Below are 144179 nucleotides of genomic sequence, written 5' to 3' on the forward strand. Positions count from 1 at the left end.
TTCCTTGTTCCGTGCTTCCGAGGCCTTAAAAACCTCGCTGTTAGTTGCTTTGATTTGCGTGCGCAGTCCGGACGCGTAGCCGGAAAGCTTTTATGTTGAAATATGCGAATTATGTGAAAAATTTAATGAATTTTGATATTAATATGCATGATATTGACTTCAGTCAACATTTTGGGTAAACGGACCCGGACCTGTGATTCGATGGTCCCGGAGGGTCTGTAGAAAAATATGGGACTTGGGCGTGTGCCCGGAATCAAATTCCGAGGTCCCAAGCCCGAGAAATGAATTTTTGTGTGAAATTGTTCTCTGAAATCAATTAAGGAAAAGGAAGAAGAAAATTGATCAGAAAACTATGGTATCGGGCTCGTATTTTGGTTCCGACGCCCGGTACGAATCTCAAATATGTTTTAAGCACTATCAGTAAAGCTTGGCTAAAAACGGACGTCATATGACGTATTTCGGACTTAAAATGGGGAATTTGAGTTTTATGAAAGTTGAAAGAAAATCATGTGTTTCGAGGCTTGATCCTATGTATATGATGTCGTTTTGGCGATTTGATCGCACGAGTAATGTCATGGGCGGCTTTCCAGCCGTGCCCCATGACCCCTTGGGCGCGCCCCGTGGCGTCCTAGCAAGCCTTCCAATGCATAGCGCCACGGACGGCCCCGTGGTCTTGGTCGCGCCAAGTGACAAGCGCGCATGTGCCTCTGTCGCCCCATCGATATCCCTCGCCAGCGCCCAACCGCAGGCAGATGCCGACAGCGCCGCGCGCGCAGACAATGTCGCGCGCGCAGATCCTGATGCCAAAGACTATGTTGCCGACAACGGCCCTGTTTTCTGCCTTATAGCAAACTAAGTCTTTTTCATTGTAAATATAGAGTAGTTTTATTCCATGTAATTTCATTATGTTTCTCTAGCTTAATCAAGTCTAGTCTTGTAGCTTTGGATTATTTTTTTAAGCATTATTAAGGGGGACCAAACAATCAAAACTTTCTAGCAAGCAAACAATTCTCTGTACTGGTGTCTCTCCCCCTCGACACCGCATTTCCTTTCTGTAATAGCTTTCATTAATGCAATCAAGCTTTCTTTCATTCTCAATTCTCATTCCTGTTCTCTCAATTTCTCTTGACATTGGTTTTCCCGTACGGCACTGACAATCTAGTCTAGCGTACGGAGGGGACCTCAGTTGGCGGACAGCAACTGCACTGACATCAGTTGCTTAGCCTTACGTCGCCCTTCCAAGGAATCTCAGGAAGGCGCCGCGTAACAGTTGGTATCAGAGCCTAGGCTCGACATCGGACGAGGGAACGCATTGCCATTACCACCATTTCTGACCATGGTGAATCATGGGGACCGCATTGCGGCCCTTGAACAGACGGTTGACGGATTACTGCCCATCATGGATACGGTGCCTGAACTAAGAACCAGCCTAGGGCAAAGGTTGGATGACCTGGACCGCAGGGTGCTCCAGGCCGAAGTTGACATAGAAAACATCAGTCGTGACTCCGAGGGAGATCGGCAAACGGCAGCCACAGAGGCAGCCGAAATTTTTGGCAAATTCGAGGGACTCCAACAGGAGCGTGCCGAGGATTTAGCTTACAGGGCACAAGAGGCAGATAGGGTGACTGCCATGCAACAAACTATTGACGACTTGACAGACAAGCTCAATGTTGTCAATGCTGCCTTACAGGGCCTACTGCGAGGCGGTGGAAACCAGGTCGGGGGCGCTGCAAACCCCACCTCCGCGACACAAAAATTGAAAATTCCTGAGCCAAAGCCATACAGTGGAGCTAGGAATGCCAAGGAAGTGGAGAACTTCATTTTTGATGTCGAACAATATTTTGATGCTGTTGGGGGCCTAGAAGAAGCCAAGAAGGTAGCAACTGCTGCCATGTATCTTCAGGGTGATGCTAAACTCTGGTGGCGGGTGAAATACGAAGCCATCAAGGCCGGTGAAGATGCTCTCGAAACATGGGCAGAACTGAAGGCAGCCATCCGCCTACAATTCTTCCCCGAAAATGTTGAATACAATTCAAGGAGAAAGCTACGGGAGCTCCGTCAGACCAAATCTGTGCGGGACTACGTGCGGGAATTCTCCGCGCTCATGCTAAGCATACGCGACATGGGGGACAAAGACAAGCTCTTCACTTTCCTGGAAGGGCTGAAACCTTATGCTCGTATGGAGCTACAAAGGCAACGGGTAGATACCCTGCCCAAGGCGATCCAAGCAGCTGAATGCCTTGGGGACTATCAAATGGAAGCTCGGAAGGATAGGCCTCAACCGCCTACCCGAGCGGGATTCAAAGGGGGCCAGTCTAGCAATGGTGGCCCTAGCAGAAGTGGGGGAGATCGGAACTCAACCAAACCTAAGGCTCCCTCCACAGGCAGCAACAGTGCTGCATCTAACAACAATGATCGGGGGAGGAAGCCTCCTTCAGGGTGCCGTCATTGTGGCGGACCACATTGGAACAATGAGTGCCCACATGCACAGATGAATGCCCATCAGACTTTTGATGATGGGACAGATGACGATTCAGACGATGCGGATCAGACTGAACCCGTAGGTGCCTTCAATGCAATTGTTGGCTCCATTTCTGAGGCATTAGCAGAGACTAGTGCTGGTATCCGTAAGAAGAAGGACCCATGTCCCGTCACCAAGAAAGGGAAAAAGAAGGCGGATGATGAGACTCCTCTTAAGCACGAGAGGACCTTAATGTTCGTTGAGATGAAGGTGAATGGCAAGCCCATTCGGGCCATGGTAGACACGGGTGCTACCCACAACTACTTAGCCTCGACTCAGGTGGAGCGCCTTGGTCTAGTCGTAGGGAAAGGTAGAGGCCGTGTCAAGGCTATCAACTCACCTCCCCAGCCAGTGGGTGGAATAGCCAAAGAAGTACCGATGAAGCTTGGCCCTTACGAAGGAAAATTCAACTTGCGCGTGGTGATCATAGATGACTTCGAGTTGATAGTTGGATTGGAATTCCTGAGGCAAACCAACACCATGCCTGTACCGTATGCTGACATGTTACTGATGATGGGAGCAAACGGGGCCAAGCCCTGCGTTATCCCGTGCATGCCCATGAAGATGGCCGTTGAAAACATCTCGGCCTTGCAGTTGAAGAAGGGGGTCAAAAGAAACGAACCTACGTTCCTGGCAACCCTCTGCATCGAAGATGTAGAATGCTCCTCGGGTCCCATTCCTGAACCCGTGAAGGAGCTACTACTAGAGTTTGAAGATGTCATGCCACAAGACATGCCAAAGCGACTACCGCCTAGGCGCACTGTGGATCATGAAATTGAGCTGGTGCCGGGCGCGAAGCCACCTGCCCGGGCGCCTTACAGAATGTCACAACCCGAACTCACCGAACTTCGGAGACAATTGACGGAAATGCTAGACACAGGGATTATCGTGCCCTCCAAATCCCCATATGGGTCCCCTGTGCTATTCCAAAAGAAACATGATGGTAGTCTACGACTCTGTGTGGACTATCGGGCTCTAAACAAAATTACTGTGAAGAACAAGTACCCTATTCCGTTAATGGCAGACTTGTTCGATAGACTGGGTGGTGCGACAGTGTTCACCAAAATAGACCTGAAGACAGGTTATTGGCAAGTTCGGATTGCAGAGGGTGATGAGCACAAGACGACCTGTGTGACAAGATATGGGTCGTACGATTTCCTAGTTATGCCATTCGGCTTGACTAACGCCCCAGCTACATTTTGCACTTTGATGAACCAAGTCTTCCGGGAGTACATTGATGAATTCGTGGTGGTCTACTTGGATGACATTGTGGTATATAGCCAAACATTGGAGGAACACCTGATGCACTTGCGGAAGGTCCTAGCTCGATTGCGGGAGCATGAACTATATGCGAAGCTATCTAAGTGCTCCTTTGCTCAAAAGCAAATTGACTTCCTCGGACATGTCATTGGGGAAGGGCGGATCAAGATGGACCAGCAGAAGATTCAGGCAATCACAGATTGGCCGCCACCTAAGGATATCCACGCCTTGAGGGCGTTCCTTGGTCTATGCAATTTCTATCGGCGATTCGTGAAAAACTACTCCCTCATTGCAGTACCATTGACAGAACTCCTCAAGAAGATCACGCCTTGGGAATGGGGACCCAAGCGAGCGGAGGCCTTTAACGCATTGAAAGCGGCTATGTCTAGTAGCCCCGTCTTGGCCCTTCCTGATCTGGCCAAGCCATTCGAAGTACAAACAGATGCATCTGACTATGCCCTCGGTGGCGTCTTGCTACAAGAAGGGCATCCTGTGGCGTACGAGAGCCGGAAGCTAAAAGATGCAGAGCGGCGCTATGCCGCCCATGAGAAAGAATTATTGGCTGTCGTCCACTGCTTGCGCCTCTGGAGGCACTATCTGCTGGGAACCCCGTTCGTGGTCAAGACAGACAACACAGCTGTTAGCCATTTCATGACCCAGCCGAAGTTGAATGGTCGACAGGCCAGGTGGCAGGAACTCCTAGCTGAATTCCACTTCAACCTGGAATACCGAAGTGGGAAGACCAATCATGTTGCTGATGCGCTCAGTCGGAGAGCTGATCTAGCATCAGTGTGCTTACTCGCCACCCTAAGGGGGAGCGAGGTAGCCACCTCCATCAAGGACCAGATACAAGATCTACTCATCAGAGATCCTGCTTCACAGTATTTGGTTGATTTGGTAGGACAAGGCAAGACTCGCCAGTTCTACATGGAAGATGGTTTTCTGAAAGTGAAAGGGAACCGACTTTATGTTCCTAAAGGAGGAGATCTACGAAGGACTCTTCTAGCGGAATGTCATGATACTCTGTGGGCCGGCCATCCCGGTGAAGAACGCACCATGGCGTTACTTCGCCGTGCATATTATTGGCCTCAAATGGCCGATGACGTTGCTCAGTATGTGAAGACTTGTCTAGTATGCCAGAAGGACAAGTCAGACCGCTTAACACAGGCGGGACTCTTGGAACCACTAGCTGTCCCAAAGAGACCTTGGGAAAGTGTTTCCCTGGATTTCATCACCGGATTGCCCAAGGTCGGAGATCTAACAACTATCTTGGTTGTGGTAGATCGGTTTTCCAAATATGCTACCTTTATTGCTGCCCCACAATATATATCAGCAGAAGATACAGCTCGACTCTTCTTCTCTCATGTCGTCAAATATTGGGGCCTACCCAAAGATATTGTTAGTGATCGTGACTCACGCTTCACTAGCAACTTTTGGACCCAACTCTTTAAGTGTCTTGGGTCGAAGCTGAATCACAGCTCAAGTTTTCATCCGCAATCTGATGGCCAGACGGAGCGGTTCAATGGTATGTTGGAGGAATATTTGCGTCATTTTGTAACCGGATCGCAGAAGAATTGGGTGAAGCTTCTGGATGCTGCTCAACTGTGTTTCAATTCACAAAAGAGCTCTAGTACAAACAAAAGCGCTTTTGAAATTGTTACCGGACAGCAACCGCTACTCCCACACACCGTCAATGCACCAAATATGTCTAAATCTCCTCGAGCTGCTAGCTTCTCTAAAGAGTGGAAGCAAAATTTGGAGATAGTGCGGAGCTATCTTGTCAAGGCTCAAAAGCGGATGAAGAGGCATGCTGATCAGAATCGTCGCTTTGTTGAATACCAAGTAGGAGACAAAGTGATGGTCAAAATTCCAAAACGTTACTTATTTGCAGGGGTCCATGACCCTCGCTTATTGCAAAAATATATTGGACCCTTGTCCATTGAAAGGCGTATTGGGAAAGTTGCATACCGGGTGGATACCCCAGCTTGGTGGAAAATTCATCCTGTTTTTCATGTCAGCCTCCTGAAACCTTTTCGGGAAGATACAGAGGATCCTTCAAGGAGCCAGCTCACAATACCCAGTATTCGAGGGCCCAATTCAACCGGGAAAAGGCGTGTTGAAGCTATCCTTGATGATAGAGTGATTCATGCCTCAAGGAAAGATCACCAGGAGTTCTTGGTGAAATGGCAGGGCTGTGATACAGAGGAGAACACTTGGGAGAGGGGAACAAACCTCAAAGCCTACAAGAGCCTAATTGAAGATTATCTTGCAAGTAAGGCGCCGAGGACGTCGCCAACTCAGGTGGGGGAGAATGTCATGGGCGGCTTTCCAGCCGTGCCCCATGACCCCTTGGGCGCGCCCCGTGGCGTCCTAGCAAGCCTTCCAATGCCTAGCGCCACGGACGGCCCCGTGGTCTTGGTCGCGCCAAGTGACAAGCGCGCATGTGCCTCTGTCGCCCCACCGATATCCCTCGCCAGCGCCCAACCGCAGGCAGATGCCAACAGCGCCGCGCGCGCAGACAATGTCGCGCGCGCAGATCCTGATGCCAAAGACTATGCTGCCGACAACGGCCCTGTTTTCTGCCTTATAGCAAACTAAGTCTTTTTCATTGTAAATATAGAGTAGTTTTATTCCATGTAATTTCATTATGTTTCTCTAGCTTAATCAAGTCTAGTCTTGTAGCTTTGGATTATTTTTTTTAAGCATTATTAAGGGGGACCAAACAATCAAAACTTTCTAGCAAGCAAACAATTCTCTGTACTGGTGTCTCTCCCCCTCGACACCGCATTTCCTTTCTGTAATAGCTTTCATTAATGCAATCAAGCTTTCTTTCATTCTCAATTCTCATTCCTGTTCTCTCAATTTCTCTTGACATTGGTTTTCCCGTACGGCACTGACAATCTAGTCTAGCGTACGGAGGGGACCTCAGTTGGCGGACAGCAACTGCACTGACATCAGTTGCTTAGCCTTACGTCGCCCTTCCAAGGAATCTCAGGAAGGCGCCGCGTAACAGTAAGTATGAACAAATTCAGACTGTGAAACTGCGAATGGCTCATTAAATCAGTTATAGTTTGTCCCGGGAGGTCTTAGACATTAAAAATGCAGGTTCAGATATTGTAGGCCCCAGTACGGCCGCGGCCATTTCCGTGCGGTCCGCGCTGGCAGCCACGCGGCCGCGGTGCTTTTCTGTGCGGTCCGCGTGGTGGGGTTCAGAGGGTCGACCAGCGCGGCCGCGCACCAAATCAGTGCAGTCCGCGCTGGGAGGGTTCAGAGAAAGCCCATTTCTTCCCTCCCTCGGCGCGGCCGCAGTACATTTCTGCGCGGTCCGCGCCAGCCCCCAGCAAAGTATATAAACTCGGGATTTTCAGTCATTTTTCCACTTTTCAAAAACCCAAAACCTAAGAGGCGATTTTCCAAACAACTTTTCTTCTCCAAAACGATTGGTAAGTGATTTTTAACTTAATTTCTTTATTCTTTGACATCTTTTAACATGATTTCAACTTCAAATCAAAGATTTTCATGGGGGAAATTGGGTGTTTTGGGTAGAACCTAGGTTTTTTTTTACAAATTGAGAAGTTGGACCTCAATTTGGGGTCCGATTTCAAAACAAATCATATATTTGGATTCGTGGGAGAATGGGTAACCGGTTTTAGTTCGAACCTCGAGTTTCGACCACGTGGGTCCGGGGGTATTTTTTACCTTTTTGGGAAAAACCTTGTAAAATTTATTTTGATGCATTGGGATTGATTCATTTAGCAACTATTAATGTGATCAAGTAACATATGACTAGATTTGATTGGATTGGTGGTGAAATCAAGAGGTAAAGCTATACTAGGAGCGTGAGTTGAGTTTGGAGCATTCGAGGTAAGTGTTTGTTCTAACTTTGGCTTGAGGGAATAGGATTAGGATGTTATTTGCTACTTGCTAATGTGAAGTACGGTGTATAGGTATGGTGATGGTTATCTATGCACTGGAGTCTAGCATAACCGTGAGTCTTAATTGCTTTTAATTCAAATGATGTGATACAACTATCTTGGTTAATTGATGAGTTTCATATAATGTGAACGGTTGAGGTAGAATTGTGATTGGTGTATTTTTGGAGCGTTAGCTCGAACAGGAATGTGTTAGTTGAGGAAAAAGTGATTTAAAAAGAGAATGTGTTGTGATTACTCCCTTGCCGGGATATGTAGACTGATATATACTCTCCCTTGTCGGGATATTTTGGGCTGCTAGGTGTACCCTTGCCGGGTTAAAAGTATTGAGTTGTTATTCTCCCCTGAAGGGGTCTACTATATGAATTCAGATATTATGAACTATATTATGGGATCGTGTGGCACACCGTCCACGTATGATTTTACAAAATGGGATCGAGTGGTACGCGTACCACAAATTAGAGTGATTATTGGTTATTGGCCTCCGTTGCCGGTGACATATTGTGCATTGTGCTAAAGATGAAATGGGAACGAGTGGTACGCCTACCACGTGGTATATGAAAATTGGGAACGTGTGGCGCGCCGTCCACTTATATATGATATGAATTGGGATCGTGTGGCACGTCGTCCACTTATATATGATATGAATTGGGATCGTGTGGCACAATTTCCACTTATATATGATATTATGGGATCGTGTGGTATGCCGTCTACTGTATATATATATATATATAAATCATGGAAATCGGAGTTTCTTCTATTTATCTCCGATATTTCATTTTTATATGTTACTCCCCGATAGCATGTCCCCTCCCAGCTTTACTTTGTATTATCTTGTTATTGTTTTCTTGCACTTGTTATATATATCTGTACAGGATGATTGTGGTAGGTCCTGTCTAGCCTCGTCACTACTTCGTCGGGGTTAGGCCAGGCACTTACCAGCACATAGGGTCGGTTGTGCTGATGCTACACTCTGTGCATTTTTGTGGACGGATCAGGGAGCAGCTTACGGACCGCAGCGGTAGGACTTCTGGGAGCTATCTTCAGTCCAGGGACTCTTGAGGTAGCCTAGCTGGCGTTCGCAGTCCGAAGTCCTTTTCCATTTTTTTTCTTTTTCGTTTATTTATCTTGTAACGGACAAACATGATGTATTTTCCTTTCAGACATTGTTTATAGTATTCTGTAGTAGTCCGTTAGCTAGTGACACCAGACTCTGGGTAGCATTTTGGTTCAAACTTCCGCACTTTTGGTCCTCAGTTGCTTTAGAATTAAAGTCTTCCGCTTAAATTTTGTCTCATTTATTTTATTGTTGGAAGAAAGCAGGAAAAGTGTTTTATATATTTGGCTTGCCTATCTCCGATAGTAGGCGCCATCACGACACCCGATGGTGGGAAATCCGGGTCGTGATAAGTTGGTATCAGAGCACTAGGTTACTTAGGTTTCACAACTCACGGACAAGCTCAGTAGAGTCTGAGGGATCGGTATGGAGACTCTGTATTTATCCCGCAGAGGCTACTGAGTTAGGAAAACTTCACTTTGTTCATTCTTGTCGTGCGATTCTTTTTCTCAAGTACTGATTATCTTCCTACTCTGTTCTTTCGCAGATGGCGAGAACACGTGCTTCCTCTTCAACTGCGCAGCAGCCCGAGCCCCCAGCAGTAGCTCCTATCAGGGGCAGCGGGCGAGGCCGAGGCTATGCTAGAGGCCGAGGTCGGGGCAGAGCTCAGCCCCGAGTAGCAGTCCCAGAGGTGGAGCCTCATATTGACTATGACGAGGAGGTTCCAGCTCCAGTGGGCCCAGCTCAGGTCCCATAGGGTTTCATAGCCACTCCAGTGCTTCAGGACGCTTTGGTCCGATTGGTAGGCTTTATGGAGGGCATTTCTAGGGCGGGTTTACTTCCCGTAGCACCAGCCACGTTTCAGGCTGGGGGAGGAGTTCAGACTCCCACTACTCATACTCCAGAGCCGGTAGCTCCTCCGGCCCAGGTTCCAGCAGTTCAGCCAACTATGGTAGTTCAGCCAGTTGCAGTGGTCCAGCCGGGTATTGCGGCTCAGTCCAGTGATGGTGCGGCTATGTCCGTGGATGCTCTGTGGAGGCTAGATCGGTTCACCAGGCTCTTCACTACCACATATAGTGGCACACCTTCAGAGGATGCCCAGAATTTCATATGCAGCTGTCATGAGGTTCTTCGGACTATGGGTATTTTAGAGACCAATGGGGTCGACTTTGCCACTTTTCGCCTAGCAGGATCCGCCAAGACTTGGTGGAGAGATTTCTGTTTAGCTAGGTCAGTAGGGTCGCCATCATTGACCTGGGATCAGTTTTCAGAGTTATTTCTGGGGAAGTTTCTCCCAGTTACTCAGCGGGATGCCCTTCGCAGGCAGTTTGAGTGTCTCTAGCAGGGTTAGATGTCAGTTACCCAGTATGAGACATAGTTTATTGATCTTGCACGCCATGCCACTATGATACTCCCCACCGAGAGAGAGAGGGTGCGGAGGTTTGTTAATGGGTTGGTTCAGTCGATCCGTGTTCAGATGGTCATGAGTGCTGGGAGTGAGATTATATTTCAGGAGGCGGCAGATGGTGCCCGCCGGATAGAGCTGGCACTTTCTCAGGGAGGTGGTCATGGGTCTGATAAGAGGCCCCTTCATTTTGGTAGATTCAGCGGTACCTCGTCTGGAGGTAGGGATTCTTATGGTAGAGGCCATCCTCCGAGGCCCTTTCAGTCAGCTCTCCAGACTTCTCATGGTTCACCAGTGAGTCGTGGTTCTCGACCGCAGTATTCTGACCAGCAGCTCTTCAGTTCTCCATCAGCACCTATCAGTGCCCCGCCACTTCGTTACTCTCAGTAGTCGAGGGCTTGTTTTACTTGCGGCGATGTGAGGCACATTGCCAGGTATTGCCCTCGAGCTTCCGGCAGCTCTCAGCCGTAGGGACCTCGCCCTATGACTCAGGCACCAGTTGCCCCACAGCCTGCCCAGCCAGCTAGAGGCGGGGGTAGAGGACATAGAGGTGGAGGCAGAGGTCTTAGAGGTGGAGCTCAGACCATTAGAGGTTGGGGTCAGTCAGTAGCGGATTATCCCAGGGATGTGATTCAGGTAGGTGGGGCCCAGCCTCATTGCTATGCTTTGCCAGCCAGGCCAGAGGCTGAGTCATCAGATGTTGTGACTACAGGTACCATTCTGGTCTGTGATAGGGATGCTTCTGTGCTATTTGATCCCGGATCTACGTATTCATATGTGTCGTCCTATTTTGCACCCAATTTGGTTATGCCTAGTGAGGCCTTGAGTATTCCTGTATATGTGTCTACACCAGTGGGGGATTCTATAGTGGTGGACCGGGTTCATCGTTCCTGTGTTGTGGTATTCAGGGGTCTTGAGACCCGTGTTGACTTGTTGCTCTTGGATATGGTGGATTTCGACGTCATATTAGGGATGGATTGGTTGTCCCCGTATCATGCGATCTTGGATTGCCATGCCAAGACCGTGACCTTGACATTGCCAGATTTACCCCTACTAGAGTAGAGAGGGACCCCAGGTCATACCACTCGCAACGTTATTTCTTTTGTGAAGGCTCGACGCATGGTCGAGAAGGGGTGTCTAGCTTATCTGGCTTATGTTCGCGACTCTAGCGCTGAGGTCCCGTCTATTGATTTTGTTCCTATTGTTCGGGAGTTTCCCGAGGTTTTCCCTTCAGACCTGCCGGGCATACCGCCCAACAGGGATATCGATTTTTGTATTAATCTGGCGCCGGGCACTCAGCCCATTTCCATTCCTCCGTATCGTATGGCGCCGCCCGAGTTGAAAGAGTTAAAGGACCAGCTTCAGGATTTTCTTGAGAAGGGTTTCATTAGACACAGTGTTTCGCCGTGGGGTGCACCAGTGCTATTTGTGAAGAAAAAAAGATGGCTCGATGAGGATGTGCATTGATTACCGGCAATTGAACAAGGTGACGATTAAGAACAAGTATCCATTGTAAGTACGTGATTTTTGCCTCACGGGAATTACTCCAAAAGAAAAGAAAATCAAAAAATATATGCATAAGTGTTTTTGTCATTGAGTTATTTTTATTTAATGTGTGGTAATTATTGTAAGGTGTTAACCAATGTGTGTGTAATTGTATTTTTAATTTTTTAAAATTTATTTAGGGATTTTAGTTTAATTTGTTAATTTTGAAAGAAAATGATTGTGGAAAATCGGCTTGGGCCCCAAAATGAGGCCCAAAACCAGGACACAAATCCAGTCCAAACACAGGCTGCCCAGGCTTGGACCCAAAACGACGTCGTATAGGGCGTCTAATCGGAGCCATCCGTTCAAACTCATCCAATGGTCCACATCCACACCCATAACCCGACTTGTTTAACCAGGCTCAACCCAACCCCTCACTTAAACCAAACGACCCCGTTTCTATACCAAACGACCCCATCCCGTCCCTCACCAGCGGATCCAAGCCGTTGAGATCATCTGATCTAACGGCCCAGATCTAATCCCATAGATCATATATAAGCCTCTCATCACACCCCACACCCCCATCCAAGCACCCCCTTCAGTCGTCTTCCTCACCAGACCCCGAACCCCATGAAACCCTAGCAGCCGCCCTGGTGCCCTTTGAGCATAAATCTGGCGGCCAAGACGCCGGTGACTCCCCCCTTAACACCCCCGATACATCCAACCACCCTGAACATGAATCCACCAACCATGTACCTCGAATCACACTCCATCGTCTCGAATCTTGATTTGAAGATTCGAGACTAAGCCCCGATCTACACCAAATCAACCCAAACTCACACTGGACAACCCCCTGACCTCCCTCGTGACCAAACCAAGCCTAGTTTGGTCCGAATCTACCCACCGATCCTCGAATCCCAAATCTAAAGATTCAAACCTTAGAACACAAGAACCTGGGGAATCCGACCTGTTTCATAAAGGGTTTGGGGTCTAATAGACTTTGATCAAGGTGTTCTCGGTTGAGAACACCCCGATTAAAGTTTGTTCGGGCTCAAATGGTCAAAACTGGTTCAGACCTGGCCCATTCTTAGTTAAGCATTCAGTAAGTTTTCTTTTTCTTTTCAGTTTTTGTTTAAGTATTGTCTGAATTTGTTAAGCATGTTTTTGTTGTAGTTGTTTGGTGTTTCTGATATTTTTTCAATTTTCTTCCGTCTTTGTAAAGACCTTTATTTGGTCATTTGTTCTTCTGTGTATATGTGAATGCGTCTTGTGATATATATGCTCGATGAGATTAGTCGTCGAATATATAGTTCGCATGGCCTCCCAGTGATTGTGCAAAGTTGTCTGAAGCCATTCGGGACCCTGTACGTGTTGTTTATGTGATCGACTAGTTATTTCTTGTTATAATTAGTATAGTCGATTTGATAAACATCGTCGATTAGTCTCCTATAACTGAAGGTTCAAATATTCTAATTCATACAACTTCACATGAGTGAACGAACCTGTTATTGTTAATTGATTGCTTGACATTGTTTGAAAGTAGTTTGTAACTGCATTATAAACAACTAAAAGACTCAGGCTAGGGCAGTTTTGAATTTGAACTTTCAGAAGTTCAAAATGCCCTGATGCTACAATGGTTTAGGACAGTAATAATCAGGGTTTAACAAGGGTAGTTTGGGGTTTGAAAAGAACAGAAAAGCTTAGTTTAAGTGAGCTGACAAATAGAGTACGGGATTAGGATTAAATTAATGTAATAGTGGGGAGCCAAACTTGGTAGCATGGGGCTGATTGAATAAAAAAGGGGTGCCCATGCTTTTTGGGCAGAAAATACAGGCTAAAGGCCTGTCGAATGGATGGGCATGGTGAATACTTTTAGTTTAAAAAAAAGAAGTTATGGGCAGGAAGGAGGAAAAGGGTTCAAGGCATCTTAATGCATGCCATTTCTGCCTATAAATAGGACTGTTTCAGAACATAAAAGGGGTTGGACCTTTAGTCTTCAGAAAGAAGAAAGAAAGAAAAGTAAATTTCAGAATATTGTAACCAAACACTGTCTGAAAATTACATAAGAGTTCAAGTTGGTCAAGCTGTCTTGGCCAATTGCTGTTGGTTGCCTGTTGAGCTGCTTGTGATTGTTGAACTGCTGGTGTTGTTACATTGAATACTCTGTTGTTTCTGTTGGTTCACTACTCAGTTTTCTGGGATTGTTTGTTGGTTGCTCGACCACCTGTGGGTTCAGTGTCTGAAATTGCTGTTGGTCGTTCGTAAACTAGTGGTGCCATTGTTGGTTGTTGTTGCTATGTTGTTGCTGTGTATCTGTTGTTGCTGTGTTTGTTGCATACTACTCAGTTGATCATTCTCCTTCTTCTTTTTTTTTCCTACCAGGTACACGACTAATACACTACCAATGTAATTTGAAAGTCGAGCATGAATACAAAAGAGAAGAGTTGAAGATGTTATTTTATACATAGCCTGTTATATTAAATACCATGTGATGTATAATAGTTTATGTTTTGCCTAGATACTGGAGTTAGCCTTCCTACATAATGAATGCAAATGTGGGGTAACTTAATGTAGTATTGTGCGTGTAGGCTGATAGTCAGCAGGATTGACAGTATAGTAGGCTATATTTTAGAAGTTAGCTATGTTTGTGATTAGCATGTCCTTTAATGCATGTTAAGTATGAAACTATCCATTGTTAGTTAATTTCATTTCCTTTTGATAAATTGCCTCCTTATAATCGGCAAACCATTGCTTTAAAACAAACAGCACAAGTCTGCACTTCTCAACCTCACGAAGGTTGAGCCCCAAATCGAACGAACCCAGCAGGCTTTCATCGGAAAAGCAGTGGCCCAGGCCCAGCCGATATTGTGTGGGTTGGGTTTGGGCCCATAATGTTCGATTCAGCTGTCCGTGTGCATAGCCATGTTTTCTTATTCTGCAAAGGCATTCGGAATCTCGTTATAAATAACCTGCAAGCATGTAATCGAGTAGGGTCATTTTACTTTCAATTAGTAGAGACAAATGCGACAAGAAACATAGCTGCTATAGGATATCCTTCTAAAAAATAAAGATGAGATGAGCCTCGACAAATAAAAATGCACAAGCTGCGGGGCCCTCGTTAAATGTATATATAAAAGTACTTAGTTTCCAGGACGGGCCGTTTAGAAAATCTCACGGCCTTCCCAGAGATAATAATACGCTAATCTTTAGGCGCGTGTTTAATAATTTACTTTCCTAAACATGGGTGTGCATTTCATGCGACCCAAATCCAAATCCCAAAACGTCGAATAAAAAATATGTTCCGGATTGTGGGTGCATTTCATGTGACGCAGTCCAAAGACATGTTTTAAGCGATGTTCACATTCTTAATAATAATAATTATGAAAGCGGCAAAAAGTTAAAATTTGCACATAAGTTCATATTTGTATAAAATCAGATAATCAAGCCGAATATAACAGTTGAGCGACCGTGCTAGAACCACGGAACTCGGGAATGCCTAACACCTTCTCTCGGGTTAACAGAATTCCTTATCCGGATTTCTGGTACGCAGACTGTAATATAGAGTCATTCTTTTCCTCGATTCGGGATTAAAATTGGTGACTTGGGACACCCTAAATCTCCCAAGTGGCGACTCTGAAATAATTAAACCAATCCCGTTTCGACTGTCCTTTAATTGGAAAAAACTCCCTACGCACCTCGCGGTGCCGGAAAAAGGAGGTGTGACAGCTCTGGCGACTCTGCTGGGGACTTAACCCAGAACCAGTGGTTCAGGGTTAGAAATTCGAGCTCATATAAATTGTTATATTTGGTTTTATCTGATTTTTACATGTTTGAGCCTAATGTGCTAAATGCTGCTTTTACCACTTTGATATTACGTGAACTGTATATAAACTGTGTCGAAACCCCTATCCTTTATGAGTCTTCTAAATCATGAAGAAGGGCGTACTTCGTACGACTTCTTTTCTGTATAGTGTCAAATCTCAATTTAGAACAAGGTTCGGACAAGTTGCTAAGTCGGTGAAGCTTCTGTATTCCCGGTACGCTGCCCCTCGGCTCGAGCTGTCTGCTCGGGTAAGCCAGGTCTAGAACAAACACTCAGGTTCTGAACCTAGAATAACTCAACTTCATGCCGGATCCCTAGTAGGAACGCTTATTTGCATCATGTGCATTTTTGAATTAGGGGACTCAACACAGGGGTTGGGTCCGTCTAGGAATAGCAACCTGAAACAGAAAAGGCCATCCTGATGCATCCTGCTCACTGCTTGTGCATTTATTTGCTTCGAACATGCATGATGACCAGTTTTGAATGTTGGGAAATTTTTACAAAAAATAAAAAAAAATGATGACAAAGTTCAAATAGAAGAGAAAATGGGTATATTTATTTTAATAGTTTGTTTTACTAAAAACAAAGGAAACGAGAAAAGAGAAAAATAGCAAGCTGAGAATGAGGAATGAGTTTTTATTTTAATTTGCTTTATTTTCAAAAAAAAAAAAAATTAAAATAGAAAAAAAATAATAAACTAGTTAGTCTATTACCCGAACTACGTCGGTTTGATTCTCACCGGATGTGGGATACGTAGGCAACCCTCATCGGGTCCAACTCCCTGTTTCATTTTACCAATAATGATATACAACAAAGTATATAAGTATAAATATATATACACATGTATATATATATACATATATTGTTTTTTCAAAAGATTTTTTGTTTGGAATCAAAATAAAGTTTTTTGCTTTCGCCTAAAAAATACCTTAACAAATGTGCAGGATGAGCACAGAGCAAAATGAACCGTTCTCGGCCCTCAGCGAGGTCCCTCTACAACTCCACATGTGGTGGAATGACTTGGAAGTCGATGGCAAGGAGATAGCGGGAAGAGTATTGGGAGGTTTTATCGATTTGTTGAGTGTTAGGCCAAGGACAGATATTCTTGAAGCTCTAATACCATTTTGGGACCCAACCCGCAATGTATTCCGTTTCACTGACTTTGAACTTTCACCAACACTGGAGGAAGTCGCCGGATATGCAGGATTGAGTAGGAGGTTAAGAGGGCAATACCTACTTTCGCCAAGGACGGTATCTCCGCATGCGTTTCTGGATCTGCTAAGCATCAGTCGAAAGATACAACATGATGATTTATCGAGAGGATGTTGTGATCTCCATTTTTTGTATCAGCGGTACGGAACTCCGCAAGGTTTCGAGGAACCAAACCTTGGACTAACGCATGGTGGGAACAGAAACAAATGGGAAGCAAGACGTACTTTGGCTTTCAACATAGCATTCTTGGGAGTCATGGTCTGTCCAAGGAAGGATAAAAAGATAGAGATAGGCCTTATAGGGATGACCGACGTCGCAATCAAAAGAACAGACAGCACTATGGTTCCTTTAATTTTGTCCGAAATCTACCGAGCTTTGACTATATGCCGAGAAGGAGGCAAATTCTTTCAAGGTTGCAATCTGTTACTTCAGCTATGGATGCAAGAACACCTCTATCACCGAGTAGGATACATAAACCACGGGTTGACCGAGAGGAATTGTATCAGCGGCTTCGAGAAGCGCATGACAGGCACCAGATTTCCTGAAGGTGTCGAAGCATGGTTTACACGGTTAAGGTCAACAACAGCTGACCAAATTGAATGGGCATTCGGTTGGTTGATTGATACTGAGGTAATCTACATGTCGGCTGAAGAATGTCATGTTCTCTTAATGGGACTTCGCAGCATTCAGCCATATGCTCCTCATCGGGTATTACGACAGCTGGGTAGGTTTCAAGTAATCCCTACTGATAAAGATCTGAGCAAGCATGACTTGGAGCTGAGCCCGAGAGTCATGTTTCCCGAGGGGAAGATTAGAAAGCTGTGGCACGAATGTAGATTCTTGGAACCCAAGACCATGGTGCGAGAACTAGCTAAAGGTGAGGTAGACCCAAAGTACGATGCTTGGTTCGAAAGAAGGTTTCAGATTCGGCAGAGACCTGCTAAAAGAGCCCATGTCCAACAATTCACAGATGATTCACAGGAGCAATGGGGATGGTTAAAAAGGGAAGAAGGTTACCGGGCTGAAATTGGGAAGCTAAAACAACACGTTGAAAGGCTTGTATTTGAGAACAATGTGCAAGTCGCCTCGGAGCGAGGCGAAAAGAACAAGCTAGCCCAAGAGAACCAGACACTAAAGGCCCACCTACGCCAAGCCAGCAAAAGTAACATTGACCTACAGAAACGTCGCTCCGACGAAAGATTGATAGCAAGTTTGAAAAATCAGGTCGTCCAAAGCCAAGAAGAATTAGAACAATCGGAAGCTCGCGTAGCAAGGATGAAGGTCAGATGGGCAAAATGTACAATGGCCCGGATGCAGCGTCTGCAACAGGTCATAAGGGATTATGAAATAAGCATCGGGATATTAAGGGAAACGAACTCCACTCTACATGATCGGATCATCAAACAAGCACGAGATGCCCAGACCGACAGAAGACATTGTTACGATGCAATGGCCTGCATGGAAAGACAAATGGAGATGTTCCAGGATCGACTTTATGACAATGCTCAAGCACTAGGATTAAAGAACCGGCAAATAGAACAATTGTTCGCTGAAAGGGACAACATTCGAGGAAGGATCGACGAGATTGGGCACTACATCTACATGAGATGCCCAGCAGGCGAGCAAATGCCTCGGAAGACCCTTCTTGTTTCCATCATGGGCTGTGTCCACCGGATTATGAACGAGTTGAAGAGCTTGCAAAGGGACCTCACACCAAGGGCCGCGGAAAGGCCGAATGATGCCTCGCGGACCCCTAAGTTGGAAAATTAACCTTTGGTCGAGTCCTGTTTATTTGGCTTTGACGCTTTCCCATATGTTGTTTTCTTTTCTTTTAGTCAAATCAGGTTAAAAACTGTGGAGTCTGTACTATTGTTGTTCCTTGTTTGAAGTAATTTGTAATAGCAAAATTTTGAGAATGAATTTAATGATTCCAAAAGAATTTTGTGTTTCTTTACTTTATGGCAGAACTACGCCTGGTCTGATTCGCGCGGGGACGTGATACGTAGGCAATCCCCATAAGATTCGACCGCTTTTAATAAAGAAAGAAAAGAAAATACAAAAATAAAATAACATACAGGGTTTCCCAAAGTACTTTAAAAAGGGACAAATGAGCAAGCCGGGATGACGCATGTTGTTTGAAGCAAAGCATGTAGAAACGGTTAACTGCCTAGGAGCATTGCATCCTCTATGTGTTATGATCAAATCTGTTAAGCTCTAACGCTAACAAAGTTTGTTGTTGTCTGAATCCAGACAGTTAGTTGTTAAAGAATTCTGGCAACACACTCTTACCAAACCAGATCCAAAGGACCAGTAGCAACAAGCATGACTACTTCAGAGAATAGTAACGAGGAAGAAAGGCCGATGAGCCAGTTGTTAAAAGAAGCGATGGAAAAGATTGAAAGGATGGGACTAGAGATGAATGCAATGCAGCTGGCTTTAGCCAAAGCACAAAAGAGCCCTGAGCCACTGGGGCACATGCCGGAATACCCTCACTCCGGCCCTTCAACAAGCCTCCCGAATCCCCGTTATCATCAGGAAAGAAGCCCCCATGATTCCCAAGCTCCACCACCCCATCAACCTCTCCCAACACCAAATATTCCCACTTTTGTGGGACCCACGTCAGCAAACCTGCAAAGAACGACCAGTGAGCCATTGTTTCAGGCTCACGATACGCAATACTATCCCCTTGAGCCTACATTCCATGCCCCCGAACCACAGGCCTACAATCCGCACTTGGAGGTAGCGGCAGAGATTGAAAAGCCGTTTAAAGCCCTTGAACAGGATGAGGTATTGAGAAAGTTCAAAAGCCTGGAGCAGTCCTTCAGGAACCTGCACGGATTGGGCAACCAAGTCAGCGTAGCTTACAAAGATCTATGCCCTTTCCCGGACGTCCAACTCCCGGCTGGGTTCAAGATGCCTAAGTTTGATTTATATGAAGGGCACGGTGATCCCATGGCACATTTGCGGGGATTCTGTAGCAAAATGAGAGGGGAAGGCGGCAAAGATGAGCTGCTAATAGCTTATTTCGGCCAAAGTCTGAGCGGATCTGCACTAGAATGGTATACCAGGCAGGATTCCAGTAGGTGGTACACTTGGGATGATCTGGCGCAGGCTTTCGCAGGTCATTTCCAGTACAATCTCGAGATAGTCCCTGACCGTCTCACATTATTGAGAACTGGGAAGAAACCCGGGGAAAGCTTTCGCGAGTTCGGGTTCCGCTGGAGAGAGCAAGCGGCCAGAGTCGATCCTCCCATGAGAGAGGGAGAGATGGTGGACTATTTCTTACAAACATCGGATCCAACCTACTTTGGTCACTTGGTGACAACGGTTGGAAAATCCTTCAACGAGGTGGTCAAGATAGGGGTCATGATAGAAGAGGGTCTGAGGTCTGACAAAATCCTGAATTACTCAGCACTCAAGGCAACGACCCAGGCCATTCAGAACGGCACGGAAGGTGCGTTGAGGAGAAAGAAAGAAGAAGTTGCCACGATCGAGGCAGGCAGTTGGTCCGGGTCTGGCAGGCCACACTACAACCAACCCAAACCTCACAGGACAAATTACCCATACAACCCACCACATCACTATTATCCACCCCAAGAACCGCATTTCACCGTCCATCAAGCCCAGACATACACCCAACCTCCGGTTCGCCCATAATGGCGTGTGCCAGCTCCCCACAATACATACCCAGCTCCACATAATACCTACCCACCACCACAAAATACCTACCCTCCACCCAGAGCATACAAGAACCCTCCAGGGACAGGTTTTCGAGGGAGTCAAGCAGCTAAAAATGATAGGCTACAGAAACATAGAGCCTTTACTGAGCTGGGAGAGTCCTATACCGCCGTATTCCACAAATTGAGACGGTTGGGTTTGGTAAGTCCTGTCGAACCCAGAGAGCAAAACACCTCGCCTCAAAATGTGAACAGGACAATAAGCTATGAATATTGCTCAGGGATGTTGGGACATGAAACTGAAAAATGTTGGAGACTGAAGCAGGCAATACAAGACCTCATTGATACTAACAAAATCGAGGTCCAGACACCGGAGGCACCTAACATCAATCAGCACCCACTGCCAGCGCACCACGAGACACACATGATCGAGTTGGTGTATGAGGGAGGAGAGTTGAGAAAGCCTTCGCAAACAGTGATGATGATCCAGGCCGCTCCGAGAGAAGGATCGACCAGTGGAGGAGTGGGGGTACAGTCGTAAGGAGAAGGCGTCAAGCCAGTAGTAATATTGGGAAAGAGCCCGTCCGCCAAAACAAGCAAACCTGAGCCAAACAAGTTGGGGACTCCGCCCACACCCGCAATTGTGCTGAAGGGGGTATACAGAGAACTGGTCACCATAAAGCCCGTAGTCCAGCTGCCAATGATTGATAGCAAGGCTGTGCCTTGGAAATACGAGAAGGCAGTAGTGATGTACAAAGGAAAACAGGTGGAGGAAGTTAGTTGCGAAGTGCAAGGGCTGACTCGATCAGGTCGGTGTTTTGCTCCGGTGGAGTTAAGGAGAACCAACCCAGCTGCAACCAAGAAACCTGTATCCGAAGAAGAGGCTGAGGAGTTCCTGAGAAAGATGAAAGTGCAGAACTACTCCGTGGTCGAACAGCTGAGGAAAACACCGGCCCAGATCTCGCTGCTGTCATTACTGATCTATTCTGAGAAGCATCGTCGGGCCTTGATGAAGATATTGAACGAAGCTCATGTGCCCAACGAGATTTCTGTAAATCACCTGGAAACCATTGCCAACAAGATTTTTGAGGTGAACAAGGTAACATTCTCAGATGATGACCTGCCGATGGAAGGTACGGAGCATAATAAAGCTCTCTACCTAACTGTCAAATGTGAAAACTCGGTAGTTACTCGGGTATTGGTGGATAACGGTTCAAGTGCAAATATATGCCCATTATCCACTCTGAACCAGTTAAAGATCGACCACGGAAAAATCCGCAAGAATAGCATCTGTGTCCGTGGATTTGACGGAAATGGAACAGCCACTGTAGGGGATGTTATACTTGAATTGACCATCGGTCCAGTCCTGTTCACCATGGAGTTCCAGGTGCTAGATGCCACAGTATCTTATAACCTTCTGTTAGGACGACCATGGATTCATGCAGCCAAAGCAGTGCCCTCCACCCTACATCAGATGGTGAAGTTCGAGTGGGAAAGACAAGAGGTCGTACTACATGGTGAGGAAACGGCGTGCACCATGGGTGGAGCCATTGTACCTTTCATAGAGACCGATGATGACAAAGATCCTTGGGTCTACCAGATTTTCGATACAGTGTCGGCAAACAAAATTTCTGAAGGAGAAATCATCCCGCACCCTAGGGTATCTGCCGCGACAGTCATGATGGTCTCGGAAATGCTGGGTAATGGATTCGTGCCGGGAAAGGGCCTGGGAGTCGAGCTTCAGGGGATTGTCCAACCTGTCTCCCTGCCTAAAAATCGGGAAACTTTCGGATTGGGGTTCAAACCAACCGCAGCAGATGTAAAGCAAACGCGGAAAATGAAGAAGAAAGTCTGGTATCTTCCCAAACCTGTGCCACGTCTCTCAAGATCTTTTGTCAGATCAAGCGCCAAAGGGCCACCGGTCCCGAAGATTCTAGAACCATGGATTGATATGGATGGGGACCTGAATTGGAGTTTCGAGAGGCTATTCGCTGATGTTAGTATGGTAGAAGCTGGAGAAGGTTCCAGCAGAGCAGAGATACAGTTTGTGGGGCCTGAGGCCAAAACCAACAATTGGACAGTTACTCTTTTTCCTGTCCGAGGGGAGTCTTGGTAGTAGGCTTTAATTTATGTTTTTGCTTGTTCTGTTTTGTTCGGATTATTCCAGGGTGTAATCCAAATTTTACTTCTGTTTTGTAAGAGTGTGAACCCTTTTTATCCCGCAAGTTCAATAAAGTTTTCTTCTTTTGTCTCATTTTAATTTTGTTTTGTTCTTTTTCTTTCTGAACAGTTCTCTTTTTACTGGTTCTAATGACATGGCATGCACAGCGGATCTTCGATCTAGTCTAATAAATCAATCTGAATCTGACTTAATGATACAAGAGGTCGTTTGTGACGATGACTCTGAATATGACGAAGATAAAGCCTTCGAAGAGATAAACCGAGAACTGTGCCAATTTGAAGAAAAACCCAAACCTAACCTAAATGACACTGAGGCTGTGAATCTAGGAGACGCTGATAATGTCCGAGAAACCAAAATCAGCATCCATATTGAGCCGAATGTCAGGGAAGAATTGATCAAAACCCTCGTGGAATTCAAAGATGTTTTTGCATGGTCATATGATGATATGCCGGGATTAAGCACCAATTTAGTGGTTCACAAATTGCCCACTGACCCGGCATACCCTCCGGTCAAGCAAAAGCTAAGGAAATTTAAGACAGAAATGAGTGTAAAGATCAAAGAAGAGGTGATTAAGCAGTTGCAGGCGAAGGTCATTCGGGTCACTCGATATCCCGAGTGGTTGGCCAATGTGGTACCAGTTCCAAAGAAGTATGGGAAAATCAGGGTGTACGTCGACTACCGCAACCTCAACAAAGCAAGTCCTAAGGATAATTTTCCATTGCCCAACATCCATATCTTGATCGATAATTGCGCCGGGCGCGAGATTGGATCCTTCGTGGATTGCTATGCGGGTTATCATCAGATCCTAATGGACGAGGAAGATGCAGAAAAGACAGCTTTTATTACGCTATGGGGAACTTACTGCTATCGGGTAATGCCGTTCGGACTGAAGAATGTCGGGGCAACGTACATGCGAGCAATGACTGCTGTGTTTCACGACATGATACACAAAGAAATTAAGGTGTACGTAGATAATGTGATCATAAAATCTTGGCGGTAGGAAGACCATGTAGCAGACCTAAGGAGATTCTTTCAAAGACTCCGAAGGTATGATATCAAGCTTAACCCGGCCAAATGCGCATTCGGGGTTCCATCAGGAAAGCTGTTAGGATTCATCGTCAGTCGACGGGGGATTGAGTTAGACCCATCCAAGATCGAATCCATCCGAGATTTGCCACTGCCAAAACAAAACAGAGGTAATGAGTTTGCTGGGTAGACTCAATTACATCAGCAGGTTCATCGCTCAACTCACAGCAACTTGTGAGCCCATATTTCGGCTACTGAAAAAGGATGCTGCGGTAAGTTGGACGGCAGAGTGTCAAGAGGCTTTCGACCAAATCAAAGGGTATATGTCTAATCCACCCGTATTGGTCCCGCCTAAGCCAGGGAAGCCCTTAATTCTTTATCTGACGGTCCTGGAAAATTCATTTGGTTGTGTACTGGGGCAACATGATGACACAGGAAGGAAGGAGCAGGCCATCTACTATCTTAGCAAGAAATTCACAGTATATGAAGTCAAGTACACTCAACTCGAGAAAACATGCTGCGCCCTAACTTGGGTAGCTCAGAAGTTGAAACACTACCTGTCCTCGTATACTACTTATCTCATATCCCGTTTGGACCCATTGAAGTATATCTTTCAGAAACCTATGCCCACAGGGAGGTTGGCAAAATGGCAAATTCTGCTCACAGAGTTCGATATCGTCTATGTAACGAGGACAGCCATGAAAGCGCAGGCGTTGGCCGACCATTTGGCAGAGAATCCCGTTGATGAAAAATACGAGCCTTTAAGAACGTATTTTCCCGACGAAGAGGTAATGCATACAAATGAGCTGGAGTTACCCGAGGAGCCGGGTTGGAAGCTTTTCTTCGATGGAGCTGCAAACGCGAAAGGGGTTGGAATAGGAGCAGTACTCATTTCTGAAACAGGACGCCATTATCCTGTTACGGCTCAACTACGCTTCTATTGCACCAACAATATGGCCGAGTATGAAGCTTGCATTTTGGGTCTACAATTGGCTGCGGACATGGATGTCCAAGACGTCTTGGTCTTGGGAGACTCAGACTTCTTGGTACATCAGATTCAGGGTGAATGGGAAACGCGGGATCTGAAACTCATACCATATCGACAATGCTTGCACGATCTGAGCAAGCGATTTCGGTCGGTGAAGTTCAAACATATCCCGAGAGTTCATAACGAGGTTGCGGATGCATTGGCCACCTTAGCATCGATGATGCACCACCCTGACAAAATGTATGTTGATCCTCTGCACATTCAGGTCCGTGATCAGCACGCTTATTGCAATGCCATAGAAGAGGAAGCAGATGGCGAGCCCTGGTTTCATGATATCAAGGAGTACCTCAAAATGGGGATATATCCGGAACAGGCCACTGGAGACCAAAAAATAGCCCTTCGGCGCCTGTCAAATGGTTTCTTCTTAAGAGGAGGAGTGTTGTACAAAAGAACCCCGGATTTAGGATTGTTAAGATGTATAGACGCCGGTCAAGCCACGACGGTTATGGCAGAGGTACATGCTGGAGTTTGCGGGCCACATATGAGCGGATATGTATTGGCAAGGAAGATCCTTCGAGCAGGATATTATTGGCTCACCATGGAACATGACTGTATCACTTTCGTGAGGAAATGCCATCAGTGTCAGATACATGGAGATCTGATTCATTCTCTGCCAACAGAGTTACATACGATGTCAGCACCCTGGCCGTTTGTCGCATGGGGCATGGATGTCATTGGACCTATCAAGCCAGCAGCATCCAACGGTCATAGGTTCATTCTAGTAACCATTGACTACTTCACCAAATGGGTTGAGGCTAAAACCTTCAAGTCGGTAACTAAAAAGGCAGTGGTGGATTTTGTGCACTCCCATATCATCTGCAGATTTGGGATCCCAAAAGTAATCATCACGGATAACGGTGCGAATCTTAACAGCAGCCTGATGAGAGAGGTATGCCAACAATTCAAGATTACACACCGCAATTCCACCCCATATCGTCCCAAGGCGAATGGAGCGGTCGAAGCAGCCAATAAGAACATCAAGAAGATACTGCGAAAGATGGTGGAAGGGTCCAGACAATGGCACGAGAGATTACCCTTTGCTTTGTTGGGTTACCGCACTACCGTCCGGACTTCCATAGGTACAACTCCTTATTTGTTGGTGTACGGAACTGAGGCCGTAATACCGGCGGAGGTCGAAATTCCGTCCCTTCGGATTGTCGCTGAAGCCGAGATTGATGATGATGAATTGGTCAAAGCTCAACTGGAACAGTTGAGCTTGATAGACGAGAAAAGATTGGCAGCAGTGTGCCATGGTCAGTTGTATCAGAAGAGAATGGCGAGAACATATAATAAGAAGGTACGCCCCAGGAAGTTTGAAGTAGGGCAGCAGGTACTGAAGAGGATCCTCCCGCATCAGGTCGAAGCAAAAGGCAAGTTCGCCCTAAATTGGCAAGGGCCTTATATCGTGACCAGAGTTTTGTCCAACGGTGCTTTGTGTTTGACGGATATTGAGGGGAGATGTGTTGACATGGCTATCAATTCAGATGCAGTCAAGAGATATTATGCGTAATTTCTTTGATTATGGCAATTATTGGTTCGTTTGTTTGTACTTGGTACTTATTGGATAATGAAATGACGGAGGCAGTTCTTTCTTCTATCCAAACACTTTTACCCTTGTTTCCCCCTTTTGATCCTTAAGTTATTCTTTCATACCCCTCTTTTGGAATCACTAACAGAAAAAAAAAGGAAAAAAAAGAGAAAAAAAAGAAGAGGATAAAAATCACGAGAAATGCAAAACTGTGGGAACTACGTTCGACCTGATTCCTCAAAGAGGATACGTAGGCGCCTCACGGCTCGGTCATAGTGTGCCTAATGTCCATAAGTGTGCATAATAGGCACAGTGTGCATAGCGCACATAGCTCAACATAGTGTAAAAATAAAATCCCCCAAGCAAGAAAACTGGGGCAGAGGTTATGTTTTAAGGTTCCAACAAAGGTTTTATTCCAAAAGTTGTATCACCCATCAAGTTATTTCATTTTTGATAGCCTTTCTTTTAGCCCCACACCGAAACCGACATCGACGTCCAAAAGACCTCCCGATCAATATCCAAGAGGTGCCAAGTCAGGAAAATAAAGCTGAGAATAATACATTGATCCCCGGCAAAGAAGAGGAGCATAAAACTGGAAATGAATTGATATTCCCGAGGAATCTCCAGAAGAGAGGGTCATATCGACAACACTCCAATCCTCCGTTGAAAAATAAAATGAGAGAGTCTTGGCGGTGAAAACCTTCGCAGGCACCACAAGGCGACGAAAGATGAGGGATATAAAACGAGAGAGTCTTATCGGTGAAAACCTTCACAGGCACCATAAGGCGCCGGGAGCTGAGAGAAAAGAGAGAGTCTCATTAGTGAAAACCCCTCAAAGGGCACTATGAGGCGACAAGACAGATCAACAAAAGGATCCACGTTCACAAAGAAATGGACGCCCATTTATCCCCAGCAAGTAAGGTCATCAGGCAAGTTGATTGATACAAATAGACTGGGTCGGGAATCTATGGTGAACGTCATGATCACAAGGACCAGTCATGTTATCCAGATAAGTTCTTCTCTTTTCCTTTTTCCACCAAGTATTGGTTCAGGAAAATTTTCCTCCTTTTCTATCTTTTTCATTTTTTCTTTCTAAGAATTCGTTTTGGAAAAGATTTTTCAAAGTTTACTACCAGAGGCCGAAGGGGTACGAAAGCAAAATACGAAAAGGGTAGGCCAAGAGCCGAGGCAAAAGGCATCAGCTGCGAAACCAAAGGACGAATCGTGTAGAAAGAAGGGTGACGTAAAGAGAGCGGAAAATGACGGGTAAAGGACTTGCGGACCAAGTTCCGAAAAGGTTTCCCCGCAGAATGTTGATAAATCCCGGACCCGAATCCGAAGTGGTCAGACGCTACAGGAAAGGGAAATCAATCCGGTGCAAGATATCCCCGGGCAATGCAATTCTATGCCTTGCAGTTCCGGGAGGAAGTAAACTCCTGAAGGGAGTAGTTTCGGGATTAAGAGCAGACTCCCACAGCATGTCCTGAAAAAGAGAAAGCAGAAAGGGGATAAATGGGAAACCACCCCCAGCAAGCAGCGTCGTCCACCAACCAGTTGTTGGAGCATAGAGCAAGGAGAAGAAAAGGAAAAAATCATCCCCCATCGGAAAGGTCACGTTGCCCCACCATGATCAAAACTAACTAAATCCTTTTTCTGCTGCAGGGAAATAAAGGTTGATGATGGCAGAAGGACGCGATACCAGAAAGGTCACCAAAACCGGGGCAGAATATTTTCTGCCATTGCCAAATATTTTCTCGGAGGAACGAGAAAACAAAATCAAATATGTCTTAGTTTAAATAGGCGTCCACCTGTATAACGAGAGGAATAATTTTCATGTCTTAGTTTAAATAGGCGCCCACCTGTATAACGAGAGGAATAATTTTCATGTCTTAGTTTAAATAGGCACCCACCTGTATAACGAGAGGAATATTTTCATGTCTTAGTTTAAATAGGCGCCCACCTGTATAACGAGAGGAATAATTTTCATGTCTTAGTTTAAATAGGCGCCCACCTGTATAACGAGAGGAATAATTTTCATGTCTTAGTTTAAATAGGCGCCCACCTGTATAACGAGAGGAATAATTTTCATGTCTTAGTTTAAATAGGCGCCCACCTGTATAACGAGAGGAATAATTTTCAGTCTTAGTTTAAATAGGCGCCCACCTGTATAACGGAGAGGAATAATTTTCATGTCTTAGTTTAAATAGGCGCCCACCTGTATAACGAGAGGAATAATTTTCATGTCTTAGTTTAAATAGGCGCCCACCTGTATAACGAGAGGAATATTTTCATGTCTTAGTTTAAATAGGCGCCCACCTGTATAACGAGAGGAATAATTTTCATGTCTTAGTTTAAATAGGCGCCCACCTGTATAACGAGAGGAATAATTTTCATGTCTTAGTTTAAATAGGCGCTCACCTGTATAACGAGAGGAATAATTTTCATGTCTTAGTTTAAATAGGCGCCCACCTATATTACGAGAGGAATAATTTTCATGTCTTAGTTTAAATAGGTGCCCACCTGTATAACGAGAGGAATAATTTTCATGTCTTAGTTTAAATAGGCGCCCACCTGTATAACGAGAGGAATAATTTTCATGTCTTAGTTTAAATAGGCGCTCACCTGTATAACGAGAGGAATAATTTTCATGTCTTAGTTTAAATAGGCGCCCACCTGTATAACGAGAGGAATACTTTTCATGTTTTAGTTTAAATATTTCAGATTTTGAGAGCAGTAACCCCACCGGAAGGCCGAAGGTTACAGCAGGAATATCCAGCAGGAAACAACAAAAATCCCCAGCACCGGGAAGCAGAAGGTTGCAAACTTAGGCGCACGAGTCAAAAGGACACGTAAGGACGCGTTTTGAAAGAAGCAGCTTGTGAACATCAAATCATGCCCAGCATGGCAAATCTGATGAAGAAAGTCGTACCACCAGAGGAGCCACTGAAAAGCTTAATGAAGAAAGCCGTGTCCCCAGTGGACCAAGCAAGATGATGAAAACCGGCATTCAGAAAGGCAGAGGACTAGTGTCAGCCCAAAGTTCACAAAATAAAAGCATCGGAGGAAAACGCAAGCCGACAAGAAAGCAAGGCAACAAAAACAAGTTGAAGATAGATGAGATCTTATGATCCATAGTCCTGCCTAGCTTCTTGTTTTTTCTTTTGGCACGATGTAACAGGGAGATCGGTAAGCGATAACAGCATACAACAGCATGCAACAGCACACAACAACAGCAAATGTTACAGTCACACGGTAGTCCCAGCTACCGAAGCTTCTCGAACTACATTGACCTGATTCCTGTTCAGCCCAGGATATGTAGGAAACCTCGGAAGCAAAGGTTCAGTCAAATCTTTTTCAAAAAAAATGCTTCACACGGAGTACTCGGACGAGCAAAAATTGCCCGTTTTGTCTTTGCGCGAAAATCCTTCGTGTCTTCGAGCAAAGAGGGGCAGCTGTAAGCACGTGATTTTTGCCTCACGGGAATTACTCCAAAAGAAAAGAAAATCAAAAAATATATGCATAAGTGTTTTTGTCATTGAGTGATTTTTATTTAATATGTGGTAATTATTGTAAGGTGTTAACCAATGTGTGTGTAATTGTATTTTTAATTTTTTACAATTTATTTAGGGATTTTAGTTTAATTTGTTAATTTTAAAAGAAAATGATTGTGGAAAATCGGCTTGGGCCCCAAAATGAGGCCCAAAACCATGACACAAATCCAGTCCAAACACAGGCTGCCCAGGCTTGGACCCAAAACGACGCCGTATAGGGCGTCTAATCGGATCCGTCTGTTCAAACTCATCCAACGGTCCACATCCGCACCCATAACCCGACTTGTTTAACCAGGCTCAACCCAACCCCTCACTTAAACCAAACGACCCCGTTTCTATACCAAACGACCCCGTCCCGTCCCTCACCAGCGGATCCAAGCCGTTGAGATCATCTGATCTAACGGCCCAGATCTAATCCCATAGATCATATATAAGCCTCCCATCACACCCCACACCCCCATCCAAGCACCCTCTTCAGTCGTCTTCCTCACCAGACCCCGAACCCCATGAAACCCTAGCAGCCGCCCTGGTGCCCTTTGAGCATAAATCCGGCGGCCAGGACGTAGGTGACTCCCCCCTTAACACCCCCGATACATCCAACCACCCTGAACATGAATCTACCAACCATGTACCTCGAATCATACTTCATCGTCTCGAATCTTGATTTGAAGATTCGAGACTAAACCCCGATCTACACAAAATCAACCCAAACTCACACTGGACAACCCCTTGACCTCCCTCGTGACCAAACCAAGCCTGGTTTGGTCCGAATCTACCCACCAATCCTCGAATCCCAAATCTAAAGATTCAAACCCTAGAACACAAGAACCTGGGGAATCCGACCTGTTTCATAAAGGGTTTGGGGTCTAATAGACTTTGATCAAGGTGTTCTCGGTTGAGAACACCCCGATTAAAGTTTGTTCGGGCTCAAATGGTCAAAACTGGTTCAGACCTGGCCCGTTCTTAGTTAAGCATTCAGTAAGTTTTCTTTTTTTTTTCAGTTTTTGTTTAAGTATTGTCTGAATTTGTTAAGCATTTTTTGTTGTAGTTGTTTGGTGTTTCTGATATTTTTTCAATTTTCTTCCGTCTTTGTAAAGACCTTTATTTGGTCATTTGTTCTTCTGTGTATATGTGAATGCGTCTTGTGATATATATGCTTGATGAGATTAGTCGTCGAATAGATAGTTCGCATGGCCTCCCAGTGATTGTGCAAAGTTGTCTGAAGCCATTTGGGACCCTGTACGTGTTGTTTATGTGATCGACTAGTTATTTCTTGTTATAATTAGTATAGTCGATTTGATAAACATCGTCGATTAGTCTCCTATAACTGAAGGTTCAAATATTCTAATTCATACAACTTCACATGAGTGAACGAACCTGTTATTGTTAATTGATTGCTTGACATTGTTTGAAAGTAGTTTGTAACTGCATTATAAACAACTAAAAGACTCAGGCTAGGGCAGTTTTGAATTTGAACTTTCAGAAGTTCAAAATGCCCTGATGCTACAATGGTTTAGGACAGTAATAATCAGGGTTTAACAAGGGTAGTTTGGGGTTTGAAAAGAACAGAAAAGCTTAGTTTAAGTGAGCTGACAAATAGAGTACGGGATTAGGATTAAATTAATGTAATAGTGGGGAGCCAAACTTGGTAGCATGGGGCTGATTGAATAAAAAAAAAAGGGGTGCCCATGCTTTTTGGGCAGAAAATACAGGCTAAAGGCCTGTCGAATGGATGGGCATGGGGAATACTTTTAGTTTAAAAAAAAAGAAGTTATGGGAAGGAAGGAGGAAAAGGGTTCAAGGCATCTTAATGCATGCCATTTCTGCCTATAAATAGGACTGTTTCAGAACATAAAAGGGGTTGGACCTTTAGTCTTCAGAAAGAAGAAAGAAAGAAAAGTAAATTTCAGAATATTGTAACCAAACACTGTCTGAAAATTACATAAGAGTTCAAGTTGGTCAAGCTATCTTGGCCAATTGTTGTTGGTTGCCTGTTGAGCTGCTTGTGATTGTTGAACTGCTGGTGTTGTTACATTGAATACTCTGTTGTTTCTGCTGGTTCACTACTCTGTTTTCTGGGATTGTTTGTTGGTTGCTCGACCACCTGTGGGTTCAGTGTCTGAAATTGTTGTTGGTCGTTTGTAAACTAGTGGTGCCATTGTTGGTTGTTGTTGCTGTGTTGTTGCTGTGTATCTGTTGTTGCTGTGTATCTGTTGTTGCTGTGTTTGTTGCATACTACTCAGTTGATCATTCTCCTTCTTCTTTTGTTTTCCTACCAGGTACACGACTAATACACTACCAATGTAATTTGAAAGTCGAGCATGAATACAAAAGAGAAGAGTTGAAGATGTTATTTTATACATAGCCTGTTATATTAAATACCATGTGATGTATAATAGTTTATGTTTTGCCTAGATACTGGAGTTAGCCTTCCTACATAATGAATGCAAATGTGGGGTAACTTAATGTAGTATTGTGCGTGTAGGCTGATAGTCAGCAGGATTGACAGTATAGTAGGCTATATTTTAGAAGTTAGCTATGTTTGTGATTAGCATGTCCTTTAATGCATGTTAAGTATGAAACTATCCATTGTTAGTTAATTTCATTTCCTTTTGATAAATTGCCTCCTTATAATCGGCAAACCATTGCTTTAAAATAAACAGCGCAAGTCTGCACTTCTCAACCTCACGAAGGTTGAGCCCCAAATCGAACGAACCCAGCAGGCTTTCATCGGAAAAGCAGTGGCCCAGGCCCAGCCGATATTGTGTGGGTTGGGTTTGGGCCCATAATGTTCGATTCAGATGTCCGTGTGCATAGCCATGTTTTCTTATTCTGCAAAGGCATTCGGAATCTCTTTATAAATAACCTGCAAGCATGTAATCGAGTAGGGTCATTTTACTTTCAATTAGTAGAGACAAATGCGACAAGAAATATAGCCGCTATAGGATATCCTTCTAAAAAATAAAGATGAGATGAGCCTCGACAAATAAAAATGCACAAGCTGCGGGGCCCTCGTTAAATGTATATATAAAAGTACTTAGTTTCCAGGACGGGCCGTTTAGAAAATCTCACGGCCTTCCCAGAGATAATAATACGCTAATCTTTAGGCGCGTGTTTAATAATTTACTTTCCTAAACATGGGTGTGCATTTCATGCGACCCAAATCCAAATCCCAAAACGTCGAATAAAAAATATGTTCCGGATTGTGGGTGCATTTCATGTGACGCAGTCCAAAGACATGTTTTAAGCGATGTTCACATTCTTAATAATAATAATTATGAAAGCGGCAAAAAGTTAAAATTTGCACATAAGTTCATATTTGTATAAAATCAGATAATCAAGCCGAATATAACAGTTGAGCGACCGTGCTAGAACCACGGAACTCGGGAATGCCTAACACCTTCTCCCGGGTTAACAGAATTCCTTATCCGGATTTTTGGTACGCAGACTGTAATATAGAGTCATTCTTTTCCTCGATTCGGGATTAAAATTGGTGACTTGGGACACCCTAAATCTCCTAAGTGGCGACTCTGAAATAAATAAATAAATCCCGTTTCGATTGTCCTTTAATTGGAAAAACTCCCTTGTACCCTCTGGGTGCGGAAAAAGGAGGTGTGACATCCACTACCGAGGATCGACAATTTATTCGACCAACTTCAGGGTGCGAGGGTGTTTTCAAAGATAGATTTGAGATCTGGCTACCACCAGCTGAGGATTAGGGCGTCTGATGTCCCTAAGACAGCATTTCGCACTCGGTATGGGCACTATAAGTTTTTGGTCATGTCATTTGGATTGACTAATGCCCCAGCAACATTCATGGAGTTGATGAACCGAGTGTTCAGAACTTATTTGGACTTGTCCGTGATAGTCTTCATTGACTATATTCTTATATACTCCCGCAGTCAGGAGGAGCATGAGCAGCACCTCAGAGCGATTCTTCAGACCCTGAAGGATAGTCAGTTGTATGCCAAGTTCTCAAAGTGCGAGTTTTGGTTGAGTTCAGTCGCATTCCTGGGTCATGTCGTATCAGCATAGGGTATTCAGGTAGACCCGAAGAAGATAGAGGCAGTCAAGAACTGGCCTCGACCAGCTTCAGCTACGGAGATTCAGAGTTTCCTGGGGTTAGCAGATTACTACTATCGGTTCGTGGAAGGGTTTTCATCCATTGCAGCCCCTATGACTAGATTGACCCAGAAGGGTGCCCAGTTCGGGTGATCAGACGAGTGTGAGGCGAGCTTTCAGAAGCTCAAGACGGCTCTGACTATGGCACCGGTATTGGTTTTGCCCACAGGTTCAGGGCCTTATACAGTCTATTGTGATGCATCTCGTATTGGACATGGTGTAGTATTGATGCAGGATGGCAAAGTCATTGCCTATGCTTTGAGGCAGTTGAAGATCCACGAGAAGAATTATCCGGTGCATGATCTTGAGTTGGCAGCCATCGTTCATGCCTTGAAGATCTGGAGGCATTACTTATATGGTATGACATGTGAGGTGTTCACGGATCATAAGAGTCTTCAGTATTTGTTCAAGCAAAAGGAGTTGAATTTGAGGCAGAGGAGGTGGTTGGAATTGTTGAAAGATTATGACATCAATATCTTATATCACCCAGGAAAGGCCAATGTAGTGGTTGATGCCTTAAGTAGGAAGTCAGCCAGTATGGGCAGTCTTGCTTATATCCTGGTCGGTGAGAGACCTCTTGTTTTGGATGTTCAGGCTTTGGCAAATCAGTTTGTGAGGTTGGACATTTCTGAGCATAGTTGAGTATTAGCTTTCACGGTCGCTCGTTCTTCGTTATTGGAGCATATCCGTGATCGGCAGTTCGATGATCCCCATTTGTGTGTCTTGAGAGACATGGTACAGCGTGGAGGTGCCAATAAAGTGACCTTGGGAGATGATGGTGTATTGAGATTGCAGGGTCGAGTTTATGTTCCTAACATGGATGGGCTTCGGGAATTGATTTTAGAGGAGGCCCATAGCATCCGGTACTCTATTCATCCGGGCGCGGCGAAGATGTATCAGTATTTGTGGCAACATTATTGGTGGCGTAAAATGAAGAAAGATATTGTGGCATATGTGGCACGGTGTTTGAATTGTCAGCAGTTTAAGTATGAGCATCAGAGACCTGATGGGTTGTTTCAGAGGATTGAGCTTCCCGAGTAGAAGTGGGAGCGAATCACTATGGACTTCGTTACTGGACTTCCGTTGACTCGGAAGAAGTTTGATGTGGTTTGGGTTATTATTGATAGGCTGACCAAGTCAGCGCATTTTATTCCCGTTGCAGCCACTTATTCATCCGAGAGATTAGCTGAGATTTACATCAGGGAGATCGTCTGCCTTCATGGGGTGCCCATATCTATCATTTCGAACCGGGGTCCGCAGTTTACCTCGCATTTCTGGAGAGCAGTTCAGCGAGAGTTAGGCACCCAGGTGCAGTTGAGCACAGCATTTCATCCCCAGACGGACGGTCAGTCCGAGAGGACTATTCAGATTCTTGAAGATATGCTCCGAGCCTGTGTTATTGATTTTGGAGGCTCGTGGGACCAATTTTTGCCTTTAGCAGAGTTCGCCTACAAAAATAGCTACCAGTCCAGCATCCAAATGGCTCCATATGAGGCGTTGTATGGTAGGAGATGTCGGTCTCCAGTTGGATGGTTTGAGCCGGGAGAGGCTCGATTATTGGGTACTGATTTGGTTCAGGAGGCCTTGGATAAAGTCCGGATTATTCAGGATAGACTTCGTACAGCTCAGTCCAGACAGAATAGTTATACAGACCGCAAGGTCAAAGATGTTGCTTTCATGATTGGTGAGCGGGTATTGCTCTGTGTATCGCCTATGAAGGGCGTGATGAGATTTGGGAAGAAGGGAAAGCTCAGCCCTAGGTTCATCGGTCTATTTGAGATTCTTGATCGTGTGGGAGAGGTGGCTTATAGACTTGCCTTGCCAACTAGTTTGTCAGCTGTGCATCCCGTATTTCATGTATCTATGCTCCGAAAGTATCATGGTGATCCATCGCACGTGTTGGATTTCAGCACTGTCCAATTAGACAAGGATCTGTCATATGAGGAGGAGCCGGTGGCTATTCTAGACCGGCAGGTTCGACAGTTGAGGTCGAAGAGTTTTCCTTCAGTGTGTGTTTAGTGGAGAGGTCAGCCTACTGAGGCATCGACCTGGGAGTCCGAGTCTGATATGAGGAGCCGTTATCCTCATTTATTTCCCGACTCAGGTACTTCTTTCTTTTGTCCGTTCGAGGACGAACGGTTGTTTTAGAGGTGGAGAATGTGACGACCCAAAGGGTCATCACCGAAATTCTTCCTTGTTTCGTGCTTCCGAGGCCTTGAAAACCTCGCTGTTAGTTTTCTCGTTTTGTGTGCACAGTCTGGGGGCATAGCCGGAAAGCTTTTATGTTAAAATATGTGAATTATGTGAAAAATTTGATGAATTTTGATATTAATATGCATAATATTGACTTCGGTCAACATTTTGGGTAAACGGACCTGGACCTGTGATTCGACGGTCCCTGAGGGTCCGTAGAAAAATATGGGACTTGGGCGTGTGCCCAGAATCAAATTCCGAGGTCCCAAGCCCGAGAAATAAATTTTTGTGGGAAATTGTTCTCTGAAATTAATTAAGGAAAAGGAAGAAGAAAATTGATCGGAAAACTGTGGTATCGGGCTCGTATTTTGGTTCCGACGCCCGGTACGAGTCTTAAATATGTTTTAAGCACTATCTGTAAAGTTTGGCTAAAACAGATGTCATATGACGTGTTTCGGACTTAAAATGGGGAATTCGAGTTTTATGAAAGTTGAAAGAAAATCATGTGTTTCGAGGCTTGATCCTATGTATATGATGTCGTTTTGGCGATTTGATCGCACGAGTAAGTCTGTAAGGTGCTTTCGAGATCATATGAATGTTTGGTTTGGAGCCCCGAGGGCTCGGGTGAGTTTTGAGTGGGGCACGGGAGGTCTTAGACATTAAAAATGCAGGTTCAGATATTGCAGGCCCCAGTGCGGCCGCGGCCATTTCCGCGCGGTCTTCGTTGGCAGCCACGTGGCCGTGGTGCTTTTCTGTGCGGTCCGCGTGGTGGGGTTCAGAGGGTCGACCAGCGCGGCCGCGCACCAAATCAGTGCGGTCCGCGCTGGAAGGGTTCAGAGAAAGCCCACTTCTTCCCTCCCTCGGCGCGGCTGCGGTACATTTCTGTGCGGTCCGCGCCAGCCCCCAGCAAAGTATATAAACTCGGGATTTTCAGTCATTTTTCCACTTTCCAAAAACCCAAAACCTAAGAGGCGATTTTCCAAACAACTTTTCTTCTCCAAAATGATTGGTAAGTGATTTCTAACTTAATTTCTTTATTCTTTGACATCTTTTAACATGATTTCAACTTCAAATCAAAGATTTTCATGGGGGAAATTGGGTGTTTTGGGTAGAACCTAGGTTTTTTTTTACAAATTGAGAAGTTGGACCTCAATTTGGGGTCTGATTTCAAAACAAATCATATATTTAGATTCGTGGGAGAATGGGTAAAAGGTTTTGGTTCGAACCTCGAGTTTCAACCACGTGGGTCCGGGGGTATTTTTGACCTTTTTGGGAAAAACCTTGTAAAATTTATTTTCATGCATTGGGATTGATTCATTTAGCAACTATTAATGTGATCAAGTAACTTATGACTAGATTCGAGCGGATTGGTGGTGGAATCAAGAGGTAAAGCTATACTAGGAGTGTGAGTTGAGTTTGGAGCATTCGAGGTAAGTGTTTGTTCTAACTTTGGCTTGAGGGAATAGGATTAGGATGTTATTTGCTACTTGCTAATGTGAATTACGGTGTATAGGTATGGTGACGGTTATCTATGCATCGGAGTCTAGCATGACCGTGAGTCTTAATTGCTTTTAATTCAAATGACGTGATACAACTGTCTTGGTTAACTGATGAGTTTCATATAATATGAACGGTTGAGGTAGAATTGTGATTGGTGTATTTTTGGAGTGTTAGCTCGAACAGGAATGTGTTAGTTGAGGAAGAAGTGATTTAAAAAGAGAATGTGTTGTGATTACTCCCTTGCCGGGATGTGTAGACTGATATATACTCTCCCTTGTCGGGATATTTTGGGCTGTTAGTTGTACCCTTGTCGGGTTAAAAGTATTGAGTTGTTATTCTCCCCTGAAGAGGTCTACTATATGAAGTCAGATATTATGAACTATATTATGGGATCGTGTGGCACGTCGTCCACTTGTACATCATTAAAAAGGGATCGTGTGGCACGCCGTCCACGTATGATTTTACAAAATGGGATCGAGTGGTACGCCTACCACAAATTAGAGTGATTATTGGTTATTGGCTTCCGTTGTCGGTGACATATTGTGCACTATGCTAAAGATGAAATGGGAACGAGTGGTACGCCTACCACGTGGTATATGAAAATTGGGATCGTGTGGCGCACCGTCCACTTATATATGATATGAATTGGGATCGTGTGGCACGCCGTCCACTTATATATGATATGAATTGGGATCGTGTGGCACGCTGTCTACTTATATATGATATTATGGGATTGTGTGGCACGACGTCTGCTGTATATATATATATATATATATCATGGAAACCGAAGTTTTTTCTGTTTATCTCCGATATTTCATTTTTATCTGTTACTCCCCGATAGCATGTCCCCTCTCAGCTTTACTTTGTATTATCTTGTTATTGTTTTCTTGCACTTGTTATATATATTTGTACAGGATAATTGTGGTAGGTCTTGTCTAGCCTCGTCACTACTTCGTCGGGGTTAGGCCAGACACTTACAAGCACATGGGGTCGGTTGTGCTGATGCTACACTCTGTGCATTTTTGTTCACAGATCATGGAGCAGCTTACGAACCGCAGCAGTAGGACTTCTGGAAGCTATCTTTAGTCCAGGGACTCTCGAGGTAGCCTAGCTGGCGTTCGCAGGCCGAAGTCCCTTTCCATTTTTTTTTCTTTTTCGTTTGTTTATCTTGTAACGGACAAACATGATGTATTTTCCTTTCAGACATTGTTTGTAGTATTCTGTAGTAGTCCGTGAGCTACTGACACCAGACTCTGGGTAGCATTTTGGTTCAAACTTCCGCACTTTTGGTTCTCAGTTGCTTTAGATTTAAAGTCTTCCGCTTAAATTTTGTCTCGTTTATTTTATTGTTGGAAGAAAGTAGGAAAAGTGTTTTATATATTTGGCTTGCCTAGCTCCGATAGTAGGCGCAATCACGACACCCGATGGTGGGAAATCCGGGTCGTGACACTACTAGTTTTATGTATCAATCTATGATATTAATTTAATGCAAACATGTTCGTATGGTATTGAATGTTATTCGTATTTAACTAACATTAATAATTCAACTATTAGATGATTTCAAAGTTTAAAATATAAGAAAATTAATATGAAAGTATTACAATAATGTTGTATAATTTAAATAAGGAAATAATTTATGTAACATAAAATCTTATAATTGATTTTAAAGTCTTAAATATTAAAACTTTCAATTTATCTGACTAAGGAAATATTTAGTAATTAAAATTTAGTTGATTTTAAAGTCCTAATATTAGAAAAAATATTTTAAATTATAATTTTATCCAATGTGAAATCTATTTTTAAAGAGTAGAAAAGACGAGCAATATTTTTCTAAGGGGCTTCGTGCTTTTAATATAGTACAAACATATACAAATTATAATAGCTTATTTTTGTGAGCTTCCTAAGTACTCCCTCCGGTCCACAATAAGTGACCAATTTGTCTTTTTATTTTAGTCCAAAATAAGTGTTCATTTATATGATCAAGAAAAAAATTAATTTGTTTTTCCAAAATTACTCTTATATATGTATCCCTAAAAAGTCTTTTACTTCTCACATTAAATTATGCTGCAACATTTAATTAAGGGTAGTTTAGTCACACTAACTATTTTTGTTTAGAATTTAGTATTTCCGTAATGGGTGTGCCCAAGGCAAATTAGTCACTTATTATGGACCAGGGAGAGTGTATAATTAACTAAGCAATCGTTGGTCCCCACTCCCGACCAAGTGAATAATACAGACAAATTTTTCATGAAAAGTCCGCCACTGCTCTTTGTTGCTCCCAAACGCACACGCAGGTATACGTGATCGTACAAATAATAAAATGATAAGCCGAGTGTTGAACCCACAGAGAATTATATCAACTACTCACTAACACACCAATATTGTTATTCCGTCAAGCTAATTTCGAGTTCAAGAGTTTAATTATGCTAACTACAATTCTAAGTAATAACTCAATTATCAAGCAGTAGAATGATTGTTATGTATTCAATAGAGACAACTATTCCAGAGTTGTGATTGATTCACCAATCCTATTGTGTTCTAATTAACTCTCCCTTTCATATAATTCACTCATGGTTGCTAATTAATCGATAAATGCTCTCATAGCCTTCTCCCGAAGTACTACTCACCTATTCTCAATAGGTTAACGCCTATATTCCTATGAAATCAATCTATTAAGAACGCATTAAGATCACGATATTTAATTAAGCACGGTGACTAGGTATATTCCTATCCTAACCACAAATCCGCTCCCCCTAAGGGTTAAGATCATGCTCTCTTCAATTCTTCTCTAATCTAAACACGGCTTTCCCAAGCATAGCATAGCATAGTAAATAGAACCTAACTGCTGGCCAGACAATTAAGCAATTAAACACAGAATTGAAGAAACAACCATATATTGGTGAATTATAATCAAGGTCAAGTCAACGTTAAACAACAATATTCATGGCTAAATCACAACCCTAGAACAAAGGGTGTTTAGCCACTCATGATGTAAGCAAACAATTGCATAAGTTTTGAATAATTGAAAATACTAGAAAAGATGAAGAAATCTGAGATGTTCTTGTGTGTATTTTTGCTCCAAAGTGCATCTCTCCAGGCTAAGCTCCGTCAAAAGTCCTCAAAATAACGTTTTTATATGTATTTATACCAAGTAGGGTTGGGCCTAGACGAAAACACCTTCTCTCGCGCAAAATAGGACTCTGGCTCTATAAATGTTGTACAGCCGTGCCGCGCCATGCAGCGCGCTAATGGAGTTTATCAGAAGCCTCAACTTTTCGCATCAGGCAGCATTTTACACTGCTGCGTCGCACCTTGCGGCGTCCCATGCGGCGCGGCAGTGTAATTTTCTCAGAGTGAACTTATTTCGTCCTCTTTTAACATCCGGACTTGGTACATCACCTCCGAACATGATCCCGGCTTAATTTTTTGGGCTTTTACTCAGACTTCAAAGCTCCAAATCACTTGAATTCATTCCATAATGCCTACATATATCGGAATCACTCCTACAAGGCATAAAACACATATTTAGTGCAAAACACTAGTGATTAAAGCTCAAACTTAATTAAAGTACAGTAACTTAGAGTGTAATAAGCGACTAAAATACACAATTATAGCCTATCGTCAACACCCCACACTTAAATCATTGCTCGTCCTCGAGCAATGAAACTACACTTTATATAGACACAACTTTTTTAAGCAATTCTCCTAATTCATCATACCAAGAATATTTAAAATAGACTAAGCACAAGAGTGTAACATCTTAACCTAAAGATTTGACTCAAAAGTACCACGCATTATTCACAACTCACTCACTTACTCCAACATCGAGGTCAATGACATTACCTTTCCTTCATGAATCAAGTGCCCTCACACAACAAAAGAGAGTAGTTCCACACAATAAAATTTAAGAACACTTAGGAACTCAAGACAAAAAGAATTCACTCACTCTCAGAACTAACATTCATATGCCACAAAAGATGCACCATAGGTTTGCCCGTAGTGTACTACTCTACTAATCGAGCTCATTCAGTCTAAGATCAAGTAGGACTTTATTTGGCTGTAATGTAGGCTGCGGGACGGGTAGGTTACATTTAGATATAAGAGTGACTACACCTCCCTAAGCACTTTAATATATATAATTTAACATTCAAAACCCCACACTTCTGTCAAACCATAACTCCACCTTCACATCAATATATATTAACTCTCCACTTCTTTAAGCACAATTTCACAGCAATACAACTATTTTTTTTTCTTTTCAATTCATGTGGCTCTTACTTTTTCAAAATAGTTCACATTTCTCCTTATTTCATTAGTTCCACTCAAAAGCCAAACCAACCACTCCACACTTTAACTTTTACAAAGTTCATAACAATTCAAGTGCTCATGAGAGGTGAAAAGGTTCCAATACATGGTTAATTCAAACAAATGGGTAAAACTTGTAATGTTGTTGCCAAAGAAACAGGATTACAGGCTCAAAGGGGTTAACTATGATACATAACAATTAGGCGGGTCAAATATTTATATGGCTCAACAAAGAAACGCCTATATCACTTACAGTACTGAACGAAACTACTATTTCGCTTTGCAAATATACGGGGCAAGTTCTAGACATCAAATGCAATGCACAGAATAATATAAAACCTTACACACACATGACACATAACTCACTCAGGATTGGACTCATCAAGACACTCTAGTCAAAGCAGTTAAGCAAAGTTAAGATCGTACAATTTAAGGTACTTATATAAGAGTCAAAAACTGAGCCTAAGCGTCACAACTAAAGTACTCACTATTCTCAAGGCATGACAAGGTTAAAAGAGATTGATTCAATTCAAAACATAGCACAAAATTTCCTATTTCTAAAAAATAAAAACTAACTATACCCGGTTCAAACAAAACCCTTGGAAAAAAACCGCGGCAAAAAGAAAAACCAAGGGGAAATTGCTACACTACCTACAAAGAAAATCTTTTTTTTTCTTTTTCTTTAGACTTAAATCCCTCAAGAAAACTGCCTAGGAGATCCATCGTCGGGAAAAGTCCAATTTTCTATTTATTTTTTTCAATTTTTTTTTCTAGCTACTAAAATGCTACCCAATTCTACATCCTACTAATCATCTAGAGAATTCTCCCACCCCACACTTAAAAGAGTGCAGTGTTCTCAATGCACAAATAAAGCAAAATAATAACAAGGGTGGACAAAAAAACTCCCTAAAAGGCCAAAGGCCGAAGCAATAGCGGCTCACGAGTACTCAGACTTCCCCTAGGCATAGTCCTTCGTGTGGGCACTCCACACTTAGTCCTCAACCTCTAACTTGCTTTTGCAGTCTTCCAATGACTTTGCCTCATATATTTATAATCCTACAAAACAAAAACAAATACTACTACAATAATAAGAACAAAAAAATGATAATAATAAAAGGAATCAGTAAAGATGGGTTGTCTCCCAACAAGCGCCTAATTTAACGTCGTGGCACGACGTAGAGTCCCACCTACTCATCAGTGAGTACAACCTTGGTCTTCTCACGATTAATCATTCCTCCCCAATAATGCTTGACTCTATGACCATTCACCAAGAATTTCCTCTTACCATTTAAAGCTCGTAGCTTGATTGCAGCATAAGGCGTGACTCTCACCACCTCAAACGGACCTGACCATCTCGATTTTAGCTTTCCAGGGAATAATAATACATGTTGTCCTGGATTGAAGTGACGCGACTTGATATGCTTGTCATGCCATCATTTTGTATTTTCTTTATATAGCTTAGCATTTTCATAAGAGTGCAGTCTGCACTCATCTAACTCATTCAACTGCATAAGTCTTTTCTCGCCTGCGGCCTCAAGGTCCATGTTCATCTTCTTAATGGCCCAATATGCCTTGTGTTCCAGTTCAATGGGTAAGTGACATGCCTTCCCATAAACCAGCTTGTAAGGGGACGCTCCAATTGGCATTTTATATGCAGTTCTATACGCCCATAAGGCATCATCCAACTTTGCAGCCCAATCCTTGCTATTCACACTCATCGTCTTTTCTAATATTTGCTTTATTTCTCTGTTTGACACCTCAGCTTGCCCACTGGTTTGAGGATGATATGTTGTAGCAACTCTGTGGCGAACTCCATATTTATCTAGAAGGTTATTCAGCAACCAATTGCAAAAATGAGTCCCCTCATCATTAAATAAGGCACGTGGAATCACAAATCTCGAGAATATGCTCTTTTTCACAAAAGCAGCTACCACCATGGAATCATTTGTTGGCAAAGCAATTGCCTCCACCCATTTTGACATATAGTCAACTGCTAGTAAAATGTATTTGTTTTCTCTGGACGATGGAAATGGCCCAATAAAATCTATCCCCCACACATTAAAAAGCTCAAATTCTAGGATGTTATTCAAAGGCATCTCATGCCTCCTTGTGATTGTTCCCGTTCTCTAATATTTTTCACACTTCTTAACGAATGCATGGGCATCCTTGAATAAAGTCGGCCAAAAGAGACCGGATTGTAGCACCTTTGCAGTTTTTTTATCTCCTCCATGATAGCCCCCATAAGGTGATGTGTGACAATCATACAACACTAATTCCACCTCCTTTTCAGGAATGCATCTCCTCATCAACTGATCAGCACATTGCTTGTACAAATAGGGCTCATCCCAGTACTAAAAGTTCACATCATGTAAAAACCTCTTTCTAGCTTCAGATTCAATTTCAAGAGGAAGTATCCCACTCACAAGATAATTCACATAGTCTGCGTACCATGGAGGAGGGTCTTAGGTTATAGCAAAAAGTTGCTCATCAGGAAATACTTCTTTAATTTGGCCACCCTCCTCCACGTGATCGTGATTTTCCAACCTTGATAGATGGTCAACTACTTGGTTCTTTGTCCCCTTTCGATCTCGTATTTCTACATCAAATTCCTGTAGCAATATAACCCAGTGCATCAATCTAGCCTTAGATTCTTTTTTTGTAAACAAATACCTGATTGTTGCATGATCGGTATGGACTATGACTTTCGTTCCCATCAAGTATGCCCAAAATTTCTCAAAGGCCCACACAATAGCTAACAACTCCTTCTCAATGGTGGTGTAATTTAGTTGTGTATCGTTAAGAGTCTTACTTGCATAGTAGATGGAATAAAACACCTTGTCCTTCCTCTAGCCTAGCACTGCCCCAATAGCAAGGTCACTCGCATCACACATAAGTTCAAATGGTAAGGACCAATCAGGTGCCACAATAATGGGAGCAATCACCAACTTCTTTTTAAGTTCTTCAAATGCCTTGAGGCAAGCATCATCAAAGTTGAAAGTTACATCTTTTTCAAGTAGCCTGCACAAGGAGTAGCATTTTTCGAAAAATCTTTAATAAAGTGCCGATAGAAACCCGCGTGTCCCAAGAAACTCCTGACACACTTCACAGAAATAGGTGGAGGTAATTTTTCAACCGTCTCCACCTTCACTTTACCAACTTCAATGCCGCTCCTAGATACTCTGTGACCCAATATGATGCCTTCTTGTACCATAAAATGGCACTTTTTTTCACTTTAGTACCAGATTTGTTTCTTCACAACGGGCTAGCACGTTGCTCAAATTCCTCAAGCAACTATCATAAGAAGACCCAAAAACTGAAAAATCATCCATAAACACTTCTATGAATTTTTCCACCATGTCGGTAAAAATAGGCATCACGCACCTCTGGAAAGTGGCTGGTGCATTACAAAGACCAAATGGCATTTTCTTGAAGGCAAAAGTGCCATAAGGACAAGTAAAAGTTGTCTTCTCCTGATCCTCTAGGCATATGATAATTTGATTGTATCCCGAATAACCATCAAGGAAGCAATAATATTCATGCCTGGCTAACCTGTCTAGCATTTGGTCGATGAATGGAAGTGGGAAGTGGTCCTTGCGAGTTGATTTGTTGAGCCTTCTATAATCAATGCAGACTCTCCATCCCGTAACAGTGTGAGTAGGGATTATCTCATTCTTCTCGTTCTCAACTACAGTCACTCCTCCCTTTTTGGGCACACATTGAACTGGGCTTACCCAGTTACTGTCAGAAATAGGAAAAATGATGCCTGCATCGAGCAACTTGATTACTTCCTTTTTCACCACCTCTTTCATAATGGGGTTTAATCTTCTTTGTTGCTCCACACTGGGGCGGTGTCCATCCTCTAAAAAGATTTTATGCATGCAAAACGATGGACTAATACCCTTGATGTCAGCTATAGTCCACCCAATGGCCTTTTGATGCTCGCGGAGTACTCGGAGCAATTTTTCTTCTTGAGTGCTGGTTAAGCTGGACAAAATAATCACAGGCAATGTCTCAGAGTTTCCCAAATAAGCATAGCACAGATGCGCTGGAAGTGGCTTAAGTTCTAGCTTCAGAGTTTCTTCAATAGATGGCTTGGGAAGGGTCAGAGTGACAGGCATGTCAAACTCTTCAAATTTTTTAAACCCCTAGACATAACTGCAGGACATATCCAGTATTTGCTTAATTTCTCCCATCATTTCATCTTCACTATTTTCTACATCCCCAATCAATACGCATTCAACAGGATCTACAGGGCTCATATAGGGCACTAACGATGTGGCATCACTCTCCACCATAGAGATCATGGATAACTCTTCATAGTGGGCTGGTAGCTTGAGTGCTCTATAAATATTGAAGACCTACACTCGATCACTCACTCTCATTGTCATCTTTCCTTCGCAAATATCAATAATAGCTCAGCCCGTGGCTAAGAATGGATGCCCCAAAATAAATGGGACTTCCCGATCGGGCTCGTAGTCCAGGATAATGAAATCAGCAGGGAATATGAAAGAACCCACTTTAACTAGCACATCTTCAATCACTCCCTGTTGTTGTGCGTGGCTCACCCAACCCCAACTGTCAGAACACAAATAGCGGCATCAAGTTGATGCTCGCTCCAAGATCACATAAAGCTCGCCCAACATCATGTTTACCAATCGAGATTTGGATAGTGAAACTACCTGGATCCTTCAATTTATGAGGTAACTTGCCATGAATTCTTGAACTGCACTCCTCAGTGAGTGCCATAATCTCGAACTCGGTTAGCCTCCTTTTGTTTTCCACAATGTCCTTGATGTACTTTGCATATTTGGGTACTTCTTGTAAGATGTCAACCAATGGAATATGAATGTCCACCTGCTTCAAGATATCAAGAAACTTTTTATATGCGGCATCATCTCTTAATTTCTGCAATCTTTGAGGGAATGGAGGTGGTGGCCTTGCAACCAATTGTGGAGGTTGCTCAGCCACCGCCTCTCCAACTGGCTTCTCTAACTCCTTAGCTTTTTCTGATATTGATTCTATAGTGGTTGGCCTCTTATTAAAAGTCACCTTTTTCCTCTTTTTAGACTGAACTTCTTCTAGTTGTCTCCCATTCCTTAATGATACGGCATTAAGGGCCGCCCTAGGATTTTCTTCAATGTCACTTGGAAAAGCTCCATCTGGTCTAGTGTTTTGAGCACTGGCAAGCTGTCCCATTTTACGCTCCAAATTTCTCATTGTTATGGCGAGGCTTGTTGTTCAGCCATCACTTTTTGAGAGAGATCTTGTTGTTCAGCCATCACTTTTTTCAACATGTCTTCAAGGTGACTTGTAGGACTCGCTTGTTGTTCAACCTGAGGTGGTCTATATTGCTGTTGAGGTGCTTGAGGCCTGTATTGATTCTGAGTACTCTGGTTTCTACCCCAAGAGAAGTTTGGGTGGTTCCTCCAGTTGGGATTGTAAGTGTTCCCATATTGGTTTGTTTGGCCCCTATTTGAATTACCCACAAAGCAGACAGACTCTGGGTTTGCGGGGCATGTGTCGCTCGTGTTCCCCTCTCCACATATTTCACAAAAAGCTTGAACCTGTTGTACCGGTTGTACTTGTTGCTTGTTGATACTCAAATTCATCTGATTGACTTGATTGGTCAGTGTAGAAATCTGCGCTGATAATGCTGAGACGACATCTAACTCAAGAATCCCTGCAGATGTATTTGCCCATCTCTCTTTGCCAATACAGATTGCTTTTGGAGAATTTGTTCAATAGCGCATATATCTCGTCAAATTTTTTCTCCAACACTTGACCCCCAGCTACAGCATCTACCACGATCTTTGTTTTAGAATGTAGCCCTTCTATGAAAGTGTGAGCTAACACTTCATTCGTCTGATTGTGATGAGGACAGTCTCTGAGTAGCCCCTTGAACCTTTCCCAAGCTGAGTATAAAGATTCTCCCGCTTTTTGTTTGAAGGCAACTATCTTACTTCTGATCTTTGCAGTTTTGCCTGAAGGGAAGAACCTTGCCAGAAATTTTCTCACCAAATCATTCCATGTTGTAATGGAATTAGCTGGTTCTTCCTTTAGCCATCGCTTAGCCTCACCCAACAGAGAGAATGGAAAAAGTGTGAGCCTCACATAATCTGGAGTGACCCCGTTAGTGATATAAGTATCACTAATCTCCAAGAAGTTCAGAATATGCTGTTGTGAATCCTCGTGTGGAAGACCCATAAACTGCCTGTTTGCATGAAGTAGCTGGATCATGCTCTGTTTCAGCTCAAAGTGCCCAGTGATCCTGGGCTTCACTATACTGGAGGTGACATTTGCAATGTTGGGCATCGCCACCTCCTGAACAGCCATGGGTTGCTCCTCTGCCATGTCCACAGGAAATTGAACAAGTGCCTGAATATTATTCGTGTCCCTTGCTTCCCTCAACCTCCTGTGAAATGTTCTCTCAGGTTCAGGATCAAAGCCTTAAAGTCGGTCTTGGCTTCTGACACTACGCATTCAATCAAAGTTCCTGAGATCCGAGCAACAATCAAGTAACGTTAGACTCGACGAAATAAACAATTAAAGAAAAAATTAACAAGTAGCTAATATTCAATTCCCCGACAACAGCGCCAAAAACTTATTGCTCCCAAACGCACACGCAAGTATACGTGGTCATACAAGTAATAAAATAATAAGTCGAGTGTCGAACCCATAGAGACTTATATCAACTACTCACTAACACATCAATATTGTTATTTTATCAAGCTAAGTTCGAGTTCAAGAGTTTAATTATGCTAACTACAATTCTAAGTAATAACTAAATTATCAAGCAGTAGAATGATTGTTATGTATTCAATAGAGACAACTATTCCAGGGTTGTGATTGATTCACCAATCCTATTGTGTTCTAATTAACTCTCCCTTTCATATAATTCACTCATGGTTGCTAATTAATCGATAAATTCACTCATAGCCTTCTCCCGAAGTACTACTCACCTATTTCCAATAGATTAACGCCTATATTATTAATCTATTAAGAATGCATTAAGATCACGATATTTAATTAAGCACGGTGACTAGGTATATTTCTATCCTAACCACAAATCCGCTCCCCCTAAGGGTTAAGATCATGCTCTCTTCAATTCTTCTCTAATCTAAACTAAGGTTGTATTGTGGTCCGGGACCAGGCCAAACGGGCCTAAACGGGCCGGGCCAAACGGACCTGGGCTTTAGACGGGCCGGGCTGAGGCGGTCCCGGGCCAAACGGTCCCGGGCTTCACGGTCCCAATGTGTGGAACCGGCCCACGGTGGTCCTAAGCCCACATGGTCCCCAGCTAAATGGGTCGGGCCCGCGGGCCTAAACGGGCCTAACGGGCGTTTTTCGTTTCGGGCTATTTTTTTTTATTTTTTTTATCTAAGGCACTTTCTTGTAAACTATATATGTATATACTAGTATAAATTGCTTATATATAGTATATATAGTATGTATAGTATGCATATATAAGGGTGTATTATGTGTATATATAATTATATATTGCCTTATGTAATATATATTGCCTTATATATATATACATATATATATAAGCTATTTTTTTTTTTTTATCTAAGGCACTTTCTTGTAAACTATATATGTATATACTAGTTTAAATTGCTTATATATAGCTATATAAATATATAGTATATATAGTATGTATAGTATGTATTGCCTTATATGTATGTATGTATGTATGTATGCATGTATATGTATATGTATATATATATATAGTTTATATGTATTAGAGATATATATAGTGCCGTATATATATATGTATATATATATATATATATATATATATATATATATATATATATATATGTATGTGTATATATATATGTATGTATATATATATATATATATATATATATATATATATATATATATATATATATATATATATATATGTATGTATATATATATATATGTATGTATGTATGTATGTATGTATGTATGCATGTATATAGTTTATATGTATTAGATATATAATATATATATATATATACTATATCAAATTTAAACACAAAATAAATTGCAAAGAAATATTCAAGGGAATGTCTTATATATTTACTATTACGACATTAACAAAGAATGACAATATCTTTCTTAGTCTTCCTCCCCCAATGGAATGAGCACAACAAGGTACTAATACCACCATTAAAAGGAAAAAAAACTAAGGAAGATGTGCCAAAATACAAGTTACATGTTAGTCTATGTATTATCTCTAACAAATCTCATAAATCCTTCAAGGTCCAGAGGAATTTCCGTTGGTGGTGGTGGAAAAGAAGCTTGTTCATCACCGTTTCCGGGCGAAGCAGCATCCTGCGCAAGTTTCGCTAGCATTTGTTCATAAGCTTCATCTATCGCCGGTTATGATTCTGCAAGTCCAAAATTTCTTCTTTCCGAACGGATCTAATCTCTGAAGAGTACTGATTTTTCCAAGCTCTCCCTCATAGACGCTCTATGATCACCGATTTGAAGTCTCGCTTGACTGAATGAGCTCTCTGATGCCACTGTTGAAGCTTGAACACTTAAAATATCTCGAGCCATCCTTGAAAGAACCAGATAGTGTTTTTGTTTGTCCTTCCACCATTCCAAAACATCGAAGGAGCCGTCGGGATTCTCTTATGCAAGTCCCTGCAACAAATAAACTTGAAGCTCATTTAGTTGTGAGCTATCACAAAAATTATCACCTTGAGAACCCCTGAACTCCGTCCAAGAACTAAGGGCTTTTAGGCCCGCAGTTCTTTTAGATGCTTGCGAACTAGACAAAGTAGGAGTTGGAACATTTGGTCTAGTGTCACGACCCGGATTTCCCATCATCGGGAGTCGTGATGGCGCCTACTATTGGAGCTAGGCCAGCCAAGTATTAAAACATTTCTGATAACACTCGCAATAATATAAACAAAACGAGACAATTAAATAAAAGTGGAAGTCTTTAAACTTAGATAACTGAAATTAAATGCGGAAGTCTAAATACGTCTCTACCCAGAGTCTAGTGGCACTAACTCACGAACTACTAGAGAGTACTACAAACAAGGTTTGAATAAAAGATACAATGCTTTGTTCCGATACAAAAGGGAAACAATCCAAGTAAAATAGGAAGGGACTCCGACCTGCGGACGTCAGCTAAGCTACCTCGAAAGTCCCTGGACTGAAGTCAGCTCCCAATCAAATCCTACTGCTGAGGTCCAAAAACTGCTCCTGGATCTGTGCAAAAAGATGCACAGAGTGTAGCATCAACACAACGACCCCATGTGCTGGTAAGTGCCCAGCCTAACCTCGGCGAAGTAATGACGAGGCTAGGACCGGACTCCAAATAAACCTGTACAGTTTATATATATATATATATATATATATATATATATATATATATATATATATATATATATATATATACACACACACACACATGCAGCGGAAAAGAGATACAGAAATAATCAGTCAATGTGGGAAGGGGAAACATGCTGTGGGGAGTTAACAGTTTCAAATAGAAATCCTCAATAACAGAAAGAAACAACAAGTTAGAATATCAACAAGAATCAAAAGTCAAAAATTTGCATGGCATCACCCTTCGTGCTTTTACTCTCGTCCTCACCAAAATAATACCCGGCATCACCCTTCGTGCTTTACGCTCTTCCTCACCCAAACAACAATCACAAGACAATTAGGGTAAGGGAAGCTATAACCTCGAAGCAAATCAAATAACAGCAAGTAATGAAAAAAAATAACATAACTCGGATATCCACAAAGAATCGGAATGCAACAAATGCACGGCATCGCCCTTTGTGCTTTTACTCTCATAAACTCTCATATCAAGGCACGGAATGACCCTTCGTGCATAAATATTCAAAACGTGGCATGATATGACCCTTCGTGCATAAATATTCAAACATGGCACGGAATGGCCCTTCGTGCATAAATATTCAAAACGTGGCACGGAATGACCCTTCGTGCATAATCGCTCTTCTTCACCCAATAAACAATCCCAACCAAACGGGGCGAGGGGATAGACAAACAATATTAAACATCTCGGCAAGGGAGGAAAAATATAATACTTAAATCCTGGCAAGGGAGCAACAACTATAATAAACTACACGTCCCAGCAAGGGAATAATTACATCACTTTCTCTTTTTATCACTTCTTGCTCAATTATCATATTCTCGTTCGAGCCAACGCTCCAAGAACGTACAAATCATAATTCTTCCTCAAACTCTTCACATTATATGAAATTTATCAATTTGACAAGGAAGAGGTATCACAAAATCCGAATAAACACAAACAAGACTCACGGTCATGCTAGACTCCGGTGCATAGATACTCGTCACCATGCCTATACACCGTACTCAACAATTAGCAAATAGCAAACTACACTCTAATCATATTCCCTCAAGCCAAAGTTAGAACAAACACTTACCTCGGTCCAAAGAATAGCAATCAACTCTCAAATACCGCCTTTCCTTTATAATATGACTCCGAAACAACGATATCTAGGCATAATTAATTCAATAATATCAATAAAGACTCGATAATAAAATCCCATAGCTTAGATAGAAGTTCCTAACATTCTTCCAAAAATACCAAAATTCGACCCCGGGCCCACATGGTCCAAACACGAGGCTCGGACCAAAACCCGATTACCCATAACCCCACGAGTTCAAATATATAATTTATTTTAAGATCCGACCCCAAATTGAGGTTGAATCACTCAAAATTCCCAAAAACCTAACTCTACCCAAAACCCCTAATTCTACTCTAAATTACATGTTTTAGGCTTAGGAATTCAATAGATATTGATGGAAAATGAAGAAAACGAGTTGAAATTTACTAACCCAAGAAGTATTGGTGAAAGAGAGCTTCAATGGACGCCTAAGGACCTTGGAGAAGAAAGAGTTCATGTGTTTTTATGAAAATCCCGTAACTACACTGTTCTGGAATTAAAATTTATAACTGGGCAAAATTGTTCTATGCGATCGCGAAGAGAGTCATGCGATCGCATAGGGGAAGGGAAGGTTGGTCTCTGCGATCAATAACCAAGCATTGTGATCGCATAGAAGAAAGGACTTCGCACTTTCAGGTTTGGTTTTATGAACTGCGATCGCAGAAGAAGGATGCGATCGCATTGAATGAAATGTGGCTAAGCTACGCGATCGCGGATGAATCTATGCGATCGCATAGAACAAAACTGGGCACCTGGAACCTTACACTTTGCGATCGCGATGCTGCCTATGCGATCGCATAGAATTAAATATCAGAACACCAGAACTGCTACTTTCTGCAACTTTTTCTAATGCTAAAACCATCTCGAGACACATCCGAATCACACCCGAGCCCTCGGGGCTCCTAACCAAACATGCACTCTAAATCAAAAACATCCTACGAACTCAACCGTGCGATCAAATCGCCAAAATAACATCAAAAACAACGAATCAAGCCTCAAAATCACTAGTTTTTCTTCAAACTTCATAAACTTTCAAATTTAGAGTTTTAAGTCCGAAACACGTCAAATGACGTCCAATTTCAACCAAACTTCACAGAAACATCTTAAACTACATATAAGACTTGTACCGGGCACTGGGACCAAAATGCGGGCCCGATACCAACACATTCTAAACAATTTTCATTTCAATTTTCTTTATAAATTTCAGAAAACAATTTTTTACTCAAAAATTCGTTTCTCGCACTTGGGACCTCGGAATTCAATTACGGGCATACGCCCAAGTTCCATATTTTTCTACGGACCTTCTGAGACCGTCAAATCACGGGTCCGGGTCCGTTTACCCAAAATATTGACCGAAGTCAAATTTATTCATTTTAACCTTAAAATTTAGCATTTTTCACAGAATTTCATATTTAAGCTTTCCGGTTACGCGCCTGAACTGCGCACGCAAATTGAGGTGACTCTAAATGAGGTTTTCAAGGCCTCGGAGACACTGATGGATAAGAAAACAGGTGATGACCCCTTTGGGTCGTCACATTCTCCATCTCTAAAACAATCGTTCGTCCTCGAACGGACATAAGAAGGAAGTACCTGAGTCGGGGAAAAGGTGAGGATAACGGTCCCGCATATCGGACTCGGACTCCCAGGTCGATGCCTCAGGTGGATGACTTCTCCACTGAACACGAACCGAAGGAAAACTCTTCGACCTCAACTGGCGAACCTGCCGGTCTAGAATAGCTACTGGCTCTTTCTCATAAGATAAGTCCTTGTCCAACTGGACAGTGCTGAAATCTAACACGTGGGATGGATTGCCGTGATATTTTCGAAGCATGGACACATGAAACACTGGATGTACGGCTGATAAGCTCGGTGGCAATGCAAGTCTATAAGCCATCTCTCCCACGCGATCAAGAATCTCAAAGGGACCAATGAACCTAGGGCTAAGCTTGCCCTTCTTCCCAAATCTCATCACGCCCTTCATAGGCGACACCCGAAGCAATACCCGCTCACCCACCATGAAAGCCACATCTCGAACATTACGATCTGCATAACTCTTTTGCCTGGACTGAGCTGTACGAAGCCTATCCTGAATGATCCTGACCTTGTCCAAGGCCTCCTAGACCAGATCAGTACCCAACAACCGAGCTTTCCCCGGCTCAAACCATCCAACCGGAGATCGACATCGCCTACCATACAAAGCCTCATAAGGATCCATCTAGATACTCGACTGGTAGTTGTTGTTGTAGGCAAACTCTGTTAAAGGCAAGAACTGATCCCACGAACCTCCAAAGTCAATGACACAAGCTCGGAGCATATCCTCCAATATCTGAATAGTCCGCTCGGACTACCCGTCCGTCTGAGGATGAAATGTTGTACTCAACTCAACCTGGGTGCCTAACTCCCGCTGGATAGCTTTCCATAAACGCGAGGTAAACTGCATACCTCGGTCCGAGATGATAGATACCGGCACACCATGAAGGCGAACAATCTTCCGGATATAGATCTCAGCTAACCTCTCGGATGAATAGGAGACTGCCACAGGAATGAAATGCGCTGACTTGGTAAGCCTATCAACAATGACCCAAACTGCGTCGAACTTCCTCCGAGTCTGTGGGAGCCCAACAACGAAGTCCATAGTGATCCGCTCCCACTTCCACTCGGGAAGCTCAATCCTCTGAAATAAACCACTAGGCCTCTGATGCTTATACTTAACCTGCTGACAATTCAAACACCGAGCCACATAGGCAACGATATCCTTCTTCATTCTACGCCACTAATAATGCTACCGCAAGTCCTGATACATCTTCGCGGGCCCAGATGAATAGAGTACCGGGAGCTATGGGCCTCCTCTAAAATTAACTCTCGAAACCCACCCACATTAGGCACACAAACTCGACCCTACAATCTCAAAACTCCATCATTACCTAAGGTAACCTGCTTGGCATCTCCACGTTGCACCGTGTCTCTAAGGACACACAAATGGGGATCATCAAACTGCCGATCACGGATACGCTCCCATAACGAAGAACGAGCGACCGTGCAAGCTAATACTCTACTAGGTTCAGAAATATCCAACCTCACTAACTGATTGGCCAAAGCCTGAACGTCCAAAGCAAGCGGTCTCTCACCGACCAGAATATAAGCAAGACTGCCCATACTTGCTGACTTCCTACTCAAGGCATCGGCCACCACATTGGCCTTTCCTGGGTGATATAAGATAGTGATGTCATAGTCTTTCAATAACTCCAACCACCTCCTCTGCCTCAAATTCAACTCCTTTTGCTTGAACAAATACTGAAGACTCTTATGATCTGTGAACACCTCACATGCCACACCATACAGATAGTGTCTCCAAATCTTCAATGCGTGAACAATGGCTGCAAACTCCAAATCATGCACTGGATAGTTCTTCTCATGAACTTTCAACTGCCTCGAAGCATAGGCAATGACCTTGCTATCCTGCATTAACACTGCACCAAGTCCAATACGAGATGCATCACAATAGACTGTATAAGGCCCTGAACCTGTGGGCAAAATCAATACCGGTGCCGTAGTCAGAGCTGTCTTAAGCTTCTAAAAGCTCGCCTCACACTCGTCCGACCATCTGAACTGGGCTACCTTCTAGGTCAACCTGGTCATCGGGGCTGCAATGGATGAAAACCCCTCCACGAACCGACGGTAGTAACCTACTAACCCCAAGAAACTCCGAATCTTTGTAGCTGAAGCTGGTCGAGGCCAGTTCTTGACTGCCTCTATCCTCTTCGGGTCCACCTGAATACCCTATGCTGATACAACGTGACCCAGAAATGCAACCGAGCTCAACCAGAACTCACACTTCGAGAACTTAGCATATAACTGACTATCCCTCAAGGTCTGAAGAACCACTCTAAGATACTGCTCGTGTTCCTCCCGACTGCGGGAATATATCAAAATATCATCAATGAAGACTATCACGAACAAGTCCAAATAAGGCCTGAACACTCGGTTCATCAAATCCATAAAGGCTGTTGGGGCATTGGTTAACCCAAATGACATAACCAAGAACTCATAATGCCCGTACCGAGTGCGGAATGCTGTCTTAGGGACATCGGATGCCCTAATCCTCAACTGATGGTAGCCAGATCTCAAGTCAATCTTTGAAAATACCTTGGCACCCTGAAGCTGATCGAACAAGTCATCTATCCTCGGCAGTGGATACTTATTCTTAATTGTAACCTTGTTCAATTGTCGGTAATCAATGCACATTCTCATCGAGCCATCCTTTTTCTTTACAAACAGAACCGGTGCACCCCAAGGTGACACGCTGGGTCTAATGAAGCCCTTCCCAAGCAAGTCTTGTAACTGCTCCTTCAACTCTTTCAACTCTGGCGGGGCCATGCGATATGGCAGAATAGAAATGGGCTGAGTGCCCGGAGCAAATCGATGCAAAAATCAATATCCCTATCGTGTAGCATCCCTGGCAAGTCTGATGGGAAAACCTCCAGAAACTCACGAACCACGGGCACAGAATCAATAGAGGGAATCTCAGCACTAGAATCACGAACATAATCCAAGTAGGCCAAACATCCCTTCTCGACCATACGCCGAGCCTTCACATATGAAATAGCACTGCGGTAGAATGACCAGGAGTCCTTCTCCACACTAAACGGGGCAAATCCGGTAAGGCTAAAGTCACAGTCTTGGCATGATAATCCAAGATCCCATGATACGGGGACAACCAATCCATCCCTAATATAACGTCGAAATCTACCATATCTAAGAGCAACAAATCAACACGGGTCTCAAGACCCCTAAACACCACAACACAGGAACGATGAACCCCATCAACCACTATAGAATCACTCACTGGTATAGATACATATACAGGAATACTCAAGGCCTCACTAGGCAAAACCAAGTAGGGTGCCAAATAGGACGACACATATGAATACGTAGATCCAGGGTCAAATAGCACTGAAGCATCTCTATCACAGACCAGAATAGTACCTGTAATAACAGCATCGGATGACTCAGCCTCTGGCCTGGCTGGCAAAGCATAACATCGGGGCTTGGCCCCACCTCCCTGAATCATATCCCTGGGACGATCGGCTGATGGCTGACCCCTTCCTCTGGCGATCTGAGCTCCACCTCTATGACCTCTACCTCCACCTCTATGTCCTCTACCCCCGCCTCTAGCTGGCTGGGTAGGCTGTGGAGCAACTGGTGCCTGAATTACAGGACGAGGACCCTGCTGCTGAGAACTACCCAAAGTTCGAGGGCAAAATCTAACAATGTGACTTGGGTTACCACAACCATAACAAGCCCTCGGTTGTGGAGACTGCTGGACCTATCAACCTGAATGTCCTCCCCTGAAGCTCTGAAGTGGTGGTGCACTGATGGGAGTTGGTAGTGCACTGAAGGACTGCTGCTCAAAATAATATGGTTGAGAACCACTACCACCTGGAGTACCATGAGAGACCTGGAGAGCTGACTGAAAGGGCCTAGGAGGATGGCCTCTACTATACAAATCTCTACCTCCAGACGAGGTACCACTAAATCTGTCTGAATGACGGGGCCTCTTATCCGACCTATGACCACCTCCCTGTGATAGAATCATCTCAACTCTGTGGGCTACATTGGCCGCCTCCTGAAATGTGATCTCGCTCCCGGCCTCCTTGGCCATCTGAAGACGAGTCGGCAGAATAAGACCATCAATAAACCTTCTCACCCTCTCTCTCTCTCTCGGTGGGAAGTATGATGAGAGCATGGCAAGCTAAATCGATGAACCTGGTCTCATACTAGGTAACAGTCATAGAACCCTGCTGGAGGCGCTCAAACTGCCTCCGATAGGCCTCTCTCTGAGTCACGGGGAGAAACTTCTCTAGAAATAACACTGTAAACTGCTCCCAAGTCAAAGATGGCGATCTGGCTGGTCTCGCTAAGCAATAATACCTCCACCAAGTCTTGGCAGATCCAGACAAGCGAAATGTAGCAAAATCAACCCCATTGGTCTCAACAATACCCATGTTTCTGAGAACCTCGTGGCAGCTTTCTAGATAATCCTGGGAATCCTCAGTAGATGCACCGGCAAAAGTAGAAATGAAGAGCTTGGTGAACCTATCCAATCTCCACAAAGCATCGGCGGACATAGCCGCTCCATCACTGGTCTGAGCTATGGCACCCGGCTGAACTACTCCAACTGGCTGAACCGCTGGAGTCTGAATCTGGGGAGTTACCTGCTCCGGAGTACATGTAGCAGGAGTCTGAGCCCCTCCTCCAGCCTGAGAAGTGGCTGGTGCTACAGGAAGCAAACCTGTTCGAGTGACACTCTCCATAAGGCCCACCAATCGAACCAGGGCATCCTGAAGAACTGGGGTGGCAATGAACCCCTTTGGGACCTGAGATGGGCCCACTGGAACTGCTGGGGCCGGAACCTCCTCCTCAAAATCAACCTGAGGCTCCGCCACTGGTGCTGCTGCTTGGGGTTGAACTCTGCCCCTACCTCGGCCTCTAGTACGGCCTCGCACTCGCCCTCTGCCCCTAGTGGGAGCTGCTGTTGGGGGCTCAGGCTGCTGAGCGGTCAATGAGGAAGCACGTGTCCTCGCCATCTGCGAAAGAACGGAATAGAAATTCAATCAGTATTGGGGAAACAGAACCGCACGACAAGAAAGAACAGATGTGAAGTTTTCCTAACTCAGTAGCCTCTGCGGGATAAATACAGACGTCTCTGTACCGATCCCTCAGACTCTACCGAGCTTGTCCATGAGTTGTGAGACCTAAGTAACCTAGTGCTCTGATACCAACTTGTCACGACCCGAATTTCCCACCATCGGGAGTCGTGATGGCGCCTACTATTGGAGCTAGGCCAGCCAAGTATTAAAACATTTCTGATAACATTCGCAACAATATAAACAAAACGAGACAATTAAATAAAAGCGGAAGTCTTTAAACTTAGATAACTGAAATTAAATGCGAAAGTCTAAATACGTCTCTACCCAGAGTCTGGTGTCACTAACTCACGAACTACTAGAGAGTACTACAAACAAGGTTTGAATAAAAGATACAATGCTTTGTTCTGGTACAAAAGGGAAACAATCCAAGTAAAATAGGAAGGGACTCCGGCCTGCGGACGTCAGCTAGGCTACCTCGAAAGTCCCTGGACTGAAGTCAGCTCCCGATCAAATCCTACTGCTGAGGTCCAAAAGCTGCTCCTGGATCTGTGCAAAAAGATGCACAGAGTGTAGTATCAGCACAATCGACCTCATGTGCTGGTAAGTGCCCAACCTAACCTCGGCAAAGTAGTGATGAGGCTAGGACCGGACTCCAAATAAACCTGTACATTTTATATATATATATACACACATGCAGCGGAAAAGAGATACATAAATAATCAGTCAATGTGGGAGGGGGAAACATGCTGTGGAGAGTTAACAGTTTCAAATAGAAATCTTCAATAACAGAAAGAAACAACAAGTCAGAATATCAACAAGAATCAAAAGTCAAAAATTTGCATGGCATCACCCTTCGTACTTTTACTCTCGTCCTCACCAAAACAATACACGGCATCACCCTTCGTGTTTTATGCTCTTCCTCACCCAAACAACAATCACAAGACAATTAGGGTAAGGGAAGCTATAACCTCGAAGTAAATAAAATAACAACAAGTAATGAAAAAAAAATAACATAACTCGGATATCCACAAAGAATCAGAAAGCAACAAATGCATGGCATCACCATTCGTGCTTTTACTCTCATAAACTCTCATATCAAGGCACGGAATGACCCTTCGTGCATAAATATTCAAAACGTGGCACGGTATGACCCTTCGTGCATAAATATTCAAACATGGCACGGAATGGCCCTTCGTGCATAAATATTCAAAACGTGGCATGGAATGACCCTTCGTGCATAATCGCTCTTCCTCACCCAATCAACAATCACAACCAAACGGGGTGAGGGGATAGACTAACAATATTAAACATCCCGGCAAGGGAGCAACAACTATAATAAACTACACGTCCCGGCAAGGGAATAATTACATCACTTTCTCTTTTGATCACTTCTTGCTCAATTATCATATTCTCGTTCGAGCCAACGCTCCAAGAATGTACAAATCATAATTCTTCTTCAAACTCTTCACATTATATGAAATTTATCAATTTAACAAGGAAGAGGTATCACAAAATCCGAATAAACACAAACAAGACTCACGGTCATGCTAGACTCTGGTGCATAGATACTCGTCACCATGCCTATACACTGTACTCAACAATTAGCAAATAGCAAACAACACTCTAATCCTATTCCCTCAAGCCAAAGTTAGAACAAACACTTACCTCGGTCCAAAGAATAGCAATCAACCCTCAAATACCGCCTTTCCTTTATAAGCCGACTCCGAACAACGATATCTAGGCATAATTAATTCAATAATATCAATAAAGACTCGATAATAAAATCTCATAGCTTAGATATGAAGTTCCTAGCATTCTTCCAAAAATACCAAAATTCGACCCCGGGCCCACATGGTCCAAACATGAGGCTTGGACCAAAACCCGATTACCCATAACCCCACGAGTTCAAATATATAATTTATTTTAAGATCTGACCCCAAATTGAGGTTGAATCACTCAAAATTCCCAAAAACCTAACTCTACCCAAAACCCCTAATTTCTACTCTAAATTACATGTTTTAGGGTTAGGAATTCAATAGATATTGATGGAAAATGAAGAAAACGAGTTGAAATTTACTAACCCAAGAAGTATTGGTGAAATAGAGCTTCAATGGACGCCTAAGGACCTTGGAGAAGAAATAGTTCGTGTGTTTTTATGAAAATCCCGTAACTACACTGTTCTGGAATTAAAATTTATAACTGGGCAAAATTGCTCTATGCGATCGCGAAGAGAGTCATGCAATCGCATAGGGGAAGGAAAGGTTGGTCTCTGCGATCGCTAACCAAGCATTGTGATCGCATAGAAGAAAGGACTTCGCACTTTCAGGTTTGGTTTTATGAACTACGATCGCATTGAATGAAATATGCGATCGCATTGAATGAAATGTGGCTAAGCTACGCGATCGCATAGAACAAAATTGGGCACTTGGAAGCTTACACTATGCGATCGCGATGCTGCCTATGCGATCGCATAGAATTAAATATCAGAACACTAGAACTGCTACTTTCTGCAACTTTTTCTAATGCTAAAACCATCCTGAGACACATCCGAATCACACCCGAGCCCTCAGGCTCCTAACCAAACATGCACTCAAACTCAAAAACATCCTACGAACTCAACCGTGCGATCATATTGCCAAAATAATATCAAAAACAACGAATCAAGCCTCAAAATCACTAGTTTTTCTTCAAACTTCATAAACTTTCAAATTTAGAGTTTTAAGTCCGAAACACGTCAAATGATGTCCAATTTCAACCAAACTTCACAAAAACTTCTTAAATTACATATAAGACTTGTACCGGGCGCCGGAACCAAAATGCGAGCCCGATACCAACATATTCTAAACAATTTTCATTTCAATTTTCTTTATAAATTTCAGAAAACAATTTTTTACTCAAAAATTTATTTCTCGGATTTGGGACCTCGGAATTCAATTCCGGGCATACGCTCAAGTCCCATATTTTCCTACGGACCTCTAGGGACCGTCAAATCACGGGTCCGGGTCCGTTTACCCAAAATATTGACCGAAGTCAAATTTATTCATTTTAACCTCAAAATTTAGCATTTTTCACAGAATTTCATATTTAAGCTTTCCGATTATGCGTCCGGACTGCGCACGCAAATCGAGGCGACTCTAAATGAGGTTTTCAAGGCCTTGGAGACACAAATGGATAAGAAAATAGGTGATGACCCCTTTGGGTCGTCACACCTTGCTTGATCTAAGGCAAGTTGATAAGCATTATAAATTGTTTGAGCATATATTTTAATTGAGGGTTTTGCATCTCCAAGTGTAGCAAATTCCTCAGCTGAAAGTGATAAAGCGTTATAAATTTTTGAATACCAAAAGTGAGGACCTCCTAATTTCATTGTAGGATTTAACAATGCAGCAACACCAAAAATAGGGGGATAGGGAAAAATATTTTTTAAACTTAGCTTTCATAGAATTAATAGCTTCTTGATAAATTACTCCACCCTCTAAAATCTACAAGTGTTGCAATATAAACTAAACAGTTAGAAATAGTAAGATAATATTGGCCAGATAATTCATTTGTAGTAATATGAAATTGTTCTAAAAAGTCTACAAGCATTTTAACATTACTCCAATCTTGATTTGCAAGGTGCTCATCATCATCATCATCACCATCACCTACACGATCATTATACGTTGCGTTTATTGGGTTCCTATATTCATATGCAACAACTATATTTTCATACATGTAATTCCATCTAGTTGGACAAGGTTTAGGAACCTTTCTTTCTCTAAGGCCAAATTCATCACATTTTTTAAAATAGTCTCTAAGTTTACTTCTACGGTTTGAATAAAAAACCCAATTAAGAGCCATTTTAACCTTTTCAATTTCTACAATCAAAACTTTCATACCAGCACCGACGATTAAATGGTAAATATGAAAAATACATCTAACATGAAAAATATTACTAAATGCAGGATTTAGTGTAGTTGTAAGCAAGCCTATAGCGTTAGTGTTACTAGAAGCATTATCCATTGAAACCGACATAATTTTATCTCTAATACAAAAATATCTACAAATATCTGCAACTGTGTTAGCAATAAACTTACCTGTATGGCGTGAATTAATTATTCTATAAGCAATAATGCGCTTTTGCATTATCCACTCCTCATCTATCCAATGACTTGTAACAGTTAGATAATCACAGTCATTACCACTTCTACCAATATCAGTAGTAATAGCAATGCGACAATCTATATGAGTAAATAAATAGCGCAAATATTGTTCATATTCATATTTATATTTATAAATATCGCTCTTTACGGTTGCGCGAGGTCATCCTTTATAAGTAGGATTAAAAACTCTTCTAATATAATGCACAAAAGGAGGGTTAGAAGGAAAACTATAGGGTAAGCACATAACAGTAACCATTTTTGCCAATTCTTCACGATCTTTATTCGGATCATAATATAAAATGCCACCGGTAACAGTGTTAATTCTCGGTTGAACTAGATTTGAACCTGTACTAGGGTTAACCGTAGTATCTACACTTGTCCCCTCTTGCGCAGCTTTCATTTGTAAAAATCTAGCTTTATCTCTAGGGTGTTTCAATATGTGTCTAGTCAAACTACCCGTACCGCTACGGTCTCCAGTAAATTTATAAACTAGTTGAGACCCACAAGTTTTACACTTAGCCTTATTTTGTTCTCTTAGTTGAGTAAAAAAGTGCCAAATAAGAGATGTTTCAGGCCGTTTAGCAGGTTGTCTATTAAAAGTAGGGGTTACTACAGGAGGGTCAGGTGGGGCATCATTTGGGTTATTAATAGGACTAGTAGGTGTATCATCTAAATCCGGTTGTGTTTCATCTAAATCATCATTTTCAAATATAGCTTCATTAGGATAAAGAGCATTCATAACTTCTTCATTTAATTATTGACTTGGTGCAACATCATGGCAAAATTGACTATCGGAAAATTAAAAACAAGGGTTATCACTATCAAGAATAACAGGTGGAGGAGGACGGGTAACAGGTCTGGGTCGGGGAGCCGGGGGAAGAGTAGTAGCTTGGCTACTAAATTCACCAATTTTAGATTTTCCCTTACCGTTACCACCCAAAAAAAAATCAAAGAAAATGCCATATTAATTATAATTATACTAAATAAAACTAACAAAACTATAATATTAAAACATAAGAGTTGGAACGAGTTTACCGAATTGACGAACAACTTCTTGAAAATTGAATATCGTTGAAGACTTGAATACTTCAATTCACCAACTTCACAATTTTTCACGAAATTACAATAATAAAGTAAGCAATTATAGAAGAAAATTAGAGAGAGATTGATGAATTTGTGAGTAAAAATGAAAGAAAGGGGGGGTATTTATAGTTGAGAATTGGGAAAAGTAAAATTATAAAAAGTTTGGGGTTAAAACAAAGTTTGGGGGCCAAATGGCTTTTTTTAAAGTGCCAAACGGTTGAATTTTGATGGCCAACGGCTAGATTTTAAAAATCTGACCGTTGGTCATTTTAAAAAAAAATTAAAAAAATAGTCGTTGGGGCCCGTTGGACCCGGTTGAACTGGCCCAGGCCCACCTGCCGGTCCCGGGCTTAACGGTCCCGGGCTCACGGGCTATTTGGGTTGGACCGGCCCGCTACGGGCTTATGCACCACTAGAGACCGGGCCCGCTTGAACCGGCCCGTTTGGCCCGCGGTCCTGGGCCGGGCCCGGACCACAATACAGCCTTAATCTAAACACGGCTTTCCCAAGCATAGCATAGATAGTAAATAGAATGTAACTGCTAGCCAGACAATTAAGCAATTAAACACACAATTGAAGAAACAACCATATATTGGTGAATTATAATCAAGGTCAAGTCAACGTTAAACAACATTATTCATGGCTAAATCACAACCCTAGAACAATGGGTGTTTAGCCACTCATGATGTAATCAAACAATTGCATAAGTTTTGAATAATTGAAAATACTAGAAATGATGAAGAAATCTGAGATGTTCTTGTGTGTATTTTTGCTCCAAAGTGCGACTCTCGAGGCTAAGCTCCGTCAAAAGTCCTCAAAATAATATTTTTATATGTATTTATACCAAGTAGGGTTGGGCCCAGACGAAAACACCTTCTCCCGTGCGAAATAGGACTCTGGCTCTATAAATTTTGTACAGCCGCGCCGAACCCTGCGCCGCGCCATGCGGCGCGCTAATGGAGTTTATCAGTAGCCTCAACTATTTACATCAGGCAGCATTTTACACTGCTGCGCCGCGCCTTGCGGCGTCCCATGCGGCGCGGCAGTGTAATTTTCTCAGAGTGAACTTATTTCGTCCTCTTTTAACATCCGGACTTGGAACACGACCTCCGAACACGATCCCGGTTTAATGTCTTGGGCTTTTACTCAGACTTCAAAGCTCCAAATCACTTGAATTCATTCCATAACGCCTACATATATCGGAATCACTCCTACAAGGCATAAAACACATATTTAGTGCAAAACACTAGCGATTAAAGCTCAAACTCAATTAAAGTACAGTAACTTAGAGTATAATAAGCGACTAAAATACACAATTATAACCTATCATCACTCTTCCATTGTTTCACAGCCAAAATTTAGTATAGAATTAAGAAGAATATAGTGTTAACATCATCACATTAGGTATACTAAATTTTCTCTTAAAGATTAAAAAAATGCCACTAGCCACTAGCTGCTTATGACAGCTACAAACTACAAAAGTATCAAAATGGCCAAAAATGGGTGACCCAGACGCCAAACTCTGCACTTTGAACATCATATTCATGCCCACACTGCAATAAAGAACATGGCCTAAACAGTAACGGATCCTGGATTTTGACAAGGAATTTTTACATTCCTATGCCACATAGTAAACCTTATTACCTTCAATGTTTAAGGTTTAACTTAATTACACTTAGTATATCAAATTATCAATTCTATACCATAATTAATTAAGGGTATAATTAATTGTACGTTTTTTACTCCTTAATTAAAGGAATCTGAAAATTCTTCTTTGTTTATATGAGAACAGAATTTGAAGTGCTTAATCCAGGCATTCTTGGATGCAGATTCCTCCAATATTCATTCTTCGATGCAATAAGTTTCTCGTTGAAGCCTAATCCAAAATATTGCTTTTGGTTCTTCCATATATTTCAGATGATGCTATTAGTTGTGATGGAAAATCAGTAGCAACTTTTGGTGAATAAACACTGCATTTCTTGGGAATGTTCGGTAATATTAACTGGAAATCTTACCTTAACATTTCCCAATTCAAACATCCATCAGAACCATTCCAGTTAGAGATAAAATGAAAACAGAATTAATTAGCAACAGAGAATATGCTAGATATATAAAGAACATATCTTTCGGTATATTTTCCACAAAAATTCTACAAATATACAACAAATCAGTTTAAGCATGTATAAAGCAGTATTATTTGTAAGGGTATCTACATAATTACTACATTTATACTTTATTGTAGACTGGTTTTTGCAGAAGATTTGTAGAACTTTTAGTCATTTTTGATTTGTGAAAACAGAAAACAAAGCATCTACAATCAGAATATAAATAATCTACAATTTATCTACAAAATATCTACAAAGCGGGTACATTGAATTTTAATATCCCAATTCCCATTCAATTGTAGCTTAATTGGTATTTTCGATATAATTGCGTTTTTTGCAGAAGGTTTTGTAGAAGTTTTAGTCGTTTTGGATTTGTGAAAACAGAAAACAAAGCATCTACAATTAGAATACAAATAATCTACAATTTATCTACAAAATATCTACAAACTGGGCACATTGAATTTTTATATCCCAATTCTCATTCAATTATAGCATAATTGGGATTTTGGCATAATTGCGTTTTTTCAGAAGATTTGTAGTTTATTTGTGAAAATAGAAAATAAAGCATCTACAATCAAAATACAAATAATCTACAATTTCTGCAATATGTCTTCTTCTTCTTCGAGTTTCAATTTGAAGTTCAGTCAAAACCAAGTCTAATCTTCACCAAAACCCCTCAAAATTGAGATATAAACTTCAAACCATATTTCCGATTATTTTCAACAACACCCAATCCAAACAAATAAGGATTTTTGGAAACCCAAATTTGAATTCAAAGCTTTCAAGCTTTTTAATGGCTGTCAATGGTAGAATTGCTGCTCTCTTTTCATTTGCTTTGTATTACTGAAATTTGCGATTGAGAAATAGAGAGAGATGTAGAGAGAATTTCTGAAAACAGAGTGTATCGCAAAAATAGAGTATGGAAAATCTTGTTTTGCGTTGTGGAAGATCAAAGTGAAGCCGACGATAATTATGGAATGTGCGTGATTTGCGTTGGGGAAGATCTGAAAAATATTTAATTCCCCCTTTTTAGCGCGCAAAATAAGGAATCATAAAGCTACAGTAATTCCTTATTTAATGCATTGTATATATTAGGTAAAAATACTATTAACATGAAGGGTAATAAGCAAATTATGAACATATTTGATAATATAGTTTCATATATGATATATATACGAAAACGCCTCTTTTGACAATGTAACTTTTTGCTAAGTTAAAAATGCACCGATAGAATACATGCTTGATTTTTTTTGTATTATTTTTCTCGATCCATTTTGTACGACGATATTTGATTATGCACGGAATTTGAGAAAGAATGAAAGATTATGGAAACTTGTTGCCGTACATGTTCTGACATTTATGTCAATGTAAGAGCATCTCACCGACGGTAAAATGTTAATGTATGAAGTTAAAGAATTTCGAATGTACAAACAACTCTTAATCTCCTGCTCATAGCTGTATTGGTCAAAATCTGATCGTTGCGGTTGACCCAATCGAGATCCCGTTCAAGCAGCGAGATAGTGGAAGATGGCATGATTTGTTTCAAATCCCGTACTCACAATACCCGCCAAGTCAAAGAACAATACTCAGGGAACGACGAAAGCGGACGTGGTATGAAAGTGCATTGACCCAAGAGCATAGTAAGGATTCCATAACTATATATAGGAAGGGAATCTTCCTAGAAAATGCGGGCTTTTTCTCTCTTTTTCCTCTCCTTTGTAATCTTCTTAGCAGGGAAGAAAAGAAAGAGGTATCTCCATCGATTGGTGAGAGATGAAATGAAAAACTTAATAAGATTGATCGCCCCTATTTCATCTTATGTATCATTTTCTGATTTGTTTATAGATCTGAAATTTATTATGTTTGACTAAGATTTACCTCTTCATCTTCATTAATTGATTTAATAAAAAATGTTTCAATATTTTTTGGTCAAACAATACCACTAATCCAACAAGATAATCACAGTACAGAGTGATGCCTCCCTTTTATTTCCTTGCTTCTTCAGTAGTGATTATATTAACACAGGTAAAATAGAGTTGTATCTCAGAAAATTTACATTTATAGTGAATTCCTTTACTTCACTAGTCCATTGAGATGAGGCAGTAATATTGGTAGACCTAATACTTGTAATGACAAAAATGCAATTTCAACGTTAATTCCATTACTAATCAAATCCTACTGCTAATGCCTTACGATTATCAACCATCACCACATCATTTATACGACTATAATACAACAGTAATAAAAATTATGCTCAATTCTAAACAAATTTGGATCAACTATATGAATTCTCAGTACCTATTGCTCCTATTTAAGCTCATGCTATTCAAGGAACCCTGTTTTGCTTAAGATTGCATTTCTCACCCTGCTCAAATCTCTGCCTTTTAAAGTTCTTCCAATGCCTTCACACACTGAAAAAGAAGTTATTTGGCTCCTTTCATGTTTTTTAGCAAGCCATTGATGTGGAGGCATCGTTTCTCCTCCATCATTATCATCTTCTTCATCATCGCTTTCGCAATTATTTCTCACAAAACTGTATCCTCCACCACCAGAATCATCTGCTTGTTTTGAGCTCGTCCCATAAATTTTTGACCAATTGGGTATGTTTACTGGGGCTGATTGCTGAGCTATTTTAGGTTCGTGACCGGAATTTTTGTTTGACCTTGGGATCATTTTGACTGCAGTGGGAAGCCTCCTTGGACTGAAATTTGAAGATAACTCTTTACTTTTGCTGAAATTAGAGTCAATTTCGCGTCTTTCGTTAGTAAAATGACTCCAAATGTCTTCTTCTTGAAATTCTTCATTCCTCATTGATGTCCACCCACTACTACCTTGGCTATACAAATTATACCTCCCTTCATATGATGATGACATCTTCTGCAAAACCCAAAAATTCAATCAAGTCAAAGAACATAAATATGTGAAGATGCAACAGTAACTACACCTCAATTCCACACAAGTTGGGTTCAGAGGCGGAGCCAGAATTTGAAGTTACTGGGTTCGGGATTTGTTACTGGGTTCTAAAGTAAGAATTTGTAGTTATTCAATGAATTTCTTAAGACAAATATAGGGTTTGCACTAAAACTAATGAGTTCCGCCGAACCCGTTATTGAAGCTCTAGCTCTGCCCCTAGTTGGGTCGGCTATATGAATCATCACTAAACATGTTTATCCATTTAAACACATTCTCATGTCATAATCATTCCAAATATGTGAAGATGCACTTTTTAGAAACTTTCTAAATGCAAAATAGGCAATTTATGTACCTGCAGCCCCTCAATAGAGCCAGACATTATGGTAACTGATGAGTAAGTTGATTAATACTTTCTTAAAATACTAGTAAATTCCTAGAGTTAAAGCAGTCTAACAAAGATATACAAGACCAGATTTATTAGCATGGTTCTGAAAATCAGGAACAAGTTTCGATTTAAGATAGTCTATACAATCGTCCTAAGTTCAGGGACGATTTGGGTGCGGCCCTTTATAGAATCGTTAAGTCATGCAGTTATATCCTTACTAAACTGTGTAGAAAAAGATTAGTGTAGAATGTACCTCTCTCTAAAATTGAAACTTGCAACAGATAGCTTTCTTCAGATCTTGAAAATTGTATTATCTGCAAAACAAAAGGATAAATTATTTATAGCCGGCCTGAGATTAACACAGAGAAGAGAAAGATTAAAACAAAGAAAGACCAACGATTAATATCGTTCAAGTAAAAAGCAGAGCCGTCACCACTGTTTTTTACCTTAAAATCCTATGAATAGCTCTTGTTGATGAGTGAAATTCTCTGAAGAGAGAGTGTAACAGAGGAGAGAACTGTTGAGCAATCAAAGGAGAGATAGAGACCTTATAAATTTTGGACCTAAGAGATTTCCTAAATAATTGACCTATGTGTATTTTTACTTTTTGTCTTTAGCAAATGATTGACTTTCTGATAAGGAAATGTTAGTGACACCATATGAAATCTGTTAACTATTTCATTTCACTTAAACTGACAATCTGATGAATGTTAAAAATGTTTTTGGAAACAGGAGGATAAAAGTGATTACTTGGGGGTTGTTTGGTAATTAATTCTGAGATAATTTATTCCAAGATTAAAAATAATACCGGGATAATTTTATATTTGTTAGAGGATGAAATAGCAATCTCAGGATAAAACAGTAAAATTGACAATCTCAGAATTAATATAATACACCAAATAGTCATTAAAAAATAATATCAGAAGAACTAATTACAGTACAACTAACTTCAATATAATTAATTTCAGTATAACTTTTATTCAAATGAAACGACCCTTAGTGATTTTACAATACCGTAAAATTGCTCGGTGAATTTGCAGGGAGAGTTAGGCTGTGATCACATGATAGATTGTACTATATGATATTAGGGAAAAAAGCTGTTTAAGTCTCTCTCCCCTTTCGTGAATGTTTCCTTAAATTGTCTTCATGTGCCAGAAATTATTTAACCTTAAATAAGGCTCTTTTATAGAAAAACATAATATATAGTAGTGCTCCTCCTTAGTGCAATGCACGTGTAAAATTTTAACATAATTTACATTATCATGTTTAGTTAAACTTTGTTTTTTTCACACATCGATCCTTGTTAATAAAAAGTTACTACTATTAATTATTAATTAAGCCCATTAAGGTTACTTCCATGAAAGCTCAGGTGATAATGATGTCGGCTAGTGGGGATAATATCACATTAACCAAATTTTAGCTATGTGTCGACCGCCTTTTTTTCGAGAAAAAGGCTAAAGAACGCACATTAATGAAAATTCCAAATGGCACGTTCTCTATCTAGACTTTTGCAAATGATCATTTTCCTTTTTCTCCTGTTTATTTAATTAAGGATTTAATTTGCACGCATTGAACATTTGCATTACTTTACAATATTAGTGTATTTTAATTTGATATAATAAATTATTTACCTTTTTCTTAAGTTACCAAATTGGGTTTACTATCGAAAATTAAAAGTTGTTAACAAGTTTTTTATCCTAACGATGTAAAATAAGTTTATAATTCGCGTAAAGAAGTTAAACTCACTAACTAATCTTAGAATGTAAAATTATTACAATGTTCGTAGAAACATGTCTTAATTGATCATCGTAAAAAACAAATGAATTAAATAAGTCAACATGGGCGTCCAAATTTTACTAATGTAAAACAAGACCAAAGTGTAAAGCATGTGTTCAACATGAGGATAAAGATCGAGTCATCTTAATTTGTAATTTGTAAATAATTAGAGAAAGCAAAGAAGAAGAATTTCATGGACATCGCATGGTTGAAAATTCCCAAGTTGAGAGGGAAAAAAGTACATTGTTAGTTTTTTTTTCAGCCAATTTTCTGATATTGCATTGGAGTTCCGATTAATATACGTAACTTAAGCTCCGTTAAACAAAGAATGCACTTCCAATCAATTTTTTCTTTATTACAAAACTTATGTATATGAAACTTTTGATTAAGGGGGATAGGATCGACTCAATCCCATTACATTTTGGACGAGGTATTGTTAATTAATCATTATTAGTGACAAAAGACGACACGGATTTAACCTTTGAGAGCGATAGAAGAAGAAGCTTCTACCGTAAATGAAAGCAGACAAGATGAACAACCGCCATTCAATGTACCTGCCTGATTTCTAGTCATTATGAAGCCAAACATGGATTTTGCACCTTTCACGTTTAATAACACTCAGTTTACTTCGTGGAAAAGAATAGAATCTTAGAGCCCGATTGGACATAACAAATTTTTTACTTTTTCCTAAAAAAATTTACTTCTTTTTAAAATTGATGTTTGTTCATAAAAATTTTAACTTTTACTTGAAGATGCATTTTGAAAATTTTCGAAAATTTAAAAAACTCCAAAAAATTATTTTTTAAAATTTTCACTCAAATTACTGATAAAATTTAAAAAATAATTTAAAATTATATTTATGTCAAACAAAACATTCGTTTCATTCGTTGGGCTATTCTGCAAATTAAAAGCTATAATCATTTCCTCCACGACTCCTCTGTTTTTCATGATTAATTTATTTACTCGGCGTCACCTTTTTCTTTCTTTTGGGGGATAAAGAATTTGAGTTGGCGGCTGTCAAGTACCACAACTTGTCGGCCGGAGTCCGGAATCAAAATGTGGTTTTTTTTTACTCAAAATACGTAAATAAGTGTTAAAAAAAAGTTACCAAACCATATATAATGTCACAAAAAGTGGCGCTATACAGTAACGGTAACTGCACCGTTATTGTATAGCGCCACTTTTTGTGGCGTTATATATAATAAAACTGACACATCTTACATAGCGCCACTATTAATGGCGCTATACCCCTTATTACCTGACCCCACCAATAATTTCTGGGTTCAATAATTCAAAAGCGTATAAAGCCACTTTTTGTGGCGCTATATACAAAAAAAAAAAAAAAAACCTCTCCGGCTAGCCATTTCCTATATAAACATCGTAGAATCGCCACAACTTCATTCAAAAAAATTTTTTAACTCTTGTTGGTTTCTATTGTTGTTAAATTCTCCAGCATTTTTTCATTATGTCTGAAGAACGTAGAATAAGAGTATCATTATATTGGGGGGTGAGGTTGTGATGGAGAATAACTCTGTGGGCTACAGTTTACCTGCTAAGTGTAATGTTAAATTGCCACTTTCAATGGAGTACGAAACATTGATATCGTTGTTATGCAAAAAAATGAGTGTGAGAAAACGTTCAGTGATACTCAAAGTAACCGGAAGATATCCGTATTCCGTTACGCCGCAAGGGGTTGCTTTTTACTCAGAGTTTAACATCGACGATGATGACACTTTGAGTGATTTCCTGAGGACTCCGGACGAATGCCGGGAATTTCTTGTAATCACAATGTTGGAGATGTACGTGAAGGTCGAAGACGTTCCAAAAAACGAGGTTGTGCGTAGTAGAGATAACCCCCAGTCATCGGGTGGTTATTCTGGATCAGTTTTTGCCGGACATGTTCCGGATGAAAGATTTTTTCTTGATTTAAATTTATCACCGTCGGCGAATGAGCAGCGAGAAAATAATTTATACCCTGCTTTCCATAATTCACAAGAAGAGTGGTAAACTTCAATTTTCATTTGTGTTAATTATGTATATTTTTGGCGTATTGAATTAATTTTAACGCTCATTTATTTAATAGGGGGTACCGGCCGGATATGAATTTTACAAGTGGCCCATCCGGTAGTCATCATCTAACTGAAAACGTCCATCATGGAATGTCATCACATTACGACTTGTAAGTGAAATAATATAGCCATATATAAAGCATTTATTAATTTAGTAGCTTATATTTTTGTTGAAATGTGCAGTGAAAACGAGCAAGTTGAACTACCCGTACTCACTCAATTGCCCGAAAACGACGTATTACATCAGGATCTGGCAGATGCACAAAGTGAGGAAGAAAACAACGATTACGATAACAATGCCGATGAATCGGGAGACGAGACACCATTTGCTCGTGAGGATGGTGATGAAGAGGACGAGGAGGAAGGACCCGATTTGAAGAGAGCCCCCCATAGACGAAAAGTGTACGAGTCTGAAGTGCTGTTTCATTCAAGGGAGATTCCTTATATTGATAACTTGCCAGCCGTGCCGGATGTGGAAGCTCTCGCAAGGGATTTTGATGAAATCCGGACAGCAATGTGGGATGAGTCTAGACCAACGGTGCTTGCAAAGGGGATGTTTTTTCCTGATAAAGCACGCGTAAGCAGGGCTTGTAAAATGCACAATGTTAAAGAGTGTCGTGAGATGCAGGTATCGGAGTCAAGTCCGATGGTATACAAGGCTATTTGCCGCAGGTGGTTTTGGCCATGTAATTGGATGTTGCGTGCGTCGAAGAAGAAGACAGGTATGTGGAAAGTGGGTAAATACATTCCCACCCACACATGCGAAATGGACACTTTCAACGGGAATCACTTCAACTTGGATATTGACTTGATATCTCTTGTACTTATTCCGCACATCGAAGCGTCCATAAGGTATAAAATCAAAGAGTGCATTACAGCAGTCCACCAGGAATATGGCCACATAATTACTAAAAGAAAGGCATATCTTGGGCGCAAAAGAGCGTTTGAAATAGTCTATGGTAACTGGGATAAGTCATTTGCGGATCTGCCTAGGTACATTGCGAACCAATAAGAATCGATAACTGACTAACTGATACCCGATAATCGATATTTTATCGATTCAGTTATTGATTTAGTATATTTATAAATCAATAACCGATATGTCGAATCGATGACAATCACAACCAAACCGAACCGAGCTGGACCGACCGACTCCTTTTAAGTTGTGGCTGTATTTTAAATACCCTGCAAATGCAGATTATGTATGGCTATTGGTGCACTTATCCCGTCAATAGCCCAATATATAATCAGCCCAAGTTTCTATCACCTTTGCGCCCCACTCTGGTCAGGAGCCCAGCCCACGTTACCAAGTTCCGCGACCGGCATTTTTGCACAGAGCTTTCGCGAACTCGAAATCTAGAGTATTAGCTTCTTCGTGCAGATCAAAGCTAATTCAGCAGCCAATTAAAGAAAGATTAGTGAGATTTCCAAAATAGGATAGTCGAATCCTACGAAACCATTTGAGAAAAAATATATTGGTGAAAAGGAATGTCGAGATTGTGGGCGAGGTTTGCGGGTTTATTCAGCAGCAAAAATTTCGTAGGAGCAGACAAAGCGGGCAATCGCTATTTTAAGAGGACAGAGGAGCTTGATGGTATCAGTAAGTGGGTCTCCTTCTTTTTTTTTTTACTTTTGAAACTAGCTCTTACGTCATCATTGATTATTTTATTGTTCTAGCAAAAGTTGTATGGGGTTCAGCAAATGTTACTAGACATTTTTTTTTCTTATATTGAACTTTCTTAGCTTTGGTTACTGCAACTATGGCTAATTCTGATCATTTAGCTGTTTGAAAAATTGATTATCTAATGCTTTGGCGCTATTGCCCTATTAAACGAAAGAAAATGAGTAGAGGTACTAATGATTTTTGTATTTTGGAAGAACGCATTCTGGTGTAAGGTATACAAACATCCCTTTTAGTTAATGTGATAATATACTCTACTTTTTGCAAGATTTTGAAATTGAATATTTCATACCCTATTGGTGAATCTAGCCAAGAGCAGTGCCAGAGCTAAAGGTAAAGAAGGACGTTCAATTGAATTCCTTTCGTCCAATCCGACTGTGCAACTAGGGTAATTTTTTTTTTGGTTTGTATATATATAAACTGTTGAATCCCCTTAACATAAGGGAAGCTTCTAGGTATAATATTCTTGCATTTTTGAATCCCATTGTTAGGGTTCTTGCTCCGCCACTGGCCAAGAGGCAAGCTTTCATGATTCACACTTAAACCAAGTCAAAGAAATTAGTTTTTCTTTTCTTTTTGCATGAGGAACATTTGGAAATTGGAATTGAGAATTAGTTACTTATAACTCTACGAAGTCTTCAAGGCTTCAAATAGTTATATTTAGGATGGTTTGTAGTTTGCTTGTTCAGGTGATGTTATCCAGTGAAGTGCTTTATGTGGTAATATTATATTTTTTCAGTGAAGGAAAAGAGATGGGTGACGTTTAAAGGAGAAGATGATCCAACCTCGATTCCAGGTATGCCTTATTGGAGAAACACAATTTAGCTCTAGACCTTGTTTTTGGTCCAAGTATTACACCCTTCTCCCTCATGTTAATACATCATTAGGAAAAAAATCTGCTACTGCTATTAACTTTCCAAGTTACACTACCACGACATTTGCTGCCATTAAACAGTTACTGTCGATTCTTGTAGTTGAATGGATATGTTGGTTGAATGGACAACGGAAGAGTGCTCCAACTCCAGAGGTAAAATTGGATCTTTCTTGTCACAATTTCATACCATAATTCAGTAATCAACCTTAACCTGCATTGTTTTTCTTCTTTCTTTGTATGAATCGCCTTGTTTTGCAATAGCACTTTTATCCTTTTATTGTCTTGTCCTTCAAAAGCTTTTTTATTTTAGCATAAGTCGATTCCTGAACTGTGTCTTGATGGTTATATATTTTCTTTACCAGGAGATGGCTGAATTGGAGGCCAGAAGGGAATTTATTAAGCTTAATGTTGCTCGTAAGTATTCCAACTTTATGCCTCTACTTCGTTCAAGGATTTGTTGGAACCACTCTGGAAATAACAGCTCTACGTTCTTACTTACTCCTATCTCCTAGAACATTTAAGTTTATAAGAGATGGTGGAAGAACACTTCATTGAACTGCTAGGTGGACGAACTTTTAAATGATTTTCTGCTTTTGGCCTGTATTTGACCCTGGGCTGGAGTCAAAAGAGCTCTATGTGCTTAAACTACAGGGTCATCTTGATTTATTTTTCTTTCCTAATTTAAACCCGGCTCTGTTCTGGTAGCTGCTTATGAGTTTAATCTTGCTATTAGTTTCAGTTGGAGATTTTCCAAACTTACATGCTTACTTAAGACACAATTTGGTGATCATCTTGTTGGCTGTCAGTAGGACCACCACCATTCTTGTTATATATTCTCTTTTTTGTTGCTCTAAGGTCTCAGGAAGGAAGAAGAGGAAAGAAAGGCCAAAGAAGGCAAGAGTAAAGCCACAAGCATTGGTAAGTCGCTTACTACGGTTTTGCTCTATCCTTCGAAACTGGAAGATTGCTACATGAACTGCACATTGTTTATACCTCTTCACCTTGTCTCTAGGTAAAGCCGATGGTCCAGATTTAAAGAGTTTCGTTAAACAATTTCCAGATGCTTCAGAAGGTATCACCTATCCTATAAAGCTAGGGTCCGTTTGGTTTTGCGGAAACTTCTTTTTCTTGGTTTCGCAGTGAAAAACTTTTTGGTTTAGAAACCAAAAAAAATGGTTGCAAAATGATTTCTCCTCTTTGATTTCTGAAAACAAAGAGCAGAAAAGATGATCCCCTGAAAGAGCCAGTTCTCCTAGAAAAACAGCGGGCCGTGCGATTTCCCTTTTTGCAAATTGCACTTCCCTTTAGGAAATTCTTATGTTTTCTCTGTTAAAGTTTTTAGTAGCGTCTGAAGATGATTAATCGATTCTATTCTATTAATTTCACAGTATGAAAGCCTCAAAAGATGTTTTAGGGAATGGGATTTCCAAAAGACAAAGCCAACAGCCATTTGTCACAAAACAAACCCAATGGTGAATCTTAAGCTAGAATAAGCATGTGTAATGGATCATGTAACTTAATCTAAGTTCACAAAGCTGGCCAGAGGACAAGTAGTTGTGTAGCCATCTGCAAGGTTGATACCAAGCTCCTATCATAAAAAGACAACTTCTTCGTTCTCCCAATTTATTCTCCATGTTTGTCCTTCTTAGCCCCCAAACCCCCCTTTTTTTCCTTCAACTTTTCCTCCAATGATCTTCAGTTTGTTAAAACCTTCTGACCTTCAATAGCAAATATCATCACCTCTAAATTGGAAAAGAACTTGAATGCGACATGCATTTGAATGTGTACGTATCACTTATGGATGTGTGCAAGCATCTGTAGTATGTGCAGTTTTTGCTATTTAGTTGTCTTGAAGAAACTGCATGAGTACCATCCACATGCATGTCTGCCCCATTTGACTGTAGTGTGAATGAAGCATCACTTTTAAGTAGCTTAACAGACTCCTTTTTTAATAAGAAGGGTAATTGAGAGTAGCTTATTGGTCTAAGGAGAGGAAAAATGAAATGCTGTTGCATAACATGTTAGAGGTTGTTCGATTCGCTGCCTTTTCCTTGTGATATAATTTGTTAGAGGATGTTTGGTTTGCCAATAAGATGCACCTGTGTAATACTATGATAGGAGTATATACATTCAAATTATATCATGGAATTTTGTAACGCTGGGGTTATGACAAGGATATCAATAATAATGGATCCCTTATTATACCATGTACCCTATTGTATTGTTTATCCTCCTTTTGTACAATACCCTCTTAACTAGTTAGACAACTAAATCAACACCACCACCACCAACAACAAAAAACTCAGTTATGATTATGTGTAATATGTTCATTTATGATTACTTATTGTGTTTATTGAGTAATATAGACGTGATGTGTTCCTCGAGGGAGGGGGATCGCTCGCTTGCAATGAGTCTTATAAGCCTTTCTTATATTGCGACCAAATGGCCAAAAACTACTAAAACTAGAGTGTTTTAGTGCGAACAGAATGGTTTTTCCTTTTTTTTTTCTTTTTCTCTATTTCTTCTTTTTGGATTGAGACCTGAGACTAAGGTTTGACGCCAATTGATATAGTGATATATCTTTTTGTTATGCAAGCAATGCTCTTTTTCCCATTTTAATTGTTTTTTTCCAGTTTTATGCTCTTAATTATTTATTGACTTTGTTTTGATTGGTCTTCATTTCTGGAAGGTGATATAATCCCAGAAGCATCTGATACACAGAAAGAAGTAAGGTGAGTCACAGCAATAGTATAATCTATTGTGGGCTATTTCCACTAGGTTGTCATTCTTGTCACTATTAATTAAAAATAAGAAGGAAAAATAAAAGAAAAGTGGAGGGTAAATGAGAAATAGGTACATTCGGATAACTTATCTTGCTTTCTATGAACTTGATAGTGTGTTCGCTGCTTTAAAACTTGCATATTGTGTAATGTAGACATGCTAGATCGAAAGAAACTGAAGCCGAGAAAAATATGACTTATCGTCTCAAACAACAACCACTGTAAGTTCTTGTTCCCGCCTGCTGTTTTCATTTACGCTTCTCTTGATGGACCTAACAAGCACCAGATCCCTCGGAATTTTGAGATTTAAATTGTCACTACATAGAATGAATGATAACAGGATTAATTTAGATCATTTGCAACAACTTATATCGATCATTTTTATTTTCAGGTCGTCAGAGCCAACCGGTTCTGGTGAATCCTTTAGACCAGGAACATGGCAACCTCCCACTTGAGATCACTCAAACAGTGGAAGCAGATTTATCTGGTTTTCTTTTGACGTTCTATTTTTTTATAGTGACCCACTGAATGCAGAAGTCGAACACTAGGAATTAAGGCCACATGCTGTAGCACTCTCATTCTTTATCCGCATGTATGTTTTAGAAGAATTATTTCTTTCCTTTCTCTTATCCGTTTCAGGGTCTTGCAACTTTTGGATGAATAGTCCTCAAGCTGTGGAATCTGCAAGTCTGCACTATGCTGCTTTACCGTTAAATATACTGTAAAGTTCTGCTCTAATAATAAGTTCTCAAAAGAAAAATGAAATTGGAGTACTGTGTACATGGGAAAATTGCAGAAATATTGAAGATTTTCTTGCTTCTTGTAGCCTTTTTCTTTTGCATACGGACACAAGTCATTCCTACATCTTTTTTTTTTTTTTTTTGGTTTTAAACGACTACTTTATATTAAAATTATAAAAGGTTTACATGGAGGGGCTGCTCATTGGCAGCCTTACAAAAAGAACAATATGTACCATAACCTACCCTGGGGTGCGTAACGGCATTAGTTGTACTGGTAGATGCCTTAGTAGTGTTACTATTTAACATTGTTACATCAGAAATATGAAAACTACTGCTACTGCATTCACTACGGGACGATGGCTTTAACAAAATTATTTTTAGTACAACTTATTTTAAAATCATACATTTTTAATTAAATTATATACAACTTTTTAATTCCTAAAATCTCTCATTGATATTCTCTCTTACTATAAAATATTTGTTTCTGATTCTCACGTATCCCCTTTCTTCGTGATTTCTCCATGATTCTCACGTATATCCCCTTTCTGCTTCAATATAATATATCTGTGTAGGGGCCGATTTTAATAGAAAATATATTGCTCTGAAAATCATGGACGGTGGTAGTAGAGACATTGTTTGTATTGAAGAAATCTCAGAATCATCTTTTGAAAGAACCAAGTTGTTCTCAACCCGCCATCACCCTCATTCTAATTATCAACAAGTTGCATCGAAAAAAGGAAGATGGAGATTGGCATGTGTAAATACTTAACAAGTAATACTTTGCTATATTTAGTGTTGTTATATAAATTTCTTCCTTGCAACACTGAAATGTTAAAACATATATATAGTATATTGAAGATATGTATGCGTGTGTTACTAGATAGAAGTAGCAGCAAAGTATTACATGTTAAGTTACTATATATATTATATTGCTTATAGGTATAAAATATAATGTTTTCATATTCAATATATCATATACACCATCGTATTGAATCAGAATTAATACATTCACCACAGGTTCTTAGAGTACAGTATCCTACCTTAGGTATACAAAGATGGTGATTCAGGAAGAGAATATGCAATAATCGATGATTTTCATATCAATTACGGCTATTACCTATTTTTGGGGAATATGAAGCGTTTGTTACGAGGTAGTGTTTTAGTGGTAACCTAATAGGTTTATATTGATAATTAATAATTAACAAATTAGAGAATATTTAAGGTTTAAATACCTAAATATACGCTTACCAAATATCCTAGAAAAGTTCCATACGTTAAGGATCTGATGACATTCCCCTTAAATAGGGGAAGTTACCTTATTTTTAGAGTATATTTATAATATATATGTTGTACAATTTGTAATTCAAAACCAAGTTGTATATTATGGAATATTTTACAAATCCTTAAGTAACTATGAAAATTTCCCAAATTTGTTCATATGTGTATGAAAATTTGTTCATTCCTACATTTGCTTGTCATCGTGTTTTGTAAGAAATATTCAAGTAAGTCATAGAGCATGTTCAAATTAGCTGATAAACATTAAGTGCTGAAATTGATTTAATAAATAAGCAGTTACATGTTTGGGTACAAGTGCTGAAATTGATGATAAGTTGTTATAGTATTCGATAAAAAAGTGTTGATAAGCTCTTTTTCTGTTAAAATGACTTAAATAACCTTAGAACTGTTTATACTTATAAGGGCATAGTTTTTTTAAAATTTTAGATTCCAGATCGATTCAAATACAAAATATTATATTTGTTATTTTATTTTAAATACAATTATACTTAGATAAGATAATTTTTATGATAAATATAATTTATTTTATGATACGCTATAATCATAAGTTATAATAATTAATAAATTGACAAAAGTTTCTCAGTAAAAAATAAAAATAGGACAAAATATTTGAAGAGAAACAAACACTGTCTTCATCACCACAACACTAAGAAAATACTATACCAAAAATTTGATATGTCCTCATTTATTACGTACAGTTCAAAGATTAATATACAATCACATAGATATAAATATGTAAAGAAATAGAGAATTTGTTTATCTTAAATAGTCAATGAGAATTGGAGTCTAGAGGGGGGGGGGTAGGTTGCAGGCTAGGAGTTCTGTTTTAAAAAGAAATATTTTAAGGATAAAATAGTAAAAATCTTGGTAAAATTTAAAGTGCTCATAAGCTAAAAATTCATAAGCGGGGAGTGACTAGCTTATGACTTATTTTTGATTTATAAGTACGTGACTTACAAGAGAGTTTTTAACTTTACCAAACACGTAAATAAACCGAAAAGTTGTTATAAGCTAGTTTGACCCTTATAAGCGAAAGAAGCACCTTTATTTCCTCATTCAATTTGTCCAAATTCGACTTAAGTTAAATGGAATAGGTTAGAAGAGCAGATATATAGAATAGAAGAATTGGTAGTTAGGTTCTCATAAGCCATCACGTGTATTCATGCTCATATAACTCCCTCCGACTGTACAATCAGCTAAAACCTCCCCACTGTTATTCCCTCACACGTACCACCCCCCGGCAAAACAAATTCATTCTTCCCCAACTCGCCAGCTCCTTCTACTTCTACACACTTCACTCAACTTTTTGCTATAAATATATACAACAGCAAACAAATACAAACAAGATACTATGACCGTTTTTCATGTAAATCTGATCATGTACTTATCCACTCGCTGTTCTTCATCATCCGCCTTTCTTCGAGCTTCCAGGCTTCCCTTTGCTTCCACTCTCTCTACTGTACCTACGTTCACATCTATTTCCCCTGTTTCTAGAATCTTTTCTTCTCCTTCATTTTCCCGCCATATTCAATCTGCAGCGCCGTTTTCTGTTAATTACCGTTCATTCTTCTCCTCTGCTCTCCCGTCGCTCAGCTACTCTACTCCTCGCTGGAGTCACGGCGTTGATTGGCGTTCTCCGATCAGTCTAAGGGCTCAGATTAGAACCGCGAGTCCCGATATTGAACGTCTGGATCGCAACATTGCTACTATGGGTATATCTCCTCATGTTATTCTTTTTAACTATCGAAATTGTAATCAATCCTCATGCTGCTGTTTATAATTGCCTTAAAAGTTAAAACTCCTGTTTCATGTACTGTGCGCTCGAATTAGTTACTTGGTGTTCAGAAACGGCCAGACTTTGTGGCAACGGTCGAGGATTAAAGTAGTTAATTTTGTGAATTCGATTCTTCAAAATTTTTGGGGGAAAAATTTACAAATTTGGAAATTACATAAAAGTAATATGTCATGTAGTAATAGATAATAATTTAAAATATTCAAAATGTATTTAAGAAAAATGTGGTCATACAAGAACCGCCAAATAGTTAGTGACGTTGCCGCATAAATTAAAACAAAGATAGTATTTTTTTTTTTTGGTTTCAAGTATTTAATCTAAAACAATTATGCTTCTCGTACCTGTACTTGTGTAATAGATCAATTGCACGGTTCTTAAAAACCAAAATCCCCTCCAGTAAAATATAAGTACTTAATAACAGTCCTCACAAAGTAGAAGGAAAAAGAAATAATTTTCAAAGCCTTAAGAAAATGCTTCACGGGGTTAACAGATTTATTGTTATAAGCAAAAACTTAAAAAGGACACGTGCTTCGGAATTCAACATAGTTAAAAAGGAAGGAGGAGAATTCAGTTGTTACATAGTTTGCCCAATTGAGAAACTAGAAGTGGGAGCGTGGAGTATTTGCAGTTTTTTTTCCCTTCATCTTTAGCAAAGATCAAACTACAAATGAGCGGCAGAATTGACAGTTCATGGGAATGTCTCCTATGGAATAAAGATGAGTAACAAGTATTACCATAGATATTTGGAAAGTATTTTATTGATTGCTTCAGGTGGTTGAAATGTATTCGCTTATGAAATTGTTAATATTTATCTAAACGCTGCTTTTCTATGCAATTCTACCAATATTCAGTGATATTCATTGGGATGAAAGATTTGATCATATAAAATATATATGCACCTTAATGTGTTTAACATTACTTTAACAGGGTTTCTAACTTGATTAATTATGAGTTTTCTAGAGTAGGTATAATTGAGGTTGAAACTAGGTTTTTAATGGATTAGCTGTGTAACAAGGTTGTGGATTTCCGTGTCATTGTCTTCTCTGGATTTGGGATTCGCTAGCCATTTGATGCAAATTTCGATGCCACAAGACTTTATGCAGGAATTTGTGATGTATGATTATTTAGTTTTGACTGAGAAAATCCTAAATCAAATGATCTTTTTAAATTTATATCCAGCTTCAGAACATCCTTTCAGAGGAATATTTACTAGTCTTCCCAAGCCTGGAGGTGGCGAGTTTGGAAAATTCTACAGTCTTACTGCTCTAAATGATCCAAGGATTGGTATGCACTTAAATAGTTTTTCTATATTTAAGTCAAACTCCTGTGATGGTTATCTAGTTCCTGCATTTAATATTGAAAGTCCTTGTTGTCAAGCCAACATTTCAGAAATTTCTGCATTTCATTCTTGTGACGCAGACAAGCTGCCTTTTTCTATAAGGATACTATTGGAATCTGCTATACGGAATTGTGACAATTTCCAAGTATCCAAGGATGATGTTGAGAAGATCCTGGACTGGGAAAATACTGCACCAAAGCAAGTTGAAATTCCATTTAAGCCTGCCCGTGTTTTGCTACAGGTGAAAAGCATGAAATGCTGTGATGAGTGCTGATTGTTGTAGCATTAGCAGATTTATGATCTTTTGATGATGTACTTAGGATTTTACTGGAGTTCCAGCTGTGGTTGATCTTGCCTCTATGCGTGATGCTATGAAGGAGCTTGGTAGTGATCCTGACAAGATTAATCCTTTGGTACACTTCTTGTTCGGCTGGTTCCTGTATTGCTCATGACTTTTATTGCTCCGTGGAGGGTTGTAGTGGTTCTTGATTCCTCATCCAGTATATTGAGACAGTGATAATTTGTCCAGGTTCCAGTTGACCTTGTAATTGACCACTCGGTGCAAGCTGACGTGGTAAGATCAGAAAATGCTTTGCAAGCAAATATGGACATTGAATTCCAGAGAAACAGAGAGAGGTTTGCTTTTCTCAGATGGGGGGCCACTGCCTTCCGCAACATGCTTGTTGTTCCTCCTGGTTCTGGTATTGTTCATCAGGTATGATCATGCCTTCTTTTTAAGACTTTTGAAAAAACAAAGAGAGGCCTAATGTATGCTGCTACCAAGCTGCTATCGCCCTTTAAAAAGTTGTTTCTGGTTTTGCACTCTGCTTGCTACTTCTTGTTTGCTTTGAGATTTTTTTTGGACACCATTTCTCCTGTTTGTTTCCTTATTCTCCTCTCAACTATTGGATAGGTTAATTTGGAGTACCTTGGACGAGTGGTTTTCAACTCAGATGGTGTACTTTATCCGGATAGTCTAGTTGGGACTGACTCTCATACCACAATGATCGATGGATTAGGAGTTGCTGGATGGGGAGTTGGTGGTATTGAAGCAGAGGCAGCAATGCTTGGACAGGTATTTAATTTATTTCACCTCCATCAAATATAGTAAATGAGATCTTCCAGTCCGTAATACTGCTATGCATCACCACTCCCCCTTCTTTTGTTGTCACAACGTTGATTGCTTGAATGCCAAGGTGACACTATTGCCTCAGCATACTTGCCTTTCAGAATATATTGGCCTATTAACTGCTACTTGTTGTTACCTGATCGATTACCACTTTTAAATTTTAATATTTATTCGTTAGCATTCAAAAGTTTTCAAGAGTGATAATCATTTGAATGTTTACCTTTTATTCGTCATTGTACTTGCCCCAGTGAGAATATGAGGTTTTTGGGTGATGTTCCCTTTCGGTAGAATATATTTTGGATGAAAACTTGGGTTGTCGTTTATTGATGATTTTGATGCTCCTACCTCTAAGTTACGGACGAGAGAGAACATTAATCTCCTTAATAACTTAGTGGTTGTTTAGCGTCCTGGTTATACCATATAACATTAATCTCTCAACGTCTGGATTTCTATGTTATCACACGTAGCCCCTTGAGGAACACTGCAATTTAATTTATTGATTAATTCTGTTTCTTTTCTTCTTTTTTATTCTGACAGCCAATGAGCATGGTTTTGCCTGGTGTTGTCGGCTTTAGAATGTCTGGAAAATTGCGTGAAGGGGTGACAGCAACTGATTTGGTCTTAACTGTAACTCAAATGTTACGTGACCACGGTGTTGTCGGAAAGTTCGTCGAGTTCTATGGTATTTAACCATCACTCTGGCTCTTTTAAAATGGCTAAACCAATGTCCTTTCTGAATGTCACTCATTTAGTTTCATTGGTATATAGGTCCAGGAATAGCCTCACTTTCTTTGGCTGATAGGGCAACAATTGCAAATATGTCTCCCGAGTACGGAGCTACCATGGGTTTCTTCCCAGTAGATCATATGACATTACAGTACCTTAGATTAACTGGACGTAGTGAGGAAACAGTTAGTTGTTCCCCTTTTTCCTTCTTTAATTTGTGGTCTGTTGATAGAAAATAATTTGTTTATTGCTCCTAACAGTCTCAATACTTTATATTATTAGATAACAATGATTGAGGAGTACCTACGGGCAAACAAAATGTTTGTTGACTACAATGAGGTAAACTTTCTATTAGATTGTTATACCAAGGTAATGTTTGACTTTTTTGTGATGTACCTTTGTGGTGTAATTTTACACACAGCCTCAAGAGGAGAGAGTTTACTCATCTTATTCGGGATTGGATCTTGCTGATGTTGAACCCTGTATCTCGGGACCAAAAAGGTAATATTTATAAACTTGTTACGTACCAAATTTTTGCATAGCTCATTGTTAGATTCCGTCTAGTGTTCTCACTGTTGTCATTTTTAATAGGCCAAACGATCGTGTCGCTCTGAAAGATATGAAAGCTGATTGGCATGCATGTCTAGATAACAAACATGGATTCAAGGTCGTTCTTTTCCTTGGCGAACGGTTTGAATTTTGGGGATATTGTTTTCCCGTGTCTTTTTCATCTAAAACATGCAAATTCTGACTGACGAAGTATCAATTCATTTTAGGAGCTGACACAAGAATGTCATAGAAGTGTTTACTTATCAAAAAATATGTCATGAAGTGTTGATCGACACAATAAATAAGCCTTTTTTTTTTAAATCATGCAGGGATTTGCTGTGCCCAAGCAGGAGCAAGATAAAGTTGCAAAATTTACATTCCATGGGCTTCCTGCTGAACTTAAGCATGGTAGTATCGTTATAGCTGCTATAACGAGCTGCACAAATACATCTAATCCAAGTGTCATGCTTGGAGCTGGTCTTGTTGCAAAAAAGGCCTGTGAATTAGGTTTGGAGGTTAGTTTGGTGCCTAAACTTAGCTGCAAGCCTTGTAGTTTGCCATGTGGCGATTCCTGAGCTAAATTATTTGAAGATGGAGCATGCTTCTAAAAAATAAGTTGTGTGATTATTGAATAGGTTAAACCATGGATAAAAACAAGTCTAGCTCCAGGATCAGGGGCTGTTACAAAATACCTCCATAAGAGGTACTGTTGGTGATCAATTGTTACTTATCTTGGCCCTTCCCTTGTCCTGGAACATTATTATTTGTTCACTCTGAGTTTATTTCTGACCTTGTATTGCAGCGGCCTACAGAAGTACCTGAACCAGCAGGGCTTCCATCTTGTTGGCTATGGTTGCACAACATGTATTGGTAATTCTGGAGATCTTGATGAATCAGTTGCTTCTGCCATCACTGACAATGGTACAGTCCAATTTATAACGTGATCCTTGCTATTTTTCTTCCATCAGAGGGAAAAAGTCTAAGTTATGCATTTTCTGAGTATGTTCGCATGGTGCTGCAATGGCATTCAGTCTGCTTGAGCAGGTCAACTTTTAGCAAGAAAAATAATTGGCTATGTTGGTGATGTCTTGGGATTCTTTTCGCAGATATTGTAGCTGCAGCTGTGCTTTCTGGAAATCGGAACTTTGAAGGCCGTGTTCACCCCCAAACAAGAGCCAATTATCTTGCTTCGCCACCGCTGGTTGTTGCATATGCGCTTGCGGGAACGGTATGCTGAGATGAATTAGTGGAGCACCTTGTAACAGCCCAACCCGATAGTGATATTATCGGCTCTGGGCCTAGGCCCTCACGGGTTTAAAACGCGTCACTAGGGTCTAAGGCTTGTTAACTTATATACCCAGCATCCCTCTTGTGTTTTGCCGATGTGGGACTCTGTCTAAAGTTAGGGGGTGTTACACACCTGTTCCACATTTTCTCCTTTAGATTGATACCCAAGCTAAAGGAGTGAACTTTCTGTGCCAAGATAGCTTCTTTCTGTGCTTTATTTCCCATTAGCTACTCAAACAGTAGCCTTCAGTTTCACTAAATGTGTGTACTAGATCCCTTTCGAACCTTGTTTAGCATGTTTCTTCTTTATAGTTTATGACCTGCTGCTTGTATTTTGTTTCACTTATTTTTACTTTTGTTTTGGCTACCGAAATTTCCATTCTCTCCTTTTTGTGGGATGGGGTGAGGGGTTTGTTTCTGAATCTTGCATGTAATCACTAGATTACCTACTTTGCTAGCATGTTTTTAGTTAAAATTCTTTCTGCTATATTTTTCAGGTGGACATTGACTTCGAGAAGGAGCCTATTGGAATTGGAAAAGACGGAAAAGGTGTATACCTCAAGGACATATGGCCTAGTAATGAAGAAATTGCGGAGGTATTATTCTTTTGCTGTCCTCAATAAACAATGATTATCTCCATGGCCCCTTAAATAAGACTAAAGATGATCTTCCTGTAGGTTGTTCAATCGAGTGTGCTCCCCGAGATGTTTAAGAGCACTTACGAAGCTATTACTCAGGGAAATCCTATCTGGAATCAACTCTCTGTCCCGTCGTCCAATCTCTATGCATGGGATCCAAATTCAACCTATATTCATCAACCCCCATATTTCAAGGGCATGAGTGTGGACCCTCCCGGCCCTCATGGGGTGAAGGATGCCTACTGCTTATTGAACTTTGGTGATAGTATAACCACTGATCATATCTCTCCAGCAGGTAGCATTCATAAGGACAGTCCTGCTGCAAAGTATCTTATGGAGCGTGGAGTTCAGCGGAAGGACTTCAATTCATATGGCAGCCGTCGTGGCAATGATGAAGTGATGGCTAGAGGTACTTTTGCTAATATTCGCATCATCAACAAGCTCTTGAATGGGGAAGTCGGTCCAAAAACCATTCACATACCGAGTGGGGAGAAACTTTATGTGTATGATGCAGCAATGGTGAGTTAAAATGTCTATTCAGGAAGTGTTCCACTATTGTTTGGCTAAGAGCTTTTGTAAATAAGCTCTTCCTCTTATTTTATTACATTCTCCCCTCTTTTTCATATGTAAGGAGTAAGGACTAATTAATGTTTCTTCCTGCTCTATTGAACTACTCACAGCGATACAAATCCGCCGGGCACGGCACCATTGTTATTGCTGGAGCAGAATATGGGAGTGGAAGTTCCCGGGATTGGGCTGCCAAGGGCCCAATGCTACTAGTAAGCATTTTAGACCAGTTTCCGCGGTTTAAAATTTCTTTCTTTGTTTTCTTTTTCTCTATGATGTTACACTAATGTTCTTGAAAAAAGGGAGTAAAAGCAGTGATTGCAAAAAGCTTTGAGAGGATTCATCGCAGTAACCTGGTTGGAATGGGCATTATACCACTTTGTTTTAAGCCTGGCGAGGATACAGAAACACTAGGTTTGACTGGTCATGAGCGTTACACTATTGACCTTCCACATAGTATTTCTGATATAAGGCCTGGACAAGATATTACTGTGACAACTGATAATGGAAGATCTTTCACCTGTATTCTGAGATTTGACACAGAGGTATGTATTTTGTTTCTACCATTTTTAACTCCTTGTCTTTAAAATAATGACCTGCATTGACTTGTGCAGAGCTCAAGTAAAATGTTCGAGTAAATAAAATTAATTAAAATGTGTTTTAAGAATGAATATAAAATAGTTTGGTTACACTGGAAAGCAATTGAATAAAGTTTGAGATTGGTTGAAAGTAGTCTTGTTTGTGATGAACTAGGAGTAAACTATTTTGCGAAACAGGTCATTTTATCTTCGGGGGAATGTTGAAAAAAGAAGTTTTTCAGTTTTACTGTAATGGAGGGTGCATTTTAAGTGGTTTTATTTCTCTTTTTCTTTCTTTCTGATAACAGAATTAATGCTGGAGACTCCATTACCGAAGACCTAGTTTTACAGTTTTAACTTTTAATCATCATTTGATCCTTTGCGTTTCATTTTTTCTTTCATATACTATATACTAAGCTGCAATAGTTGGATTGTCGCAAGTCTTGACACTTGTTCAAACTTGGGCCCATTGGGAATAATGTATGCATAAGAGTTCATAATTCGTTTATCATCTGGTGGTTTCTTCTTTCTTGTAGGGCGCACCCCTCATCTTATCAACTTATTATGGTTAAAGACTTAACGAAGTGAAAAATATGTTAATTAACTTTGGCTCAGTGAGAGAAGTCTATGCATTAACGCATGTCATGTATTTATTATTTTGGTGTAAATGTCTGGTGGGACTACATTTTATCGTATCATGATAGATTTTATATTGTTGATTTGGAATTTTAGGTTGAGCTGGCATATTTCGACCATGGTGGCATTCTTCCTTACGTCATTCGGAACTTAAGCAAACAGTGAACCACAGTCTAGGGCTCATATATGTTGTACTACATGCTTTGCCTATATAGGAGCGTTGTTTCAAGAAGATGGATGTCCTGAACTCGTTTATGTATATAAGAGAATAAGAGATGATATGGCCTATGGGTTGAAAATATCTTGTAATTATTAGATCTTTTCTGCCCTTGTGTTTAGATGACAATCGGAGCGATTTCATAGAAGAGTTTAAAGACCGTCTCAGCAGCCATTGATAACCTCCCTCTTATTGCAAGCTAAGTTGGGATCGCGTAAAACGAGAAAAATACTCTGTATAACCCTTTAAAATTTTAATAGCCCGTATTTTTTCCCTTGGACCATCCCTCCGACCTAAACTTATAACATCTAATAGCCCATAATCCATAAATCATTAACGCCTTTTAACTCGCTCCGTTATTTTTCTATTGCACTCGGCTCTCTCAAAACACCTTTCTGCTCAAATACAACTTCTCTATTTTTACTCTTGCTCTCAATGTAAGTCAAAATTTCAGTAGTTTTTTCGATTTTTATTCATAGTCGACTCTATAATGGGGGAAAAGAAGTCTGTAAAGAAAAAAAGGAAGTTGAAGGCATCTCCAAATTCTCTGAAATTAGCTGGTAAATTAGTGAAATATAACTCTAATTTCATTAGTAATGATGATGACGATTTTGAAGATTTACCCGAATTTGGGTGCGATTTGGGGCATGCAACCCCTAAATCTGTTGAAGGAATGCAAAATACTCCTATTGAAGGAATGCAAAGTACCCATGTTGATAGAAGGGCTTGTTCTCATAGCGGGACTCCCAGCGATAGAGTAACGAGGTCACAAACTGCTCAGCGTGAAGTTGTTGAAAAAGGCACAAGTTCAAAAAGAAAGATTAAAATAGTGGGAAAGGATGTTGTGAAGGATAAGGATAAAGGTTCTAAAAGGAAGGCTAAAAGGGATGGGGATGATGTTCCATAAAAAAAGAGAAAAGTTCATGTTCATCAAAAATGTTCTAGCTCATATGATTTGAAGGTATTTTCTAATGATATAACTTTGACTTGTGTGCGCTTAGTTTATTTTAGTATGTAGAAAATTAATCCAATATAGCAGTTATGTTCCAGATTTGTATATAAAATTTATCATTTTTTTTCATATTGTATATAATTTGTATCAAGTCAATAAGTAATGTGCAACTTTTATATAGTGTATCATCTATTCGCATAGTGAATAAGTAATGTTTAAAGTGCGTATTTGTGATTGTTATAAAGCTTATATATATTTATATTTTTGTGTTGTTTGCAGCTTTGGGATTACTATGTTCCTTTGGGTGATCATTATAGTACTCGTATCAGTGTCCATACAAACTGTAGTATAGTGAAACATTTGAAAGATAGTTTGGATAATAAACAGATTGAGATGTTTAGAAGAACATGTTTTGGTTATTTTGTGAACTTGCCCAAATTTTTTATACAGAACCAACTTATCTGTTCACTATTGCTTAGGGAAGTAGTGTCACCTAAAGATAATGAGTTATGGATTAAAGTGAATAGCACCAAGTTGTGCCTTGGACTTGCAGAGTTTTGTATTATCACAGGTTTAAAGTGTAATGGTGATCCCAATAAGGATTATGAATCTGTCCAGTCGAGTCGGTTGATGGAATTGTACTTTTCAAGCATGTCAAAAGTGTCTAAGAAATTGTTAACTAACTATTTCTTAAAAAAGATGTGAAAATTTGATGAGGATGCATTAAAGATTGCAGTATTGTATTTCATTCACAGTTTCCTATTTTCTATTACGAATGATGATTTGATAACAAAGAATGATTTTCTGTTGATTGAATCTGGTGATTTTGAGACTTTCCCTTGGGGAAAAGTGGTTTTTAATGCTACGTTGGAGTCAATGAAGGATAAGATTCGTAGCAGGAGAGAGATGTACCGATATGGTGGTTTGCCTTTGGCATTCCAGTATTGGTTTTATGAATGCTACCCCTATACTCGCAAAATACTCGCTTACCGGATTGGAGATCTTGTGTCACGCATACTTAACTGGCATGTAAAGAAGAAGGTGACCTTTAAGAGGTTGAGGAAAAACTTTTTTCTTTTAAGTCAGGAGCAGGTAAAAAAATATACATTTCTGATACATAAATTATGCATTTTTGATACATGAATTATGCATTTCTGATACATAAGTTGTCTTTTTTTTTTTTTTTTTAAATTTCATGATTGCTAACTTTTATTTATTTATTTGTAGTTGGTGTTTGGTAACATTTCCCCAACAAATGATGAACAAAAAAGGCTTCAATTGCATAACTTCGTCCCGATTTGTGAAGATAAAAATGAGATTCATATTGAATCTGGAGTCGTGACTGAAGTTAAAACAAATGCTAAGAAGCACTCCAAAAATAAGTCGGAATCACAATCTATCAACAATGAGAATCCAGATCCACAGCCCAGTAACTTGAATTCAAGCGAGAAAGAGCTGAAACTTCTGAGAAGTGAAATCAAAATGGTACAGTTCTATTTTGTCTTTGAGCAGTTCTGACAACTTAATTGATACTCGGTTTCACTTTTTCTTTTATAGGTAAATGACAAGGTTTCATCTTTGGATCAGTTAATGATTTCCTCATTTGAAAAAGTTTTTAAAGCTCTAGTTGAACGCGATGCTTCAAAGGTATTCTCATGACTATGCTTATTTGTTATTTTTACCTGTTACTATAATTTTACAACTTTTTGTATATTTTTTCTGAACAAGGTAATCGAAAATATGATGACCATCATGATAAGGAAGTTGCAGAGAATAATTTTGGTAGTGAGGAAGTTATGGAGAAAAATATTGGCATTAAAGAAGTTGTAATGGAAAATGTTGACAATGAGGTAAGTCTAGAGCAAACTGTTGATGTTATGGAGGGTCTGGTGAAGGATTCTATAGAAGATGGTAAAAGTAGTGAAGGAGTTGGTGATGACGAAGCCTGGATTGAGGATGCCGAGCCTGAAATCACTACAATCACCCAGAAGTTCTGTGACAAAAATACTGCTAAATGGGGAGTTTGGTGGATGATTCTGTACAACTTGGTAAAAATAGTTGTGAGGAAGTTGGTGAGGACAATAGCTGGAGTAGTGATGTTGAGGCTCAAATAACTGCAATCACCAAAAAGTATTTCAATCAAAATATTGTACATGGTAATTGTTTAGGAGTGGAGAAAAATATTGCTACTATTCAGGAAGATCGTATAGTTGTTATTTATCATGACTGTCACGACCCTAAACCCGGACCCGATCGTGATAGAACCTCTCGTGAAGACAAGGCCAGCCGACACATTCTCATTTCAATCTTAAGCAATTTAAAATAATAAGAATCACGTCTTAAACCTCATAATAATAATCCCAAAGTGATAAGCAGTGAACATTACGGTTTGCGGAAATAAAATCCAACACAGCCCGATACCGTGGTGTCACTAGTCATGAGCATCTATAATCCGGATGATACAAGAAATGTCTACATAGTCTAATACAAATCTAAAACAGAGGAAGATAAGATAAAGGAAGAAGCTCTGGGTTGCGAAAGCTGGCAGCTACCTAGAGATCTTCAAATCCGCCTGAGCTGGAAAAATCAACACTCGCTAGCGGGACCTGATGCGCCTAAATCTGCACACGGGGTGTAGGAAGTAAATGAGTACTCCAACTCAGTGAGTAATAATCATAAATAAAGACTGTAAACAAGAAATCACGTAAGGCACATTATAGGCTATAAGGAAGCAGTAAAAACCAATAAAACAGTAAAGCAGTAAAGATGTGCAAAATTACTGAGTTCAGTTTAAAACTTCATAAAAATGCCTTTTTAACAATTAAGCAAGCAAATGACAGGCAAATGGGAAAGATAAACACATAAAGGATCGCCCATCGGGCAATACCATAGAACAACACCAGCCCCTCGGGCTATCTCTCACATCACAATGGGTACCCGCGCTCACTGGGGGTGTGCAGACCCCTGGAGGGGCCCCTTACGACCCAAGAGCAATATCAATCCATCTCGTGGCATCATTACTAGGCTCTTGGCCTCATACCAACAAGCCACCTCGTGGCGTACAAATCTCAGACCCTCGGCCTCATAATCATAATTAGTGTTTCCTCACAACATAGGTCCTCAGCTTACTCAGTCAGAATCTCACAGCCACTCGGGCAACAATAAAACATGGTGCTCAGCCCAAAATATCATTTAAGTGTTAAAACAGAGTAAACATGGCTGAGTTATGAAAACAGTAGAATATAGCATGACTGAGTTCAAGTATAAAGTCAAAACAGTGAGGAAATATCAATAAAAATCCCTTAAGGGTTCAAATAGTTTGCACGAGGCCCAAATATGGCATTCCGCCCAAAACATGATGGTAGCAAATAGTTTTCAGTCAAATACGCGGTAAAATAGTCATTCAGGACGGACTAAGTCACAATCCCTAATAGTGCACGACCACACGCTCGTTGTCTAGCGTGTACGTCATCTTAATATAGCACAACGATGTGCAATCCGGGGTTTCATACCCTCAGGACATCATTTACAATCATTACTCACCTCAATCCGGTCCAAACTCTAGCCCGCGACGTCCTTGCCCCTCGAATCGGCCTCCACTCGCGTCGAATCTATCCAAAAGTCAGAACCACGATGTCAAAATATGCTAAGGGAATGAAGCCCAAGCAAAGATATTCAATTTACAACATAAATCCCGAAATTACCAAAACTCGAACCTCGGGCCCACGTCTCGGATTCCGGTAAAAATTGCATCGATGGATTCCTTATCACTCCCCGAGTTCATTCATACCAAAAGCATCGAAATCCAACCACAAACGACCCCTCAAAACCCAATTTCTAGGTCTCCAATTTCAAGCCCTAGTTCTTCAATTTTAGGCTTAATTTTCGTGATTAATTAGGTAGAATTCACATTAGAATCAAGTATTAAGTCCATGAATCTTACCTCCAAGTGTTTTCCCTTGAATCCCTCTTCAATCCTCTTCAAAAAGCTCTAAAATCGCTCAAAAATGGTGGAAATAAACCCCAAAATCGCGGATAAGACGACTATTTAAACATTCTGCCCAGGCCTCAATTCCTTCTTCGTGAACGTGGTCAACGCCTCGCGTTCGCGAAGCACAAAATAACTTTGACCAAAAATTCCTCTTCGCGATCGCGACCAGCCACTCGCGAACGCGATGGCTCCTCCACTTAACCCTTCTCGAACGCACTCCCTTGAACGCGATGAACAAAACACCTTCCAACCCAGCTGCTCAATTTCCTCTATGCGAACGCGGCTCCACCTCGCGAACGCGATGCACCTCATCCTAGCCCTTCCCGAATGTGGCGCCTTCCTCGAGAATGCGAAGGCTAAAATCTCAGCCTTCACCAGCTAACTCTTCGCAAACGCGAGAACCTACTCGCGAACGCGAAGGTCTAATTTTCTGCAACACTTCAACAGTTTTTGTGCAATTCCAAACAACATGAAATGGTCCGATTGACCACCCGAAATTCATTCGAGGCTCGCGGGACCTTAATCAAACATGCCAACATATCCCATAACCTCATTCAAACTTGTTCCAACCTTCGGAACGCTCAAAACAACATCAAAACACCCAATTCGCATCGGATTCAAGCTTAAGAATTCCAAAATCTTTTAAATTACGCTTTTGATAAAAAAAATCCAACCAAACCACGTCCGAATGACCTAAAATTTTGCACACACATCCTAAATGACACAACGGAACTACTTCAACTCTCGAAATTCCATTCTGACCCCTATATCAAAATCTCACCTATCAACCGGAAAACGCCAAAAATCTAATTTTGCCAATTCAAGCCTAAATCTACTTCGAACCTCCAAAATACATTTTGAGCACGCTCCTAAGTGCCAAATCACTCCCGAAGCTATCCGAACCATCAGAACTCACATCCGAGCCCTCTAATTATTAAGTCAACATCCGGTTGACTTTTCCAACTTAAGCTTCCTCAAAAGAGACTAAGTGTCTCAAACCTTACCAAATCCTTTCCGAACCCGAGCTAACCAACCTGGTCACTCATAGAACCAATAAACAAAGCAATAAGAAGCAGAAATGGGGGAAACGAAGTGGTAACTTATGAGACGACTGGTCGGGTCGTCACAATGACATAGCTGAAATGAACCCTTGAGAAAGGAAACCAACAGGGATCATGAAGTCACCATTCATGAACACATTTGACTCCGGTGGAACCATCCAAGTTGTTCAAAATAAGCCAACTAAGTCAAAGAAGCTCATCTTGACTATAAAGTATCCTTTTCAGCGAAATATTGACAATCCTGTTGATTTCAGAGTATTGTGTAAGTTGAACACTTTCATCAATAGAGGCTTAAGGACTAATGCGACGTAAGTTTTATGTTTCAATTTTTTCTTTTTTCTTTTTTTTTTCTTGTTTATTTTCGTGTTTCGTGTTATAAACCATATATTTTTATCATGATTCATCAGGGATGGTGTTTATACAGAGGCTAGCAATAAACTAAATAAAATCTTTGAATTTGGAGTTGATGATATTGGAGAAAAAAATGGTTCTTCACATTTGCATATCTCGGCCTACCCTTGTGTAATTCAGTAAGTCAACGCTTTAACTGTAAAATATAAACTGGTGATATAATTTTTAGTTTTCTCATACTGTAATTTTCTTACTATGTGTGTATATTCTTCATGTTTCAGCATATTGATGTAATTTTTTACTATTTGAGAAAGAAAGAGAAGTACAGTGTTGATGTTCCAGTAAGATTCATAACTATTGACTGTTGGTTTAACTGCTTAATTTCAAATTTGTACAAGGAGTTTTTGGAGAAAAACAGAGACATGAATTTGATTACTGAAACAGATCCAATTGTTGAGTATATACTTGGGTATTTTTTAAGATGTAATGTTCCCTGGTCTACTGTTGATGAAGTCCTTTTCCCTATAAATCTATCTGATAAGTAGCACTGGATATTGGCGAGATTGTCATTCAAAGATCTGCGCATTTATGTAATTCCATGAGTGGCGCACAACAGAATAGTGCAGTTTGGAGATCAGTTGAGCCATACTCAGTGTTTCTCCCATATTTCCTTCATCGTATTGGTTTTTGGGACATAAAGGAGAATCCTATGTGAATCCCCGCCAATGATCCTTTTGATATTCACGTCGTTGATGGGTTGCCAACGCAAGATAACACGTAAATTATTATTGAATATTTCTGATTCTTATTCATTTTTTGTGCATGAATTCCTATTTGGATATTATCCTAACTTATTCAATGTTTATGTGCCACCTTGTATGTAGTGATTGTGGTGCTTATGTTGCTGCATTTGCTGAGTACATCATTCAAGGCAACACTATTCCTAAAGCTATTGATATTGATGGGATACAGAACCGATATGGTATATTGCTATGGGATTATGAAGTGAAGAAACAAAGAGGACATGCAGCTAGTGATGATGAGTCTATTGGTAGATTAAAGTATCAGACAAAAAAGGATAACAAGAAAAAGAGCAAGTCACATTCCATTGTTGATGACAAGTCTTTGAAGGATATCAAGAAAAAGAGCAAGTTGCATGTTGTTGGTGATGACGAGACTTTGAAGGATATCAAGAAAAAGGGCAAGTTGAAGGGCAAGATGAAGTAGTTTGGGATAGTTTAACAAAAAAATCACATGTAGTTTTAAGATGGAAGTAGTTTGGTTCTGATATTATCTATGATTGGATACAGTTGCATACTTATATCACGTTTTATGCTTTTTGTTTGGGATGTTTTTGAACAATATGTTTGAAATGCTAATGTTGAATATTACTTTTAATTGCGACTTGTTGTGTAGTTTTCAGTTAATAGTGAAATTATAAAAATTTCAAATTTTGTGTAGTTTTGACTTTTCTACAGTTTTATTTTTATAATTTATACAGTTTAATCTGTTTCGACAAGTTTTGCATTTTCGATAGATTTTGCAAATTTAACTAGTGTTGCTAAGTTGTTATAGGAAGTCTTGTGAACGAAGTTTTGGGGGAAGCTAACTGTATAGCGGCAGTTTATTTTGTATATATTTTGTATAGTGATATTTATCTGTATATTTTTTGTATAGTCACAGTCTATTGTATGTAAATTGTATGTACAATAGTGATGGTCTATTTTTTGTATAAATATACATTTCTATTTTGTATATTTTTTGTATAGTGACACAGTCTATTTTGTATATTTTTTGTATAGCTATTGTTTATTTTGTATTTTTTTGTATAGGAAAAAAATATTACATATAAATTGTATAGTGACAGTCTGTTTTGTATATTTTTTGTATAGTGACATCCATAATAGTATTTGGAATAAAACTTCTACCAATACTTTATTATGACAAAAAGTAGCATCTTAATTCATACATCATAGAGAATCTGATTGCAAATCTCATTATTTTTTCATATTTTAATTGTAACATTCAGAAAGAAAAAAATTACAAAATACTAAATCACTGTAGCAACATCTACTAGTTATCTTGAGCATTCCTGCATGTTCTTCTGTTGTATCCTTGTTTCCCACACAATCCACATGTAACAGTTTCAGTATACAGATATTCATAAAGTCTCTTGCGTCGCGACTTTGTCGGTCTTCATGGTTTTCCCTTCACTATCGATGGTAGGATTACATTATTTAACACCTCTGTTGGAAGGTCCCGTGTAGTTTTATCTGGAAGTGGATTAACTGGGACTTCATATGTCTTCTTGAAGTATTCCTTGGTGTAATAGGCAGAACAATATTTGGGTACTTCCATGTGTGTGTAGTCCAATACTGCCATAGCATGTGGACAAGGAATCTCATCCACTTGAAATCGTTTGCATGAGCATTCTCTTTTTTGCATGCAGACTATGTTCCGCCTTTGTTCAGCATCCATTACTATATATACATAATCGGTTGAAGGCCTCACCTAAATTTAAATAGATATTATTAGTAAAACTAAAACAGGGATGACAAGTATTAATGCATTTTTGTCAAAGTATGTTATTCAGGCGTATGAAGTAAGACATGATAAAAGAATATTTACCATCATCTTCTGTGACAAATAGTTATTTTCCTTCAGTCCTTCATGATATTTTTTTCCTAGGACAGTAAATGCACTTATTGCAGTCATTCTATTTTTATTATTCCATTCCATAACCAAATTCATTTTGTAATCTAGCAAACTCATGATTGGTAGCTCTCTTGCCTATCTGTTTCTTGCATTGAGTGACTTGGCAATATTTGAAGTCATCACCATGGATCTATTAACAGTGGAATGCACTATGGACCACTTTTCATAACCAACTTGGAACAGGTAACCCCATACCCTCTTATCAATGTTGTCCATATCTTGCATAAGGCGATTAAAATCTTCAATTTTGTATGCTCTGGCCATTGCAAAAAATACTTCCCTAAGCCGGTCATGGTTCTTCTTGAACTGCTTCTTTATGTTATTCCAAAGATGAAAGATGCATACACAGTGAGATACCTCTGGATACACAATCGAAGCACCCCTCAATATGTCTGCATGACGATCGGATACGATGCACATCCTTTCCCTTTCCCCAAAAGCCTGTCTAAACATTTCAAAAACCCATTCCCAGGAAGCATCATTTTCAGAATCCACAACAGTGTATGCTAGTGGAATTTTTTTACATAGTTAAGCAAATAAGAAAGCATCCACATGTTATTTTTGTTATACACAGATAAGAACTATCTATACCATATATAATTATTATACGAGTCTGCAACATATTCACCTGCCGCATCTTGTGCGCTAGCTGTTAACATTGTTCCTCTGTGTGATGATTTGAGGAATGTCCCATCAACCACTACAATAGGGTAACAATATTTCCATCCTATGATTAATGCATTTAGTGCGACAAAACATACATGAAGCGCCCGTCCTCTGATTTATGTAACATTGTGACAGAACCAGGATTTGTCATATTTATCATATACAAGTGACCCGGTAGTTTTCTATAAGATTCGTGTGGTATACCTCTTAATATTTCAAGTGCCTTTTCTTTTGTTCTATAAGCTTTTACTAACTCATATTAATCTCATACTGTTGTTTTATGTCGCTCATGATGTCTGCCAGGGTGTATATTATTTTTGGATTGGCATATTTGTTGCAAATCATTTTTGCAATGGCTGACGAAGTAGCATGACGTTGTGAAAACAGTCTACTCATCTCTGGGCAAGTGTGAACATCATTGAGCCATCTAACCTTGAAGACATTTGATTTGTGTAGACTTGAAGATCTACGACTCCATTTGCAACTTTCATTCACGCATGTAAGACAATACCTATTTAAAATATAGTGTTATGATAATGCATTTCTTCAGATTTTTACACTTGTCTCTCAAATAAACAAGCAGTATACATATGCAATCTAACTATACAATAATTATACATTTTTGTACAAGCAGTATATATAAAATTACAGAGAAGTGCAATCTCATAAGTAGAAATCATACCTTGTTGTAGATGATCTATCCACTATAAATTGACATTTTTCTCGTATTGTGTAGTGCTTTATTACACTAATGAATGTATCTTTTTCCTAATACAACTGACCTTCTACAATTTCTTCATGTTGTGGATTGTCTATTATACAATTTCCTTTCAATATCTCAATTTTGTCTTCTTTTACATGATTATCCACCATCTCAACAATATTAGTTTTGTGTACTTCTTCTACGTTCTGATATTGTAAACCAGTTGAAGTTGTTGCAAGTAAGTTGCCAGTTGAAGTTGTTGCGAGTAAGTTGCCACCCAAGTATGAACTTGAATATGAGCATTCAACACTTGAATACACAGTTTTCAATGTTATGCATAATGGATATTCAGTGATATATGATGACCCGCCATGTCATCATGTCACATAGGCGCCATTTGGCATATATTAATGCCATGTGGAAGCTTACATAAGAAGAAGGCTAGCATTTGTGAGAAGATTCTAGAGAGGTATGGACATTTCCTTAGGAAGAACCTAGATCCTTATGGATTTGCTAGGAAAGTCCTTGGAATTTTCTAGGCTTGTAGAGAATTCTAGAAAAAGCTCTTATCTTGTAAATATCAAGGACTTGTGTAGTAATTAATATTTACACACTATCCCCTAGGAGACTAGTATATAAAGGGGGCCATTCATTTGTAATTCACCAAGCAAACAATTCAAGTTCTCTCTAATACAAAACTTCCTTTAACAATTCTCTTGTGTTCTTTCTTCCATTCTCTTAGCGATCTTGAGTGTAGTAAGACTGACTTGACATAGCAAGAACGTGAGAAAGTTGTGCAAGATCGTGAGCGAGTTGTCAAGTGCCGTACGTGTACTTAGTTAACAACTAAGGACATGACAACGTGGTATCAGAGCGAAAGTTTCAACTAAGGGAATGGCGAACGACGGAGAAATTAACGTTGCTAACACCTTAGCCAACGTCATCCAGGATGCTGCTGGCAAGAATGGCCGTAGCAAAAAGAGGAATGCCACCAACAAGAGCCGGGAGGTGCCACCTGAGGTTGTGTCAAATGAAGGGCTTACATCTCAATAACCATCCGCCACTGAGGCGAGCGAGGATGAAGTGGAGGTCCTTCCAAAGGACGTCTCGCTCGGTAAAGAGTGGATGATAAAGATGAACGCGGGGATGGATGCCGTGGAGATATTTGGCCAACTCTTGGGGAAGGTGGAAGGCACTCTTAATGTTCTTGAGGGGCACACTCTTGAAGAGATTGAGAGTATCCGAAATGACTTGGAGGGACATACACAAACTGAGATGGAACTAAAGCAAACTATCACTGCCTTAGAGTGCAGACTCATGGAGGCTTTGAGTACTATCGATGCTATGAAGGCAAAGATAGAGTCACTCGATGAGCATGTCAATGTTGGCGTGACCGAGGTAGCCAGCAATGTTGTGGTGACGAGGGAGGCCAAGATCGAGGCTCCCAAACCCCCGGTGTTCAAAGGTGTTCGTGATGCACAAGAAGTGGAAAACTTCCTTTGGCACTTGGAGAACTACTTCAGGCACGGCAAAGTGAGGGACGACGAGGCCAAGATCAATACTGCGGTATTGTACCTCTCAGAGACTGCCATGCTATGGTGGAGAAGGAAGATGGCCGACGTGGATAAAGGTCTAGGTACTATTAGCACATGGGATCAGTTCAAAGCGGAGTTCAAGCGACAGTTCTTTCCAAACAATGTCTTGTACGAGGCAAGGCGCAAGCTTAGGGAATTGAAGCAAACAGGGAGCATACGTAACTATGTCAAGGAGTTCACTACCCTTATGCTTCAAATACCCAACCTGACCAATGATGACTTGTTGTTCCACTTCATGGACGGGTTGCAAAATTGGGCTAAGCAGGAGTTGCAACGCCGACAAGTCACTAATATAGACCAAGCCATAGTGGAGGCCAAATCATTGATAGTTTCAGGCATGACAAGCACGACAAAGGCAATGGCAAGGAGTCAAAGGTTAACAATGTCAAAGGTGGGGGAGACCGTGGCAAAGTCAAGTAGATACAACAACAATACTCCAAGACTCAAGACTTCAAAAAGTCGAGTGGTCATCAGGGCTACGCCTAGAAGAAGGCATAGGTCGAGAAGAAAGGATGCTATATATGCGGAGGGCCACATGACTTCAGGAATTGTCCTGACCTCAAGAGCCTCAGTGCCATGGTACGTGAGCGGAAGGAGCAGCCACAAGGAGAGAGTCTGGGAAACTCACAGTTGGGTATGATCGGATTATGTGGTGCTGTAGCAAGCTATCCAACCTACCGAGAATGGCAATCAGTACGTGGATCTCACCATCAACAACAAGCCTGCTCGTGCAATGGTGGATACTGGAGCAACTCATAATTTTGTGACTGAGGCTGCCGGAAAGAGACTAGAATTGAAGCTTGCTCCAACCAACTCTCGCGTCAAGACCGTGAATGCCGAGATACAGAATGCTCGTGGGGTATCTAATGGAGTTGGTGTCAAATTGGGAGCTTGGAAAGGTATGACAAACTTTACCGTAACCGCTATGGATATCTTTGACATCATACTAGGGCAAGAGTTCTTTAGACATTATCATACTTTGATCGACTCCTACCTCCAACGTCTCTTGGTTATGGAGCGAGAATGAGCTTGCACGGTACCTACAATGACTATGCCACACGGACAGAGCCAAGCACAACTCTCGTCTATGCAGGTTGTCAAGGGGATCAAGAAGGGGGAGCCGACGTTCGTGGAAACCATCACAAGTCTAGAGGAAAACATGAGTTTTCAAGAGACACTGCCGCCTTGCATAGAGAAGTTGCTTGAGGAAAACAAAGATGTCATGCCCGAGGAGTTGCCTAAGCACCTGCCGCCTAGGCGAGAGGTGGATCACAAGATTGAGTTGGAGCCAGGGGCTAAGCCACCCGCATTTGCCCCATATCGTATGGCACCTCCCGAGCTAGAGGAGCTCAGGAAACAATTGAAGGAGCTGCTAGATGCTGGTCACATTCACCCATCAAAGGCACCTTTGGTGCACCAGTATTGTTCCAGAAGAAGAAGGATGGATCGTTGCGTTTGTGCATAGACTACCGAGCACTTAATAAGGTCACCGTGAAGAATAAGTACCCGATCCCGCTCATTGCTGACTTGTTCGATAGACTTGGGCAAGCCAAGTACTTTACCAAGGTGGATCTTCGAAAGGGCTACTACCAGGTTCGCATTGCGGAAGGGGATGAGCCAAAGACAGCATGTGTAACGAGATATGGAGCCTTTAAGTGGTCAGTGATGCCCTTCGGCTTAACCAGTGCACCGGCCACATTTTGGACCCTTATGAACAAGATCTTCCATCCCTACCTTAATCAGTTCGTGGAAGTCTACCTAGATAACATAGTCATCTACAACAACACCTTGGAGGAGCACATGGAGCACTTAAGGAAGTTTTTCCAAGTCTTGCGAGAGAACGAGCTATACATCAAGAGGGAGAAATATGAGTTCGCACAATCAAAGGTGCACTTCTTGGGCCATGTCATTAGCAATGGAGAGCTACGCATGGACGAGGCTAAGGTACGTGCTATCCAGGAGTGGGAGGCACCTATAAAGGTAACTGAGTTGAGATCCTTCCTTGGCTTTGTTAACTACTAACGTCGGTTCATCAATGGATACTCAACAAAGGCCGCTCCATTGACTGAGTTGCTAAAGAAGAACAAGCCATGGGTTTGGACGGAGCATTGTCAAAAGGCATTTGAATGCCTTAAGGCAGCTGTAACAGAGGAGCCAGTCTTGGCATTACCTGACTTTGCCAAGACTTTTGAGGTGCACACAGATGCCTCAGACTTTGCCATTGGGGGTGTCCTGATGCAGGATAAGCATCCCATAACATTTGAGAGCCGCAAGTTAAATGAGACGGAGCGGCGTTACACGGTACAAGAGAAGGAAATGACTGCCATTGTGCATTGCCTTCGTACATAGAGACATTATCTGCTCGGGTCGAGGTTCGTGGTCAAGACTGATAATGTGGCTACTAGCTACTTTTAGACACAGAAGAAACTCACACCAAAGTAGGCTAGGTGGCAGGATTTCTTAGCCGAGTTTGATTATGCGCTGGAGTATAAGCCGGGAAAAGGTAATGTTGTAGCCGATGCCTTGAGCCGGAAAGTCGAGCTTGCTGCAATCACTTCAGCGAGATGGGACATTCGGGAGGCTATAAAAGAAGGCATGCAACATGATCCAACAGCCAGATAGCTTATCGAGTTAGCTAACCAAGGCAAGACGAGACGGTCAACAACCACAAACTCCACATTCATTACCAACCGCATCCAAGGGAAAGAGTTTGGGGGCTTATCATATGGCTAAAGGATGGGAGGAACAACTCGACACTGCTAAGTCCTACTTGGATAAGGCAGCTAAGAAGATGAAGAAGTTTGCTGACTGTAAGCGGCGTCCCACAGACTATAGAGTTGGGGACATGGTTATGGTGAAGTTTAACCCAAGACAGTTCAAGGCACTACGGGGCATGCATCAGAATCTGATTCGCAAGTATGGGGGGCCATTTAAGATCGTCGCCAAGGTAGGCAAGATCTCATACAAGCTTGATATGCCATCGTATCTTAAGATCTACCCTGTCTTCCACGCCAGCATGCTTAAGCCATATCATGAAGATAAGGATGATCCGAGTAGGGGCCAATCAAGTCGGGCGCTAATGACATCACCGCCTCGCATGATCGGGAGATTAAGGCTATCACAGATTACCAGGCCAGGCGAAAACAAGGGCAAAAAGCCACCGCTATGTTCCTCGTTCATTGGAAAGGGCAGTCACCGGAGGAGGCCACGTGGGAATGATATGAAGACTTGTGGCAATTCAAAGATAAGATCTGAGAGTTTATGCAACAGCATTGTGCCGCGGTCGTCGCAATATTGGGTGGGGGAGAGTGTGATGACCTGCCATGTCATCATGACACATAGGCTCCATTTGGAATATATTAATGCCATGTGGAAGCTTACATAAGAAGAAGGCTAGCATTTGTGAGAAGATTGTAGAGAGGTATGGACATTTCCTTAGGAAGAACCTAGATCCTTATGGATTTGCTAGGAAAGTCCTTGGAATCTTCTAGGCTTGTAGATAATTCTAGAAAAAGCCCTTATCTTGTAAATATCAAGGACTTGTGTAGTAATTAATATTTACACACTAGCCCCTAGGAGACTAGTATATAAAGGGGGTCATTCATTTGTTATTCACCAAGCAAACAATTCAAGTTCTCTCTAATACAAAGCTTCCTTTAACAATTCTTTTCTGTTCTTTCTTCCATTCTCTTAGCGATCTTGAGTGTAGTAAGGCTGACTTGACATAGCAAGAACGTGAGCAAGTTGTGCAAGATCGTGAGCGAGTTGTCAAGTTCCGCACGTGTACTTAGTTAACAACTAAGGACGTGACAGATATCTAGGTTTTTCTTTTTCATCTCCATATACAAGCGCACACTCATATCATTGTATATTGGAATTGCTATATAGTCATCTTTCACTGTATATTTTATCTCCATCACACTTGTAATTGAATCTCGACCCAATTGATTGTATATCTCATCAAAAAAATAATCATAGCTACAGTCCGAATTGATCAATACGCCATTAACAAGGATATTAATAAATTTAGTCTCACTTACCCATTCACCACTGTGTTGAAGTAAAATCGGAATCAAAATTGGAACAGTAGTTCCAACATTCACAATTTCCATAGATATTAGTTGAGTTTATCGATTTTGTATCAATTTCACAATTTAAGAACGAAATCTCAACTCTATTAAGCTGATTGTAGGCAGCAATTGTGCAAAAACTTTGAATTGCAGCGTGAATTTTTTGGAGCTCTTCTCTGGGTTTAATTTTCAGAAACCCTAGAATTTTTTTCACAATGTGAATAATTGGGCGACTTTTATAGTGTTTGGAGGTTGAAGATCCCATACTGAACGCGTGAATTTAGGATACAAAATCGATTAGGACTGCTTTCCTTTTCATTTGCGTTGAGCGTATAGTTTCAGCTTTTTCAGTTGCTAGCCTTTGTTATTGTTTTTAGGATATGACTTGTAAGGGGTTATTTTGTGGCTATCAGGTGATATAAGTTTGGCCCTAGTGGCTACAAATGAAGTTTTCTCTAAGATTGAGTGGGAACGTTTGTACTCTCTTTTCCCCCTCAAAATATAAGGAAAATTTAGGAATTTTTACCTCCTAGAGAAAAAGTTGATACCTTATTTATTTTAAATAAATACCTTTTTAAAAAACTATATTCCATAGATACCTTTTGATTTTTATAGCCAAATATCTATTTATGGTCACCTTCTACCCTTAAGCCATAAAATATGCTTTGTATTATTTTTTTCTCTCATTCTTTCAGATTTTTCTCCACCCTCTCTCTCTCAACGCTAGTCTTTCTCCACTGATTCATCTCCATTGTCTCGGAAAATTTTCATTTGAGTGATCATCGACGGCGGAGAATGACAGAGAGGGGCAAAACCACCAATTGAGTTCATTGTTCCTCTTCCTTCCTCAATTCGTCATTGAAGGCTTGAAGGCTTTGAAGGATATAAGTTTCTGTGATATCCTTAATTCGTCTTATCAATCAATTCGTCATTTAAGGATATAAGTTTCTGTAATTTCTACATCTTCTGAGATATGGCATTGAAGGTTTTGACGTTGTTTTCTGCCATTGAAGGCACCATCGCCGGACCAAGGTGGTGCGTTTTCACTACCGGCTTCCGGTGAACGGCGAATTCATCGAAAATTAGGGTTTATTCTTGAACAAAGATGACGGAGTTTGGGGCTGAGCAACTTGATTTTCTGTTAATATATTTCAATGTATTTTCATTGTATTCATCGCCTTTTTTTCCCATTGTAATTCAATGTATTTCGTTATATTCTATATATTTCATTGTATTCACTGTCTTTTTTTTTCATTGTACTTCAATGTATCCCGTTGTATTCTATGTATTTCATTGTATTCACTGTCTCGCTATATGCCATGAATGTATTCATATGTTTTTTTTAATTAATATAATTTATGTATTCAGATGTATTATATAATTTCTCTTGAAGATTGCTATGTTTTTTGTGTATTTTTCGGTTGAGAATCTTTTTTATAACTGAAAATACAATATTTGTGTGTTATAATTGAGTTTGTTGAGTTATATTAGGAGTCTATTATGTTAATTGATTCACTTTCCGTTTTAAAAACAGTGTAATCCCCTATTTCACGCCGTGAATACAGTCGAATACAATAATCTGTCCAGCTGTAATCTCACGTTTCACTCCATGAATACAGTCAAATACACTCGAATACAACAACTAATTAGCTGGACTTCCCTGATTCACGCCTATTTTTGCTATTGTATTCATTAATACAATAGCTTAAATACATCAAATATATCTTATTACCACAGAAAAAGTATATATAATCCGTAATATAACAAATGGTATCTATAGATGACTAATTACTACTAAAATATAGTGGTTTATGAAAATTTCCCAAAAAATTCTCTTGAAATACCAGTTTTTGCAAATTCTTCTTTGGGATCATTGATAAAAGTGACTAGCGATTACCAAAAAATTAAGTAACTAGTCAAATTGGTAGTCATAATGATTTTTTTTGCGAGAGGACTAAGCAAGAATGCAATCCTTAGACCTCTTGAACCCTTAACGTCATGCATAAATACATCAACGACCTCTTTAAGTTGTCCTCAACGATCAGCTGAACACTTGAATTGAGCCTATTTTCAGCTAGACGTTTCAAGCCTTTAATAAAGTAGGTCAATTAAACACCTGAGACCAACAAATCTTATGCGTGTGTTACAATTACAGATGACATGTCAAACGAACAAATCATTAAATGACATGTGTATTTGTTATAAAGAAACAGATTATGTATTCACTTTTCCTACCCAAAGAAAATCCCAATTATTTGGTCACCATGGCCGCCAAACCCCCTCCAATTTTTTTTCTTTTTTCTTTCTCAAAACCAAATAAAAAATCGTCCTAACTCACTTAAGTGATGATTTTCACCAGCGAAGAACCAATTACCAAATTCAATTGTGGTGAAATTGAAAGATTTTAGATGAATTTTTTCTCTAGATCTAGGGTGAAGGGAGATGAAGGAGGTGATGGTGGTTCTTTGGTGGTGTAATGCTGGAGATGATATTTAAAGGAAAGGTCATTGGTGTGTGTTTTGTGAGTGATTGGTATTTGGTTTAATGGAAAATGGTGAGAGGAATATGTTACGATAGATAGGTGTATGTTATAAAGGTGTATAATTAGGCGATGGACATGACAGTGGAATTAGCTTTCAGATTTGATATTTTTGGATTTGTTTAGTGGTGGACAAAGGTTGTGATGGTGATGGAAATTTCTGTGTATTTTTTTCTTTATGGGTTTCTATGGAACAAAGAAAAGTAAAAAAAATAAATATCTTCCCCTGTAATTCCAAAAATGGTGAAGTTTGAGTGATAAGTCTGGCGATGGCGGTACCTGGTGGCTTTATGGCATGAAAGGGGAAGATGGAGAGAAAGGTCTGGTGCGCTCGAACGGTGGAGGAAAAGATTGGAGAAGAAGGAGGTGGGGGTCCACATTAAGTTTCTGAAGAAAAAAAAAAGGATAAACGTAATTTTAAAGACTTTCACGCGCTCCAATATGAGTGAAACACACAAATTTATCCATATCAGCATAAGAGGTTTAAGTCTTTTAAGAGACACGTTTCTACTTAGCAGAAAGTGTCTATTTGATCATTAGCATTTTTGACGTGTTCAGTTGGTCGACAACTTAAAGAGATCGATTATGTATTTCACCTTGCGGATATAATTTTCATTAGTAGTGGCAAAATGAAAAAATAAATAATTATTATTAATGTTATTCGCTAAAAACTTAGTTGAATAGTAAACTTTTTGAAAATAGGTCAAATATGGATAAAACGGATATTATTCACTCAAAAAAAGTGACGACTAATGGGTTTAACCTTTACAATTTGTAAGAGTGATCATATTCTAGAAGCCATAAGTAACATGGACCGTTGGATAACCCATTATCTGTGTATATTAAATATGGGTTGGGTTGGGTTGGGTTGGGTCGGATATTTTATCCGTTTTTGCATTACCTGTTCTCGCCCCATCCGCCATTGATCTGCCCGTTTGCCCCCCACTAATTTCCCAACCGTGGATACAGTATCTCTCGTGCACTAGATAACTCTTTAACTTAATAGAAATTGATCAGGAAAGCTCCCCGTGCATAAGAGGATTATAGCTTCGGCCAGACAATGAAAGCTTCCATGTACTCCCGAGGCAAACCTTGAAACAATCGCAACTGTGTGCTCAAAAAGTTGTTAATAATATTTAGTATGGGAAGCAAATGAAATTCATTATCCTCAGCAGCAAAAAATATAATGTACAATTGTACACACATGCAGGAAACGACTACCAAGAATAATACACGGACCTCACCAAAGGATTGACCAGAGGGAGGAAAGCTCGCTTGACAGTGGCCTTCCTTTCAACAGTGATGACCCAAATACACTCTTCCACTGCCTGAAAGAAACTACTGTATGTTTTACTTTGTTGGAAGCTCACGAAATATTTGCCTTCCTCTCAACAGCAGTTGCAAAGAAAGGCTTTCCCAGTTAACCGACGTGAGGCTTGCTTATAATTTGCTTGCTTCTGTCAAACTGCTGCTAAACAGAAGCTCTTTCTATTGGCTGACAAAGATGAAATACAAGTTTATAGAAGTACACATCTATTTTCAGTTCCGAATGTTCAGCGATTTGCTAGCCAGCGAAGCAAGTGCTAGTGCTTTTGCCCTACTATTCATCATTACCCACTGCTTTTCTGCACGTCGCTGATGTTGTCTTGCATTCTTTGCTCGCTTTGGTGCTAGCCGATTATCTCTCTCTAGAAATGCAAGTCTAAACTTTTCCGCCACGGGCAACTCTTCTGTGCTTGAAACTGATGATGCTGATGTTCTAGGCACAAATCCAGATACAGCCCAGGTTTTGGGGTCGATATCTTCAACAAAGGGATCATCTAATGATACGTCTAGTCTTGCTCCTCTAGGAACATCAACCCCCCTGTAACCCAGTGGTGACGGCTTTGGATTTACTATGATTCGTGGGCATTCGTCAGACAAACTCTCCAGCTGGTCCTTTTCAATTTTTGGCTGCAAAAGGATTAGATAAAGATGAACTCTGAGCTCAGAAGACTACTTCCAGGGCATCCGGGGATAAGGGAAAATCAATGAAACTGGAGGTTAAAAAGATAATCTACTTTGCTACTCCAGTTAGGAAGTCACATGCATAACTCCTAACAAGAAAGACGAAGTTGCAAGCCTGAACAAAAAGAATTCATACCCATAAAAGCCAACGCAAGGATGTCGCACCATGCGCTATTTCTGAGGTATCGAGTTCCTCCCATGACTCTCCTTCCACATGCTCTAGTGTTGGTTTCAACAAAGCGAAGCATCTACGAGCTGTGTTCTCACTCCGAGGGCAGCCTCTGCAACATTAACTCCAACTCATTCCAGTTATGTGGTTAATTTTTACATTTTCTTTACTTACTGAGAGAGAGAGAGAGAGAGAGAGAGAGAGAGAGAGAGAGAGAGAGAAGAGAAAAGATCTTTGAAATATATTTTATCAAGCAAGACATATGATGAACCAAGGTTTTTCACAAGGGATTTCTTTCGTAGAAACACTTCAAATGATATGGCGTAAATAGTTGAAACATGCAATGTTCCTTCTTCTTTTCTTTTTCCTTTTTTGTATTCCCCGTTAGAACGTCTTTTGGCTAGCTTCACAGACAGACTCTAGTAAGGCAGGCTCACAGGGAAACTAGAGGATTCACAAGAAAAATCCTTAGGAATCAAAACAGATCTAGTCAATAAGCCGAAACATCCTTACAACAGGACAACACCCATGCGTTTAAGCATGCCAAGCTTATCATGTAGGATGCGTCATTATATTATGTCGTTACATGAAAGTGATGAGAAGTTAAAGCCAACAAAAGAAAACCATGGCAAGCGACTATTCAAGATAATGTTAAATTGCATAATTTATATATATGATGCATGCATTAAAACATAGAAGTCCTTACCCCCAGAATATACCCACTTGAAAAAGAAAGCTCATAATTAATGACAAGAAGCAAAAGCAAGGATGAAATGCCAAACCTCAAATGTTTGACCATTATAGTCCTAAGGATAGAAAATAACAAGAACCTCACACAAACTCTGTAAGGAATAACAATCATGCAATATATATATATATATATATATATATATATATATATATATATATATATATATATATATATATGCGCTAGTCATCCTGTCGAAGAACATGATCAAAAACTATAAGATTTTTCATAGCAAGTAATGTGCAGAATCAAAATGAGACAAAACATATTGGATCTAGAATCAATCAACACAGCTTTTTGCCATTTGCTTGTCTAGCCTCCTCTATGCCTTCTACACATGCACGCACTGCTTCAAACATGAATATATTGAGGACAACAAGGATTGGGTTACACAGCGAAACCAAATGCATCAAATTAGGCCAGCTCAAATATCTAAAACATAGCCAACAAATGCTTACTATGCACATATTCGAGGAGAATCTTAATACCGAATGTACTCCCTGGTAACTAAACCAGAACTTAACATGGAAAGGCCCACAGGTTATAAGCAGCAGTTATAAGAAAACCAAATGGACGACAGGGTAACCAGAAAATCATTTCTGAAATGTTAGCTTAGGAGAAATTCAAGAAACTGGATCTTGTAATTGTTACATACAATTTTTTAAAGCTTCATGCCTGAAAGAAGTGACTTTATTAAGAAAGGGAACCTACCCCCATCTCAGTATTTCAAGAGACTGGCATTTCTGCAAGAGTTCTGATACACCAGCTGACGTGAGCTTGCTGCAGCGACTGTGACAATGGATGTTCACATTTAGCTTTACATTTCAAAACCAAATTTAAGTTGAGCAGCAGAAAAAGGACTGAAATAGGTGATAGTGTACCCTGCACAAAGTGTGTAATGCAACTTTAAAGAAAAATGAAATTCAAAAACAGTACTTAGCATAAAATTGTTCACACGAGTACAAGATCATGAACTAGCTAGAGAAAGCAAGAAGAATAGAAAATGGGAGTTAACGCCTCATAACCTAATTTTCTGGGAGTTAACGCCCCATTATCTGATTTCTGAGCCATACAATCAGTACACTACTTGACTTAGTTTACTAGTAGTTGAGAGCCTTGCTCCTTACTGATTGCAGAATTTTGACATAGGACAAGAAAACTTAGTGTGCCTCAGCAGAAATGAGAGATGTTGTGTAGAAAGCCATAGTTGGTGCACCATGCATATCCATTAAGGAAGTCAAACCAGAAAATCCTTATCCCACTTGCATGTTATTTTTAAAAACAAAGAAACCCTCAAGTAATGAAATGATCAAAAAAGCAATACCTTATATCAACTGCTTGCAGATGTTTGCATGTTTCAACCACTTGTAATAGGCCAATATCAGAAACCTCTGAGCCAGACAAGTCCAGAATTTCCCAGGAGCTATCAGCCAATGCAACAATAACATTGTCATCCAATAACCTTCTCCTTCTTGCAATTGCCACAAGGGCCATCTAACAATTAGAACAGATTGTTCAAGTAACAAGAAAAAATTAGAGTCGAGATAAATAGCTAGGACACAAATCAGCATATTAAAGTAATGTCATTAAATAGTTTTGCAAGATAGCATGGGAAGACAACTGGCTTGGCCAAAACACACTAAAGGAGCTATACCCTGACATCTACAACTTGAACCTACAAGAAGGAGCTACTGTTGGAGAGATATGGTCAACTCAAGGTTGGAACTTCAGCTACAGAAGACTACTTAACGACTGGGAAATTGCAAGGATAAAAGAATTCTACAACACATTGAATCAAGGGGTTAACATTCTCTGAAAATTGTATCTTATGGCAAGGGAACAAGCAAGGAAACTTCACAATCAAATCAGCATACAAGGAATTCAACCTAACCAACAACCAGATTGGTTCCTGGCCATGGAAGCTAATTTGGAAAGTCTAAATTCCACTTAAAGTTGCCTGCTTTACTTGGCTGTTGTCTAAAAAATCAGTTTTGACTCCGGACAATCTCATCAGGAGGGGCTTTCAACTATGCTCCAGATGCTACCTATGTGGTGAAGAAACTGAGACAATCAACCATCTTTTTTTACACTGCAGGATTACAGAGCAAATATGGAGGATTTTCATTAATCTGAAAGGGATCATGTGGGTGATGCCTAGGGGTACACTGGATGTTCTAAGATGCTGGAAAAAAATGGTACTTCCCCCAACCAAAAAGAGAGATGGAAGATTGTCCCACCTTGCATTTGGTAGACAGTTTGGGTAGAGAGAAACCAAAGATGTTTTGAAGACAGCATTATCCAGAAATTGAAAATGCAATGTTTAGTCCTTCTCCACTTTTGCTGTAAACAAGAGTATTTGGAAGATCCAGAATCCATTATTGATGTTTTAGGAACCTTATAGTACATTAAGGAATCTGCATCTTCCTATACCACTTTTTGTAAATTTGGGTGCCTGTTTCCCTTAATGCAGTCAATATATATATATATATATATATATATATATACAAAACTTAAAGAAAAGATAGCATGGATCGACAGTTTTATTTTTATTTTTCAGTCGCCCCCCCCCCCCCCCTCCCCCTTCTTCCCCCACCACACAAAAAAAAAAAAGAAAAAAAGAAATCCCAATTACCAAAGAAAACAAAAGAAGGAAGAAACAAATGTATTCTCTGATAGCCAAGGAGCAGTCTTTTGTCAAGAGTTGGAAGAAAGATTCCAGGGAAACACTGATTCACTATTAATTTCACCCTTAATATGGTGGAGTAACAAACTTGCCAAAATTTGAGCTTGCTCTACTAGGATATAGGACATTCGTAATTTGCCATTTTATGGATTGAAAACCTGATCATCTTAAGGGAATGGAAAAAGAACATATGGTTAATTGAAGAAGCAGAAGTTGTCGGGTTAAATGATTGCCAACTAAAAACTAGCAGTATTCACGTTTACCAATCTGTAGAAAATAAGTATAATAAAAGCGGGCATAAGAATGTTGAACCTTCAGATTGGAGGGAAAATTAGCAGATATGTCGGTGAGATCTTCGAGGATATCCTCAAAATGTCTGCCAATAACTCCAAGACACAAGCTCACCAAGCTGGGAGGCTTTCTCTTCTTAATAGCTAACACTGTGTAACAAAACAAACCCTACTCTATAAATAACTCATCACAATTCACAAGCCCATCACAATTCACAACGGAGAAACGTACCCGATGCCTGAAACGAGAGGCTGTAATATTTAGCTTCGGAATTAGGATTGGAGTAAAGTTTCGGTACAGAATCCTTAACTTCAGGGGCTTTTGCTTTGTCCATCAACTGGAAAATAGTGTTGATTCAGGATCGAAGCCAACTGGGGTGAATCTTTGCCGGTGACTCTTCTTCCCTTGTTTTTTGGTTCTTGACTTTCACTGACGGCCACTGTTAACGATATTTACTCCATTAAAGGTTGTAATTGAAATAAATGATACGCTATATATTTTAATTAATAAAAAAAATTATTAATACACCAACAACAGTCCAGAATAATAATTTTAATGGTCTATATTCCAAAATTAGTACTTTCATATCTTTTACACTTCAAATTCAAAAAACAATTAGTTAATAAATATTAAAATAATTAATATTCTAAGCTAAAAGATACATTTAAATTCTAAATTACAGAACTAATAACGTTATACATTGATAACTCTTAAAAAATATTAATACTCATAATAAACATGTTGAAACTTTATTATCTTTCAAAAATAGGAATTATAAAAAATACTTAAAGCTATTAAGTAAAAAGTCAAAAAGGAACCTTAAAACCTTTAATGACAATACCCTAAAATTAATTTGTTGTGTCTCATGTTCAGATATATTATCTTTACTAGTTTTTGGACACACGTGTTCACCTGATATTCATCATTACTTAATTTGTAGCAAATAAATAAAATTATAACAAAATACATAGCTTACTCATCTACCTTGCAGTGAAATCTCCGTTACACACATTTTTTCGTGAGAAACCTTTTACACATTCAACCTTTTAAAAGTGCGTCTAAGACACATTACTTTTGACCAAATAACACTTGCATGTTTACACACAAATAAAACGCGTGAAACCGATAAAAAATTCCATTTTTTATCTCCCCTCCCCACAGGAACCCTCCCCCTCCCTCTGGTCTTCTTCCTCACCACCCTCCTCATTTTCTTCCCCAAATAGAATTTTTGAAAGAACATATTAATTTTAGATCTAAAATTAAGCGAATTTTGTTCATTTGTTGTCCAAATATTATGAAAACTATTTATGTAATAGATTTAAAAGCTTTAACAGTAGTATTGAAAGTTTGGTGAAAAAATCTAGAATCCACCATTGTTGGAGTATCGAAAAAAGTTTGAAAATTCAATTGGGTCTTGTTGATTATTGGGTTATTGAACTCAATTTGTTGCTCGATTATTTTCGACTACTTGTTTAGATAGTGTGGTTGAATTTTGGTGGTATTGGAAATTTTCTCACAAACAACCATGATGGTAGCAACAATGGTACGTAAGATAGAAAATGGATAAATGAAAAGATGGATTTTAATTTTAATTTCTAATATTTTTTTCCTTTTTAAAGTCAATGACACATGTCACGACCCTATTAGCGCATGTCTTTCACGTTATCTAAAAAAGTCAAGCATAAAAGTAGTGTGTCTAAAACACACTTTTGAAAGGTTGAATATGTAAAAAAAATTCCGTAAAGAGAGGTGTGTAAAAGAGATTTCGCTGCAAGATTGATGGGTAAACTATGTATTTTGCCTAAAATTATCAATTAAATTGCATAATGTTCTAAAGTGTTTGAGTTTAAACAAATTTATAGCATACAAAAAGTTAACCATTGTTTATCGGTTAATATCTTTAATTTTTTAATTTTCTTTCTTGAGTGATGTGTATGATTGGAAGTAATAGTTACGTCTTTAATTTGTTTGTATACTATATAAAGAAAAAAAGAAAGGAACATTCAATTATCCATACTTATGAAACTTCTTGCTTGAAATTTTCATACGTATTTTCGCAACAGTTTCAATTATAGTTATCTCTTTCAAGATCAACCAGTCATCGACTGATAAAAAAGTACTACTGCTCAAATTTATAATGTTTACCGTCATAATAAAACTCATAAAATCTAAAGATCTAAACCTTAATAAAAATGACAACAGACGAAATCTTGAAAATAGGTAAACATGAAAAGTGAAGTGGTCAACCATTTGATACGACCTCCAAATACCCAAATAATACCCTTTATTTTGTCATAAATAATTACTATCAAATACTATATATTTTCTTTTTTATCTCAAAAAATTGTAATCATAATATACTTAAACCTTTTGAAGAAACCAGCCTTCCATATGTCACGAGTCTCCGCTAGCGTTATAGGCGATTTTCATCATCCGTGAAGTTGAGAGTAATGGGAGTTGAAATCCAACATATCTACATGCTTCTTTCTTCAAGGGAAAAGAAAGGAAAGGAAAGGAAAAAAGAAAGAAAACAAAAATATAAGATCAAAGAAAATCTACTGCCCAAAAGTGTACTTGTGGGAAATTAATGGAAACCTTTATATAGTTCTTTCTTAGTTGGTGTCTTTGACACTTTCACATATTTATTAATTAATAGAATTAACCAGCATTAATTTACTTAATATAACTCCTCGTATCCTACAGATTGTAAAACTGACGAAGAAGTTTTTTCTTTAAAACACCAACTAAGAGGTTGGCTAATAATTACAAAATACAGCTGAAATTATTCATTTAATATAAGAATTTTTTGGGTGAAGGATAAATGGTCGCTCTACTTTTAATGGACAATTTGGTAATTCAATCTTAATACTTGGAGGTGAAGTCATGGCGACATTATATGCCAAAATAATGAGTCTAAAAAAACATACAACATTTATTTCTTAATTTTTACTAATTAGCATAAAGGACAAAATGGAACATACTTTTTTAAAATTCACGAGGTAGGACTCTTCCCTACACAAAAAATTAAATCTGAAACATATAATTGATTTAGAGCTAATGAGGGATGGAAACAACAAAAGATATTAATTATGAGAACAATAGGAACTTTTCTTAGTGAAAATCTCAAATAAATTAGTTGCAAAATTATAAAATCTGAAGCCATTTATAAACTTCAAATATAACAAAATTAACTTTTCTCATACACAGATTATAGAAAAAAATTATTAAAGTAATGTTTTTCATAACCTCGAAGCAAATTATTTTTGTGCAATCATATCATTTTTACTGCGCAAATCAAAATTAAATATTACTTCATAACAAATAATAGATTGTAGTAAGTTGGAAATAACCATAGCCTCTAAATTTATTGAATTATTTCATAGAGCAGCACATAATGCTTAATTTTTTTAAATCTCCAAATCCATATTCAAAAATGACTTATCGGATGTTGACTTCAAATTAAAGATAATGAGTTCATATTTGAATTGAAAATTACTTGCAAGATAAGAAGTCATATTATACCTTCTCACTACTTAATTTAATTGGATATAAGTACTCGTTCTCACCTGAACTTCTTCCATTTTATCTTCTTCTTGCCATTATGTTAATATGATCTTTGTTTATGCATCAATTTTAGTCATATCCTATTTTATGTTTCTATCTTTTCACTTCAGATCAATCTCTAATGCAAAGATTTATTGAATTAAATACAATATAATAATCTTCAGATGGCCATATTATAAAGCAAGCCAAATAAAATGCTCCGACCTAACGTCAATTAAGTGCTTTAATGTTATCTTCTATTGAGTTATCATCCAAGATATAAGGCACAATGTAGCCAACCAGATTTAATCATAGTAGAGTGATTTATTTTCTCAACTACACAATGAGTAATACTATAGCCGCCAACACCAGCCTCAATAATAATAAAATCACAATTAAAGGTTTGAAGGAGTTTAGAGAGACAAAACAAAAAAAGAGTAATTCTAATAAATAACAAAAAGAAAGCACAAAAGAATGAAAGAAAATGATTCTTACACGGAGACTTCACTATTCCTTATGTGTGTCAAAATCATCCTATAGTATACCGTCATCCTAAAAGAAGCATATTTAACCAATAAAAATAAGGAAAGAATTGCATACTAAAGTATCCAAATTAGATTCACAAACTAAAGTGTCCAAATCTGTCTGCGTACACACTATCCTCCTCAGACCTCACCAGTGAAATTTAACTGGGTCTTCATCATTGTTGTTGTTGTTGAATCATAACAATTACCATAAGAAATTCATCTTGAGAATAGAAACCCAGAAGAAAAAAGACAAAGCAATGAAGTGATTTGATACTTTGGTGTCTACTTTTATATAGTATACTATAGTGAAGTATAATTAAAGGATAGACAAAGTTATTACTATAACCGTTAAAACTCAAAGAACCAAACAAATAAAAATTGGAATGTGAAAAGGTGTTATTCTAATCCTCCCTCATTTACCTGGGTAAAAAACTATCTTTTAGACTAGTAAATTTGTCCTAAGACATACTAAATAATTTTATAAATGATTTGCTGGTTTATAACAAATTTAAACTACAGCTATTTTTGTGACAAAAAAAACACCTAAAATAACATACATCTTGGTTAATTCATAAATTTGCTTTGGTTAGCATAATAACATGCACAAAATTGAAAAATGAAATATGTTTAAATGTATAATGTTTTTCCTTTATTCAATTGTTCTACACAAAAGAGATGGATAAAAATATGCAATTAACTCTCCTAAAGTCTAAATATAGATAAACTCATGGACTACCTTTTATACTAAGAAATTGTGAAATAGTGGAAAGAAAAATCTGAATTTTTCTTCTTTGGCATGTTCATGAGCAAGAAAATATTTCTGCATTTACTGTATCCTCTGGCAATGCTGCAAGTGATTGCAACCAAAGTATGAAAGTAGCATAAATACTTTTTTAATTTTAATATTGTGAAAAGTCATGAAGGTAAAATATCCAAAAGCTTGACACCTTTCTTTTCACATAGAAAAATCAATACTTGTTTTGTGTAAACTATTGCATCTACCCGAAGCACGCATCAAATTAACTTGTTATGTATAAATTTTGCGTCCATAATTTCAAGCAAACATTCAAAAGACTATGTATAATAATGATGTATCAGACATATATTTAAAAGATATAACCTCATAAAGGCAGAAATATGGTTTACCCCCTGAAACTTAGCACGAATAACCTTTTACATATCCAACCTTTTCAAAATGTATCTAAGACAAATGAAATATTATGTGGAGCAATTTACTGCATTAAATTAAATAATTTGCTCGATTTCATGAATAAGCTGGATCCTCTGGTTACAGATAGACAAAAGAATTATACAAAAAAAGAAGAAGAATAAAACCCAATGTCAGAGTAATTTACTGCATCAGATTAAACAAATTTCTCCATTTCCCTCTCTTTAGTTATAACCTCTTTGGCCAAGTTTCTTTTGAGGCAAAAGTGCTTTTTTCTAAAATAAAGGTGTTTGGCCAAGTTTTTGAAAGTAAAAAAAGTAATTGTGAGGAGAAGCAAAACAGTTTTTGAGAAGCAGAAAAAAGTAGCTTATCTCCGAAAGGACTTTTTTTTAAAATACTTTTGAGAAAAATACATTTAGAAGTACTTTTTAAAAGTTAAGCCAAACAATAATTGCTACTCAAAAATACTTTTCAAATTAAATAGACAAACACAAACTGCTTCTCACTAAAAGTATTTTTTTAAAAGCACTTCTCAAAAGAAGTTGATTTTAGAAGCTTGGCCAAACAGGCTATTAGTCCGAGGGAGTTACAACACCAACAGCTTCATAAAAAATTCTAAACGTTTGAATTGAAACAGTTTTCAATAAATTGTTGTCTAAAAGCATATCCCTCCTCATTGCCCTCGCAGTTCTTCATTGCTGTTGTTACTCTTCATTGGTCTCTTCTGTTACAACAATTATATGGAAGGAAAAAAGAGCAAAGCAATGAGAAGAGAAGAAGAAAAAACAGCAAAGAGAGAGAATGTTACTAAGTATCGAGTTCCATGTTTCAGTTAAAAGGTAGTGACTTATGCAATACATTTGATGGGATTTTCTCTGATTTTAGCTTGAGAGGAAATTTGTTTTGACTGATTTTTTACGGTGAAGAGAGAATCCCAAAGTCACCAGATGTTCTTCTATCCTTCTTTGATGCATCATTCAATACAATCTAAAAATTGAAATTGGGAAGTTATTCTCAATTAAAACAACCCCTCATTTGCCTTTGTAACTCTTCATAAAAAGGCAGTTACGAAAGAAAGAAAAAGAAGAGCGGAAATTTGTAACTCTTCGTAAATAAGGAGTTATTGAGAAATAAGAAAAGAGCAACAATAGAAAAAATTCAAAAAATATGAGAAAAAAGATAAATAGCTTTCTTGGCTTATTAGATGTGCCACATCAACTCTTCCATTCCCAGCTTTATATTTATATATAGATTCTAACTCCTCCCCCATAATTACTGGCACACGAAACAATTTTCTCCCGCTGATCCAACTCAATGCACCTAACGATTCAATGCACATGAAATTGTCTTTTATATTTATCTATATTATTATAAAAGTGGGAAGCCCATAATCTAAAAGTCAAATCTATCTATATCTATATTATTAGAAGAGTGGGAAGCTCATAATCTAAAAGTCAAATTACATAAATGCCCTTCTAGATAAATTAAATATCTTACTTACAAAAATTGAAGAAAAAAGCCAACGGTTCATGCTATATGAACAGTCACGCCTATTAGTGGAACCTACAAACAAACTTCTGTTTGGCACCATATATATTTTGACTATCCGTTTGGTATTACATTTAATTTTATACCAAGACCACTTTGAGGAAAAAATGTCTTGAAGTGATTCCAATAACAAAGGCCACTCCAAAATGTGGCGCGACATAACAGAAAGGTAAAGATGGGTGTTATTTTGTTGGCAGAGTCATGAGACCACGTCTCCAGTTATCAAAAGAAAAGGATCATTTGGCAACATTTCGATCCATATTATAGATAGTTATTTTAACCTTTATATGACGGTGGCTTTGGGAGATAAACCAGTCACTTGGCTTGGACGAGAAATAGGAAATTGCACAAGCACATATGAATGGCTAAGGTTTTTTATTTTTTTTACTTATTGTCTTATGATTTATTCTTGACAAATATAAATATATATATCCTTGTCAACTTTCTTTTCCCCGAAGAATGAAAAAATGAATATTATGCTGGTGATAATGTAGCAATATTTTGCCTTATTTTTCCCTCCATTACTTACTTCTGACTTGATTTATAAAGAGCTACGACTTCTGTTTGAGTGAATGCTCATTATCTATTTTTTTTTTTTGGAAGAATGTCAAGCATTTTATTTCGTTCGTTTGGAGGGAGATTTGATTATGGTAAGTTAAATTATAGGTGTTCATGAAAAATATTCATTTGATGTACTATAAAGATAAGTTAATATAATTTATGCAATTTATAATTTAAAATATATGTGTAGTCATAACTGCTACTTTATGTGGTGATTTTGTTGGAAATAACGGTTAAATTCTTAAGAAACTAAAAGATGATAAACTAAGCTTTGGGGATGTTAGAGTCTCAATTTACAATTTTTTATATATATGTGCTTATATATCATATTTAATGGACTAAAATTATGCTAAATTATTTATTTCTTCTCTAACTAGGAATTCTGACTATTCTTGTCAGTATTGTGTTAAAATAATTTAAAAGGCAATAAATCTCCGAAATTGATAATGTTTATTCTATTTGTTTATAGCAAAATTTTACTCGTGCGTTGTGATAATACTATTGCATTCGAAGTCACTTGCGAAGCTTATGCGACTTTTAAATTTACTTGCCCTTTATTATAAAATCAGAGTTAGTGTATATTCTATAATAATTTCTTTTGTGGCTTAATTGCTACAGTGGGTGAAACTTATTTTTTCCTTAAGTAACTGCATTTTATTCTAATTGCAAATTTCATCTTGATATACATGTCAATACTTTTCTTTTTTACTTTTTCCCCAAAAAATGAATAATACATTTTAACATAAACAATGCATATTACCATGAAGACGGCACATAAAGGAAACCGCTAATTCCAAGTACAAGGTACCGTCAGACTTCTCTATAACAGTATCTCTATATAATAGTCATTCATTATAAAAGCCAAATTTTTTCTCGAAACCAACTTTTTTTTTATTTTTTTTTATATATATCCTCTATAACAGCACTTCACTATATATAGTAGCCAAAAAATATTGAACAAATGATTATATTATATAGAGGTTTGACGGTAATAAAAAGAGTCAAAGAAGTGAAGATAGCCGATCTTATATGTGTGTAATATAATCTAATGAATTTATTAGTTTTAATGATAGGATTCATATTATTAGTTCATGAGAAGATTAAAGACGTTATAATAAAAATGAATCTTGGTATTCTTTTTGAAAAAGACGGACGTTATAAATAATAGTACGGCTTATGGCTACTGTAACATAGAGAATGTTGATTAAGAAGGAAGGTGAGATGCATTGAAAAAATCTTTTCCTTTTTCATAATAAAAAGAGTTATTAATTTTTAATTAATGTTGTTTTATCTATATTATATGTTGTATTACATATTTGTACAAAATAAAATCGATGTTGTATTACATATTTGTACAAAATAAAATCGAATAAATAAAAGAATTGCATGTATCTATTAAACTTTACTTGTTCATTTTTGTAGGTTTAATTATAGCCAAATCATCTTTACAGAGCAATTGAAAATAAAAAATACTAGGAATATCATTTATAAGGAAATATTAGATGAGATATACTTCATTACATGGTTGTATCAAACAAAATCAAAGCAAAAAAACTCGCATGTATCTAATTAATTTTGATTATTTATCGTAGTAGGTTCAAATATTATCCAATCATTTTTATTTCGGTGAACAAGTTATAATACGACGATCTACATTGATCATTCACAAGACATACACGTGCATTACATCACAAGTAAGTTTACATAAATTGTATACTTCATCACTCGGTAGGTATACACGTGCACGTGTCGAGAAACTAGTGTAATTTAATAGAAGGAATTGTTTTTGTTTAAGGGCAAAATTGTCAGTCAAGTTTTTATGGGTAATTTTGTAAATTAAGTTAAACTTAAAATGTTCCCACTTATACTATAGTATGATGGATCGCCCGGTTATTCACTCTGATCTTTATACATCATTTTCTTAGGTTAAAAGTGGGTCATAGGTCTTTTTTTAATTTAAAATGGAGAATTGCAACATCAGAGCTCTGGTTAGCGACACATCAATGATTTTTGGGAGCTGAGTAAGGACCGCCCTCTATATTCCCACATTATCGAGTGTTTGTCTGCCACTGATCTTTACTATGTCGTTGAGGTGGATCGATTGTAATTTAATTGGTCACTGATCATGGTATTGCTTGAGTGTTGGAGGCCAGAGACACACACATTATATTTCATTGGAAGATTCCTTCGAGCATTCACTAGGGATCCTTTGAGCATCGCGCTTTAGACTTTTATTGTATTTCGTATGCTTAATATATTTCATTTGCGTGTACAATTTATTAATTTTTTTCGTATATTATTTTTATCAACAGATGGGCATGCAAACTCTATGATAAATACAAGCGATCAGCACGATAATTCATTGATTTTGACGATCCCGCTAGTCCTGATGAGTCATCTTCACCAGTTAGGATTGTTAGTTCATATGGAAAGAAGCATATATGGCCCAAAAAAAGCATGCTCTTCCTGATGTTCATGCTATAGAGCATCGCATAATAAAGAGGCGATGGGATGAGGATGACCCTAATATAGCGAGTGATCGGAAGGTATGCGCGTAAAGCCGACAAATAGGCTAAGGCATACGAAATGTGGGACCCCTCGATGATAATGACTTTATATATACTAAATTATTTCTTAACTTTCTTGTGTAATTTTTTTTTTTGCATGATGATTTATTTAAGCTTTCAAAATACACATTTCAACACATAATCCGTACTTCTTTTGTATAACAAATCCAAAATACACAACGCATAGTACATGAAATAGTCTAAGTATGAAAAATATTGAACGGATTACCATCTTTCGGCTAACCTAGCCTCCTCGTAAACCCAGTGATCTTTTACTTACAACCGTAGCCTTTTCCCCTTTGTATGAGAGTTTAGAGAAATTTCTCTGATCCTTCTCTTTAGCTAGTACCATTTTCTATCTTTCGCTAAGCTCGGTATGACTTGACTGGGTTCAAACAACCATCGTCCGATATCGACCTCCTTATTAACATTGAATGATCTAATTTACTTGAAAATCGGCTCCTTCCTCTACTCCTATTTCGGCTCTTATACATGATGTTGTCACCTTTCAAACCAAGCTCTTAGTGCCTGCTTTAGCTTGCCGAAGGCCGTAACATAAATCGCTTTCTTGAGCTTGCATACCAAGTTAGGATTCCTAGGAGAAGAGAAGCCTGTGAAAAACTAAAGAGAACAGATTCAAGTTAAGTTAGCCCAGGGGTAATCCAGCTACAAATGAAAAAGTAAAGCGCATTATCTTCATTCCACTTCTAATTAGTTGTATTAGGCACAGTGAGATTTGTCAATCCTCTTAAAAATCAATTAAAAAAGAGATCAAGAGGTTGAGGTCTGAATTCCGACGGAGAATACGCGTCAAGGGTCTTTGATTTCATGCTCCTGAAGATAGGTATCAAACGTGAGCTATCGTGTGCTCATGCTCTGCTGCAGAATGGGGTGTTTGCCATATAGTTATAGTTGAACGGCAGAGACCGCCCCTGGCTTCACCCTAATTCCCATCTAAGGTTGATCCTTTTGTTCCAGGAGGAATAGCCTCTCTACCGGGAATTCAAAAAGTTTTTTTGTATGTTAAAACAAAAAATAAATAAATAATAAAACGTTCAAATAATTTGAATCAACTTGAAAAAAGAATTCAATTATTCTTAAATTATTCAATTATTATCAAATTGAATAATTTAACGATTTCCCTTTCATATTTGATATTGATTAGCTCACCAATCAATACGCAAGATGCTTAAAGCCTTTCGAGTTGGTGTCGCTCATTCTTTCATTGTTGCTAGCTTGCGGTTACTCGTCACACATGAATAACAACTTACAAAAGCAACAAAATTAAGGCAGTCATGTGGTTCTTCAGTCTCTATCACCTATTATGCACTGGTTCAGTCGTCATTGTAATTTCTCTTGATCTCTTCTTCAGCTTCTTTCAGTTTCCCTTTCGTTGCCTCGACCTCGATCTTTTTCAAAGTTGTAATATTTTTCTTTGAGTTTTCAGGTCTTCTTTTCGTTCTCACCGGTACGTTTCCAAAGTTCTTGCGTCACTGATTTGTAGTATTCCTGTTGAAAGATTCATCATACCACTTGTCAAAACTATATTGATCCTCCTCCTATATATACACACAATCAAAACAAATGATAATCGATGTATCAACTTATAGAATAATTAGTACAATACAAAATATAGATCTGCATATTCATTATTCACATAATATTTATAAATCCAACGCCTCTTACCCGGATTGAAGGGAGCCCATGAAGGCCTCAAAATTGTGTGTTTCCTGTAGAAACACATAGGGACATCACCTCAACCAAACATAATTTGTTGTTGGAACTTAGAAAATAAGCAGGCACATATAGCGCATGATAGTCATGTGCTATACCAGATCCCGTTAGGATGAGCCTTTAGCTCAGAGTGGTATAGTGCATGGATAACATTGCGCTATATGTAGTTTTGTTTCTTTCTTTTTTTACACTTTAATTTGGTTTTTTAAGTTTCAAAATGCGTTACTTTGATTCTGGATTCCAAAATTTCTCTTCAACGATGCGTTTGGACGATATTTACACCATTAAAAATTGTTGAAATAATATTTTAAATACGAAATAAATATATAAATTAAATTTTTTTCGTGAATCTTATTTGGAAAAATTAAAAGTTTGTAGAACTATGTTTTAGTTAACAGACTTTCCAAATAAAATCTTAGTTTCAGATATTGACTTCCTATTTATAAATACTGCCAGCTAAATCAAGACTTACAAAAATTAAAATTTCCTATTTTAGGAATTAGTGCTGAATTATTGCATTGTTCACTTGCTATTTACGAATGTCTTTTATCCTTTTCTTTTTCTTTTTCTTTTTACTTCTTGTGGATAATAGTAAAGTAGTACATTTTTCGTTCCAGTTTATGTTTTTTTTTTTTGTTTTTTGTCTATTTCAAAAAGAATAATTCCTTACTAACTTAAACTTTTAATTTTATCCTTAATGAGAAACTTTTCTAGCCGCACAAATGCTCTGGCATGTTTAACACCATAAGTTACAAAAAATTTATAACCATAAAAATGTTTATAACTTGTTTAAGATCACAAGTTTCAAACTTTTTCATTTTTTTCTGAAATTTTGTGCCTAATCAAATAGATTCAAATAAATTAGAATGGAGGAAGTACTAACTAAAGAGGTTCAAGAATGAGTTTGCAGAGAACTGGCTTTATCTATTACATGATTCTTTAAATACAAGATGGAGGAGCAAGGTTGCTCAGGTACAAAAGGAAAGAAGGACCCTAAAGAATCGCAATAAAAGATATACATAGAAGAATAAGAATTGTAACCAGAAAAAATAAATTACAGAATAATAAAAAAAGATTATAGTGAAACAAATATAAAAAAAGATTGTGTTGCCTTATTATGCCCCGCAAGATAAGCGGTGACTCGACAATGCCAATCTAAAGCCAATCTTGGATCGATGACGAAGAAACATTATAGCTGATACCACCTTAGTAAGAGAATCAACAAGCTGAGATTCAGAAGGAACATGACGAACAACCAATGCTTAGTTGCGGACCTGCTCTCGTACAAACTGATAGTCAAAAGCTAAATGCTTCCTTCGGCAGTGAAAGATTGGGTTCTGATTGAGAAAACCTAGATTATTACAATAGATTGTTGGAGTGTTAGAGCTAGAGAAATGGAGTTCATTCAAAAGGTTGACAATCCAATTAGTTTATGTGGCTACGTTGGCAATGGTCTTATCTTCAGCTTCAGTGGAGGAGTGAGCTACTGTCTGTTGCTTCTTAGAAGACCAACTAATAGGTAAGATTCCAAGGAACACAACGTAAGAACTAGTAGAGCATTTATCAACTGGATTTCCACTCCAATCAGAGTCCAAGTAAGTAATGAGATCAAACGAGGCACAGATCAAGATAAAGAGAAATGGTAGATGTAGCCTTGAGATAGCACAGAACACGTTTGGCAGCTCGCCAGTGGAGGTGGGTTGGCTGGTGCATGAACTGTGAAAGCCGGTTGACAGCAAACGCAATGTCAGGTCGAGTGATATAGAGGTATTGAAGAACACCTACAAGCTAACAATATTGCTTTTGATCCGTAGGGGCAGATCTATTTGTAAGTTTAAGTATAACAGAGCCTGCAAGAGGTGTGGTAACACCTTTGGCATCAAACATATTGAGCCGATGAAGAAAATCAGTAATATACTTCTTCTGGGAGAGATAAAGACTTGTGGTAGTTCGACAAACTTCAACACCAAGAAAATAAGTGAGCACAGTCGAGTCTTTGAGCGAGAAGCGGGCAACAAGTGCTTTGTTGACTTGAAGTATCTTGGCATTGGATGAGTCCGTCAAATTAATATCATTTACGTACAAGAGTAGGAAAAGAACAAAACCTAGACCACGCATTGTAAACAGAGAGGTATCTAATTTGGAACGAGCAAACCCAATGGAACATATGAAATTCTTAAACTCCATATACCAAGCTCGAGGTGCTTTACGAAGACCATAGATTGCCTTGTGAAGTCTGCAAACATGAGAGGGGTACTGATACTTCACAAAACCAAGGGGTTGTTCCATATAAACTTTCTCTTCTAAAGTGCCTTGCAAGAAAGTATAATTGACATCAAGTTGACTTAAAATAAGTGGCAAATGTGACAATGTGGCTAATGGTAGTAGGCTTGACTATAGGACGAAATGCAAAGTTGAAGTCAATGACAAGGCGTTGATGGAAACCTTTTGCAACTAACTGAGCCTTTAAACGATTAATGTTTCCATCTACTTTTTTTTTACCTGAAATACCCATTTGTAACCAATAATATTTTGTGTGTACGAGGGAGGTACTAGACTCCAAGTTTTGTTCCTCACAAGCGCATCAACCTCTTACTGACTTGTATCTTGTCATTCTTTAGATTTGGGTGCCTGCTTATATGTGTGAGGAGTAATCATGGAACTTGTCGATACAACTAAAGCCGAATAATCAAAAGGCTTATTTGGTTTAAAGATTTTATGCTGAGAACGAGTAACTATACGGGTAGGTTCAGGAGTAGAGGTACTTACCTGCTGCAAAGGAGAGCTGGAAGCATATTCACTCAATGTCGGAGTAGAGGTGGAATGTAATTTTACTGGAGACTTATGAGAACTGGTGGTCGAGGGCAAACTAGAAGTAGCAGGTGATGAGATAATGGTGCCTGATGATTGAAATAGAGGAGCTGAGATGACATGGAATAAAGGAAGATCATGTGAAGTGATTATAGTATTGTTCTGATCATGAAAGGTAGGGGTGATTGATCAGTGGGTATAACATCAGGCTAGATGTGGAGATTAGATTTAGTTATCCTTGGTAAAAAGGAGAATATGGTGGCAAAAGGGAAGTTATTTTCTAAGAAAAGAACATGGCAAGAAAGGAAAAGCTTAGAGGTAGAAGGATCAAAACATTGGTAGCAATGGTATTTGGTAGAATAGCTAAAAAAGACACATGGTTTGGATTTTAGATCAAGTTTATGGTCAATATAGGGACGTAGCCAAGGATAGCACAAGCAACAAAATGTGCGAAGTGATTTATAATTTAGAGGGGTATGAAACAAAGATTCATATAGAGATTTGCCTTGTAGTATCGACATGGTCATTCTGTTTATAAGATAGACAGTGGTTGAGCATGCATAAGGCCAGTATGCAAGTGGTATGGAGGCTTGATATAAAAGAGTCAAAGTTGTTTCCATAATTTGACGACGGCGTAGTTCAACACTACTAAATTTTTGAAGAGTGTAAGGGGTGAGAAAATGTGTTGAATTTCCATGTTTGAAAGTGTTTTTGTGAGACCCTGATCCACATCCAATCCGCACTCAATAGTGAGTGGAAACGGTCGTTGCAATTATAATACCCAACTACATCCGGGGTCGAATTTCTCAGAGAGTTTATTAAGGGTGTTAAGGCATATACTTGTCGAGAGTATGTGAAACAACCAAATTACGCTTCCAAACAAAGAGTGATTGTTTTCCAAATTAATACTAAGATATTTAAACTAATTGCTAATAACTAAAAAGAGAATAATTATTTTGGTATTTTTAAACAAATGGCAAAAAGCCTAGGGATGTAACCTTCACCTAAGTGCAAACCTAACGTGTAAATTACGTTAATGCTTGTTTTGCGGATTATAACTCTCAATCTCAAGTACCCACTCAATACCTCTCGGTCATAGAGTGGTTATGCCCAAATTGGATTTCTCAAGACTAATTGGGTAGCAATCCAATTGATATGAGTCCAAGTCGAGTTTTTCCTATCTCTAGTTTAAACCCTTTAATTAAACTAGTCAAAACTTTAACTAGCTCAATTCCTTGTTAGCCAAAATTTTTCTAGATTAAGTTCCTCTTTCTCAAGTAAGAACTAAGTCAAATAGGCATGAATCAATGTTTACAACCATTAATTCTAGAAATAATGCATGAATAAGGCTAAATAATAAACATCCAATCATCAACAAGCATTAAAATTATAACCCATAAAGTTTACACACTAGGATTGGATCACAACCCTAGAAAAAATCTAGCTACTCATGTTAGAAAGTGAAAAAAACAAAGCAGAAGAAGTAATTAAAGCCATAACCTATACTTAAATAATAAAACTAATGATTCTTCACCAATAATTGTCACTACTTTCCCAAAAGGTAAAATATAACCGCTATAGCTCTCTAGAATACAAAACTTACTATAAAAAGTATTTCTCGTCTATTTATAGTGACTTCACTAACAAAAATGCCCTTCGGGAGGTTCTGCGGCTGCACAATTTCATGTGCGGTCCGCACTTTTCTTCTCTTCTTCATTTGGGAGAAATTCTGCAGCTGCACAATTCTATCTGCGGCTGCACTTCAGCTTCTGTGGCCGTACTTTTCCATATGTGGGACCGCACTTTGACTAGGCTCACATTTGGTCGTTTTTCACCTTCTCTAAACTTTTTAAATCTTGTCAGTGTGACCAGCTTTTGCAGTCGCACAATTTAATGTGTGGACCGCGCTTTTAGAATTTCTCTGAGGCTTAGGGGCTCTTTCTGCAGCCATATGTGCATTTCTGCGGACCGCACTTTCCTCTGCGGCTGCGGACCGCACTTTTACCTATTTTTATCCTTCTTGTCTTTTTGAGTTGGAATACTCTTTTTTGAGTTAGATTTATTCCTTAAGCTCCAATCCTCGAACATGCCTGCAATTTATACACTTTAATTAGTTTTGGGAATAAAAATCAATACTTTCGGATTAAAACTAAATCAAGACGGTACTAATGAGTGTTTAAAATTCACACATCATACCCTCGTATTCTCCACCACCATTAGAATAAATAGTAAGAATTGGAACACTAAAATATTTCTCAACAAGCAATCTGAAGTTGATAAAAGTTAAAATAACATCAAATTTCCTTTTAAAGGGAAGAACCTCATGTATTTGGTGAAATTAGCCACAAAGATAACATAGAAGCGAAATCAATGAGAGGACGTGATTGGAGAAGGTCCTCAGTAAATAGTAGTTCTAGTGGTCTTGAACTTTTCAAAGTCAATTGTTTAAATGGTAAACGATGACTTCTATTGCAACAACAATAACAACAACCCAGTGAAATTCCACTAGTGAGGCCTGAGGAGGGTAGTGTGTACGCAGACCTTACCCTTATCTCGAGGGGTAGAGAGGCTATTTCGGATAGACCCTCAGCTGAAGAAGACAAAAAGAGACAGTATATTAGTACAATCAATAAAGAAATTTATTGTTTGCATATGTAGCTCGGTGTTTAAATTGTCAGCAAGTAAAGTACGAGCATCAAAGACTTGGTGGTTTACTTCAAAAGATTGAGATTCCTGAGTGGAAGTCGGAGCGTATCACTATGGATTTCATTGTTAGACTCCCACGGACTCAGAGGAAGTTCGATTCAGTATGGGTTATTGTGGATAGGCTGACCAAGTCAGCTCATTTTATTCTTGTGGCAGTTTCCTATTCTTCAGAGCAGTTGGAAGAGATTTATACCCGTGAGATCATCGTCTCCATGGTGTGTCCATATCTATCATTTCTGATCGAGGTACGCAGTTTACCTCGCATTTCTGGAGGGTCGTACATCGTGAGTTGGGTACCCGGGTCGAGTTGAGTACAAAATTTCATCCTCAAACGGACAGACAGTCCGAGCGTACTATTCAGATCATGGAGAATATGCTTCATCCCTGTGTCATTGACTTTGGAGGTTCTTGGGATCAGTTCTTGCCGCTAGCGGAGTTTGCAACAACAGTTATCAGTCGAGCATCTAGATGGATCCCTATAAAGCATTGTATGTAGACAATGTCGATCACCGGTCGGATGATTTGAGCCGGGGGAGGCTCGGTTATTGGGTACAGATTTAGTGCAAGATGCCTTGGATAAGGTTAAAATCATTCAGGATAGGCTTCGTACAACTCAGTCTAGGCAAAAGAGTTATGCCGACCGTAAGGTTCGTGATGTGGCATTCATGGTCGGAGAGAGAGTATTGCTTCGGGTGTCACCCATGAAAGGTGTGATGCGGTTTGGGAAGAAGGGCAAATTAAGCCCTAGGTTCATCGGGCCTTTTGCGATTCTTGATCAAGTGGGAGAGGTGGCCTACAAACCCGCGTTGCCACCAGGTTTATCAGCAGTACATCCAGTGTTTCATGTGTCCATGCTTCGGAAGTATCACGGTGATTCATCCCACGTGTTAGATTTCAACATTGTCCAATTGGACAATGATTTGACTTACGAGGAGAAGCCGGTAGCTATTCTAGACCGGTTGGTTCATCAGTTAAGGTCGAAGAGTTATCTTTCGGTTCGTGTATAGTGGAGAGGTTAGCCTATTGAGGCAGCCACCTAGGAGTCCAAATCCGATATGCGGAGCAGATATCCCCAACTATTCACCGGCTCAGGTACTTTTCTATGTCCCTTCGAGGAAGAACGATTGTTTTAGAAGTAAAGAATGTGATGACCCAAAGGGTCATCTTATGTTTTAGAACTCAATTCCATGTTCTGAGGCTTTAAAAACCTCATTTTATTTCTCCTCGATTTTCATACACAGTGCGGGCGTGATTACGGAAAGCCTTTATTTGGAAAATTTATGAAATAATAAATTTTGGCCTAAAAGTTGATTTTAGTTGACTTCGGTCAATTTTTTAGGTAAACGGATCCAGAACCGTATTTTGATGGTCCCGGTAGGTTCGTAGTAAAATATGGGACCTGGGCATACGCCCGGAATCGAATTCCGAGGTTCTAAGCCAGAGAAATGAATTTTGATGTAAGAAGTAAGACCGAAAATCTAATGATTTAAAGAATTTGATTAATGTTTGATCTTGTTAGTATCGGGCCTGTATTTTGATTTCGGAGCCTCGTACAGGTTTAATATAACATTTATATCCTATCTATGAAATTTGGTGAGAAACGGGACTGATTTAACGTGATTCGAACCTTTGGTTGGGAAAATAGAAGTTTTGAAATTTTCTTGAAAACTTTATGCACTTTGGTGCTAAATCCGTAGTTCTAGATATTATTTTGACGATTTGATCATACGAGCAAGTTCGTATGATGCTTTAAGACTTGTGTGCATGTTTGGTTTGGAACCCCGAGGGCTCGGGTGAGTTTCGGATAGGCTACGGAGTGATTGGACTTAAAATATTTTGCTGGTTGCTTCAGGTCTGCAGACTTCGCATTTGTGGAGTCTGGATCGCAAATGTCAGCCTCCCATTTGCGAAGAAATGTCGCATTTGCGAGCAGAAGGGCTGGGAGGGGACCTTCACAATTGCGAAGCTCAGGATCGTAATTGGGATAAGCTCAGAGACCGCATTTGCGGACAATTGTTCGCATTTGTGATGGTAGCGGGATAGGACATTCTTCGCATTTGCTAAGGGATGTTCGCATTTGCGAACCCCTGATCGCAAATGCGATACCAGCAACTGTGCAAAAATAATTTTTGACGGAATTTTTCATTCTCCCATTTTTCAAAACCTAAACCTCAAGAGGCGATTTTCCAAAGACCATTTCTTCCCCAAATCATAGGTAAATGAATCGTACCTCATTTCTTTCAATGTTTTACTTCTTTTTGCAAGGTTTTATCCTAGAATCTAGGGGTTTTATGGTGGAATTGAGGATTTTTGGATAGAACTTAGGAATTTCAAAATTTGAGGATTTAGACCTTAAATTGAGGTCAGATTCCAAAACCAATTGTATATCCGGGCTCAAGGATGAATGGATAATCGAGTTTTAGTCCGAATTTTGGGTTTTGACCAAGCGGGCCCGGGGTCAGTTTTTGACTTTTTGGGGGAAATGTTGGGAAACCTATAATTATGCATTGGAATTAATTTTTTTAGCTATAATTGATGTTATTAAGTTAATTATGACTAGATACGAGTGGATTGGAGGTGGAATCTAAAGGAAAAGCGGTAATTGATCTTTGAGTTGGCATGTGGATCGAGATAAGTGTTTGATCTAACATTGACTCGAGGGATTAGGGATCCCCGACTTAATTGCTATGTGAAATTTCATGTGTGTGGCGTATAGGTGTGGTGAGGAGTACCTGTGCGCGACCAAATTATTTGTTTAGCCTGTTGCCTTCCCCATTCCAAATATATTGTCTTTCTATCTTAATTACTACATGTTTATTGGTGCTTCCATATCTAATTGCTTCTTGTTATATGTTGTTTTCTTTATTGAAGGTATTAGTTATTTCGAAGTTTCATTGTGTTACATTATTGGTTTAAGCTGGTTTACCAGTGTTTCATAGTATATTTTGTTTGGTCTCGCTGTGTAGTATTAATTGAGTGAAGTTTCACGATTGTATAGCCTTCTGTTTGCTTTGGTTTGAGGCTTAAATATTGTGGAGGGTTTTGAGCTAAATTGTGCAATTTCTATTCTTATTGTGTGATTGGTACTGATATGGTGGGATCGGGTTGCACGCCGCATCAGGAGGAATAAAGGTGATATATTGAGGAGGAATAATGGTGAAATATGATTGTCTGGTAGGATCGGGTTGCGCGCCGCAACAGGAGGAATACGGGAGATATATTGAAGAGTACTAAGGGTGGATTACTATTGTCTGGTAGGATCGGGTTGCACGTCGCAACATGAGTAATAAGGATGGATTGATACGGAGTAATAAGGGTGAATGTTCATATTGTTACTGATGATATGGTGGGGTCGGGATGCGCGCCGCATCATTTTGTTATTTATGTATTCTTCTTCTGCTGTGATTTTATTCTGTAGCATTGTAACTCTCTTAAGGATTTGTTATAGCTGAGTACTAGCAAGATAATTGAGTTTCGTATTTATTTTTGCTGCGAGTTACTATTCTATTTCGTTTCGTACTTCCTTTTTGCTTTATTTTATACTGTATGCAGGTTGTATTGTAAATGCCTTGCCGTAGCCTCGTCACTATCTCGTTGAGGTTTGGCTCAGCACTTACCAGTACATGGGGTCAGTTGTACTGATACTGTACTATGCACTTTCTGTGCAGATTTTGGAGCTGGTAGTGGCTGATCGTGAGGTCGCTTGCAGACATTTCATCTAGGAGGCCCAAGGTAGTCCTGCTGGCATCCGGAGGCCCTGGCGTGCCCTTCTATGTTTCTACTTTCCTGTTTTCTTTCCTTTCGAGACAGATGTAATTTCTTTCAGATCAGTATTTGTAGTAATTCGTAGTATGTTCGTGGATTGTAACACCAATTTTTTGGGTGGTAACAATTTCAGTATTGTTAATAGCATATAGATAACCAGTTTATTATGTACTTCCGCATTTATTTCTGTTTGATTTAGTTTTGTTAATTTTAACTACAAAAATATAAAAAAAAAGGTGAATATAACTCTAACATTGGCTTGCCTAACAAGTGCGATGTTAGGCGTCATCACGGTCCCGATGGTGGAAAATCCGGATCGTGACAGCTTCTCATTGAGGATTAATTTGAAAGCTTAAGTTAAATTATATTCAAATTTAGAAGGAGGTTATTCTTTTTGAAATGAATTAAAAAATAATAGGTTCATACAAACCGAAACGAAGGGAATAGTGTAAAGGTGAAAGAAGTACTTCCGGTGAGATTTAATTTGTTTTATTTTATATGAGGTTACAGGTTAACTCTTTTATATGTCTTCACATAAATTGGAGGCAGAGTGATGTCAAAATCTTAGGTCAGCACTCAGCAGGTGCAGCGTATCACTGCCTCCACTTACGCATAATACATGCTACTGGAATGGACTTTCAATTGTCTTTTACCTATGATAAACGGTTAATTCGATATGTAGGAAGCTTTTTATATCTAAATTTATTTGATATAGTTTCATGTTGAAGTTTAAGATGTTTTTTGGTTTCTTACTCAGTGTCTGATATTTATATTGGGGCTCGATTAAATCCAAATTCGCGTCGGAAAATCCTACATTGAAGGTAAAACGCTCCCTAACAAAAGTGACTTTATATCCAGAGACTCAACCCGAAATCTCTGGTGAATGATGAAAGGGTACTTAGCACTCCACCATAACCCTTGTTGATGAAGGTTAAGATAGTTGATGAACAATGCTAGGTACTATTGATACTATCACTATCATTCATCCTTTGATTACAAATGTTTTAAATATTACCTGTAGTAAGGTAGTATTGTGTATTGTTGTATATATGCATTATGCACATACATAAAATGACAAACTAGTTTCGCTATAAAGAGTATTGACTACTATCAATGTGAAAGATACACTACTAGAAATTCGGTGAATACCGATCAAAGTTTTTCGACCGACCAAATACACTACTAGAAATTCGATAAATACCGACCAAAATTTTCCGACGAACGTTGGTCGGTCAAAAAAACCGACCAAAGTTAGATGGAAACTGGGAGAAAAATATTTTACATTTACTTTTAAAAAAATACTGACCGAAGTTGGTCGATAAGTTGGTCAACAAGTTGACCGAGCTGGTGAGACTTGCTTAGTCAAAGAAACTTTCACATTACCGACCAAAGTTGGTCGGTAATGTGGACCCAATTTTTAAAATTTTAATAGTTATATTATTATTTAAAATATTTTATAAAATTTAAAGAAATTTTATTTAAAATTACTGACCAAAGTTGGTCGGTTAATTCAAAGGAAGCATTTACCGACCAACTTTGGTTGGTATATTTTAATTTCTGGAAAATAACCGACCAAAGTTGGTCGGTTATTAGGTCAATATTGGTCAAAAATATGAATAGCTTTTATATTTACTATCTAAATAATATAAATGTGATCCGTTAATACTTTTGTAATATAAATAATGAATACACTAACATATATTATAACATGCTATATATGTAGTTAAAGTAGCACAATGATATATATATAGGTCAAACGTTTTGTTTTTAATATTCAACGATGCATCTAAGTAAGTTATAAGTCGATGAATCAATTAACAAACAGATATATGTGATGATAAATTATATATACTAATTAGGATCTTCACAAGTTTATCAATCCCTAAAAGAACCCGACCCTTTGGAAGGAACAATACGTCGATGAGCTTTAAATGGTTGGTTTTTTAAAGCACTCTCGTTTTATAGCTAGTTTCTTATATGTTTCAATCTAAATACGTATTATATTATGCAGATGGAAGGCAAGGGTCAAGGTAACAATGACCCTACTGGTTTTCGGGATCGAGAAAAGGCTAGGAAGGGAAAGAGGAGGGTAGATAATAATACTCTCTCTTTTCCACCCTCTTTAGAGATGCCTATGTCTTATCCTCCACCCCACGGCTTTACTGAGCTACCACGGCATCACGAGCCCTACACCTTCATCCAGATACCAGGTCTTTCATCACAAGGCCATAGGACTATACGTCCGACATACAGTCCAGCTGCCTCACGACCACGTGGATCGCAACCATCTGCATCACAGCCATCTATATCACACCCCTACATATCACAGCTATCTATATCACACTTCTACATATCACAGCCACATGGATCGCATCCATCCATGTCACAACCACTCGATTCACAGCCACTCAGGTCACAACTATCAGTATCACAGTCACTTGGGATCCCATCCAGATATGTCGCAGTCATAGGGATCGCAACCATCTTCATCAACGACTCTATATCTTTCAACCCTTCGCCTGCGAGGTAGTAGCTCTGACCCCCTACACCATCCACACATTCCTCTGATACACATGCTTCGGACAATGATGATGGTAACGAGGAAGTGCATTATGATCAATATGACATGATCATCATAGTCGTTGAGGGTGATGTGTAAGGGTTATTTGTTATTTTTGCTTTTATTGTTTTGTAACGTTTTTACTAAGATATTAATGTGTTTTTATTGTTAAATTGCAGATTCATCCCGAGTAATAAGACTACAAGGATAATCACCAAAGCCATCAGAAAGCATTATGATGGCCCTTATGCGACTTGGACTGATTTTTCATTCTTGCTGAAGGAGCAAATTTTCAATCAATTTAAGGTATAAATGTTCTTTTAAGCAGTTTAATAATTTATATTTATGATATTTCCATAAATAGTTAAATTTTGAAATACAGAGCAAGTGTGTATGGGAACACCGCTATAGCGCGAAAGTGGCTGCAAATTTTCATCATAAAGCTCGCAAGCGATTGTCAGATGCTTTCTCCGATGCTATAAAGAAGAACAAGAAGCCTGACTGGCTACTTCAAAATTTATAGGATGATTTGAAAAGGCAGTGGCTTACCACAAAGTTCTTAGAGAAGAGCGGAAAAGAAAACAAAGCTCGTGCATCTAAGAAGGGAGGCTCCTTGCACACCGGAGGTGCGATCAACATAGGGACAATAAAAAGAAGATGGGTACGTAATTGCTTAAATTATTTATTCTGTTTATTAACGAAATTAATTTTTTTTTCAGGAAAAAAAGTTGGGGCATCCAATGAACCATGATGAGCTATTTAAGGAGACGCATATTGTAAGAAGAAGAAAGAGATAGATCAAGAAAGGTGGGTCGAGGATCGAGCCTCGACTGTACATGTAAGCTTTCACTTTTCATTAAGTATTTTAATTTACTTTTATATAGATTTTGAAATACTAATTTAATTTAAATTTTCGTATAGGGTCGCTACCAAACTAACGTGGAGGAATTCATCCGCACTCAGCCAGCTAGTGAATCGGGCGAGCCAACCTAACCTTTGGACGAGGATGATGAAAGAATATGGATGGAGTCTGCTGGCGGTCCAAAATGGGGGAAGGTATACGAGCTTCCTACTAAAATGTTCCATCGCTATAAGTGTGGAATGTAAGGAATAGGGACTTCCTCACAAGGCGAGCAACTTAATGGAGAGAGCCTCTCCGCTATGCGGGAGACTATGACAAAGCTCACATCCTAGCTAGAAGCGGCCAAGGAAAGAGAAAGGGTTAGAGATGCTCAATTCCTTGGCATGCAAGCTTGTGACGACCCGGCCAGTCATATCATGAGTTACCGCTCCATTTCCCCTATTTATGCTTCTTATTGCTTTGTCTATCGGTTCTATATGTGATTGGGTTGGTTTGCTCGGGTTCGGAGAGGTTTTGGTAAGGTTTGAGACACTTAGTCTCTTTTGAGGAAGCTTGAGTTGAAAAAGTCAACCGGATATTGACTTATGTGTTAGAGGGCTAGTATGTGAGTTACAATGGTGCGGATAGCTTCGGGAAGTGATTTGGGACTTAGGAGCGTGATCGGAATGTGTTTTCGAGGTCCGGAGTAGATTTAGGCTTGAATTGGCAAAATTGGAATTTTGGCATTTTTCGATTGATATGTGAGATTTTGATATAGGGGTCGGAATGGAATTTCGGGAGTTGCATTAGTTCCGTGATGTCATTTGGGATGTGTGTGCAAAATTTCAGGTCATTCGGACGTGGTTTGGTAGACTTTTTGATCGAAAGCGGAATTTAGAAGATTTTGGAATTCTTAAGCTTGAATCCGATGCGAATTTGGTGTTTTGATGTTGTTTTGAGCATTCCGAAGGTTGGAGAAAGTTTGAATGATGTTATGGTATATGTTGGCATGTCTTTTTGAGGTCCCGGGGGCTTCGGGTGAGTTTCGGGTGGTCAATCAGATCATTTCTAGATGTTGAGAATTGCAGAAAACTGCTGTTGAGTGTTGCAGAAATTTGACTTTTGCGTTCGCGAGTGGGCCCTCACGTTTGTGAAGTGTTAGCAGGTGAGGATAGAATTTTAGCCTTCGTGTTCACGAAGGGCTGGGGTCTTATGCACCGCGTTTGCGAGAAGGGGAGACGCGTTCGCGAAGTTTGGAGTCTGGAGGCATCGCATTCGCGAGAGGTAGGACGCGTTCGCGAAGGAGGAAATTTGGTCAACTTGAGTTTGTGCTTCGCGAACACGAGGCTTTGACCGCGTTCACGAAGAAGGATTAGATGCCTGGGCAGAATGTTTAAATAGCCATTTGGTCCGCGATTTTGGGGTTGAGTTCCACCATTTTTGAGCGATTTTGGAGCTTTTTTGAAGATGAATTCAAGGGGAAATAATTGGAGGTAAGATTTATGAACTTAATACTTAATTCTTATGTTAATTCTACCTTATTAATTATGGAATTTAAGCCCAATATTGAAGAACTAGAGCTTGTAATTGGAGACCTAGAATTTGGGATTTGAGGGGTCGTTTGTGGTTGAATTTTGGTGCTTTTGATATGAATGAACTCGGGGAGTGATAATGAGACTATTGTTGTAATTTTTATCGGAATCCGAGACGTGGGCCCGGGGGTGGGGTTTGGCCAATTTCAGGATTCGTGTTGTAATTTGATTTCTTTTGGGTGGGCTTTGTATGGTTTTGCATTGATTTTGGTTAGATTTGGAGCATCCGGAGGCCAATTCGTGAGGCAAAGGAATTGCGAGCTAGAGATTTGGACCAGATAGAGGTGATTAATGATTGTAAATGTTGTCCTAATGGTATGAAACCCCGGATTTCGCATCGCTATGCTATATTGAGATGACGCACATGCTAGATGACAAACGTTGGGTCGTGCACCGTTCGGGATTGTGACTTAGTCCATCCTGAATGACTGTTTTACCGCGTATTTGATTGAAAACTATTTGCTACCATCATGTTTTGGGCTGAATGCCATATTTGGGCCTCGTGCCAGCTATTTGGACCCTTAGGGGATTTTTATTAATATTTCCTCACTGTTTTGACTTTATACTTGTACTCAGTCATGCTATATTCTACTATTTTTCATAACTCAGCCATGTTTACTCTGTTTTAACACTTAAAATGATATTTTAAATGATATTTTGGGTTGAGCATCATGTTTTAATGTTGCCCGAGTGGCTTATGAGATTCTGATTGAGTAAGGCCAATGGCCTGTGTTGTGAGGTTATTTAGCTGATTCATGATTATGAGGCCGAGGGCCTGAGATTGTACTCCACGAGATGGCTTGATATTGTGCTTGGGTCGTAAGGGCCCCCTCCAGGAGTCTTCACACCCCCAGTGAGCGCGGATACCTATTGTGATGTGAGATATAGCCCGAGGGGCTGGTGTTGTTCCATGATATTGCCCGAGGGGCGGATTTTGTTGACATTGTGCCTAAGGAGGGGGGGGGGTTCTTTATGTGTTTATCTTTCCTAGTTCCCTAGTATTTACTTGCTTAACTGTTAAAAAGGCATTCCAAAGAAGTTTAAACTAAACTAAAAGTGACTTTACATATTTTCACTGCTTCATTGCTTTTACTGACTTTTACTGTTTTTTTATAGCCTGTTGATGTGCCTTTACGCGATTTCTTATTGCTCAGTCTGCATTTATTATTATGACTCACTGAGTTGGAGTACTCACTTTACTCCCTACACCTTGTGTGCAGATTCAGGCGCTTCAAGTCCTGCTTGCGAGGGTTGAGAGCTTTTAGCAGACTTCGGAGATTCACTAGGTAGCTGCTCGGCATTCGCAGCCTAGTGTTTCTCCCTCTATCTTATTTTCTCCTATTTCATCTATGTAATAGCTGGTGTAGACTCTTTCAGACTTGTAGTTTTTTTATAACAGATGCTCATGACTGGTGACACCCCGATGCCGGGCTATGTCTATTCCGCAACTGTACTGTTTCACCTTCTTTTGGGATTATTATTATGTTAAAGACTTAATTTGTATTATTTTAATTGCTTAAAATGAGTTGGGAATGTGTTGGTTGGCCTTGTCTTCACGAGAGACACCATCACAACCGGGTCTGGGTTTAGGGTCATGACAAAGCTCATATCAGAACTCTCCTATCTACTAGAGCTTTTCCGTTGCCCCAGTCTCGTGAGTCATCGCCAGAGGCTCGACCTGCACATGATCGTTCCTCCCGTCCTCCACGTGATCGTTGTTTACCGTGAAATAGTAATAACAATTAAATTTGATTATGGGACTCTAAAAATACGTGATCTATTTTTATGCTAGTTGTTAAGCGGATGATGCTGTGTATGAGACTTAGAAACGAGATAAGAGTTAGGAATAAGGTGATAACCAAACCGATAGGACAATGATCGGGGCCTCGAGCTTGTCGATATGGGGGCCTCGAGATCGATTCCGGTGCTCGGCTGGGAGCTATTGGAGGCAGTTAAAGGGCGACTAACAATTATAATAAAATTAACTGTCACGACCCGAAATTCCCACCCTCGGGAGTCGTGATGGCGCCTACTAATATGAGCTAGGCAAGCCAATCCTTAATAGCTTACTTCATTAACAAATCACTTCATTTAACGATTATCAGTGATAGCATGAAAACAACGGAATTTAATGATTATACAGAAGACTTAAATTAAAGAAACTGAACAATAATACGGAAATCAACATATGCCTCTACTCAAGAACTGGTGTCACATTACTCACGAACTTCTAAGAGTACTAAATACAACCATTTGAAAGAAAAATATAAAATGTTTGTCTCGAATACATGAGATAACAGACTGAAATAAAGATAGAGGAGACGCCGGGCCTGCGGACGCTTGCAAGGATACCTCGGTGTCTCACTGGACTGAAAGCTGGCTCTCGCGCTACTACTGCTGTCCAAGACCTGGATCTGTGCAAAAGAGCACAGAGTGTAGTATCAGCACAACCGACCCCATGTGCTGGTAAGTGTCTGGCCTAACCCCGGCGAGGTAATGACGAGGCTAGGACCAGACTCCAGATAAACCTGTGCAGTTATATACTATATGGTGGAAAAGTAAACAGGTAATAAGCAATCAAAGCTGGGAAAGGGGAAAACATGCTCCAGAGGTAGTAGATAAAACATAATATCAAAGAATAGTAAGGAAACTACAATTTAACTTCTAACACGAATAAAGAGAAATAAGGAAACTTTCACTTTCAGTTTCATCTTGTTGCAGGCGTGCAACCTGATCCCATTTATCATATCTTGTGGTAGGCGTACCACCCGCTCCCATTTCAGTATATCTTGTGGTAGGCGTACCACCCGCTCCCATTTCATCATATCTCGTAGTAGGCGTACCATCTGCTCCCATTTCATCATATCTCGTGGTAGGCGTACCACCCGATCCCATTTCATCATATCTCGTGGTAGGCGTACCACCCGCTCCCATTTCATTATATCTCATGGTAGGCGTACCACCCGCTCCCATTTCATTATATCTTGTGGTAGGCGTGTCACCCGCTCCCTTTTACATTTCATCACACAATCACAAGAAATCCCGGCAAGGGAACATAAATAATATAATAACTTCCCGGAAAGGGAACACAACAATATTATAATTTTCCCGGTAAGGGAACAACAATATTGAATTAGTCATCCCGGCAAGGGAGAATCAGCTATAACCAATCTCAACTCAACTTGTACTCAGTTCAATTTTTGAAAATGCTCAGTCATCGAAGATCATTAAGTAAATCACCCAAGTGTCATTTAAGAACACAACAACTTTCAATTTAAGACTCACTGTCATGCTTGACACCAACGTATAGATACTCGTCACCATGCCTATACGTCGTACTCAAAAAGAAGCAAGTAGCAAGTATGACTTACCTCCTAATCCCTCAAGCTAGAGTTAGACCAAACACTTACCTCGATGCCTTGATCACCACTCAAGTCTCAACTATAGCTTTACCCCTTGATTCCACCACCAATCCGCTCGAATCTAGTCACAAG

At 39.5% G+C, this 144179-nt stretch overlaps 5 protein-coding genes, 1 long non-coding RNA gene and 1 other non-coding gene across 9 annotated transcripts; 3 read left to right on the forward strand and 4 right to left on the reverse strand.

The window, feature by feature from the left end:
- Nucleotides 1-46405: 46405 nt before the first annotated feature.
- Nucleotides 46406-47023, reverse strand: LOC104243173 (uncharacterized). The gene has a single exon (XM_009798327.1). The coding sequence runs from the start codon at nucleotides 47021-47023 to the stop codon at nucleotides 46406-46408; it is 618 nt and encodes a 205-aa protein (XP_009796629.1).
- A 669-nt stretch (nucleotides 47024-47692) lies between these two features.
- Nucleotides 47693-47797, forward strand: LOC138874332 (small nucleolar RNA R71). The gene has a single exon (XR_011401371.1). It is a non-coding gene; the product is annotated as a small nucleolar RNA R71 (small nucleolar RNA).
- Nucleotides 47798-68390: 20593 nt separating this feature from the next.
- LOC104211129 (uncharacterized) lies at nucleotides 68391-70097 on the reverse strand. The gene is made up of 3 exons (XR_707062.2): nucleotides 69994-70097; nucleotides 69801-69861; nucleotides 68391-69126 (listed from the first exon to the last, which is right to left on the reverse strand). It is a non-coding gene; the product is annotated as an uncharacterized lncRNA (long non-coding RNA).
- Nucleotides 70098-74667: 4570 nt separating this feature from the next.
- On the forward strand, nucleotides 74668-79552 carry LOC104235306 (uncharacterized). 3 transcript variants are annotated; one of them, XM_009789044.2, is made up of 9 exons: nucleotides 74668-74992; nucleotides 75813-75869; nucleotides 76048-76100; nucleotides 76310-76361; nucleotides 76803-76865; nucleotides 76960-77019; nucleotides 78637-78679; nucleotides 78883-78948; nucleotides 79119-79552. In XM_009789044.2, exons 1-9 carry the CDS (start codon nucleotides 74881-74883, stop codon nucleotides 79180-79182), a joined length of 570 nt encoding a protein of 189 aa, XP_009787346.1. In that variant the 5' UTR covers nucleotides 74668-74880; the 3' UTR covers nucleotides 79183-79552. The 3 variants fall into 3 exon arrangements, with proteins under 3 accessions (XP_009787346.1, XP_009787360.1, XP_009787365.1); XM_009789063.2 differs by having other exon boundaries at nucleotides 74854-74996; XM_009789058.2 differs by lacking the exon at nucleotides 76960-77019 and having other exon boundaries at nucleotides 74756-74992.
- A 2395-nt stretch (nucleotides 79553-81947) lies between these two features.
- LOC104235290 (aconitate hydratase, cytoplasmic) lies at nucleotides 81948-90463 on the forward strand. The gene is made up of 20 exons (XM_009789017.2): nucleotides 81948-82475; nucleotides 83735-83839; nucleotides 83975-84135; nucleotides 84215-84307; nucleotides 84424-84609; nucleotides 84808-84969; nucleotides 85561-85705; nucleotides 85792-85934; nucleotides 86032-86088; nucleotides 86171-86250; nucleotides 86341-86416; nucleotides 86628-86813; nucleotides 86934-87001; nucleotides 87101-87219; nucleotides 87405-87526; nucleotides 88083-88181; nucleotides 88263-88742; nucleotides 88904-89002; nucleotides 89093-89335; nucleotides 90101-90463. The coding sequence occupies exons 1-20, from the start codon at nucleotides 82115-82117 to the stop codon at nucleotides 90167-90169; spliced, it is 3054 nt and encodes a 1017-aa protein (XP_009787319.1). The 5' UTR covers nucleotides 81948-82114; the 3' UTR covers nucleotides 90170-90463.
- Nucleotides 90464-98772: 8309 nt separating this feature from the next.
- On the reverse strand, nucleotides 98773-99291 carry LOC104235335 (uncharacterized). The gene is made up of 2 exons (XM_009789072.1): nucleotides 99205-99291; nucleotides 98773-99087 (listed from the first exon to the last, which is right to left on the reverse strand). Exons 1-2 carry the CDS (start codon nucleotides 99289-99291, stop codon nucleotides 98773-98775), a joined length of 402 nt encoding a protein of 133 aa, XP_009787374.1.
- Nucleotides 99292-109977: 10686 nt separating this feature from the next.
- On the reverse strand, nucleotides 109978-115207 carry LOC104210941 (uncharacterized). The gene is made up of 6 exons (XM_009759915.2): nucleotides 114994-115207; nucleotides 114784-114911; nucleotides 113113-113282; nucleotides 112500-112577; nucleotides 111008-111152; nucleotides 109978-110817 (listed from the first exon to the last, which is right to left on the reverse strand). The coding sequence occupies exons 1-6, from the start codon at nucleotides 115094-115096 to the stop codon at nucleotides 110404-110406; spliced, it is 1038 nt and encodes a 345-aa protein (XP_009758217.1). The 5' UTR covers nucleotides 115097-115207; the 3' UTR covers nucleotides 109978-110403.
- Nucleotides 115208-144179: the final 28972 nt, after the last annotated feature.

Source organism: Nicotiana sylvestris, chromosome 7, assembly GCF_000393655.2.
Source record: "Nicotiana sylvestris chromosome 7, ASM39365v2, whole genome shotgun sequence".
Lineage (NCBI taxonomy): Eukaryota > Viridiplantae > Streptophyta > Magnoliopsida > Solanales > Solanaceae > Nicotiana > Nicotiana sylvestris.

Bases quoted from the DNA above. Each gene is read 5' to 3' on its own strand.
- LOC104243173 (XM_009798327.1), bottom strand. From the start codon at position 47,023: ATGGGACAGCTTGCCAGTGCTCAAAACACTAGACCAGATGGAGCTTTT.
- LOC104235306 (XM_009789044.2), top strand. From the start codon at position 74,881: ATGTCGAGATTGTGGGCGAGGTTTGCGGGTTTATTCAGCAGCAAAAAT. The intron at 76,362-76,802 runs GTAAGTATTCCA...TGTTGCTCTAAG, and splicing joins TATTAAGCTTAATGTTGCTC to GTCTCAGGAAGGAAGAAGAG. The intron at 78,680-78,882 runs GTGAGTCACAGC...TGTGTAATGTAG, and splicing joins GATACACAGAAAGAAGTAAG to ACATGCTAGATCGAAAGAAA.
- LOC104235290 (XM_009789017.2), top strand. From the start codon at position 82,115: ATGACCGTTTTTCATGTAAATCTGATCATGTACTTATCCACTCGCTGT. The intron at 84,136-84,214 runs GTGAAAAGCATG...TGATGTACTTAG, and splicing joins CTGCCCGTGTTTTGCTACAG to GATTTTACTGGAGTTCCAGC. The intron at 87,220-87,404 runs GTACAGTCCAAT...TTCTTTTCGCAG, and splicing joins TTCTGCCATCACTGACAATG to ATATTGTAGCTGCAGCTGTG.
- LOC104235335 (XM_009789072.1), bottom strand. From the start codon at position 99,291: ATGACTGCAATAAGTGCATTTACTGTCCTAGGAAAAAAATATCATGAA. The intron at 99,088-99,204 runs GTAAATATTCTT...ATTTAAATTTAG, and splicing joins ATTTGTCACAGAAGATGATG to GTGAGGCCTTCAACCGATTA.
- LOC104210941 (XM_009759915.2), bottom strand. From the start codon at position 115,096: ATGGACAAAGCAAAAGCCCCTGAAGTTAAGGATTCTGTACCGAAACTT. The intron at 113,283-114,783 runs GTTCAACATTCT...TCTAATTGTTAG, and splicing joins ATTTTCCCTCCAATCTGAAG to ATGGCCCTTGTGGCAATTGC. The intron at 110,818-111,007 runs GTATGAATTCTT...ATCCTTTTGCAG, and splicing joins CCTTGCGTTGGCTTTTATGG to CCAAAAATTGAAAAGGACCA.